The 144,179-nt window shown below is 42.0% G+C and overlaps 6 protein-coding genes across 7 annotated transcripts in view; 3 read left to right on the top strand and 3 right to left on the bottom strand.

Moving 5' to 3' along the window:
• Positions 1-270, bottom strand: part of LOC308318447 (beta-1,3-galactosyltransferase 5-like) — a 2,064-nt gene extending 1,794 nt beyond the window's left edge. Inside the window, exon 1 of the mRNA XM_080768003.1 lies at positions 1-270. This exon is cut by the window's left edge and continues 1,794 nt beyond it. Coding sequence (XP_080624129.1) covers positions 1-209 — 209 coding nt within the window. The 5' untranslated portion in view covers positions 210-270.
• A 9,898-nt stretch (positions 271-10,168) lies between these two features.
• On the bottom strand, positions 10,169-24,948 carry LOC308319982 (voltage-gated potassium channel regulatory subunit KCNG4-like; the record flags this gene model as incomplete). The annotated part of the gene is made up of 3 exons (XM_080770243.1): positions 24,912-24,948; positions 16,207-17,074; positions 10,169-10,987 (listed from the first exon to the last, which is right to left on the bottom strand). Exons 2-3 carry the CDS (start codon positions 16,978-16,980, stop codon positions 10,169-10,171), a joined length of 1,593 nt encoding a protein of 530 aa, XP_080626369.1. The 5' UTR covers positions 16,981-17,074; positions 24,912-24,948.
• Positions 24,949-35,987: 11,039 nt separating this feature from the next.
• Positions 35,988-41,329, top strand: rpl12 (ribosomal protein L12). Its single transcript, XM_080768094.1, has 6 exons — positions 35,988-36,140; positions 39,037-39,110; positions 39,551-39,649; positions 39,830-39,911; positions 40,220-40,306; positions 41,176-41,329. Exons 1-6 carry the CDS (start codon positions 36,104-36,106, stop codon positions 41,292-41,294), a joined length of 498 nt encoding a protein of 165 aa, XP_080624220.1. The 5' UTR covers positions 35,988-36,103; the 3' UTR covers positions 41,295-41,329.
• Positions 41,330-42,147: 818 nt separating this feature from the next.
• On the bottom strand, positions 42,148-47,976 carry pole3 (polymerase (DNA directed), epsilon 3 (p17 subunit)). The gene is made up of 5 exons (XM_080768105.1): positions 47,931-47,976; positions 46,667-46,764; positions 45,358-45,443; positions 44,243-44,361; positions 42,148-43,847 (listed from the first exon to the last, which is right to left on the bottom strand). The coding sequence occupies exons 2-5, from the start codon at positions 46,730-46,732 to the stop codon at positions 43,675-43,677; spliced, it is 444 nt and encodes a 147-aa protein (XP_080624231.1). The 5' UTR covers positions 46,733-46,764; positions 47,931-47,976; the 3' UTR covers positions 42,148-43,674.
• Positions 47,977-53,038: 5,062 nt separating this feature from the next.
• Positions 53,039-73,533, top strand: kmt5b (lysine methyltransferase 5B). Of its 2 annotated transcripts, XM_080767928.1 has the most exons (11): positions 53,039-53,487; positions 62,703-62,969; positions 63,487-63,537; positions 64,627-64,723; positions 65,188-65,353; positions 65,456-65,565; positions 66,120-66,286; positions 66,665-66,684; positions 66,776-66,912; positions 67,987-68,186; positions 68,558-73,533. In XM_080767928.1, exons 2-11 carry the CDS (start codon positions 62,801-62,803, stop codon positions 70,075-70,077), a joined length of 2,637 nt encoding a protein of 878 aa, XP_080624054.1. In that variant the 5' UTR covers positions 53,039-53,487; positions 62,703-62,800; the 3' UTR covers positions 70,078-73,533. The 2 variants fall into 2 exon arrangements, with proteins under 2 accessions (XP_080624054.1, XP_080624055.1); XM_080767929.1 differs by lacking the exon at positions 63,487-63,537.
• Positions 73,534-76,978: 3,445 nt separating this feature from the next.
• LOC308318506 (CD82 antigen-like) lies at positions 76,979-129,289 on the top strand. Its single transcript, XM_080768084.1, has 9 exons — positions 76,979-77,145; positions 94,480-94,554; positions 96,205-96,277; positions 106,709-106,833; positions 108,704-108,778; positions 115,261-115,356; positions 123,492-123,671; positions 124,966-125,049; positions 126,485-129,289. Exons 2-9 carry the CDS (start codon positions 94,492-94,494, stop codon positions 126,566-126,568), a joined length of 780 nt encoding a protein of 259 aa, XP_080624210.1. The 5' UTR covers positions 76,979-77,145; positions 94,480-94,491; the 3' UTR covers positions 126,569-129,289.
• The last annotated feature ends 14,890 nt before the right edge of the window (positions 129,290-144,179 follow it).

Below are 144,179 nucleotides of genomic sequence, written 5' to 3'. Positions count from 1 at the left end.
GCATTCATCTCCTCAGGTTGCATGAAAAGAGAGGAGGAGTTGGACGTAACCATTTTCCCTTTTGTTGTTTTGGATTTGAATGTTATGCCCACAGCGCTTGCCTTGATGTCGGGAGATGCTGTCGTCGGGAACAGGTCTTTGTATGGGATCCACCATGTTGTCGCGTTGTGACGCATCCATTGTGGGCTCCAGTTTTCTGCCATTTCCATGACGTTCACGTTGTAGAAGAATAGAATTGCCGTCACAAGCAAAATGAAACAGAAACAGCGCTTGCACGGACAGCTGCAACTCCTGCAACTTTCTGCAGCCTTCCCCGCCTCCACCTTAGTCTCGCTGAAAGGAAAGAGCACTTGGGTCAATCTGTAGTCGCGTTGCTATTTTCTTTCTATTTTCAACAACAGTTGAACAACTAGAAAATTCGCAATTTAAAAAAATTGCAGTGTGGTTGCCGCAGTGTCTTACATATGCCCATCCCACTAATATTGCCAGCCAATTACAATTTCAAGTAAGTAAGTAAGCACATTTTATTTGTAAAAGCACCTTTCAAGACAAAGTCACAAGGTGCTGAACAGAACACGGAACAAGCAATCAACAAGTTAATGCCATTCTTCCAGGGGCCAAGGCCACTGTCTGGTCATAAACTGCTAACTGCAACCAACTGCCACTGTCTGGTCATAAACTGCTAACTACAACCAAAAATGTGAAGACAATACAAAAACTGTATATTTTTCAGTTTTTTCAAGTACCATTAAATTGACAATTGAGGATTCAAAATCTACTTGAGTAAAAGTACAAAAGTATAGGCATCAAAATGTACTTAAAGTCCTAAAGTTTTCTAATGTGTGATGTATACAACACTTTTTTTAACAGATCTACAAGCTCTGAGCTTGTAGATCGGCTATTTTCAAATTACCAAAATGGGCTGGAATGGTTCATTTATGTTTTGTAATAATAATCTAAATGTAAAAAAGTAACTAGTAACTAAAGTTTTCTAATGAATGTAGTGGATTAAAATACAATATTTAAGTCTGAGATGTAGTGGGAGTAGAAGTAAAAGTACAGGATATTGGAAATACTCCAGTAAAGTAATAATACCTAAAATTCATGACAAAAAGTCATTCACCCCATTATACAGTGGTGTACAGTGCAGTACATAACGAACTGAACAGACACAAATCTCAAATGTAACTGGAGAGCAACAAGTCCAACTTGTTTGTGATACTTCATCAAACTATAACCTCGCAATCTCCCACACGTACTTAAAATAACACATGTTGTGTTTAAGTGGTATATGAAGAAGTGGCATACATACCTTCGTCTACTGTTAGCAAAGCCATTTTCTAACATGTTGAATGCCTCTTCCTCCTCCTATATGTGCCAGTACAGTAACGGACAACGTACAGTTGTCCTACTGGTATAGCCAGTTTTTCATCCTCCCTTCAGTCCTCTGTGCAGCCACAATATTGTTGACACACTCTGACACACTCTGTGCGTTGGCAGGGATGCTGGTAAGTAAGTAGCTGAGAGTGTGATATAGCCATTGATAAGACATCACTTCAAGTTCAACCTGACCTTTAACTAGACCCGTTCAGTGTGTCTATCCTGTTAAAACACAGGTATAGAAAAAAAGATGTTACTTAACAGGCTGTTCATTCCTTTTCATATGCCTTGCAAGTCTCACACCACCAGCAGACTGTCTGGTGGCTCAATGTAGAATCGCAACACTAGTAGGCTGTGTTGAAACAACAATGACTCTAGTCTAGAAGTACTTCCTACGTTGTGTTGCCATAGAATTGTCTCTCTAGAATTCCCCAGGATATGTAAATCATTAGAGGCAACCATGGAGCTCACAGGTTCGTACCTGCTCTAAAGACCCCGCCTCTATTTGTTTCAGCAAATGACACAGGTGTTCAGGTTTCACATGTTCAAGTCCATGTTTGTGTAAGGTTGTTATATAATCCCATGACATGAAGGAAGCAAAAAAGTGAATGCCTATTATTGTTATGTCTGCTGTGGTTTTAGTATTCTCATGTATTGCATGTTTTGTTATATGTTCATCTGAAATAGATACATTACTAACGAAACAATATTCAACTTGTCATTTAATTATTAAATGAATGAGTTGTTAGTCATGGACAGTGTTTACTAGATAGCAACAAACACAAAGAACAAGACAATTTACATACATAAAGACATGAGCAATATCCACCGCTTAGATTATCCTGTGGGTGTGGCTACTACATCTCCTGATTAAGCCTCAAGGTCGACTGGTAGACAAAGGACCTCTTTAGTCTGACCTTATTTGAATGCTGGTACACCATATCTCCTTCCTGAAGGTAGCAACCTATATTCTCCATACAACACATGCTTAGTATTAGAGGTGATATTCCTTGCTAACCTTAGATTGTGAGCGCAAACAGAACGCCTTTCTTCCTATTATGAGTTTCTGTTTGCTCTGCCAAGAACTGTTGGAAGAAAAGATGGATTCTGAGACACAAGCTATAGTTTCCAAATATTAGCCTTGTCCTTGTCATTAAAAAATACCTGTTCTGGACCCTGGGGTCGCCAGCAAAAAAGAGTTAATAGCATCAGAATCGGCTTAACCAGTTTAATGTCAACCATATTGGCTATCGGCTATTTAAAATAATAGACCCACAAGCTTGTAAACAGCTATTTTCAAATACATTTAGAAGATTTTGGAAAATTAGGAATATTTTTGTTGAGATTTTAACAACACTAATCTTGTATGGGTTCCCCTTGCACAAAATATTTTCAGGGGCGGGGGGGGGGGGGGGGGGGGGGGGGTTGTCTGTGACTAAATACATATTTGTTTTTTGCTGTTCCGTTTCAGGTTGTCAAATTCGATTTGTCGATTTGTCACGTACACGTTACCGCAGTGAAATCTGTTCTCAGCATTGGACCCATCTCTTGGAGCGTTGAGCCGCAGCCGTGCCACGCTCGGGAATCATTTCATTAGCAGGAAGTTCTCGGAAGTCATTTGATCTGCAGCCTATCTCCCCATTGTTTGACTATTTTCATCATAGCAAGTGGATCCATGTCCTTCCCAGTGATCATGCCCAGATCACAGCCCATCCTGTTCACCTGTCGTTTCTTGATTAGCTGATCTCTCTCTTCTGTTGTCTTCCAAGGTATCTTCAAATATTACTTTGAACTTATTATAAAAAATGGATTACTGGAACTGATTAGTGTTTCTGCTGCTACTTTGTTCTGGCGTTCTGGTTGGTGCATCTGGTGATGATTTGGTAAACGCCTTACCGTGGGTGGACTGTTTGTTCTTTGCAGCCCTGTAACGTGGGAGCACCTTTGGGCCCTTTCCATTGTATTCTTTTGTCAGGTTTCAGGTCTCGGGCCCCATTTCTGCATAGAAACACCTTTTCTGCCACTGCACCCACTTTGGGACATACAAATAAACTTGACCTTGTCCTTGATACGACAGGGATGTAGAACCACTGCTATTAAGTCACAGCATGCTCACCTTGATTGTGTAAATATCTGTGAAGTATGTGAGGGTTTGATCCATGTTTCACGAAGAAATGTGTGATTCTTCTATGGGCATATGAGCTCAGCTGTACTTTTCACCCTTTATACTGACAGCTGTCATATTGTAACCTGACGCTGCCAGATCCAAAAAGCTTGCTACACAAATTTGTTTCACAGCTTATTTGGATCTGGGATCGCGGAAGCAAATTCGATGACGGGGCTGTTCCTTTTTTTCAAGATACATGGTAGATGATTGGATGGGAGCGTCTGTCTATCACCGTGTGGGCGTGCAAACACAACCAATCATATCGACGTGTCTATATACCGTCACATCCGCATCCCGCCTTTAGCTCACGCTGATTGGTTCGGTACGAAGCAGATCTGACTCAGGGCTCAACTCCGTCAGAGATCCCAGATGAGTGTTGTGTTGGGGAATATGTTTCCGCAATACCGCCCTCATCTGGCAGCGTCAGGTTAGTCATATTGAGGAATGCCTGTCTGAATGTCGCACTGACACACCAGACCAATACATTCTAAAATACTCAGATGATAGTTTTTATTTCTCTCCTAGATAGTTCCAGTGATCCTGGACTGCACCAACACAGAGTAAACTAGAACTGCACTCTGTCGAGTGCATACTTGCTTGTTGCACACTAGTAGGCCAGTGCGCAAGTACTTTCGACCGCTACAAACTGTCAAATCTCAGTAATGACTACTTGTGCCTGATACGGCAGTGGTGCCAGATTACATACATGTATACATAGGAGCATTACCTTTAATCCTCCCAACACTAAAACATATCGTCATTACGTCACCATCGAAAACCATTGGTTTTATACATATACATATACATATACATAGTATATGTATAACTAGCTCTCAATGATTACGTAATAAAGATGTAGATTAAAGGACCCAATGCCAGAGTGTAATTTGTTTTCGATGGTGACGTAATGACGATATGTTTTAGTGTTGGGAGGATTAAAGGTAATGCTCCTATGTATACAGTATGTATGTAATCTGGCACCAGTGCCTTATCAGGCACAATTAGTCATTACGTAATTTGCTGGGACGGTACATACGCATCAAAATTGGCGGGACGGCTGGGACGGTGCATACGAGTCCCGGGCGAAACTAGTACTTGCGCGCTCTGCTTGCGCAAGGTTGAATGGAGTGATAACAATGCTCTCATCATTAACATAAAAAAGACAGAAGAGATTGTTTTTGGTACACCACCAGAGATACACAGATCCCCCATTACTATTCATGGTGAACTGATCAACCAGGTATGTTCGTACAAATACCTAGGAGTAGTAATAGACCATATATTCTGTTGTCATGGAACGATCAGATTGATTCAGTGTGTAAGAAAACAAAACAAAGAATCTACTTCCTTTGCCGTCTAAGATCCTTCGGTGCTAGTAGGTCGGATTCTTCTTTTGTTTTTCACTTCTGTTATGAGTGTTCTTCAGTACTGTAGTACCACCTGGTATGGATGTTTGTCTGCAGCCATAAAGTCACAACTGCTGCAACAACTGAACATTTGTTCAAAGATTGTTGGACAACCACTTCAGAAACTTTATACATCCACGTATGATAACAGCATCCTAAGGTTAGCAAGGAATATCACCTCTAATACTAAGCATGTGTTCATTGTGTTGTATGGAGAATATAGGTATTGCTACCTTCAGGAAGGAGATATGGTGTACCAGCATACAATAAGGTCAGACTAAAGAGGTCCTTTGTCCACCAGTCGACCTTGAGGCTTAATCAGGAGTTGTAGTAGCCACGGGGTAATCTAAGCGGTGTTTATTGCTCTTGTCTTTATGTATGTACATTTTCTTGTTCTTTGTGTTATGTCAAATGTGTACATATGTTCGGCATAGGCTGCTGGGTCGCAAGACACATTTCAGTGTGAACTGACAATAAAGTACTATATCATATCATATCATATACTTTATGCACTTTTCAATTTGTGTTGAAGACATGTTACATGACTGTTGAAACATGTTCTGACTCCCCTGTAATTACTCAGGCATGTCGTGTATTTCACTTCACACAGCAAGCAATGGCTACTTTTTTTTGTATGACAATGAGGAATATTTTTTTGCATTTATGAGAAAACAGCTTTGGGGTTTTAGTTTAGTTATTCACCTTCCCATGCAATTTGGAAATTGGAGATTCAAATATTACTGATCGAGCGGAGTTACCTCTTAGCTCTATATTTTATGTTTTTAGTATAGTTTTTGAGGGGCGCTAGCCCCTCCTATATACAGGTTTAATGTTTGTTTTTAGTTCAATATTGCCATTGACACATACCACACAGCCAAGTCAACTTGATCAATTGACAAACCAGCTGGATTGGAAGTGACGGTTCATATCTATTATTACAAATGAAAACATTGCAAGATAATTTATGCAATGTGAGCACAAGAGCACAAGATGTGCGCAAAATTTGCCAGGTCTATGACAAAAGCCCACAAAAACATGACATTCAACATGCTACTTACACACACTACAACTCTCTTACAATTCGCCACACTTCAACTCGCTTACAATTCGCGAACCTGGCACCACTCTACCCCGTCTTCTAATTGGCCTGGTGGACCTCCACACTAGCTCTCAGCCCCTCCCCCTCTGGCTACTGGGATCTGATCTCCCTCTCCGAGTCCGCAGAGAAACGTCCTCACGGAAGGAGGAATTGTCGGCTCACCATTTTGCTTATTTCTTCTAAATCTCTGTATATAAAATATAGCTCACTCCGCAAATCTCTTAGTTACATCAACATTGTTCTTCGACAATAGTTGGTTTGTGCCTAAGTATTACGATTAGACAGTTCGCATTGGCTATTTCGCCTGCCAACCATACTGCCGAGTACTTTTCATTGCACACACACACACGCGCACACGCACGCCTGGAAGCCACGCCCACTCCACAGTGTGATCTGATCTCCCTCTCCGTCTTCTAATTGGCTCAGCAAGAAGCACAACCCACACACACACAACCTACACACAGACACGCACACACACATTCCAACTTGGATGGACAGCGACGCGATTACATGCAGTTTAATTCTGCGCGACCAGGAACAACTCATTTGGACACGACGTTACTTCTGACTACGGCTCTTTCCAGGACAGCGGCGCCGGTGTGATTACATACAGTTTAATTCTGCGCGACCAGGAACACACACACACGCCTGGAAGTACACAGATCTGCAGGATGTCTCTCTCTCTCTCTCTCTCTCTCTCTCGGCACGCCACACACACACAGGGATAGCCATGCAGGCTACACACGGGGGCGCCGTGGCATGTAGCGAGACAGGACGTTATAATCTTGAGTTTCATTAAATAACTCTGTCTTTCTCCGCACGCGCACACAACATTATTCAAGTGAAATGCGTAACGGCAATATTGATATGTTGGTAGGTTTAGGTGTGCTGCCCCGAGGGAGGTTAGGGTTAGGGTGAGGGTCTGCGCTGGAGGTCGGGAGAGGGTTGGGGTTATGTTTAGGTGTGCTGCCCCGTGCTCGCGGTTATGGTTAGGGTGATGGTTTGGGGTAGGTAGTCGATGGGACCAATGGATCGGACCTATATGCCTCGTCGGACAAAAGGCATGCACTCTGTTACTGCAGTCCCCTTCCATTTTCGAGTGCCGCTTTCCAGTTAGTGTAACCACGCACGGTAAAAACATCATCCCTTTCATTACCAACACTGCTATATTTCCGACAGGGGAAACAGAAACTAAACATGCGTCTTTTTTGACCGAGTACTCGAGCCATGGTCGTGTGCGGTACCAGGCATGACTAAATGTACGTGATGTCGCACCAAATACACGTTTGGGCCTAATATGGGTTGGAATGGTGCATCTCCATTCAAGTCTGTGCTCACTGGAGCCGAGACCGAGACAGCGGAGTGGCCGCACTGGCCGGTGTTGAGACACTGTTTAGAAAAAAATCACTGAAATGTATTTTCTCATTTTCTGTGTTTGAGCATGTAGAACTCCTGATTCGTGGATCTGTTGCGGCTCATTCTCTTCAGTGTGTGCTCTGTGTTGTGTTCTGAACACTTCTCTGTTGTGCTAATTTTGCTAGACGTCGGGTCCCTCCGCCTCGCTACCGAGACACAACTTTTGCGGTATGGGTTCATTGTTGGGTCTAAAAATGCTGAGCAGTGCCCACCCAATCAGAAACGGTACAGATATTTTGTGATTTTTTTATAGGCAAAAAAATAAAGGATCCCCATAACTTTTGATTGGGTAGAACCGGCCTTGGGCCACAACCTGACCTGCCCTGGTGGAGACCTGTGCCCCGAGGGGCACTTTATCTAGTTTTGTTTTGTTTTATTTAAATGAATGCTGCATAGGTTCAGTGGCCTTGGAAATAATGACGATGACATCATGCTAACCACAGTGGGTGGTTCCATTTTATACCTGGATCAGCCAGATGCATATATTGTACTGCTTATTAACTGATATACCGGTAAATAATGTTTTGGTTCCAGCAATATTTTGTTTCTTTCATTTCCCTCGAGTGCTTGAATCATTATTCACAAATTCCATGTGAATAATGATTACTATATTGAATACACTTGTTTTACAATTTGTTTTACACATACTCTCAATTACCAGTAAGACGCCTGAGGGTACGCAGGCATCCACCTCGTTGTCACAGTCCGCTCCTCGGAGCGTGAACTTTGACTGTCCTTATTTTGATTTTGGACTTTCATAATTATGTATTTCTGTCATGTATGTACTTGCTCATGTATTCCTGACTGTTTCTCTTTGGTTTTGGTTTTCTGTTACTCTGACTGTTAGTTTTGTGTATCTTATTTTGTAGTATTATTCCTAGTGTTTCCTGTCTTCCTAGTTACTTTTGGTTACCTTGTCTAACCTACCTTGTATTTGTCAGTGTTTCCACCTGTGTCCTTTTAGTCCCCTAGCCTATCCTAGTGTTGATTGTATTTTGGTTCCACCTGTGCCCTGTTATCCTGTGTGTATTTAAGTCCTGTGTTTGCATTGTGTTCTTGTTGGTTCGTAGTTGAGTTCCTGTAGTTTCTGTGATGTTTCCTGCCTTCTTTGCCCTGTTTATGGAAGAACCTCAGTTTATTTAATAAATCCTTCTAAGTTTATTGCTCTGCCTGCTGTCGCCTGCATTTGGGTCCTCATCCGTACTCACTCTTAACACTCGTTGACGGCAGACTGCTGGGCGGGCGCTGGCGCCATAGAGTATAAAGAAGGATAGAGACTGATCTGGCGCAAAGCTCCGCCCCCTCCGCTATTCATGTCAGTGGAAGTTGCTCAGTGGCGTTTTGAAGCACCCGGAAGGACCGTCTCAAAACGTCTACTTCTGCATTGAACCACCAACTTTTGGTGGTCCAATGCGAAAGTACAACCGAGCGCTCGATGTTAAAGCCCAGCTGCACGGGGTTTCCTCGTCATGAATCCACGGGTCCGCCTGCAGTCCTTCCTCTTACCACTAGGGCCCAGTGCTTCAGCGTTGGAGCGCCTCACTGGCCCCTTGGCTGGCGCTTTGTCAGATCAACATGGAATGAATTCTGTACAGGCCATTTAAGGAGCATGTCTTGAGTGTACAGGGTTTGATAAGGTCAGATCAACATATAGAATGTCAGAACAGGTCAGTTCCATACAATATATGGAGATCTAAGGGTGGTAGCGGGGACATGAGTGTATATGGTTTGATAAGGGCCCAGGTAGGGCCGGGCCTTAATTCTCAGGCCTGTTGAGAACTCCAGTTTTCGCCAGCTGCCGGGCGCAGCTGCACTAATAACTTTAGGGCAGGCCCGTCTAGAGTTTGAAATTTTAATGGACAGGTCAAAGTCAAAAGGGAGACCTCGAGAGACCTGGAAAAGAAATCCCTGTTCATTTTCCTCATAGACTTTCAGAAAGTATTTATTTAAAGACGTTTACGCTGCGGACAAAGCCAACTCTTGTCGTGACAAATCAAGACAATAAACACAATGTTTTGGGCCAACCAAAGAATTAGAAAGTAGAAGAAAACGGCAGGTTACAACACTTTCTCTGTTGTTTGTTTGGTTTGGTCCAAAATATTGTGTTTGCTGTCATGATTTGTCACGACTCGAGTTGGCTTCGTACGACGCTTAAAAGGTCTTTAAATAAATACTTTTTGAAATGTCTATGGGAAAAATGCATTGGGATTAATTTCCTGCGCCTGGCGTCGTCATGAAAGGGGGACTGTGACGCTCTATATTGATGACATCATGGGGACCTCCATATATGTCGTGACTGCGACAGCAAGTCGCATTTACTATGACATCAGGGTCTCCACATCTCCATCCCTGATGATGTCTCATGATGTCACGAGACCTGGTGCCCGACCAACACACTGATGGTGCCCGACGCACTGATGGAAAATGCACGATTCCATAGGCTACCACTGATACTTCAATGAAAAGCATGAATTCAGAGTATGCATAGGCCACAACTAAAGGTTTAATTTGAACACAGTACATAATATAACAAACAACACAAGCTTTCAATTGTAAAAGTATAATTTGAGTATCATTTGAGTATGTAATTAACCACTATACTTATATTTGACTGGGGTCCCCCAGGGAATGTTCAGCCCAGAATTCATTCAGAGCGCATGTGGTTAATGCCATCTGAGAGGACAACAGATTTCCAGATAATCAAAAGGCTGTAGATGGAATCATGGATGATGTGACTCGATCATTGTCTCCCGTTGGCACATCAGGAGACAACGATCGATCGATCGAGGACACCATGTCGGCCTCCTTTTTCTCTTCCTTCCACAGCCTTTTGTATTCCTGCTTGAGCTCCTGGTAGCTGCGGGAGAACGTGTGGAAGATGGAGGTGGCCGGGAAGGCCATGATGAGGATCCCGCTCAGGATGCTGGCCAGCGCGACCAGCTGCCCGGGGATGCTGAGCGGGACCATGTCGCCGTAGCCCACCGTGGTCATGGAAATGATGGCCCACCAGTACGTGGCCGGTATGCTGCTGAAGCTGTGCCGTGGCGGGACAGAGGTGCGCGGTGCCAGCTCGCTCTCCGCCAGATGGACCAGCGGGGAGTAGAGGGCCACCGCCACGCACACGAACAGCAGCAGCAGGCCGAACTCCCGCATGCTTCGCTTTATGGTCATCCCCAGGGTCTGCAGGCCCAGCGAGTGGCGAGCCAGCCGCATGACGTAGAGGATGCGCAGGGCGCGCAGCATGCGCAGGATCAGGCCCAGCTTATCCAGGTACCCTCTGCCCGGTCCGCTGCCGCCACCGGCACTGTGGTGGTCTTCGAGCGACGCGTCTCGGAGATCCACGGCCAGGGACACGTAGTAGGGCAGGATGGCGATGGCGTCGATGATGTTGAGAGCGCTGCGAGCAAACGCCAGCTTGCTCGGCGCATTGATGAACCGCAGCCCAAACTCGAAGGTGAACCAGGCCACACAAACTGACTCCACCACAAACATGTTGTAACACTTCTGGGAACATTCACCCTGCGGAAATAGACAGGGAGAGATACTCATTAGATTAAAGGTTTAACATACGGTAGTTTGTTAGCACACCGTAACTTGGTTGAGTCCAGTCTACAAATAATATGGACCACTTTCTCTCTCTATACACCAAATAACTTTGACAAAAAATTGCCAATCTACAAGCTCACAGTACGTTGCGACGCGTTGTGAGCTTGTAGTTCAGCTATTTTTGGCTTATGTTACCTCCAGAATATGCATGCTGGGGTTCTAGTGGTTAACAAAAGTGGTATTTTAACAGTTTTAAGCATAGTTTGATGTATTGATTATCACGCTAATCAGAATGATTTTGGCCACAATAATCTTGACATGACATTTTCATATCGTCCCCCTCATGCCTAACAACCCTTTTTTGGGCATAGAAGGACCCCAGAATAGACCCCTGAGGGATGCCTGTCAAAGAAGTATAGGGGTTAACTGATTAAAGGAACACAACACAAAATGCAGCTTCATCTCACCTGTAAAAAAAGGAATCACTTTGTCATTACAACTGATAATCACACGCCTCATCTGACTGGCATGTTTTCAACTTTAGACTAAGCCAATAAATCTCTGCCAGGTGGCACACCCTATACTTCTCTCCATCTTTCTGACTGCCTGGGGCAAGTTATAACAAGGATATATACTGTAAGAAATACTGTACTACTGTAAATACTGTAAGAAAAGATTGCCATTATTACAGTTCAACCAAAGTGACAAGCTGTACGGAGACATATTTGGTATAGTGAACACATTGAAAAGTAGAGTGGCATGTTATCACTAGGACAAACAAGATGTTACAGGCGGCGCACACCAGTCCTTGTAGTGGTGCCGGCGGCCGGCCCATGGCAAAATGTAGTCTTCTAGACTAGAGACATCAAAGGCCGCACATATACCTTTTAGCCCAACTGTTTTCTTCAGGGTATGTTACATGTTACAGCCTAACACAACACTGCAATATGTACTGTATGTGTGTGTGTGTGTGTGTGTGTGTGTGTGTGTGTGTGTGTGTGTGTGTGTGTGTGTGTGTGTGTGTGTGTGTGTGTGTGTGAGCGACCCTTGTTGCTCCAATGTCCCTGTCTCCAATTGTGAACAGTTTCAATGTTCTGTGGAATCTGCAGACTACTGAAGGGACTTCCTGTCCATGACAGGTGTGCTAATGCAGAATGTGCATGCAGTCCATATCTGCAACTGGGAATAGTCCGCTCTCTGCGTGATATGCTGCCGTGGATGGTAGCATACGACAACAATAAGTATGGGAGGTGTCTGCCTGACTTCTGGGCAATGCTGACAGCTCTCCCTGCTGAAGGTTGCCTTCCTTCGTACTAACTTCACTCAGTCCATCACAGGTAACCCCTATTGCAACATGGCCTGGGACATGTTGAATGCCAGGTTGAATGTATAATGAACAAGAGCAGAAAAATGAAGTCAACTGAAAAGCAACGGCTGGTGCACTCCATAAATGTTAACAATGTGGACTGCATAAGAGCGGCTCACAACACTCTTGTCACTGGAAAATATAAGCCAAGAGGAAGAACACGGAAAGTGGCCCGAAATGGATGTGAGAAGATGAGAAATGTGTGCAGAACCTGAATGCATGCATTGATGAGTTCGACTCATTCCCGTTTAATCCGGCCTCATCCACACTTTGCACCCTACAGTCAACCATGGCTGCCTCTGATGAGCCCATTGCGGACTTTATATCAGCCCATTCTGCAGGAGAGGACAAGTTGAACATCTTCTTGCGGGACCGCGTGTTCAGTAAGAATAAATCTCTCCATGCACCTGTCAGTTTGAGCAAACATTTTACATTTTCCAAGCATGCATGCGTAGAGAAGCCCGGTGAGTAACTCAAGGCAAGAGCTGCTGAAATGGAAAGAAGCGCTCTCAAAGCAGTGATCAACCTGGTTGAAGACAGTCAACTTGTCAAGATCCCAGAGTTGCTGGAACATCGTGTTGTTGAGGAATGTGTGGCCTTATTCAACCCCAATGGTACTTAGGCTACAGGAAGACACAGAAGAGCAAGCTCATCCTGAAGTTCTCTCTCCAAACTATACATACAAGTGGTTGGACTATGTCCACAAGGTGTCATCCATCCTGCCATTGTGATGCTCACTGGTTCATCTGTGTTAATGACCCATATGATGCAGCATACTCAACTAAAGATGATGAGTGACACCTGCATTTACAGGGTGAGACACATGTACCCAACACATACATGACATTTAAGGCATTCAAAACACTGTGTGCTATGTAGTGTCAGTAAAAGGAGCGGTTGCAGCTACCTCACAGACCTGGCACACAATGTGGAATGCAGAGATTACTCTGTTGGCCCACATTGCACCAACTTATCAACACAACAACCAATGGAGGACAACAGCATTGAGCAGTCTGAAGCTGACACCATCTTCTTCACTGTTATGCAGGCTGTGATGACAACTCAGGTTTCTATGGCAAAAGAAAATCATCAGTGTATGACAAGGTGGCACGGCAGCAGCTCTCACAGTGTGGAGATAGCCTTGACCTGGCTTGAGAAGGAGGTAGAACAAGAGTTATTTGCATATACGAGACAGGTGATCTATGGAGACAAGAAGCCTGTGCTGCCAAGTCTCCCTCCAGATGCAGATGCCTACGCCAATACTGCCTCCGCGCCAACTACTTGGCGTAAATCTAGTGTGCCACCCCACACTGAGAGCTGTATTTTTCGTGTCTTAAGTACCAGGTCTTATTACTTAACTTAAGACCTGGAGGCGTGGTCAATGCTCTTTGGACACTCAGAATAGCCAAATGGCATTGATCATGCCTCCAGGTCTTAAGTTAAGTAATAAGACCTGGTATTTAAGACACCCAAAATACAGCCCTGAAGCACCACCCCTCGCCACTCGGACGTGGTTGGGAACTGTAGCTTTGTTATACAATGCTCTGATGAAGGCACCTGCCAAAAGTTACAGACCCATAAGGGTCCATTTGGCTTCAAACTATATCATTTAGCCGGGGACCCCTTGGAACTCCCTCAAGGACTGTCACTACTACCGTAGTTTCATGCAAGGGATCCTAACTTTGATCAGAGGTGAGCAAACTAAGCTGGAGGTCTGATGGTGGAGTGGACGCCCCAGGCTGTGGAATGTGGATCAAGGGTTTCCACAGATTATGATCGTGGAGTGTTATTATAGTTATATGTTGTTATATTTGGACACTTTGAAACACTTTCTCTCAACAGTGAAAATCATTTTCAACCAGCTTTACTTGGCCAGTTCTGCCCTCCTTTTGATGTTGTAGCAAATAGATCCAAACGTTTGACGTTTGTCAGTGTACGCCTGTACGGACATGTTGATAGCGAATGCAGTGAGCACTTACTATGAGACCTAGCAGATCATGTCTGTCTGTCTGTGTGTGTGTCCGTGTGTCCCCCCTTTGTGCCCATATATGGAGCTGAGTGCTCTGCCTATATGGGTGGGGCATTCCAGCCTAATGGCTGATTGGAAAGCACCTGGGCCCGGTGCCTCCAGCAGCTATAAATAGCCAGTCTTGCTGAGAGTTCCAGAGGATAAGGTAAAAACACTAATCGTCCAGTTATAGTGCCACCATGAGGCTGAGTTGAAAATGTTCAAGTGGCATTTCTTCCTCGGCCTAGTGTGCGTGCACAATTTCACGGAAATCACACAATGTGTTCATGATTCGCGGCATTTTGTTTGAAACCGAGCACTGAACTTTGGAAGCCAATCTTAGCCAATCAGGATGGAGTCTGAAAAATCTGAGACCCGTTTCGTTGAATGGCTCTAGAGAGACTGTGTACCAATTTGCGTGATGTTTGAACAAAATCTGTAGGTGTACTGTCAAATCGGCCTCCTGGTGGCGCTATAAGAGGCCAATGTGAAAACCGTGGGGCAGAGGTTTAACTGTGGCAGGGAGTGTGTGTGCAGAGTATGGCTGCGATCAAGCCAACGGTGCCAGAGATTAGTTGTCCACACACGGACGGACAGACGGAATGCAAAACATACTCTCTCCCCATGCCTTCGGCCTGGTGGAGACAATAAAGGGCCTTGATATGAAAATGGTTGAAAACCACTGCACTGCACTGCAGTGCACTGCACCCGACGACCTTACAGGCGTATGCAAAAGCTCAACTTATGTAACTTTGATAGCATTTTGTGTAGACATAGCACTCTATAGTATGCATAGTTTCATTATATAGATATTTCACTGTTACGTACTGTACTGTACTGTACTGTACCCATTGACAATAAATGGAGACATGTTATGTCATGATGATGTACGATGATAAGAGCGCCCCTCGCCCCCTCATGTTGTAGTAGAATCAAGTAGACAGTCTAATGTCCACATAGGGAAAATGATAATGTATTGCTTATTTCACTGCACAAAATGTGGTGGGTCCTCCTGGGCCAAACATACTGTACATCCACAGGTGGCTGTGAACCTGTTCTAAGGTAGGATATCCTCTCATCTGCCTCAGGGGAGTTTACTTTGTCGGTGTCTAATGTTACTGAAAGAAGATATCATAATTAGTGTGCAACCACAGTATTGTTTTGCCCCCATTTATATCCACAAAGGTACTCCTCCCACAGTTTTTGCAGAACACACACATTGTCTAGATTCACCGGGGAATCATGGGCTTGTATTTTGCTCAGCAATGTGCTTTTTCTTTCCTTTCTTTTTTTTGTATTGAATTAAAGTGAATGAATACAATTTTACAATGCATGTATTATTGAATATTCAGGTATTTGTCTCTCAGAGGTTTACAGTCCAATGCCCATGTAGGGGTCAAATAAACACACCGAGCTTGTAGATCTGCTATTTTCAAATGGCCGAAATGTATAGGACTGAAGTGTTTAATGCATGTTTCGTAATAATAATAATCAAAGTAACTAACGTTTTGAAATAATTGTAGAGTAAAAGTACACACTTTTGACCTGAAATGTAGTGGAGTAGAAGTAAAAGTATTGGAAATTGGATATACTCAAGTAGTACAAATACCTAAAATTTGTACTTAAGTACAGTACATAAGTAAATGTACTTAGTTACTTTCCACCACTGTACTTGTGCAGTGAGGGGTCTTATCATCATACATCATTTGGCTAATCACTTTTGGCGACTTTTTTTATACACTTTTTTCAATACATACATTGTTCAGCCAATCAAATCATCGGTATGGGGTCGCTCAGCCAACCATGCTTCATACAAACCTTCCGTTCTTCTTCTCTGAGGTCTGGCATGCTGCTGATGCACAGGCTGACCACGGTGACCACCACCATGACCACGGAGAGGCAGGCGAATGCCTTGCCCGCCAGGCCCGACTCGGGGTTCTCCATAACCTCCCGGAGCGTGGCGAGCAGACTGCGGCGTCCCACCTCGGCCTTCTCGACGGAGGCTCTCTTCAGGGCCATCCTCCTCTGCCTCCACTCCTCCTCCTGGCGCTCGCGCTCGCCCACCTCCTCCACGCGGGTGATCATGCGGCGCCGGCAGCATCGCTCCATGTGACCCGGGTCCACGCCCCAGTAGTCCAGCTCGTCGTGCAGCGACACGGCGCACAGCTCCCGCAGCAGGCGGAGTTTGCCCGCCGCCAGGAAGTTGAGGATCACCCGGAAGGCCCGAGGGTTGCGGTCGAAGAAGAACTCCTGGCAGACTTCGTCGTAGTCGTCGCACAGCCGCGCCTTCTCCTCGGCGGTGGTGCAGAGGCGCAGGCGTCCCAGCCGGCTCTGGGGGAACTGCTCCAGCGTGCTCCAGGGGAACGCGTAGCGGTTGCCCCCCACGTTGACGAGAGCCTGCAGGGTGTGGTCGATGGCCGCGCGTGAGGAGGAGGCCTCGACGTCGGGCGGGAGCAGCCGAGCGCGCAGGAAGTACACGCCCTTGATGGTCTCGGTCTCCGGGATCTCCGTGAAGAAGCGGTCGAGGCTGCTGTCTTCGCTCGCCGAGTAGTTGCCGAAGTCGTGGGTGTTGGCATTGCTGATGATGGGCATGGCTGCTGCTGGCAGTCCCACGGGGGTTGAGTACTGGTCTCTCTATGTCAACTTGAATCAGGATGAGAAGAATCCATAGGAAAGACAGAGAAGTCTGCTGAATCAAAAATGGACAGTTGATTCTGTTTAACACGTAAACAAAGTAAATAAACATGACACAATATTACAAATGTAATTACAAATGTTGGGTTAGTATTAGATACGCACATATTGATATTATACATAACTATAGGTATGTTTCTCACATGAATATATAACTATGCCAGATTTATAATAACCATGTTTAATTTGAACCAATTGAACAGTCAGCATTGCCAGGTGTATCGTTTTTGTACCATAAGGTTCATGAATCCTGATTCAGGATCCGGTTGGCCTTTTTTACATTTACAATTCAATTCAAAGGGTTTTATTGGAATGCCAAAGCAAAAACCATAATACAACAATACAATCAAAACAAAAATGATGTACATTTGAAAGTCAGAATCTTCAATAAATCAATTTCTACAAGATCACTCGATGCAGATAGTGAAGGAATACACACAATGATTAGTCTTTAGGGTGGTTATGTTCCATTTGATATCCTTCTATCACAGCAGTGCAATCTTGCTGCTGTGTTTGCGCATTGTTGTACTTCGCCCAGCAGATATGGGAGTTTTTTGTCATTAGTCATGTTTTCAAAATCTCTGTGGGTGATTATAATAAGTGGGAAGTATGTGTCTCTGATGTCTTGGTACAATGGGCAGATGGTTAGGAAGTGTAGCTCGGTTTCCACTTCATTTAGTGTGCAGTGGGTGCATAGTCTGTCTTCTCTCGGGATACAGGTCTGCCTATGATGGCCTTTCTCCATCGCAAGTGTAACCCAGCCAACATGGCAACCTGCAAATGGCAACCCATGTCAACTGTCAATCAAGGCAGTATAAAGGTGACATCAGTTCCTAGTTCCTACACTCCCCACTCCCACCTATGCAAGATGGCCGAAATGTTTTGGCAGCAGCAGCAGCAGCAGCAGCAGCAGCAGCAGCAGCAGCAGCAGCAGCAGCAGCAGCAGCAGGTTCCTGTTCACTGTCACAATCCTTGGTTACTCTTCGGTGAGTCATATAGGCTTGGTGTCTTAACTTGGATCAACTGGTTAACTGTTTGTTTATTTTGAAAGCATTTGCTTTATGATTTATATTTGAACTTTTGGTTTAATAATTAATATTGATGAATTCTATTATAATATATATCATGTTATATAATTATATTATAAAACACCTTGAATTTTGATTTATTATATATATATATATATATATCATGTTATATAATTATATATACTAGTCCTTACCCTTTCTGAATATATGAACAGCAAATATATATATAGTAAATATATATATATTTTATATATATATATATATATATATATATATATATATATATATATATAATATTAGTGGTCCATGACATGAAAATGTTTGAGAACCACTGCTCTAAAACAACATTGGACAATGATGTTTGACAGTCAGCAATATTGTTGCTTATTCTAGATTTATTTTCGGATTTTCTGACTTTATCTGGCCTGTTAACATTTTCATAGACCTGGTTGCTTGTTTCCCTCTCAGTCAATGTGGCAACCCTGGTCATTGCCGTGTTGATGATGTAGCTTAGCACACAACAGCTAGGAGGATGTAGCAGCCTGCTGGCGTCATGTTTAAAAGTATTTTGTGCAATTTATGTCCCCGAATGTATGGATATGGACTTATGGCTCCATCGCTGCCTCTTTCTTTAGTAGAAGTAGAAATTTAACGTGTTGCTGACTGTTTACCGTCCGCACACGCACACACACACACACACACACACACCGCCTCCTGGCCTGAGGGGGTTGGAATTATCCCGGTCACTGTGAAGGCCGTAGTACTGTAAATATGACATGAATATGAATGCAAAGTAGTGGTCCATGTGTGGACAGGCTAGCTGTCGCTGCTGTGCATGGTGAGATTTGTGCAAACCGTGTAGTTTAGCAGGAGAAGACGACCAAAGGATGCAACACACACACAGTCAGCGGCGCCAAATTGTATAGGGCACATTTTGTTGTGTTGCGGCGGTAGCTAGAGGAAGCATGCCAGTGGGGTAACGGTGAGGACGGTGGCCTGTGATGCAGGTGTCGCTAAGGGACGGAGGTGCGAGGTTAATTCACTAATAAATTCATTATTAATCATTAATGTGTCAAATGGGAAAAAGGGCTCCGTTAAGACCTCCATATAATTATGGTCCATGCCTGTGTGAAAAGTGGGAGTGATTCAGACATTGTTAGAATTATTAGATAGATATATTATATTATAAAATACTTTGAATTTTATTTTCTAAAAGCATGCATGTAAAGATATAGACTTATTAGAAAAATGATTAAAGATTCGATGCTGATCACATCGAACTCTTTATTCATTTAATAGTTTTTTATTTAAAGTTGTACAACAATGACTTTTGAAACAAAAGACTGATTTAGGCACCTGGCCTTGCAGGTCAAGTTTTTGTGTCCTTGAAAGGAAACCCATTGGATGGTTCTGGTACCGGCTGGTCCCTGGACCTGGCGAGCTGACCGGACCTCGACGCCCCCCTCCCTCCACAAATGTGGTAACACAGTTCTCCCCACTGGAGAAAGACTGAATTTCCCCTAGTTAGGAACTCAACATGGACTGAGAGTCACCACCTTTAAAGGGCCCCCATTTTGTGTTTATTATTTTCTATAAATGTTCAAAGTTGTTTAAGTTCTGTTTTTGATATAATAATAATATTTCAGTTGCCCTTTAACTCCAGTTTCTGCCTCCCTTATTTCATTGGTTTTCATTCACACATTGAGCTCCTTCTCCGAACCTGGTTTATACACAGTCAATCCCTTTACCAAATGCCAACCTCTTATTAGTTGCCCATTGCGCCACTTGCTACACAAGACTGTGCTCAGTGAGTCTGTACCAAGTTAAGATTTGTCTTTGTTTTGGGTCGGTTACGGTGCTCAGGTATTCTGCCACTGTGTATTATCTGTTTAGGGCCATTATTTGGTGTTTTTCGCTGGGTCCGGAGAATGGATTTGCAGAATGCTGTGTGTAGGGTCTCGGTTTGGTGTTTATCACATTTTTCAAGGTCATGGTTTGCTAATGGTCCTCAGATCTCGCAGGGCAATTGGTTCTATCACAGAGTCCAGTATTTTAAGCCAGGTTTTAATTGGGATGTCTATTTTGATTTTTCTTTTGATGGCATAGAATGCCCTTCTTGCCTTGTCTCTCAGGTCCTTATACAGCTTGGTTGTAGACATTTACATTAAGACAACGAAATTGAATTATCCTAGATCTGCATTTAGTATGGATGTAACGATACATTTTAACAGCGATATGATACTATCACGATACATGGACGATATTCATGGTGATACGATTCCATGATCTAAAATCGATAAGGTAACTATTTATTAAATGGTTGGTAAATACATTGACATTCTTGAACACCTGCATGACAAACCTGCATCTTGTCCTTGACATGAACACAGACAATACATACGCACATTTATCGATACACACCGTCGCTCGAGTGCAGATCCATTCACCGTCAAACCAATAATGAATGTTGGCCATGGGCGCTATACAGGCCTATACTGCCCATTTTATGTTCATTCAAAATAGTTTAATCCATTCATGAGTTGTCCTGACTGAAGTGGTTGTGTAAGAGCCATTTATTTTCTATACACTTCTTTTCTATACATTTCATTTCTATAATTGACGTCACAGTCAAGGTGTTGGCCTTACCTTGTCTATATGAGGAAGTGGGCAACACGGCACAGACTGTGTTGCTGAGGTAAAGGAGGAGGCAAACAATTTGACTGAATTGCGAGAGCAAAGACTGTCGATTTACGCTAAATGTACGTTTAACCTGCTGAAGTGATGGTAAATAAATACCCTTTCATTTAAAACGAAGTCAACGTTTGGACATCAGTTTTAGTTTTGTATTATACACGTCTAAACTAGATCTCGGGTTCAGCAACCAGCCAGTGGTGTCAAGTTCAGGACTGACACTATGTGAGTTTCAGGTCACAAGGTTGTGGCCTAGAATTAGATTGTTTTCACAATATCCAGGCACAGTATCACTAAATAACGGTATAATGTCAATATTTGCAACCCATGTAGTATTTGTTGCAGGATAACTGGACAACTTTTTATTTATTTATTTAACCAGTAAAAACACATTGAGACTGAGGCCTGTATTTTGCGTGTCTTAAGTACCAGGTCTTATTCCCTAACTTGAGTAAACTAAAGACCTGGAGGCGTGATCAATGCCATTTGGCTATTCTGAGTGGCCAAAGAGTATTGATCACGCCTCCAGGTCTTTAGTTTACTCAAGTTAGGGAATAAGACCTGGTACTTAAGACACGCAAAATACAGCCCTGTGTCTCTTTTTCAGGTGGGAACTGGCCAAGAGGCAGAAACATAATTACACTTCAATACTACATTGTCACATTGCAATAAAAATATATGGGCCAGTAGAAAGGCCACATCCGAACATGTGCAATGTTGTGCAAATTGCAATGTTGGACTGTACATTTAAGATGATCCTTTTGAAACTTCTCAAAGGAACTTGTCTAGACCCATCTTCTCTTTCTGTCATAGTGACATTGTCCTGCATCAGATCATGTCCAAATCAGGTTCTCCAATCTCCAGTAGCCTTCTTTTTTGAAGATTTTTTAGTGGTGCTATGTGTGTGGCTGGCTGGGTCTGAGCACTATGTGTGTGGCTGGCTGGCTGGCTGGCTGGGTCTGAGCACTATGTGTGTGGCTTGCTGGCTGACTGGCTCGGTCTGAGCATAGATAGATAGATAGATAGATATTGCAGTGACTGACTGATACATCGAGCGTGCGTCCGCAACTGGTTGTGGCCCCCATCAAGTGACCTTTTGACCAATGCGGCCCTCGCCCCAAGTTGAGTTCGACACCCCTGGTCTAGACTCTAGCTGGACTGCAGGTCAATTCACTACTCTGGGCCAAAGAAAGTGAGACACCCCCCTCAGATTTGAAGGCTGGTACTACACACTGTAGCCAGACATTTGATCTGAGGTTTAGACCATTTTTTACCAAATTAAATTTGGAGGAAATGAAAGGAGGTGTAACTACTTTACTGTTACTGGCTAGTGACTACTTTATCAACATTAACATGGCTATTTATGCTCACCTTCTACTCTAAGCGCCTACTGTGCACAGTATGCACAACTATACCACCCCCTGCTGGTTGAAGATAGTAGGCCAGTCAATGAAATCTAATAAGGTTTGACCCAAAATAAAATGCAATAGTAATCGTTCAAGGATTTGTATGATCCTTATAGGGTCATCCAAAACAACATCATGATCACACTCGTGTGAAGTGAGGCATCTTTTATCTTATCATCTTATCATCATACATCATGACATTCTGATTCTGGCCAATCACTTTTGGCGTCCTCAATTTTCTGTCCTCACTTTTTAAGCCCTATAGCCGATCAAATTATCGCTATGGGGTACACACACATAATGGTAAATTCAGGGGTTGAAAGTTGGGGTACCATTTATCTATAGCCTATAAGGCAAAACATGTCAAAATGTAATTATTATGCTTTAAGTAGCATTGACATGTGACATGTCAAGCTAGGGGTTTTTCATGATTCTGATTCCTTTGCTATTGATTGATTGAAATATGTATTAACAGTTTTCAGAATTACAGTACATTTCAAGCACAAACTCAATACAAAGACTGTTAACTGTGAGTGGACGACCCAATTAAGCCTTACACTTGTTTACAACAGGGTCCACATTGTTCAATTCATCAAAACTTTTAGAGACAAACAAATAGACACTTCTATGCAGTTAAAGAACAGAACAGGAATTCATCAGATATGAAGCAAAAAGGGGGAAAATACATATACAGTGAGGGGAAAAAGGGGGGGGAAAGAAAGAGTGTAGGGCGCCTGCACACAACACCATGCGTTGATGCCATGTGTGCACATGTGCAGGCACCCATCACCACGTCCATACAAAAACATAGTACAATCCAGATAAAAAATCAGCTTTTACAGAGGCCAGTTTCGAATTGCAGCCATCCGTAGGTGCCCTTTGAGAGCAGTTTTGAAGGAGTCAAGGGATTCACATGTCTTAATGACTGTTGGTAGGGCGTTCCACATTTTGGTGGCATAGGAGCGAAAAGAATTTAGTCCCTTGTTGGTGCCGAATCTGGGTTGTACATTGTTTGTTGCACTCCCTCTGGTGTTGTGGGTGTGGACGTTTACATTAAGGAAGTATTTAGACAGGTACATGGGTATCTTGTGGTGTATCGAATATTGTGGACCAGACCCATTGCAAGATGCTGTACTCTGTCGTCGACCCTAAGCCATCCCAGCCTGTCAAAGTGGGCAGGGGTGAGGTGGGTTCGGGGGGTGAGGCCAAGTAGGAGCCTGACCAGTTTGTTTTGGGAGGTCTGGAGCCTTGTTTTAAGGGCCTTTGAGGTGCTGTGGTACCAAGAGGTGGATGCATAGTCAAAGAAACCTTGTACGAGGGCTCCTGTTGACCAGTGAGGAGATCCTGTAGAGGAATCTTGTTCTTTGATTGACTTTTTTGATTAAGTTCGTGGCCATCTTATCACCGGAAAGATTGGCCTCCAGGATGGAACCTAGGTAGGTAATTTTATCCTTCCGTGTGATAATATCTTCACCCACTCTACCCAAGAAGCCATCTGCCTTTTTGAGATTACTATTTGATCCGAAGAGAATGGATTCAGTTTTTCCCAGGTGTAAGGATAGTTTGTTATCAGCGAGCCAGGTGCAGATTCTACCGAGTTCAGAGCTGAGGGTCTTTTCAACCTGCAATTTGTTCCTGTCCGAGACCAGCAGTGCTGAGTCATCTGCGAACAGGAACAAGTTGCAGTCACAAGCTGAAGTCATGTTGTTTACATATATAAGGAACAGTAAAGGTATGCTTCCTTGTGGGACGCCACAGCTCACTGGGAGGGGGGGGGGGACAGTGTTCCGTTCACTTCCACTATCCGTTCTCTCCCCTCCTTTTTTAGCTTAGATTGACTGGCCTATAGAGATTGATTGATTGAAGTGTTTATATCAGTTTGCAGAATTACAATACATTTCAAGCACAACTCAATACAAAGACTGTTAACTGTGAGTGGACGACACCATAAAGAATTACACTTAAGCCTATAGGCTTAACCTGACGCTGCCAGATCCTGTTACTTTCTTAGCTTACGCATGTTTCATGATGAATGTTTTTATGTGATGTATTCCCATGCTTTTGTTCTTGCTTAATGTAAGTCGCTCTGGATTAAGAGCGTCTGCTAAATGCCTAAATTGTAAATTGTAAATTGATCCAAGAAGCTTAATTGCTACACAAATTTGTTTCACAGCTTGCCCAATACCGCCCCCATCTGGCAGAGTCAGGTTACTATAGGCTATCTTTAGACCATATCGGTGGTGGGTGGATTATTAACCACATCCCCGATGTCCGCATTTTTTGCATATGTAACTATGTTGTCATTATATGAATATTTTATAAATGATGACAAATTATTTTTGAAAGTATATAAAATAATAATATTTTCGCTATTTTTTAAATAGTCTCATAATAAATAATTGTTGCATGTATAAACTCGTATGATTATAGACTCATAAACTAGGCCAAATAACGTCCTTTTCGTTCAAATTCAAAACTTCAGAGGCTTTGAGTCACTAAAGGTAAAGGAGGATTGATTTCACACGGAAGTATCACTTGTTTTAATTAAGGGTAGCTGGCCTACTGAATATTAAGTGTTTTGTATCAAATTCCCTATCGGAGATGTAAGTTAAAATAGGTCTGCTAGCTTTGAAGCTGCTTGTTGTAATTACAATATTTTATTTGAACACAACCTCGAATTATTCTCGCAGGGTTTTTGACTCACCTTAATTTGACCAGGCGGTTATGTGTTTGTTGTTTTGTCATCTTTCTGGCCGCTTAATTGTCATTTCTTGCTCTGCAATAGGCTGGATAGATAGGCTATACAATATATCTCCTTGATTCATTGGTTCAAAAGGACTGAGTTGTCCCTAAAATTATTTTGTAAAAAGGAAAAAACTTCGCAGAAAAAGATGCCAAGTTTCCGTGTTGTCAATCAGGTATGTTCGCATATTGTCCGTTTGCAGAGTTGTGCATCCATCAACTTAATGTCCAGTTAGTTTCCATTGGTTCGCGTCAGGCGGCGCCGTGCCCGTGCCGTGCAGGCGCGCCCCTCACATGAAGGCAATACATTGGATTATCTAACGGTGTTGTCTTCCTAATTTACTACTAGCCTACTATACATGATCCTCCTCCACCTCTCCTTGTGCGTCTCCCTCTCTTGTCTGAGTTTTCTCCCTCCATGCAGTAGTCATTCTCTCTGTCTGTCTGTCTGTCTGTCTGTCTGTCTGTCTGTCTAGATTGTCTGTCTGATGAATTGAAAATGGAGGACCCTGATGTAAACAAGTCTTAGTACTTTATTTTGAACTGTATAGGCTCCTATTCTACAAACTGAATACAATTTATCAATCAATCAATCAATCACACCCGTGCAATGTGAAGTGAGGAGCACTCTTATCATTGTACTTGTACATTATCATGACGTAACATGTCGACACTAATAGCTGAATATAAGAGGGGCTAGCACGCTTAAAAAATCAAACCTGTGTGACGTGAGGGGCACTCTTATCATCATACATCATCTCATTCCGGCCAATCACAATTTGCGTCCTCAGACTGACTCCTCACCTTCGTCTTCAATGTTTGTGTTTACACAAACATTCAAATCTGGCCATTAATTACAAACCCTCAAAGCTGGACATATTAGATGGGGCTAGCGCCCCTCATAAATGTAATGTTGGAGTTATGATGTAGTTTACAGAATGCGACAGGGAGTTCAAACTATAAGGACAGCAACTGTTTCACATGCACCACCTTAACCCTTAAATGACAATTGGATCAAAACATGACAGGTTTGTCAACCTGTAGATATTTAGAACGAAATAATATATTTCTAATATTCAAAAACAATAAGTGGCCTGTTCTTCCATCTAATACAACTCTGCCGACATTATCTATACCTGGAAATCATTTTTTGTCTGTCGCGATGTCATGCTGATTCGGGCCTATACTGTAGTGTACTGTAAACCACAGACATTTTGTACTCGACACCATCTCTGCACTGAACTCCTTGTTGCATGACGTTAACACCATATCTCTGTATGGAAGTGTGGGGTAACACCTATAAAAGCAACCTTCAGCCAATAAACTTACTGCAGAAAAACGCAATAGTCAATAAGATAGGATATTATATGAACACACAAATGCACTGTTTCTGGATTCGCACACATTACATTTTTTTGATTTAGTAGATTTTAAAACAGCACAAATATTATATAAAGCAAGACATAAACTGCTTCCTGGCAATATAAAAAAAAAGGTTTAGGGATAGGGATGGTGGGTATGAGTTGAGAGGGGAATTATTACTTTAAACAATTGGAACTACCTTGAAGAGCATTTGTGCTTCTTCTGTTCATGGAGTTAAGCTGTGGAACAGCTTGCCCGAGCCTATAAAGCTTGAAGTATAGTACATTTTAGCTTTTTGTCTTTTTTCTATCCTTGTTTATCTTTGTCTGTGGTTTTATGTTTTTATTGTTTTGTTCTGTTCTCTGTGGGAGTTTTTTTAGTTTGTAAATGTTTTTGTTCTGTTTCTCTTTTTTATGTACAGTTGTATATATTAGTATCACATTAGTATTTTGTAATATATTGTGATAAGGATATAGGCACTAATAAACTATAAGCTTCTGCCTATGCCTTTTCGATCACCTTAAAAGAACAGTTTAATTTGTAATGTCTCTCTGTCTAAATAAACTATTCATTGTGCAGGGCATCGCTGTGCTCAGACCAGAACAAACCATTTCATTTACATCAGATGAGGGTGTAGTGGGTGATTGGCTTGGCTGATGGATATTAAGTGTCAGTGATAATCCACAGACCGGAAGGAAATGATCAGGACCTAACCAACATGCCGACATTACTCAAGTCCAGCCAATTCTATTTAGTGCCACTACATATCAGTGTTGTTTTCGTCGACTAAAACTACGATGAAAAATGCTCATCGACTACCTTTTTTCACTGGCGAAAACTAAATGAAAACTAAGCTATGGTGACTAAAACTATTTAGTTTTTATTTTCGTCAACAAATAAAAACTATAGACTAAAATGTTAGGAAGGGAGTAGTGCAGGGGTTCTCAACGTTTTTGGCTGGGAACCCCCGGAAATGCATTGGCCATGTCATTGTCTGAATGCAAAAATAACTTAATAGAGAAAATATATCATAAATGAATACTGAAACCAGATATAATCATTAAGGAAAGTTTATGCATGCACCACGTACTATGTCAATTATTAATTTCCACTTCCCAGCCATTCAGTTGCAAAAAAAGGGAAAACAATAATTTGGGACCCCCCAAAATAATTTGAGAACCCTGGAGTAGTGGACAAGAGATCCAGTAATAAACTATAGGAAGTTTACAGGTCTCCACCAGGAGGTCTCTCCCCATTTCCTATCAGCCTACTGTCTGTCCCTCCATAAATAATATAAAATAAGGGGAAAAAGAAAACACCATTTAGGATAGATTATGATAAATCAAACAAACGTGTCTTGATCACATGACTATAGAGATCAGATCATGTGTACCGATTTGCATGAAAGTAATATTAGAAAATGTGTTTTACATATGTCGGCCTCCTGGTGGCGCCATAAAGAGCAGATTGAGGGAGTGCACATACAAAGTTTTACACAGATCGGTGCAGTTGGAGGTAAAAACACTAATCGGCCAGTTATAGCGCCACCATGAGGCTGAGTTGGAAATGTTCAAGTTCTTCCTCGGCCTAGTGGGAATGTGCGTGCAAAATGTCACTGAAATCACATGTGTTCGTGATTTGCAGCATTTTGTTTGAAACTGAGCACTCCACGAACTTTGGAAGCCAATCGTAGCCAATCAGGAAAAATCGTTTAGTTGAATGGCTCTAGAGAGACTGTGTACCAATTTGCGTGATGTTTGGACAAAAAAGTGTTTAGCACAAAGCGGTCTCCTGGTGGCACTATAAGAGGCCGATGTGAAAACCTTGGGGCAGAGGTTCAACTGTGGCATTCAGGGAGTATGTCTGCAGAGTATAGCTGCGAGCAAGCCAACGGTGCCAGAGATTAGCAAAACGGAGTGCAAAACATACTCTCTCCCCAATCCCCATGCCTTCAGCCTGGTGGAGAAAATAAAAGACAAGTCATTGTCACACTTGGTTTCATGCTGAAAATAGCAGATCTATACAAGCTCACAACGCGTCGCAGCGCAACACATTGTGAGCTTGTAGATCGGCTATTTTCAGCAAGTGTAAAATCAGTCATTACGACAGCATCAAGGCCTGCCAAAATGCATTTTAGTTTACTAAATGAACTGTAGATTTAGTCGACTAAAATCTTATGATATTTAGTCGACTAAAACTAGACTGACTCTACATTCCAGGTGACTAAAATGTGACTAAAACTAAATGAAGTTTCATTCCAAAGACTATGACTAAATTAAAATAGAAATTTACTGCCAAAAACAACACTGCTACATATAGAGCAAGAGATTCTATAGAGATGCTATATTATTATTAACTCATGCATAGGGACCCCCTATAGCTGTCTGGAACACCCCATCAAGGATCCCTGCATGGGTCTGGGGGTCCACGGACCACCACTTTGAGAACCACTGCTTGTAGAGAAGATCGAGACCAGTTAGTTCACCTGCATGTATAACCACAGCAAGAAAACACCCCCTGTAAACAGGAAGAGACCTTGAACAGTACCAGACTCTATAGGTGGGCGACCATCTGCCATCTGGGGGTGGGGTGGGGTGGGGGCGGGGGGGGGGGGGGGGGGGGGGGTAGAGAGATGCATGAACAACAAACAACTCCGCTCAAAATCTGCAGAAATGGGGTCCTACGATGTAAAAAATGTGGTATCTGATGTAATCATTGCTTAAATTTGTTCCAAATTGCCTTGGAAGACGTATACCGTATATACCACAGGCACCCTACTAAACAACATGTCTGTTGCAGTTCTCTCCCAGACGTATATATTGACGCACAAGACTGCATTCCCTTTGCAAATGCAAACCTTCTACTCAAATTATACATTATCATCATTCATCATACATCATACATCATCATCTTGATAAAAGTCACCGCTTTACACGAGTGTGATGATTTTTTTTTCACTTAGACTGTGAGTATGGTATTGGTAGCTTTAATGCTCATGAAGCATTCATTCCCTCCATTTCATGTTATCTGTGTGTGGGTCTCGTGTTTCCAGTAATAGGATGAAGCTTCATGTTCCAGGAATTGGAACACAATGGAGGAAGCCCTAGCTGCTGCACGCCATGGCCGTCTCAGATGGTGAGGTCATGGCTCCATTTACAGCACAGAGCTGCTGCAGAGATGCTCTCCTTACAGGAGGGAATATCCTGAGGGAAGAAGGTATTCAGTACCACCCGCTTTCACACTTCAAGCGAAGGGAGGGGGGGGGGGGGAATGGAAGGGGAGAGGGGGAGAAGGGGGAAGAAGAAAAAAAGAGGAGAGAGGGAGAAGAAAAAAAACTTATGTGGAAAGGCTGAAAAACACAAAAGGCCTTTGTTTTTGTGCATCTCCCCAGTGATTCATCCAAGTTTTTTATAGTATACACGATAGATTAATAAAAAATTGTGACTTTGTCAATTTTAGGTATGCTCGCTGAGGATCCAAAGATCAGGGCTGGTCGTGGGTTACGCATTGGAAAAAAATGAAACGCAATGAATTAAAAAAAGATCCCTTTTGTTTTAAACCATCTAAATGCACCAAATGGACCATCACCTAACCAATTTGTACTATAGAGGGTATGCACGGGACATCATCATCAAACCAGGAAGTTATTCAGGAACACCCGCTGAGTGGCAAAAAACTACTTTCTGGCCTTGACAACCACCCAATCCAACAATCCAAACAGAAAAGTCCTATCTGATTGCATTAAACAACGTTAAACAATGTTAAACTCGCTTTGCCACTCGATGTGCCATTCACTTTAAGCATGCGCATACCCTCTATTGTTGAGGGGTACTAGCCCCTCCTACGTCCAGCATGAGATGATGACGTATGACCCATGGGTACAACCAGGAAGGACCTCTAGAGAGACTGAGTCTGCTCACTAACCCTACCTGCCTATGAGCACTCATTGTGGGCATAGATTTGGGCAAAACAATTAGATCTATAAATCATCTACAAATCATGGTTAACTAATGACGATTCATGATGATTTATCATCATCATGAATCATTATGAATTAATGATGAATTCACCATGAATTCATGATGAATCGTGCTGAAATAATGATTAACTAATGCTTAACTAATGTATTAGTTAATCATTAAATATTCATTATTTCAGAACCTTATCTGCAAGTGTTACCATTTAGGTAGTGAGTATATTATTCACCTTTGATATGATAGTGATTTTAATGATTTGGATGAAGCTATGATATCAGTGCACATAATTATCACTCATACATTCCAAAAAACTAAATTAATTATCCATACCTATAACCTTAACGTTATAGCATAGCACCCTAATCCTAAACATTACTATATAACCTATTGATAAGTGAAGAAACGTTTGAAGTAGTACAAGAAAGAGCACACACACACACACACACACACACACACACACACACAGCTCTCAGACATGCAGGCTTGAGAGGAGAAGGTCATGTGAAGATGGAACTATGTCGCTGTCATGGGAATGTGATTGACAGGAGAGGTTTTGACCCTGAATGCAATGTAAGGTCCCTGGCAACAAAGTGGCAGCACATTCCTGGAACAAATCAAACGGTTCATAGTTACAAAAGAGGGCTAGATAGGTTAATGTCCACATTTGGACATCAGTTTCCATTCTATAGAGCAGGGGTCTGCAACCTTTTTGGAATTAAGTGCCATGTTTTTATTTTCTGGATAGTCAGTGTGCCATGTCAACATTAATTTGAATGACACCACATCAACATTTCCAACACATTTTGATTGTCCACGGAAATATCCTTATTTTTAATATTTTCTTTCACATTGTTATAATGATCATTAGTCTCAGAACAATCACGTATCTCCCAGACTCCCTCCCCAGTCAGAGTTCAGAGTTTTAATGAATGTATAATTATGTGCAGGATGTAATTTACTGTACATACAAATGTGAGGGACTTATTTGACTAAGTTTAAATAGTTTTTTTAAACCAAAAGTCCTCTCTCTCACACTTATGCCAGTGTGCCAGTGATCACCCTCCTTAGTGCCAATGTTGGCACCGGTGCCAAAGGTTGCCTACCCCTGCTATAGAGGGTATGCACATGCATAAAGTGAATGGCAAATCGAGTGGCAAAATTAGTGACAAAGTTAGTTTAATGTTGTTTATCGTCGCTTAATGAAATCAAATTCAAGTTTTCTGTTTGGATGTATGGGCTGTCAAGGCCAGAAAGTAGTTTTTTGCCACTCAGTAGACGTTCCTACATAACTTCCAGGTTTGATGATCACGCGCATACCCTCTATTGTATTCTTATTATAGAGTTCAGGTGGATCACCACCCATCACCACCCACCAGGCAAGCCAGGCATACTTAATGAACTGGTCGGCGTGTCCACATAAAAGCATGAATTTAACAAATACTGTACACTTTTTGGAAAAAGTTCTTCCTCCTTATATTCTAATAATACCTGAGTCCCCATCGCTATGATGCGTAAACCAGGTGTTGGTGAGGACATGTATGACGATCCTTGACAAGGTTGTCCGTGCGACGTGCGTGCCGTGCTCTGACCAACTTGGGTCCCAGTGTATTGTGGTTCTGGAACTGGATGATGAGTAACCTGTTTTTTTGTAAACAGTACCATTCTGTATAGTTACAGTAGACATTCTATATTATCTGTTCCAGTTTTGTAAATGTACTTTATTTTCGAATAGGACAGTACCTTCAACATGTGACATTGACTGAGTTGAGTTGTTTTTACAGAAAAGGCGTTCTAGTCTTGTGATTTCATGCAATGCGAATAGAACCGCTTTCATCGTTACCATGCACAGGCCTGTGCTGATGATGGCTCTTGTTTTACATGCAGTGGTGGTCAAAATGCAGTGCTTTCATTCCATGTAAATACATCCACATTGCAAATTACCTGATTAATGGCCCATCCAAGCATGGCTGGTCACATATGTGGCAAGTGACAAATGTAATGACACAGTACACAAAGTTAATACTCAGCTGAATTATTAAAATGATTGTTTACATTGTAATATGTAGAATATTGCACAAAGCAGTGTTGATTTTCACAGCACATTTTAGTTTTATTCAGTCTTTAGAATAAAATTGCATTTAGTTTTATTATTAGTCTAGTTTTAGTTGACTAAATATCATTAGATTTTAGAGCCAAATGGAGATATGACTGGTTTTTGCTTGGTTGCATGCAAAAAAATCACACTGTGTGAAATAAGTGGTGCAACTCCGTGTGAGGGTCCCCAGACCCGCAGGAACACGCCCAGGGTGCCGGTTCCGGCGAGCCACCCCTTGTCCGAAACGGTCGACAAAGGACAGAGTTACCATGTGGGGTCAACGTAACAGATTCCAGACCCCCAGGAACGTGCCCAGGGGGCAGAACATTTCTTGCAGAACATTCACTTATTATGACATTCCCATGCACAAAAGAGGTGCTATAGGGCTCATGTGGTTAAAGGGTAAGACCACTTTTTTTGAGGTTTGGGTTGTGTAGTTACTTTGCCATGCTGCAACTCACAACCCAAACCTCAAAAAAAGTGGTCTTACCCTTTAAACAGCTTCCCACCGAGCGCTCATCTGAGCAATTAAGCCATCTTCAGGGCGAATGCAGAAAAGAAAAGGAAAGGGACAATACAATACTACCTTTCCTTTGGAATCTTGTGGAGAGGGGAGGGATTTGGAGAGGGCCAGCTAGCAGGGTGAGAGGGTTCAGCCATCACCATCTGTGACTCTTGCATCTGATTATATGATACGTGACGGATACAGTAAAGGAGACAGAAGGAAGGTCACCGCCAATGATCTTAGACGCTGTGTGTGCAACTCTTTCCAACGGCCCCCCTCTTGAGGGCGCTTGTGTTGTCCACAACACTGTCTGACTGTGACAGAGTGACACACTATCACTGTGACAGAGTACACAACACTGTCTGACTGTGACAGAGTGACACACTATCACTGTGACAGCTGAGTGAGAGTATAAACAACACTTCAGATGGGTTCCCACTGTGCCATTTTTGACTTTTGACTTTTGACTTAATCAAAAAAATGTATGCTTGGAAAGATATGTTTTGATGTCTCAGTGAGTTTATATCTGCAGTGTCTCTGATATTGAAATTGACATAGAAACATCTGGAACAAAGGTTTTTATTTGTTCATCTCATATACAGTATATGTCTGTGCCATAAAAGCAGCAAATGAGTTGAAAGTAGACTTCACACAAGTGTGTCTATATGTGCGTGCATGCATGCCTGCATGTGTGCACGTGTGGATGGCACGCACAACATTTTATTTCCGTTTATGTCCCTGTCCTGCCAATTTCTTGACCCATCCTACATAAGATTGTCAGATCAATTAAAACGCAAACATCATAATTCCACCCAGCCAGCAACTCATAATCCTAATTTGGACACACAATGTATACATACGTACAATGTATAAAGTGTATAAAGGGGGGAGAGACGACAGACAGACAGACAGACAGACAGACAGACAGACAGAGAGGCATCTCTTTATTGACACAGACAGGACGTGGTAAAGAGAATGGAAATGTAATGACATCACAATGATGCCCTGCCCCTCCTTTAAACAAGTGAAACATAATGCCCTTGTGTCCGTGTGTTGTAGTGTAACATGATGTGGCTGAACAAACCTGTGTTGGGAATGGATACTAAACAAGACAAGATAAGATAAGAGTCCAGAACCAAAAATAGTGAGCTGTTGGCCCAAGGTCACTGGAATGAAGTCATGAGATGTGTGTGTGTGTGTGTGTGTGTGTGTGTGTGTGTGTGTGTGTGTGTGTGTGTGTGTGTGTGTGTGTGTGTGTGTGTGTGTGTGTGTGTGTGTGTGTGTGTGTGTGTGTGTGTGTGTGTGTGTGTGTGTGTGTGTGTGTGTGTGTGTGTGTGTGTGTGTGTGTGTGTGTGTGCGTGCGTGCGTGTGTCTTTGTCTTTGTAAACGTCTTTAAATAAATACTTTTTGAAATGTCTATGAGGAAAATGAACGGAGAATCATTTCCTGGGCCATGGTAGGAGGCGGGACTGTGACGCTCTCTAAGGATGTACATTAAGTGATAAAAGGAAAGAATAGAGCTTGGGTGAGTTTTCAGACTGCAGTGGAAAATAGGCAGTGCAGTTCTGACTTGGGGGAAATCAGAGGTCATTCCAATCCACAGCCATGGGAGCCAGGAGGGAGAAGAGTCTAGAGCGCACTTTAAGTATGTGATGCCCTCGGTGTCATTCATTCATGATGAAATATTCATTATTCTACATTGGATTGAAAAGCCAGTGTGTGTGGGATGTGGGTGGTGGACCATGTGTGAGGGAAACAAGAGAGCATGCATGTCAAACAGCAAAACAGACCCTCGCGAGGAGAGAGGTGTAGGATCTCACAAAGTCACATTTAGAAGGTCATAAAGGCAGAAAGAATGTCATGTAAAGGACCCCCAAATTGACCTATATTTGGCAGCGGACCCCCATGATCTTTTTTGTGCCAGCGACGGTGAGGGCCCGTGGGGAACCACCCTGAAGAGTAAGATTTATGTAAAAAATAATAAACAGATGCTCCGATCACAGTGCGTTCCTTTGAGCCGTGCTGTGGTCGGGGACCAGGGGTCCTTGAGGGGGTTCCAAGGGAGCCCCCATGCAGCTAAATTATTGATAGGAACCAAATGGACCCTTAGGGCCGATTCATACTCTTATTTTACCGCTGTAGTGCCGAAATGATTTCGGTTCGTCAGAAATTTTCCGTAGCACCTTAGGACGGTATAGGCTACCTGCCCCCCCGAACCTCAAATGACGTCACATTGTAGTATACAGAGTCGAACTGAGTTTTATTCGGCTCTAAAATAGGAGTTTGAATCGGCCCTTACAGGTCTGTAACCCTGAGAGTATATAGATTTGTGTATTGAAGTATAGCTGAATATGTCAGCCAGGCATCATAGGCTATACAGTTGGAAAATATAGCCTATATGTGGCTGAACATTATATGAGGGAAATGGATTATTTTGGTGTTTTTGACTTGTCATATTGTGATTATTCTGTGACGTGTCTTGTCTTATGTGCTGCCTGTCATATTAGTGCTGTTTAGTGCTATTAAAAAAGAAATCTGTAAAATAGCTTGTTGGTACTCTCTAGAGTGTAGTTGCTTATTTAGGCATGTTTCCTAATGTTTTTTTAAACCAGTGATGCTCACACATTTTCATGTCAAGGACCCCCTGATTAATGTAAACAAGTGTAATGCTTAATTGGGTCGTCCACTCACAGTTAACAGTCTTTGTATTGAGTTTGTGCTTGAAATGTACTGTAATTCTGCAAACTGTTAATACATATTTCAATCAATCAATCAATCAATCAATGTATTTGTCCTGCCGCCAAATGAAATAAAGACCCTCTACATCAAAAAAATATTTTGCCAGCCAGGAACCCCCATACAAGATTTGTGTTCTTGTTATAATGTTTCAAAGAATATTCAACATTTTGTCACATTTTATGTTTTCCATGATTGTTTTGAAAATAGGCTAGTTATATTAAGTAGTCAGGCTTCTTTTGGGTTTGTGGTTTTCACAGACCCCCCCCCCAGTGTACAGTGTTGGCAACACTGTACAAGTCTCGCGTTACTTGGTGGTGGTATATAAAGACGTGTGGTCTCACTGCTCGCTCTTTCCTTTCTTCTCTTAGCGGTGAAGGTGCAACAGTGATCGGTCGTCCCTTATCTGGGTTCATCCGACACCCTCACCATTTAACAACCAGTGACAACCTGCAGAACCAAGCGTCAACTGAATCAACATGCCTCCCAAATTCGACCCCCTTGAGATTAAAGTTGGTATGTTTGTTAGAGGTTTTTGTTTTTAGAGGTATTTTTCTAAAGTCAAGATGGCGGCGGCGGCGTCTGGTCTGCGCTCAGTACGCCCACCGCACATGACGGTTACACTACCAGAACGTGGAAAGGGATGGTGTTTTAAGGTTTATTTGATTAATAAAACATTATGTTTTATGTACTGACGGCCACGGTAATGAGACGTTTTATCTGCCGTTGTACAGAAGCTATTGGGTAAGTAAAGCTGCAGACCACGTGGGGTCCGTCTTTGAGCGTGAGCAGCTCGGGACTCAGTCACGTTAGCATTAGCATCCTAGCTCAGTAGCTTTTCAACTCGTTTTATATCAAGGTCTATTATTTATTGGGCTTTTGAGCCACGGTCCAACATCTGATGACATTTATCCTCTCAGACACAACTAAAGAATATTTTGTTGTCGGATAAGATTTTGTCCATAATTCCATGCTTTAGACAAACTATCAAACAATTCTTCCACATTCTCTAATTGTGTAGACTTCTTGTAAATTAAGTAATGCCAGATGTTTAACAATAATTTAACAGAGCGTGAAATATGTTTACCAAGAGTTAAAAATCTTAAAGGGATTTGGTTACCAACCCCATCATTTAGCTGGGCAGAGTGCACGACCTGGAACCCCCTCAAGTACCACTGGTTTTGAAAACCACTAAGGTGTAATTTTTCCTTTTTCACATTTACTACAGAGATAGTTATAAACCGTATGAACATGTCGTTACGTTCACATTTGATGAGTGTGGAATCGCACTAGGTCAACACGCCTTTATTAGACCATGTATTTATTATAACTATTTTGACTGAGCCCAGAGTTACTACAGCGACGCACATTTCTGAGCAGCGAGCGACACCTCGTGGTTGTCATGCAACATGAGTACTGTTAAATCGTGTCATACTAGCGTCCCAACGCTTACTAGAAATCCAGATGCGTTATTTTTATGCACATTTATCATTGGGGGGGGGTAAACTTAAGTGTGTTAAATGTGTTTTTGCTTGAAGGTGCATGGTTAAAATAAGCAGACTGTGGCTGAAGCTCTGTCAAAAAACGAAATTCACATTTTCTTTTGACAAAAGACAGACATGACAAAGGCTATAAATCAACTTTACCTTTGAGGGGCATCCAATGTTTTTTGTTTTGGGAATAATTTTTAAGTATTTAAAAACCTTGTTAAATTCATTTAGCGAATTAGTAATGTGAATATGATTATCAAAATGGGTTTGAAGCACTTATTTTAATTTCACTGCCAGAAGTAGAACAGTACATGTTTAGAAAGCTATGCAAAACTAAATTTCCACAAGACAAATCTCATCCTGCGCTGCCATGAATTACAAATATAATCTTTTATTCCCAACGCAAAACAAACCATTCATGTACTAGAAAACTGGGGAGGATTGAGAAATGGGCTTTTCTGTGACTTTGGTCTATACCCTTTTCATAATCGAGGCCCATTTATTCAGCATTTGATACGATTTAGCCTTGCATACTTAATATTTTGTTAAGATTTTGTCCACACTTTATTGATGTGATTAAAACAGGCAAACGGTTGTCCAGGCTTCTTGTAAATTATGTAATGCAGATGTTTTAACGAAGCATAATAATGAAACCAAATGTGGTTACTCCATTTAGCTGGGGACCACCTGGAACCCCCTACAAGCTCATGGCGCAAGCTTGTACATTGCTATTTAAAAAAAATGTGTTCTTTAACCCAAATCTATGCTTCTTGGGGTGTCCCGGGAACAACATATTTTCAGATGGTCTGCGGCCAAATGGAGATCATTTTAGTCAACAGGGAAAAGGTTGAGCACCACTGACAAACAGGTTTTTCAGAAAACCTTTAGGCTTTAGAAGCCTTTTTCTTTTAATCTGCATCTGGTCTAAAAGGGTAAAACCATCAGATGCAGTCATGAGTGCATAGATATGCTGTAGTTTACCAATACTATATTGTGTGGATCATGACTTGGGATGCTTGCACACTTTAGCATGGGCTTTTTTGGCATTAAGGCTTACAATTTAGGCATTTAGCAGACGCTCTTGATCCAGAGCGACTTACATTTAAGTAGTTATCATGAATCGTGTATAAGCTAAGAACGTAACGGTGGAGTATCTATGTCAACTATACATACTATATTATATACCAGTAAATGACATCACTTGACTGCACCCCTTTAAAACCATGATATTGTCATGTCCGAAATCCCTAGTTTCATATCTCATATATTGGCCAGCTCTAATGTTTAAAGGTCATGCAAGTGATTTTCTTTAGTTAAATTAACTGTTACAAAGCTCTATAGTGAGAGTACTCATTGCTTTTAGAGTTTGTTCAGTAACAGGAGTCTCCATGTGTCCAGATAAAAAAAAAAAAAGCCAACTGAAACTTGGATACCTATTTTATCCAATCAGGGTAGAGAATGCAGTCAGGATACAGAGTAAACGAGTGGAATTGTAAGTGATTACAAAGAAACTGGAACACTAAATATTAAGCTCCTAATATTTTCTGTTTAAAGAGTTTTGAGAGATGGCGAGACCACTGTTGCTGAACAAACACTATAGCATCAGAATATAGTGGTTTAACCTTTGAGAGTTTTTTTTACCAAAAAATAGGATGAGGGTAACCTAATTATTAACCTATCAAACTTGTAGGTGGACATTTAAGTTTGGCTTCCTGAATGAATGCAATTTCCTATTGTATGTGGAAAATGTATTTAATCTGTTAGCTTGAGGAACTGTTGAGTGGACGGTACAGTAATTAATTTATAAAGCGCATTTCAAAGCGGTTGCTGTACATTGTACACTAAATACAGCACCATCTTGTGAGGGGTTTCATGTACTATCAATGGTATGTAATCTGGCAATTGTATATTTTTTCCAACAGTGTACATGAGGTGCACAGGAGGAGAGGTTGGAGCTACATCAGCCCTGGCCCCCAAAATTGGACCACTGGGTCTGGTGAGTTGCACTTAACATAATTTAATATGAAACCGATAGCCTCCCGCCACTATGCCTGTCTGTCAGAGTGACTGAGTATAATCCAGTGGAGGCTCAGATAGACCCAGCTCTAGGAAGCAGGGCTGCCTACATTAATGGGCAACTCTGTGCCGAAAGGCCTGGAACATTTTGGTGTTTTACGCATGATGTTATACTTTAGCTATTGAAAAATAGCAGATCTACAAGCTCGTAGAACGGCACCAAGCTTGTAGGTTTGCTATTTTTGAGAAAATCGTGAAATGTGGTGAAAATCTTTGAATATATAAAACACTGGAGATAAAGGTCTCTAGACTACATGTGGGTGTGGCGTTAAGGACAATTTAGTCTTCTATCTTAACACATTTGGGGGATTTATGTGAACAGTTTGAAAACGAGGCCCTCGCTCCTGTGCTGTTTTTCAGTCTCCCAAGAAAGTTGGTGATGACATCGCCAAGGCCACCGGTGACTGGAAGGGTCTGAGGATCACGGTCAAGCTGACCATCCAGAACAGGCAGGCAGCGGTACGTAGAAACATGGATGCTTAGTTCTCATCTTCTGAGCTCTTCCATTATGCATCCATCCATATAGGTATTCTTGGTTCAGAGTGAATGAAGAATCTTTCTGGAATGATGGTGACTTTTATGGAGCTTGACTACAGTAGTTTCCAGCATGATGCCAATTTTTGTTTTGTTTTCTGTTAGATTGAGGTGGTTCCATCTGCCTCGGCACTGATCATCAAGGCCCTGAAGGAGCCTCCTCGTGACAGGAAGAAGGTCAAGAACAGTAAGTTCAACACTAGCACTTGAGATCATTAATAATTGTATTGTATGGTAGCCTCCCGCCACTATACCTGTCTGTCAGAGTGACTGAGTATAATCCAGTGGAGGCTCAGATAGACCCAGCTCTAGGAAGCAGGACTGCCTACATCAATGGGCAACTCTGTGCCGAAAGGCCTGGAACACCCATTGTTTCACACGTTGTGCCTCTATGTGGGGATAGGGAGCTAAAACGTTTCGAATTAAAGTAAGCACATGCGATTTCTCTTTGAATATGACATGTTGAAGTTTTAACACATTTTTCTTTGCTTACAGTCAAGCACAGTGGGAGTGTGACCTTTGACGAGATTGTGACCGTTGCTCGTACCATGAGGCATCGCTCCATTGCCAGGGAGCTCTCTGGTACGTAAAATGCTCTTATTCATTTATGATTAATATATAATTTTAACTTTTAATGAACAAGCAGACAAGTAAATATAAAATACACAAACGGAACTTCAATTTATGAGCTACTTTAGCTATATTCATAAACACAGCCTATCTACAAGCTGTTGGCATAGCGATGCATTGCAAGCTTGTTGGATCTGCTATTGTGAACATTTTGAATCTTGAAAACTTCAGCTATGATGATCGGGAAACCGGCTGCATAATTTACAATAAAAATCAAAAAGTCGTAATGAATCCATTCTGGGCGGGAACCCCTTTTGCTGTTTTAAGAATTGTTATACTTTAGCTATTGAAAAATAGCAGATCTACAAGCTCAGTGTGGCACAGAGTGCCGCGCTACAAGCTTATAGGTCTGCTATTTTAGAAAAATCTTTATATTTCAGAAGATTTTAACTAAAATCTTTGCTTCTGGGAAGTCACTGGAACAACATATTTTCAGATGGGTCAGCCAATTTCATATTTTTGAGGGCCCTTGACATGTAAAGGTTTGAAAACCACTGGCATAGAAACATGAGGTTTTTCAAAAAACCTTTCTACAAAAAAGACATTTGTAGAATCGAGCTCGGGTCTAAATGGGTTAATCAGGCTCTAGTATTTTGTGGATCATATGGCTGAGCCTCCCGCCACTATACCTGTCTGTCAGAGTGACTGAGTATAATCCAGTGGAGGCTGAAATTGACCCAGCTCTAGGAAGCAGGGCTGCCTACATTAATGGGCAACTCTGTGCCGAAAGGCCTGGAACATGAGTTTCTCAGAAACAAAAACAAACTGCAGGTAGTTTGGTTTAAAAGTCTAATCTTGTCTTAAATCTTCTCATCCTTCAGGAACCATCAAGGAGATTCTTGGTACCGCCCAGTCTGTGGGCTGCACCATTGATGGCCGTCCTCCTCATGATGTCATTGATGATATCAATGCTGGCAAGGTTGAGTGCCCATCGGAGTAAATGGGAGCAAAAATAAATTTGTTTACAAAACTTGACCATCCTGTGTTAAAGGCTTTTTATTCATTTTTATACCAGTGACATCAAGTAAACATTTTATGGCTGGACATTCTTGTTCATATATTGGGGTTTAATTTAAAGCCAGTGATATCAAATGAACATTTTATAGAGCACCGAAGTCTGACGTAATTATCAGATGGTGCTAATTCCTAAGTATTTGCATTGTAATCCTCATAGGGGTATTTTAGATCACCTCATATAAGTGCGTTTGAAAAATGAGAAGATCATCCTGGCCGTAACACACAGAACACTAATATTACTGCTGTTGAATTAGTTAAATTTTAGAAACTGACTATCATATGAGTGACTGACTATCAAACGATACAGCCACCTCCCCAACAACATCGCAGAGACAGTTTGTTTATTTTTTTACTACAATTCTTGAGACTATTGAATGTCTTTCTCAATAGAGAAAGTACTTCAGTGAACCTGTGGATGACATCATTCTTGTTCATATTTGGTTAGTATATGATCTGACATGGTGACTTGGTCAGGAATGTTGTGGCTGCTGTACCAACAAATATGCCAAATATTGTTATGGGAGTTGCTACTACAGATCATCCTGAGTAGAACTTCAAACCTGTGATGGCCATTGAATCCAATTATTGATCAACTTACTGGGGAGACTTGACTAGCATTGATAAAAGTGGAATGAGCATGTCATGGTTGGCTTTATTCCGTTGCTTTCAAGAAACCATTTGATTGGTGGCATGACCATAAAGTGATTCTGAGACTGGCCATAATCCAACCAGATGCAGCTAACTGGGACATGCTTCAATAATTTGTTCACTTTCTTGTACAAAATCTTTATTGAAAAAGTCTTTCAGTTCTACAAAAGTACAAATGTTATTGGCTATGCAAACGTAAAACTTTGCCATAGCAAATTACCTCATGGTCAACACATGAGGTCGAAATAACTGATTTGTTTCTTTCCCCAGAAGAATTGGTTTACAAAGAGTCACCAATCCAGCATCTCACTGCTCGTCAGGCTCTAAGTATACAGGACAGTCATGTGAGCTTTTAATTGCTATATTTTGGGTGTGCAGCACAGTAAATTGGGCATAAATGACTAGGTTAATTAACTTCAGTGCATACACTTGTTTAAGATATCAACCAGCATATGCACAAAGTATTAGTATAGACAAGAAACACACGAGTTGTTCCAAAGTACATTAGGTGAAGGTAGTCTTTAACAAACCTTGACCTTGCAATAGATGGTTGCCCAACCAACAATTTTCTTAATCAAATGTAATATGCATCTTCAAAGTACAAAAGAAAAACGAACCATAATGAACATGATACAAGCTGGGAATTGTGAAACCTTATTGGACAAAGCAAAACGCTGTGCTTCATTTGAGAACTATTTTACAGCATGATCAGCTAAAATGAAACGGTGACTAATTGTAATTCTGCAGGTGAGAATCGAAAATAACATCCAAATACATTGTGTCTCGAGGGCTCGCACTCTTGGTGCCACATAAAATGCAGGGTTGTACATCCTCACAATACAATGTAATTCCAGGAGGTTGCCCTTCAAGTGAAGAACAAACCCTAAACCATCCTTGTTGAGTAATCTGTTTAATTGTAGCATTGATGCAGTATTAACGGTAAGTCATGTCTTTAACCACTTTAAACCCTAAATCATTTGTTGACCAGGGTACCCCGGGCATCTATACGTGGCTACCTCATTTCTTCCCTCTACACCAAATCTCAATGTCTATGACATGCCTAGAAAAGGGACACTAAGGTTCCACAGAGAAGGTGGTAACGTTACATTTCAGAAACATTGTAGTGTAGACGGAGATCCAGGTCGTCACTGCGGTGAAGCCTAATTGTACACTCCCTAAACTAAACACAATGAATATTATCACCATTTTATTTCATTGTGTCAACTAAATCCTCATTTACGCAAACTAGATTCAACATACTCAACCCTGCACACATTCAAAAAATTCCCCCCGAAATATTGTACTGAGCAAATGGACTGTTACCACCTTCAATAATAATGAAAATAGTATTTGTCTCCACATATATTTTCTTTGTCATGGACACTTGTACAGAACATTATTAATTCTACTCGAGTTGGAAGCATTGTAATGGCTTCCTTTCTGAAAAATACCGTCATTGAAAAAAGACTAACGCGTTTAGATATTCTATTTACAATGAGAAGCGGACGGGAGCTGGTGCCACTTGGACCCGGACGTAACATAGGACTTACAAAATGACGTCGGACTTAAAATACCGAATTGAAATGGAACCAAATGGACCCGTCCGTATTTGAATACTCCCAGAGTTATGAGAGTCCAGAAGCAGCAGCCTGTCCCTAGTTGTCCACTTCCTCTTCCTCTGCTTCATTCTCCCCCTCCGGCTCCTCGTCCATGCGCTCCTCCTCTTCCTCCTCCCTGCTCTTATCGTGCTCTGCGTCGTTCTTCTTCTCCTTGTCTTTGCGCTTCTGCTCAGACACCTCTTTCTTCCCCTTCTGGCCCTTCTTGTATACTGTTAGGGAACAAAACAAATATTAGCAAATATTTATTTTTACGGTGTATATTAGTGATCTACAGGATTAAACACTTTTTCACTAAAATGTATCAATTAAAGCCTAAATTCAGGGTGCCCAAATACTAGTTGTACGACCGGTCAATAAGCTCACAACGCGATGCATCCATGACACGTTGTGAACTTGTAGATGGGCTATTTTCAGTCTTGGAGCATAAATTTAGCATCAGAAAGGTTGCAGAGAAAATGTGTAGTGGTCTAATGGCCCCTGAGGGTTTTCAAATCTAGATATTTGCCAGTGTCATATACACAGGGATGTTTAAAATAAGTTGCACAGCTCCTAGCAATGATGCAAATATATATATATATATATATATATATATATATACCGTTACCTTCCAAGGCTTCTCTTAGAGGCTCCAGGAATCGCTCAAACTCCATCTCCTCCATCGCTGCCAAGACATCTCCTGCATTCAGTGTTTTCCGTTTGGCTTTCATGGCAAAGTTGTTGGCGCTATCGGAGGGGGAAATTGAGTCAAGTTAATGCCATTGATTATAGCCCAATATCACAAAACATGTCCCAAAAGGGCTGTACACAAAAGTACTGCAAATACGGTACATCCACATTCTACAAATCGCACATAAAAACGACGTTGGCCATTTCAAATAAAAAGCAATGAGCTGGATAATGTAGTGCTTGGTTCAGACTAGATGATGTCAAAGGCTGATGCAAAAAAGTTGTGTTTTCTTTTTAGCTTATTCTTGAATGTGTTGACTGAGCTGGACTGTTGGATGTGTGCGGGGAGATGAGCTATAGACAAGCGGCTTGATCACATACTGTCGTTTGTAACAGACCGGCATTGCTTGATCTTAGGGACCTGAGTCGAGTATAATGTTTAATGGTGCTAGGTTGTGTAACATTTTGTAGGTTAGGAGGAAATCTTAAACTCAGATCTGGCATTTATAGGGGAGCCAGTGATCTTCGTCACGGCACTGTAGGTTGGCGCCTAACGGTTACACACCGGCAGGGACATGCAGAGAGGGTTAGAGGGGCAGAGGCTATTTTCGGGGCGGAACCCAGCACTCTTTATCTAGTGGAGATGCGACGTACATACCGGTACAGGCAGTACATACATAGTACAGTACATACAGCGTGGGCTCACTGACAACCCACAATGTAAATGATGTACAGAAAATGTATTAAAGCTAAGAAAAAGTAAAACTAAATATTACAACAAAAATGGACCATTGACCCGGTGCCGTGATGATGTATGCTGACATTCACTGCAACTAGCAACCACAGAGAGCACCTCTGTGAACCTAAAAGATCTGACCCTTCCTCATGCAAAAGCATTTACAAAATACAAACACAATCAACTGCATAAAGCTGAACATGTTTGAACTAGATTTCTAGCACAAAGTATGTGGAAGTAGTTAGATGCAAAAAACTAAATGGCTGTAGAGTCGCTGGAGCGAGCCCACAATAATTATGACACTGCTATTTTCTTACCATGATGTTGCGTACAACACAAACACACTGGCAGCTTGGGAAATGGCTCGCCTAGCTTCTTTTGAAACATTCACTCCATCTGGTAGCTGTTAAAACAAATAAGGTTTAGAACTTTAGACAATTAATGCTCAATTTGTACTCCCGTCAAACAAGGGTATTGCTTGCCAAAAATAACTGACTGACCTACAAGCTTGTTAGCTTATAGCAGGGGTTCTCAACCTGGGGTCGCCAAATTATTTTGGGGGGGTCCCCAAATTATATATAAAAAAGTTTTTTTTTTGCAAGACCTGACCAAAGCATTTCTGGGGGTCCCCAGCCAAAAACATTGAAAACCCCTGGCTTATAGATCTGTTCCTTTTGTCAAGATGGTCACCCACGCCCTCAGGGAGTGCAGTCCCCAGCATTGAGGCGGTCAGATAGATCAGTGGTTTTCAACCCTTTTCACATCAAGGACCATTATTTATTCGGAATTTGAGCCTCGGACCATCATTTGATGATGTTTAACCTCACAGACCAAAACAGAATATTTTGTTGTTGTTGGATAAGATTTTGTCCACAATTCCATGCTGTATTAATGTTGATACCATTAAGAGAGATAACAGGCAAACTGGACAAAATAACAATTCTTATTATATAATTGTATACATTTCTTGTAGATTAAATAATGCAGATATTTAACAATGATTAACTCTTGAGAGCGTAACATGAAACCAAATGGATCCGTACGGGTTCATTTGGTTTCATTTTACGCTCTCAAGAGTTAAAGATCTATAAGGGTCCAATCCATTACCGACTCTCCCATCATTTAGCTGGGGACCACCTGGAACTCCCTCAAGGACCACGGGTGGTCCCCGGACCACTGGTTGAAATTGAAAACCAGAGATAGGTGGTTGTCAACTGCCAATCAGACCGATATGGCCATATCGGAATAAATACGGTTGTTCAAAAGCACCAATCCAACCGATATGCCCCTCTATGTCGGCACAAAGGCACTCCGACAACAGGTACAATGGCACTGCATAACTGGGTCAGTGCATGCGCATGCATTGTCAACTTGCATCCTTCTGCACCGGTCTATTAGTAATAATAATAATAATAGAACAAATATATAATAGTCAATCCACAGTATCATCATACTACAGATTATGTATCGACTGTGATTCTGCTTCAATGCCACAACACGGTGGTCACTGCTCACACAACACATCTCTCTGTTTTTACTAACCACCTTTCGGTGGTCACCTCTTCACTGAAAACTGGACTAAGAATAGCCCCTTAAGACATTAGGAATTCATGTATTTGAACTCACCGCTTCTTTGATAATGCGAGTGATGACCGCGTTGGGAAGATTAAGGTCCTCTGGCCTCTCTGCCATCTTTGTTTTCCAGTGATTTCCAGTGACGTCGTCTATAGCCAATAATCACACAGACAGACAGAGAGAAAAAGACCCTTATTGATCCTGGACGGGACAATTCAGGTGTCATAAACGCAAAAGCCGTAAGAATGATTATGAAACACAGATAAGAATACAATAGAATAAATACGTAAGTCTGTCAGTACCCTATGGACCCTAATGGGTCCATTTGGTTCCATTAAATGGGGTCCCTAATGTATGTCAAACTGTGGGGGTCCTTGAAATTAAACAGGTTGAGAATCACTGCTAGAGCTGTAAAAAAAAAAAAAAAATCTTCTCTTGTGTGGGGTCCCTGGCATATCTCTTCAAATGGGGGTCCACAGGGCTAATAGATACATGTCACTTTTGGGGGTCCTTGACATGAAAAAGTTTGGGAAGCACTGCTTTAGTAGACATCTGCACTTGGCCTAACGGAGTTAATATAAATTAATGCATATTATATCAATAATTATGTACAGTCACTCTATCACCATAGATAGATAGATAGATAGATAGATAGATAGATAGATAGATTGATAGATTGATTAATTGAAAGCACAACTCAATACAAAGAGACTTAACTGTGAGTGGACGACCCAATAAAGCATTACACTTGTTTACAAGGGTCCACCTTGTTCAATTAATCAAAAGACATACATGTTGATGTATCACAGATTAATTACCATTACACACTTAACAGTGAATATGAGACTAATATGTGTACAGTGTCACTGTGTCAGCCAGCCTACACACACACACACACACACACACACACACACACACTACAATAGTAGTAGCAGTCTTGACAACAGTGACTATAGGAACGAGTTAGCATAATTTAGCATTGCAGACACACTAGCTAAAGGCTAATTCAATCCATGCTTCGGCAGTAAAGACTATCATTCAAACACGTCGTCATTATTATTTAAAACTTTACATAGTGACGTGTTTTCAACAAAATGTCGCATTAATGTCGGCTATTAATGAACGCTGAAGAGACGTGCATGGTAATTTTATTTATTAAATGAGGATTATATCTCAAGCTGTTCACTTCACATGCAGTATTAAAGTCTTTAGCGCAATGTATCCTAGTCTGCTTGTTCTTAGTGACGTTCATATTCTAACGGTATATTTAGTAAAAGTGATTAAAAGTATCAAATAAATCAAATACAAATATTACTTCAAGAATCCCGCGAAGCTTCCACTGCAACCCACGTGACTGCCTGTCAACTTTCAACTCTGACCTCCTCAACTCTGACGTCATTAAATGACCTACTTTTTTTCTTTTTACCTTACACGTTTATTTTAAAATCAATAAAATGTACTGTAGTGTAACTCAAATGTTAAAATAACGTTAGATTATCATTTCAATATAGCCGTTATAAATACAATGTCCACAACGTGAAACAGTGCAGTGGAGAATAAAGGGCCCTTATTCCTTAATCGTGTTCAGATTCTGTCAGGGTTTCTATAACTCTTGCCAACTGTGTTTATGTTTAAATGTTTACATTACATTCCACATCATGTTTTTTAATTCGGTTTGCTCCAAATGTGTAACATAATGAAAAATGAAATGTACTCTTGAGTCTTAACCCAATGAGCCCCCTGGTGGATAGTTTTCTGAAAAACCTCATGTTTCTATGTCAGTCGTTCTTAAACATTTTCATGTCAAGGACCCCCAAAAATATATGTAATTGGCCGCCGACCCCCATCTGAAAATATGTTGTTCCAGCGACCCCCCAGAAGCAAATATTTGAGTTAAAAACGTTCGCCGTGAAAGAATATAATATATTCAAAGATTTGTGCCACATTTTCACGATTTTTCAAAAATAGCAGATCCACAAGCTCGTAGTGCAATGAGCTTGTAGATCTGATTCAATAGCTAAAGCCTAAAGTAGCCTTATTATTTGGTTTCCGTAAGAGAAGAATGGGGATGATGGGTAGAAAATAGAAATTATAATAGAAAGTATGTCTTCACTATTCAGGGTCATTCAACGCTTTACACAGTTATTATATCACTGCAAGTACAGCGTTTTGGTGGGAAAGGGGCCTGTATAGTGTACAGACCATAGAGTTATTGTACAGACACAGACAGACAGGCCCCCTTTCCACCAAAAAAACCAACCAACAAACAAACAAGCAAACAAATAAACATTGGTTCTAGAACTGGTTCGTTTCTAGATTCTTGGAACCATTGGCGCTTTCACGGAACCGGCAGCTTTTTGTTTTTTGGTTCCAGTTCTGAGTAACTATTCTTTATAGAGATCGACTATACAATCAAATAAATCTGTATACAAGATCATTTCAGAGAGGGAGGGAAATACTAAATTAATTAACTGTTAACTACATTAAAACATTTCGCAAGTTGGTAAAGGGGCGAGTCGTTTGGTATTCGTTTGGATTCCCCATCGATGTCACTGGATGGGTTTCTGAACTACCCACAGCCGACAGAGTAGAAAAAAATATGTTTTATCATGATCATTAGGGAGGACCAATTTATATGATCGGGTCGATAGTGGTGAAGTGGTCCTTTAACTCCACACATCATAAAAAGGATGTGTGCATTGTGCACCCCCAACTCGAGATGGCCTGAAAACAACGTCACTAGCTGTGTCCGACCTAGCATTACATGTGATACCCCAAGTAGGGCCGGATTTACCCTCCCAAGAGCCCCCGGGCTACACATTTTCAGGGCCCTCCTGGGCTGCGTGTGCGTTTCGCGAAATAAATTTGGGGTATTTTGTTTTCATTTCGCTGTAATTTTGGGGTACCCAATCCCCCCAAAAGAGAGAGAGAGGAAGGCAGACAGACAGACAGACTAGTCGCTGAACGAATGGGTAACAAGACAACTCACCCTTTTTCCACCTCTGATGAAAAAGTGCGGACGTGAGTTGTCTCGGGGTGAGTTGAGTGTTTGCACAGAGTGTGTGTGCATACATTTGATTACCCTTTGAGCTCTTTTTTTTTTATAGTTTACTGAACATACCCTTTGAGCTCTTTTTTATTTTTATAGTTTACTGAAAATTTCGCAATAATATAACACAGATAATAATATAACATGGGGCAGACCAAGGCGCAGTTGGAGGAAACATATCGACTCACTGGCCTTGGAATGACTTGGAATCCCCCAGGAGGAAGTCACTAATGTTGCTCTGGAGAGGGAAGTCTGGAGCACTCTGGTGGAGCTGTTGTCCCCGCGACCGACTACGGATAAGCGGTTGAAGATGGATGGATGGATGGATGGATGGATAACACGGATAAGTGTTGCCAGTTTCATACAATACACAGATAAGTGTATGCAGCAGGACAACTGTGGATGCTACAGACTAAAACAATACAAATATAATCATTGTTATTATGAACTACTATTTTACAACGGTATGCAATTTGTTCTGTTAGCAGTAGCACCCTCACCCATCACCCTCTAGCTGTCTGTATTGAACAATAGCATGTACAGGGGAGGATGCTAGATTGCAATTTGTTTTAATTACCAAACACATAGTAGTCTACGATTGATGTACCAATCTGATGGGTCTGTTAGCATCATCCCTCACCCATCACCCTCCCTGAGCTGTCTATATTGAACAATAGCTAATGAACCTTCTTCAGACAGCAAAAGGCAATAACAGCTTATTTAACAATGTCTTATGTGGTCGGGAAATACTAACTCTTGTGCTGGCTATTAAAAGAAGGTTTAGAAGGCATGGTTTCAGAATGGCAGCAGAAGTTAGGCTATATAGTCCGGCAGCCGACAGGCTTCTTTTGTTTAAAGTGGGACATTTGGTATAGGCCTAGTCTTTTTTATTGGCCTAAAATATTGTCTATATAAAACATATATTCAGGAATCCACTTGCAGACCGGCTGTGGGTATTGGGCTTTTTTAATAGCGGTTTCTTGTGACCCTATCATTAACATCCTATGGCAGGGCAGGCACAAATGTCAAACTTTCCTTTTGCTTTAAGTAGCGTGTGGCAAGTCAAACTAGGGGGTTTTCATGATTCTAAATCCATTCCAAGCATTAGTTTTGCACAAAATACACTCCTTGGGCTAAAAACAGCCATAGCCAAATGTGCTGACCTCATCACATTTGTGCTGATCTCATCACATTTGTCATGACTTCTATGGCTGTTTTTAGCACAAGGAGTGTTTTTTGTGCAAAACTAATGCTTGGAATGGATTCAGAATCATGAAAAGATTTTGCCTTATACAGGATAGTAGGGTCACAAGAAACCCCTATTAAATAAAAAAGCCCAATACCCTACCCACAGCCGGTCAGCAAGTGGATTCATGAATGTATGTATACTATATAGACAATATTTTAGGCCAATAAAAAAGACTACGTATATAATACATTTCCCACCCGCCAACCCCGGCAAACTAATAGTTTGTTGGGGATAAAGGTACAGCATTTAAGTGGTTTCCATGGTAGCTAGCTTCCTAACTATAATGCTGCAGCAGGAATGCAGCCCACACAAGTACACACACAGGACAATCTTCTGAACACCCACCAAATTCAATTCTAAAAGCATGTCTGTGCAGTGCTCACGGGTATAAAAAAAAAAAACTCAGCTTTCTGTCAGGCTGTGTCGTTGCAAAATTCCCTACTGCATATTTCTCCTTTTCGTTTAGCTTTCAGGCTAAAACAAACTGCCTTTTCCACTAACTGGTATTGCTCAACAATATACAGTACATCATGTATTCAGTAACATATTCCCACTATGCCACTTTAGCCATGCACATGGGACTGTGATTGTATACTTTATTATGTAGCAGGTTTTCCACCTGCACAAGATAAGCATTACTGGCACTGCCTTCCGTAGTGCCATCCAGCTGTGCCAACTATGTGGGTGCATGCATTGGTGCTTGAGCACACCCATGAACAAAATAGGAACACACTTTCTTTTTGTCACATAGTCACACTTTTGTGGGGCTGGGGCCACTGGGGGGGGGGGGGGGGCTGTCCCCTTTTACGCATAAAGAGCCCATATCTTTACCCGGGAGCAGAGTGGCATTCCGAAGCACTGCCATTCCGACTACATGGCTTCGGCGTGCGGTTAGGGTTAGAGACAGGCTTATTATAAGAAGTATTCGCCTCTGGTGCCATCTATCCTGTAATGTCTGCTTGTGGCCATGCAGCTTATGCATACTGGACTTTGTATATTTGATTTGACTGTGCCTTCCGGTTATTTGACTTGTTCTGTGTTCCTTTCTTCTCTGTTCTTTTTTCCCCGACTGTAACTCTTGCTGTAACCGCAATGTTGAAAACACTGTAGGCCTACCCACCTAATCGTGTGATGTGACAATAAAGGATTCGGATTATGAATATGCGACAAAGGTGACTTTCAAAATTCAGAAATAATCAAGAGATTATTTTTGTCATGCTCACTAGACCTACAGTATGCATGTGAAATGTTGGTGTTATATGCTCTGACAGTGTGTAGACTGTGCTAGCAGCCACATAATAAAAATGTTTACTATTTACTATAAAAGTGTGTGGCGCTGACTGGAACTTGCGTGGTGTGGTGTCAAGGGCAAATGTAATCCTAAACTTTATACACATTTGCTCAAAACTGATGAACAACAAGGTGAAGAGATTTGGTGTAGACTGGAAAAGGGAGGGGGCCAAGAATAGACAGACCTGGCTCAACTAAGTATGTGGGGTAGGGTTTAAGTTGTTAGTTAGACATTATCACCTGTTTCATCTCTTGTCAGATTCAGCATATTAAAGTATGCTTTCGTGTTTTGTAAGCAGTGAGAAGCAGTGAGAACCATAGGTGGTCAGGGACGCATGACCCCCGCTACTGCAGTGGAGGTGGGGTCCAGGAGCAGGGACCCCCAGGGGTGTCCGGGGTTGACACCCCTGGGGGGCTGCATTACATGCAGCAAAATGTGTTTGGTCAAACTTAGTCAAATATAATAATAGCTGATCTACAAGCTCCACAAGGTGTTGCATCAATTTTGGAAAAATCTTCAAAGATCTTGACAAAATGTTGAATCATTTTTTTAACACTGTACAACAACACAAGTCTTCTCTTGTGTTCTGGCCTTCTGGGGGGGGGGTCCCTGGCCTGGCATCTCAAAATGTTTGAGAAACAACGTACCGCACCGCGTGTTCAGAAGGAGAACCCTGAGCAGAACCCATATCGTTAGTAGTGAGTGTGCGTGTGCGTGTGTGTGTGATAGGGCGCGCGCACACGCGGAGAGAACCCGAACCGAGCGTTCGTTCTACCACTAGATTCTGCTCAGCCTCGGAAGCGTCGTGAAGAGGTTTGTTTATGCAGCACTACTTTCTGTGTGTTCATCCGAGAATGTTTTCTACCAACTGTGAGAGCGGGGCCGGGGCGCGACTGCTGCTTTCCGAGGAAGACACTCGTTCTTCTCGCCTAAAATACGGGAACAATAAAGTCGTTTTCACCCCGATGCCCTGAAGTATCGATCCGGATCTGAGCAACAAACGAACAACAAACAAGGCCGAGAATCGATCCGTAGGTGCCGATCGGGGATCTATTTCCCGTAGAAGGCGGTGCTGCGGCTTTCTCTCTCGCTCGCCTCTTCTGCTGCTCGCCGCCATCTTGGATTTTAATGTTAATTTCTGAGATAAAAATGTGTTTCCTGTGATATTTTCGGGGTTTAAGGGGACGTTTCGTGACAAATGTGGACTTTTTTGTGTTTTCTGAGAACGAAGCGTTGTTCGGCCGCCGCGTGGCCCCGTTGTGGCGTCGAGAGGAGACAGTGCAGTGAGTATTTATTGTGTTTATTTGTTTTGTTTGTGTTGTCGAGCCCTAAACATTTTTAAACAACGCCTCAAAATACCACTCCAGTGTGTTGATAAAAAAACATCACACGCTGCTCCGATGCCAACGAGTCCTTCACACAGAAACACACACAAATGCATGGCTGATAAATGCATCGTAGCGCCATATAGTTGTTTGAGGAGATCAATTATCCCGATTTGCTTTTATCGCTCAAATAGCCAGTTAGCATGCCGAAAATAGCCGATCTTCAAGCTCACGATCCGTCGCGGACACGACCCTATGTGGGCTTGTAGATTGGCAGTTTTGTCGAGCCCGAATAGCACTGCCTGTTAGCAAGCGCGTTAGCCTGTTAGCTTTCTTCCCCGAACATAGCCGATCTACAAGCTCACGGTGCGTCGCGTGCGTGACGCGCGGTGAGCTTGTAGATTGGCTATTTTCGAGCCAATAGCCCTGTTAGCACGTTAGCTTCCTCCTCCTTCCCCATCACAGCGTTAAGGCTGCTATGATGGTCGAAGCTAACATACTATTTATTACATGCGAACGAGACCTATTTTTTATATTTAAAACACGCAATATAGTATTATTATTCGTTTTATGTGTATATATTATTACCCTGTTGGTTGCTGTTGATAAAGTGGTTCAGTGAATGTGGAGGTTTAGGCGTTAGCATCTTGCTAGCAGGTCAATGTTTAATCCCAATAATCGTGTGTACGGTATATTAAATATACCTGTAACAGCTTGAGATTTCAATTAAATGGTTAAGATTGTTTGTTGTTGAGAAATCCTGAAATTTGTTTTTGTTCTGCGTAATGTGTTGTTGACGGCACGGTGTTGGAACCAAGCTAGTAGCTTCGTGCCAAGTTATAATTGTTATAAGTTATTGTTAGTGGTGCACGATATTGATTTTTTGAAACCGATACCGATATCGAGAACTTCTTGCTTCTCAAAGACCGATACCGATACGATAACCGATAATAAAAATATATAGACATGAATAAAAAATACATACTAGTGAGTAACGGTACATGTAACACAGCTTTGACCTTTTCCCAAAGTGGGGTTCGGGGACCCCCGGCCCCAGGGGTACCTGAGGGAGTTCCAGGGGGTCCCCAGCTAAATTATATAGTTAGGAACCAAATGGACCCTTATGGGTCTGTAACTCTGAGTGTACAAATGGAACATTTCCAGTTGTATACTCTCAGAGTAAAAATAACATTGATTTTACAATATAAATTGGGAGTCACAGAGCAAATTGTGATTGGCCAGATGACGTATGATGATAAGAGTGCCCCTCACTTCACACAGGTGTGAATTTTTTTAAATGAATAAAAACAACAATATAATGTCTGTGAATGTCTGTGTGTGTCCGGTCAGTTGGCCTCAAAACTTTTCCATGTCAAGGAGCCAAGGACCCCAAATTGTTAGCCCACAGACACCCATTTGAAAATATATATGCCAGGGCTCTAGCAGTGATTCTCATCATTTTTATTTCAAGGACACCCAGTTTGACATGCATTAGGCTACTACTGACCCCCATTTAATGCCATTTACATAAGGGACCTCAATTTATAATTTTTTATTTATATCGTGAAATCAATGTCAACTCTGAGAGGGTACAAATGGAACCAAATGGACCTGTAAGGGTCAATTTCGTTCCATTTGTAAACTCTGACTCCCCGGATCCCACTTTGAGAACCACTATTGTCTGTGTGTGTGTGCGTGTGTAAACACAAATACAACACTATCCAAGTTCCAGTGATAGACGTTTTGTTAGCATATAAGTCATTAGCATGGTCTGTAGCATCATGTAGCCAAACAGCTACTACTTCTACATTTCTCAACCAAAACGGTCGCGGCGCGTTTCACAATGCTACACAACTGGAGCAAATTAATAAACTACAACCGGTAACGAGTGACACGCATTCAACAGCGCGATGAATGAACGAGCACCAATACGCGCTCGTCAGCTGCTGAGACAGTCACCGTTCGTATGCATGCGAGTCAGTGAGTGATGAGAGAGGGGAGATAGAGAGGAGAAGCAGGCGGGGCTATTAGCCTGCTATGGAACTACACACTGCAACAGACAGAGTGGAGAAGCGTCTCTCTCTCGCTCGTCTCAGCCGTTCCTCCGGAGAGATTGGCGACTCGGGGAGCGTTTGGGCGCACCACAGAAATGATTGGTAGTCCCATAGTTGCTACCAACTATATTTTTATGTCTCACAGATAAAATTTCAGGCGCATTTGCGTCCAAAATGATCGCAATTTCGAGCCCATATAAAGTATATTATCGGCGCTATTATAACGTTATCGAATTTATCGGGATGACGTCATAATTGCTAATATCGGGTCGAAATTTATCGGGACGATAATTATCGTGCATCCCTAGTTATTGTAGACCCTAGTTATTGTTATTATAAGTTGTATTTTATTATCGTTATTGTGAATTGTAGTTGCTAATCAACCAAAGTATCGCCTGGCATACAAACATATTTTCAACTAGGGGGGAAAAAGTGGCGTATTTTCTCCAGAAGAAAATTACATATTTCCAAATGAGAGGAAAAAGTAATCGGGACCGTTTACTTAAAATTAATTTCATTATTTTTGGTCTGTGTGTTAAATTGCGTGTGTTTGTTACAAAGTACAAGTAGTTGAACATGATGATGCTTCAGTGACGTTCTAAGCCTTCGCAGCACGTTGTTAGCTCGTAGATGTGTTGATGATCTTTATGACAAGAAGAGACACCGTGTCGAGGTGAAGCCTGTTTTAATGCTGCCTTCAGAGTCTCGCCGACACCGGTGACAAAGCGTGTCGGCCACTCATCTGAACTAAAAACCTCGCCTTTCTGTTTACTGTGCGGTGCTTATATCCGGTTCTACTCCATCCGGTGATGTCCACACACACAGGCCGTTTCCGTATCCGCTCTGTAACATGACTGCAAAACAAATTAATCCTAGCCTACTCTGTCTGAAGTTCAGAGTACAGCATTAGTCTGAACATCCTGCTACCCTAATAGACAGGGGTGCATGAGCACCTGGCCGTTCATTCGTGCTCTATCTCCGACCAAGCCACACTTCCACCACACATCTCTCTATGCAAAATAAAACCTGCACACTCCCACAAAAGACATAGACTACATTGCATTCGCCAAAAATGTCTTATTTACTGTTTAAATATTACTTTTCTGAAACACGCTATTCTTGCTCAACCTCAACAGCCTACGTCAGAATCGTCATGTTGGCGTCTACTACGCCAACTACGTTCACTTAATGGGGCCAGTCCTTCACAGTGACACACGCGTTAGATCAACCACGCGCCCGGGATGGTTTCTACCCCTCAATGTCGTGCCTACTCTACACTGCCATCCCAAGTCCCCTCCCCCTTTCACTGCTCCTGTGTGTGACCTGTGAACTACTCTCTGACTGCACTGTGGCTTGATTTATATGTGCGAGGTGGAAATGTAATGCACATAAATTAATTATAGGTCCAGCAAGCAAATCATGATTGTCTGTTTGTGCTCAATAGGTCACCATCACATTCCGATTTTAGGTGTTGTGTTTTGAATGACATTTATTTTGGCCAGTAGTTTCATATCTATCCTTTTCCCTTTCACCAACACAGACCATGCTAACGGTGTTAGCGCGTTAGCATCACACAGCTTACAGCGTCAGTGTTGCATGAATACTTTCAACCATGACAATGCCGACTACTTTTGCTACACACACTTCCCAAGGATTATGGAGATGTCTTTATTTATTTTTTAAGGTTGAGAAATGAAATAATTATGGTCGTTTCTAATCTCAGCATTTCACAAGAGAAAGACGTGGATGCCTTTCGCTGCTGTTGCCATGTCTCATAGAAACAAGTAAATAGGTCTATAAAAATAATCCCAAAACAAGCGCATATAACAGGGGTCTGTAACCTATTTTAAATGAAGTGCCATGTTTTCATTTTCTAGATAGTCAGTCAGCCACAAGCTCACATCACAACAATAATCCATGTAATAATCACAATAACAATACTAATAATAATAATCATAATAATAATCATAATAACAATAAACTTCTTTGTAAACTCACTCATTTACAAACAAGCTCACATCAGAACAATAATGCATGTAATAATAATAACAATAATAATAATAATCATTATAAGAAAAACAACAATAACAACACTAACAACAGTACAGTACAGTACAGTAAAGACGTACAGTAAAGTACAGTACAGAGGACAACATTACAGTACAGTGCAATACTAAGGAGTGCAGTACAGTATCCTGCTACCCTAATAGACAGGGGTACATAAGCACATGGCCGTTTATCCAACAGCTTTCTCCGACCCAACCACACTTTCACCACACATCTCTATATGCAAAATAAATTCGGCACACTCCCAGAATACATATAGGCTACATTTCATTGAAAGAAATGTCTTAATTACTGAATAAATATTACTTTTGTCAACCACGCCATTGTTGCTCAACATCAACAGCCTACGTCAGAATCGTCATGTTGGCGTCTACTACGCCAACTACGTTCACTTAATGGGGCCAGTCCTTCACAGTGACACACGCGTTAGATGAACCACGCGACCGGGATGGTTTCTACCCCTCAATGTCGTGCATTTGCTGCGCCCTTCTAATGCTGCGCCACGCCTACTCTATACTGCTCCATGCGACTCGAACAGCGTCAGCAGCAGCAGCTCCGAGCCTCCGTCAGAAAGGCTGCCCACAGCACTGCACAGCCCCACACCCAAATGAATCGAATGAATGAATAAGGCGCTTATATCGCTTTTGCTCAGTGGATGGGACATTTACATTAAAAGCAATCGGATGGACGCGTGGATAATGGCATGGTTGTGTGCAATCGGAGGGAAAGCTTCCATAATCCATATAGCTTCCATGCTAGCTGCTTCAGACACAGGGGAGGGGAGGGAGAAATAGTGCGAAATAGCGCTTATGCAACAATTACCCTAAAACACAAACACCTCAACTCGATGTCATTGTGAATAAGAATTTCGAGCGCAATAACAATTTTTGGAAGGACACTTTCACCCAGTATCAAGCTAAATGTGGAAGCCGTGTGTGTCACACCAAAACGGGTGTCCTATAGAATCCTGTAACCAGCCTCTCGCACTGCCTGCGAGTTGGCTCCGTCTAAGGCTCCGTCTTATGAGCAAATTTAGAACTTCCGGTCTGAGAGCTAGCAGATTTAAGACATCCGGTTGCTTTCAGAATAAAATAAAGTTATTTAATTCGTTAATTAAATAATTTTTACATTACATTATTAGTATTATTATTACATTACAGTTATTGTAAAGACACACATTATGTTTCTGTGTAAAAATAAGTAATTAAATAACATAAAAAAGTTATCTAAATGGATAAATGCTATTCACTGGAGTGCATGGACTTTATAAAGTGGACACTGGACAAAACACGGCTCCGCCAGGCAACTATCTGGACATACCCACGCGTTTGGGAAGATGTCCTCTACCACCCCACAGTCTCCGCTAAGCGGGAGAGGTGTAAAATTCACAGCAGCAGAGCTTCTACTGGGGTCAATGCAAAAAAATGTACCGTTTCCGGACCCAGAATGGACACTGGACAAAGAGGCCTCCGCGAGGCAACTATCTGGACATACCCACGCGTCCGGGGAGATGTCCTCTACCACCCCACAGTCTCCGCTAAGCGGGAGAGGTGTAAAATTCAGAGCAGCAGACCTTCTATTGGGGTCAACACTCAAAAAAGTGCCGTTTCCAGACCCAGAATGGACACTGGACAAAGAGGCCTCCGCCAGGCAACTATCTGGACATACCCACGCGTCCGGGGAGATGTCCTCTACCACCCCACAGTCTCCGCTAAGCGAGTAAATGGGTGCTTATATTTCTATGTGAAATGTGGTGATGCTGGCATCACAATAGATGCCAGCATCACGCTGCCTCCGTCTAATAAGCACATTTACAACTTCCTGTTTGGAAACCCAAACAGATGCTTCTGACATTTGCCTGTGCGTGCTTAATCGTTGTACTTCTGAACACATTTCCCAAATCTCAGTGATTTATCCACACATCGCTCTGTGTGTGTGTGTGTGTGTGTGTGTGTGTCGCGTCGCCCTCCAGCTGCAATTGCGAGTGTGCGCAGGGCACACTACTGAGTTTAAAACCACAGCTGAAACATGAAGTGGAGTCTCCTTCTTCCCATATTGCGCTGCAACGACACTAGGATTGAGCCCCCCGAAGGGGGGCGAAATTCTAGTAATAATAATCTCTCAAACCAGACTCGCTTTTTCCACAATCTTAGAATGCCACAGCCCACAGTCTGTCTGTAATTTCACCCACTTAGAAGTTGAGAAAAGGAAGCAAGCCTGAAGCCGCCCTTCACCTGCTCTTCTTAAGTTTAGACCGAGTCGACAGTGTTTTGCTATTTATGCTAAAATAATTAATTATTATTAGTGTTATTAGGCTGTTAGTTGGTGGAAGCATTTGGAAGATTGTGTGAGCAATCTGTGAGCAATCTGTGAGCAATCTGTCTTGAGAGCCTAAATCTGATTCTGAACACAGCATTAGTTTGGCTCATCTGGGGAAGTTTAACTGGGGTGTGGGTGCATTGCATGCATGGATGGATAGAGAGAGAGAGAGAGAGAGAGAAGAGCACAGTTGTTGGCAAACCCTGAGGCCAACACGAGAGCCAGCTGCTCTTATCAGTGTTGTTTTTGCCAACACATTTAGATTTTAGTTTTAGTCATAGTCTCTTGAATAGTTTTAATTTAGTTTTTAGTCTCATTTTAGTCACCTGGAATGTTTTAGTTTTAGTCGACTAAATATCATAAGATTTTAGTCGACTAAATCTATAGTTGATTTAATCGAACAAAATGTATTTTTGCGGGCCTTGATGTCGTCGTAATGATGTAATGTTTTTTCTACTCATCTACAAGCCCATTGCAGTGTGACGCGTTGTGGGCTTGTAGATCGTCTATTTTCAGCATGCAACTAATTGTAAAAATACTTTTTATTTTACGAAATTGCCAGTATATTTATTATTTAGTCTTCATAGCTTAGTTTTCATTTAGTTTCCATTTAGTTTTCGTCGGTGATAAAAGGTAGTCGAACAAACATTTTTCGGCTTGGTTTTAGTCGACGAAAACAACACTGGCTCTTCGTATTTTGTCGTGGCCTTTCTTTCAGGCTTCCTTCTGCAGAATGTCACATGTCAAATTGTCAATGCATATAATTACATTGTAAATGTAACACGTTTTGTGTGGTGAAGAATCACCTGGCGGCATTCTTGTCAATGTACAAACATAAGTTACATAACCTGTGGTGCAGTTATAATGAACTTAGCAAATGAACAGGCTTCAGTTTGCTATTTAGTTGTTTTGGGGGTATTTGTTACTTGTTGTACGTATACTTTGGAGCTCAGGCAAGATTCTGAATGCACCTGTAAACGTGCAAAGATGGACAAGTGCAAGGATTTTAATGTCTCTACCTTTCATGCTGTGTTGAGGGATTTCAAAATCCATGCACAGATTTATTTGGGCTAATTGATTCGAGGAATGTCAGCCTAATCATAATGGTTTTGTTGGTCCTACATTAAGTCACACACAGTATTCACTGTGTCTTTTAAAAACATTGTTGTAATAATAATAATATTTCGAATCTTTCTGTATTTTGTGTCCTTGTACTGTAGTCGGGTGTCGTTTCCTTGTATCCGTTGTAGATGTGCCTAATTCATTATAAAAGTAAAATTATAACTGTAGACATGAAGTATGCTCAATAAATCAATTAACCAATGATCATTAGGCATGGATGATGGCACACACTCGATATGATCAAGCTTGACAGCCAAACGCATAATTGCATGTTGCCACTAAGTGGTGCTACAAGACTAGTGCAATAGTCAGTGCAGGCCTTTTGTTGGTTTTCTTTGTCAGAACTATCCAGGGCATAAAATGAATGATGCCAACTAATTCAAGGTGTTGCACCTCCACTGGTGAATTGAATCAACCATTAATTTGGGTGACTGTTGTTCAATAACATTATAATATATATATATATATATATATATATATATATATATATATATATATATATATATATATATATATATATATATATATATATATGTATGTATATATATATATGGGTGTGTGTTATGCACACATTCATACCTAGCAGTTCTCCCATAAAACCAGTCTTTTACTGTTGACCACTATTTGATTTTAGCTGAAATGTCTTGACCGTCCAGGACACATCAACAGGAAATACTGAGGGAGTTGAATGAGAACATTCGTTTTTTTAAATTATTTACCCAGATTATGAAGGTCTTGGGTTTTGAAGAACGCTCCTTCTCAAACCTCTACTGCATTAATTGATTCTTGGATATTGTATTGCATATGCCCATTCACAAACCTATTAATCCAACATAATTCGTAATTATATTTTTGTGTCTTCTGTTAAATCATCATTGCAATGTTTAATTCAGTTTACCCTGCTGTAGTATAGTATCACAGATGGGTGTTGAGCATTCTTCACAGAGCTATCACCACCAGAGGGCAGCATAGTCACAAAGTGTTGGCACTAGGCCTGGCATGTAACAAGATTTCCAAGCTGGCTGTATTTTGTGACACATTTTGTGTCCACAGTCCACACTAAGATAAGTGGTCACGGCCACACTAAGATAAGTGGTCGGTCACATAATCAGTTTCACAGTAACAGCCCTGGTGTGATTTAAGCGGCTGCAGTGGATTGAATGGGTGACACGTTTCCTACCGGTCTGCTGGAGGAAAAAACAACCACAGATTAGTTGAAATTAGTTGTGTATTGAATTGTTTGAACAGAACGTCGATGTTACGGTACGGCTCATTACTAAATTGTCGCTACCTATGCAGCGGCAGGGAAGTGAATGGTGGCAGTCAATGAGTTCAATTATTATTATTTTTTTGATGAGCAATAGTACCAAAATGAAAATTATATAAACAAATCTGAAAAAAACCAATATGTAATGTATATTCAAAATATATATGAATACTGTGAAATACCATGGTATACAGTACTGATACTATACCTTACTGTAAAATCTCATACCGTTACATGTCTAGTAGTTGGCAGTGGCACAATCCATACCAACATTTCGCTGCTTGTATGAGTGAGTAACAAACGGAACCCTTCTTGATTCTATTCGTTCTACTTCCTCCACACAGGTTTAAAATCCTAGACCCCCGTCCCCCCCGTCTTCCCCACCCAGGCACGTTCCTTCAACTCGGAGGCTAAATGCAACTGGACCAGGGGGCTTGTGGTTATGAAGTGGCTGGGCGAATCCAAGAACATGGTATTGAATGGCAGACGACATGGAAGCAGGTTTTCCAGTGAGCAGCCAGTGAGCCAGAGCCAGACCCGCTCTCAGCACGCACAGCGGACGTCGCTGCGCCCCGGCAAGAGCCACCCCAGCAACAGGAGATGTAGTCGCAGTAAGTGAGGAGGATGTTTCAATGCTTCTAAAACCAGTGGTTCCCAAACCTTTTTGTGTCAAGGACCCCCAAATCAACATTTATTAGGCCCCCGACCCACCCATATGCCAGTGACCCCGATAAGGGAGGATCTTTACGGCTCTTGCAGTGATTCCGAAATGTATTAATTTCATGGACCCCCCAGTTTCACACGCATTATGCTACGGACTCCCGATTTAATGGCATTTCTATCTCTGAGACCCCAATTTATATTGTAAAACCACTGTTATTTTAACTCTGTGTACAAATGGAACCAAATGGTGGTTCCGTGGCTCAAATGCAGAATAAATAATGGGCCTTGATATGAAAAAGGGTTGAAAACCACTCTTCTAAACTGTAAAACAGTATGTCCTGAGTATGTATAATCCATTTGCAAGCTAATATTCAACTCCACCAGGCCTGGGGAATATAACCGTATCATATGGTGATATGAGACTGGTGTATTTTATTATTATTATTATTATTATTGTTCTCTCAGGGTTTGCTACGGCCAGCCTGGAGGCAGAGAGGCGCTATGTGCCGTCTTCAGGTAAACGCAGTTTCCACCTCCGCTCCATAGCCAAAATTAAACCATTCCTCTCCATTCAAAACCTGGGCACCATTCCATTTCGGGTTCATGAACCGGTCTGTAGCAGATGATATTGCTACGTCATGTTGTAGTATTGTTTTGTAGTCTGCAATCTTCCGGAACTTCCTTTTCCCTTAAACCGATTTTTCTCAATAAAAGCTACAGGCTACGAGAGCTTTTATTGTTATTCTTCCGGTTTGAGGGAAGGAAGGAAGTTCCGTTTGATGGTTCCTGCCTGATGACTACAAAACAATACTACAACATGACGTAGCGATATCATCCGCTCCTGATCGGGTCATACGGCACTTTTGGAACAGAGACCAAGCTTTCTTCCGAGGTGGAAAGCCTGGTGAGGAAAGCCTGGTGAGGCGAGGTTACTCCACTCCCAAATGTTATGAGCATTCACGCCCTCATAACCTCTCGTTTAGATTTACTGCAATTCCCTTTTCATTGGCATCAGTCAGTCAGCCCTAAACCGTCTCCAATTAGTCCAAAATTCAGCAGCCAGGCTCCTAACCGGCACCAAGAGGAGAGACCACGTCACCCCGTCCTGGCTTCCCTCCGCTGGTTACCAGTGAAATTCAGAATTCATTTTAAGTCTCTTTTATTTATTTATAAAGCTCTGAATGCATCACAGACCTGGTAAAATACCCCCCCACCACTAGGCACCTCAGATCTACGGACCTTGAGCTTCTAGATGTCCCGACAACAAAGTAGAGGCTTAGAGGCGACCGTGCCTTCTCGGTTGCAGCCCGTAGGCTGTGGAACACCATCCATCAGAACCTCCCCCTCCATTGACGTTTTTAAATCCAGACTTAAAACCCTGTTTTACTCCCAAGCATTTGATTGCCTGTGACTTTGTTCTTGTTTTGAAACCAGTATATCATTTGATTTTTATGATAACCTTAGTTTGCTTATAATTGTGCTTTTATTGTCTGTAATTGTCTTTTTTGCTGTGTTCTCACTATATGTTGTGTTGATGAAATGTCTGTACCGCACTTTGGTACAATGGAAATTGTTTTTAAATGTGGTGATTTGATTTGATTTCAGGTATGACCGCCAAAGAGCTGTGTGAGAATGATGACCTCACCACCAGCCTCATCCTGGATCCATATCTGGGCTTTCAGACTCACAAGATGAACACCAGGTTAGCATTATATGGTTTCAATTATCCCTCATATGACATTTTTTATTAGCATATGCATTCCATAATTCCATAGGGCTAGACCACACATGGGCATATGGCAGTCCCTATTGAGTGAAAGATTGGCAAATCTATGAAAGAAATAAAATATTTAAGGTGTTTTTATTTTGTAATTTCTTTTATGGAAGGCAAGTATAATATATAATATAATATTAAGGCATATTTGTCTCATTAGCCAGGGATCCTATTTTAAAGCTAGCATTGACTTAAGATCTATTCTTTTTGGCACCGTGTGATGGGAGTGTAACCTGAGCTTAGAAGTTTTGAGAACCAGTGCACTATAGACATGATGGGTAAATAAATAACTCATCAAAGCATCACTGTGCAGCATTTGTTTTCTGCATTCATCACAGAACAGTGACAGAACAGGTTGCAATTAATTTAATTTTGACGTTTTGTCGTTGCAGATTTCGACCCATCAAGGGAAGGAATGAGGAACTGAAGGACATCATTGAGCGCTTCAAGAAACACGACAACTTGGACAAGGCCTTCAGAGCGTTGACCTCAGGAGACTGGTCTCGACACCATTTTCTCCACAAGACGAAAGCCCAGGAGAAGCTCTTCAAACAACATGTTAGATATCATCATCACTATGAAAATGAGAGATGGTTCTTGGCTGTTGTTTTCAGAATCTCAATACAAGTTTGAATCTAATCTTTATATCTATTTGCACAGGTGTTCGTCTATCTCCGAATGTTTGCCACAGACAGCGGGTTTGAAATTCTCCCTTGTAATCGCTATTCGTCGGAGCAAAATGGAGCAAAAATTGTGGCAACAAAAGAGTGGTGAGAAATCCTTATAAATCTCTGATTTTCAACTTCTCTCTACACACCAAGTTCTTACCCCACCTCCATGTCCCCACTACACCTCCAGGTGTTATTACCCCACTTTAACACATTCAGAACGGGAACCCCTTTTGGTGTTTTAAGCATTGTTATAATTTAGCTATCGGAAAAAAGCCGATCTACAAGCCAGATCTACAACATAGATCTGCATGTCAAGGGGGGTCCTTGACATGAAATGGTTTAAGAACCACTGATCCAGAAACATATGTTGTCGGAAAACCGTCATGATTTAGAAGACATTTGTAGAATCTGGTCTCGGGTCTAAATACACCATCTTCATGTCAACCTTCATGGTTCCATTCAAACTGTCACTTTCTAACCTCACCTTTCTGTATCCGTACACGTCTAAGTCAAGCAATAAAATAAAAGAGAAAACCTAAAATATACAATATGTGAATACGAAGACGTTTTGATGCAGGGTTAATGTGCTTACTGTATGATTATACTTTCACATACACTTCACTTAATTATTTTTTCTCCTTGACGGATTGCAGGAAGAGAAATGATAAGATTGAGTACTTGGTGGGATGCATTGCAGAACTGTCAGAGAGTGAGGAAAACATGTTGCTTCGCCACGGGGAGAATGACTTCAGTGTCATGTATTCCACTCGCAAGAACTGTGCTCAGCTATGGTTGGGGCCCGCCGCCTTCATCAATCATGGTATCTGTTTTTGTAGTCTGTAGTGGATAGTTTACATGACATGATGAATAACTGATAAACGCGAGTGAAGTCTTAATTAATGAATAAGGATTTTAACCACTTAAACTCTCTCTCTCTATATATACTTCATTAACCCGGGGTGCCACTACACTCCCAAAAATCTCTTTGACGAAAATAGCCCGATCTGCTAGCTCACAATGCGTCTAAACACGCCGTGAGCTTGTAAATCAGGTATTTCTGCCATTATGACATGCAAGAATAGGGACGCTAAGAGTTCAAGTGGTTAAATTTGAATTTGAACTCATACCCACACATGGAGTGTGTCCCTGGTTTGTGATGTTTTTACTTACAAGATCTGTCCTCTCATTTTATTTTCAGACTGCCGGCCAAATTGCAAGGTAGGAGCTTTAAAAAAAACATCATCCTTTTGTTGGTAGCATGCCGAGTTACCGCTTGATTGTAATGCAAGTGTTTTTTATTTTATTTCAGTTCGTATCGACTGGACGAGACACGGCATGTGTCAAGGTTTTGAGGGACATTGAACCAGGAGAGGAAATTTCCTGTTACTATGGAGATGGTTTCTTTGGAGAAAGCAATGAATTTTGTGAATGCTATACATGCGAACGGTAGGTGCTACACTTTTGTTCATGTTTTAAATCATTATGTGTAATCAGAAGAGCCCATCAACAGAGCCCATTTTATAAATGCACCATTTAAACAGTATACTGGGGGCACGGTGGCACAGTTGGTAGTGCTGTCGCCTCACAGCTAGAAGGTCCTGGGTCTCCTCCTGGGTCTCCTCCACGTCATTGGTGCCCATACCCGAGGCGCGGTTGGCGAAAGGGCCTTTGTGTGGAGTTTGCATGTTCTGCATGTTGTCCCCTAGGGTAGGTACCCTCACAAAAACATGCAGTAATCATGGTCTCTAAACTGCCTCCCCCTGGCCAGTCGGGACGCCTGATGGAGGGGAAAGGAACTGGTTGGAATAACATGTTCCTTCCACGTGCAACCAGGGTAACCCTGTCGGGTGTAAAGGAGCAACTTGGACACTCGGGCATGAAGGAAGCATGAGTTCAAGTCCGTTGCTCTCCCCTTGTCCCCCATATATGGGGACTAGGTTGACGGAGGGTGTGTAAAGCCCAGGATCACATTAGATAATTGACACAGGGGTGAAAAATGGGTTACAAAATCGTGGGATAAAAACAATATATTTTACTTTAAACAGTATTGTGTGTGTGTGTGTGTGTGTGTGAGAGAGAGACACTGAAATTAAACAAGTATGAGAACCACTGGACTACCCCCCCACCCTCCCCCAAGTGGCTGTAAGCTTGATGTAACATAACATCAGTGTTGTTAAATCTACAATTTTATTTAGTTTACTAAAATGTAATTTGGCGGACCTTGATGTCGTCGTAATGGCTGATTGTACTTTCTGCTATTTTCAGCATGCACCCAAGTGTAAAATGACTTTTCAGTCCTTGTCCACTAGTTCCTTCCTAACATTTTAGTCTAGTTTTTATTTGTTGACAAAATTGTCAGTATATTTAGTCTTGGTTTAACTCACCATAGCTTAGTTATCATTCAGTTTCCATTTATCTTTCGTCGGTGAAACAAAAAATAGTCCAACATTCTTCGTCTTTGCAATAGTCGACGAAATCGACACTGCATAACATTTTGTTTTATTTTTATTTATTTTACAGTCGAGGAACTGGCGCTTTCAAATCTAAAGCTGGGTTGCCAGTGGAGGTGCCGGTCATCAACAGCAAATACGGGTTGCGGGAGACGGACAAGCGTCTGAACAGGCTGAAGAAGCTCGGAGAAGGGAGCAGGAGCTCGGACAGTCACTCTGTCGGCTCCCACACCGACGGAGACTCTCAGGAAATGCCAAAAACACATCCATGTAAGAGCTCTCATTATCCCATTCTGGACGGGAAAACCCCTCTTTGAGTGTTTTAAGCATTATGTTATACTTTAGCGGTTGAAAAATAGCCCCTGGAACAACACTGAAATAGAAACAGGTTTTTCAGAAAACTGTTAGGATTTAGAAGCCTTTTATTTTATTTTATCGGCCTCAGGTCTAAATGGGTTATACTACAGACCCAATGGATGCACACCATTCTTATAAATGTGCAATAATACCCAGCCAATGATGTTTTACATAGTGGTCTATTAGATTGTTCCATGCAGCTTACGTTTCTAATCTTTCCTTGTTGGTCGGCTGACTGAAAAATGTATGCCCTATAATAAACAATGGTTTATTTTCCTTTGTAGCTGTAAGGAAAAGAACTTCTCCTGGCATGAAGTTCAGCAAAACCAGGACTCAAACCAGACAGACTCTTTCAAGAGCTCTTAATTCTACCTCACCTTCTAAACAAGGTCACACAAACAATAACAGGGTACCAAAGAGACTCAAATCCGAATCCAAGCCTTCAGTCCAGTTGCGTAGTCGCAGGAGAGGGGCAGAGGCCAAGGAGTTGGATACAAAGGGGACTCAGACGCTATGTAAAGGTCTCGTCATCAAGAAGGAAAAAGATCCACAGGGAACGACGCAACAGACTCTGGGCCAGCGGGGCTGCCTGACCCGTCACGCCGCCAAGGAGAATAACAATCCGCCAGGAGCACCGGGCTGCGAGGGGAGCCAGTCTTGCACTTACAGAACTCGCAGGTCCACTCGGACCCTCGTAAAAGCCCAAGAATCTGCAGGCGGAGTTAAGCTGGAGCCTAGTGCTTTGGATGGCTTGAGTCCAGTCCCTGGCGGGGTGGTCATTAAAACTGAGCCGGCTGACATGGAGGAATATCTCCACCACGGGTTAGGGCTGGAGCAGACGGGACTAGAGGCTAGCTATGGCAGACGAGGATCCTGCACCAGGCGCAAGCGTGTGTCACGGCTCAGGTCCGAGAGGACGGTTAAATGCGAAGACACGTATGGTGAGTCATTTGTGCCGGTAACGCCCACCACTCACGCCGGCAACTTCTCGGACTGTAGTAACATGCTCCTGGGCTTCAGTGACCGGCACCACCGGGACTACAAGGGGATCGCGAATGGCAGCAAGAGCCTCCGCAGGGACAAGGGCAGCAAGAGCACCTGCCGGTCACAAGACAAGGGGAAGAAGAAGCGCCGAATCACCCGCTACGACGCACAGCTGATCGTGGAGAACAGCACCGGCATCCCTAAGCTGACACTCCGCCGGCGGAGGGACAGCAGCAGTAGCAAGAACGACCCCAGTGAAACCATCGGCTCCTCGAGCGTGTCGTCGGCCTCCGTGGCCACCCCGACGTCCACCTCCTCGAGCAAGATCAGCATCAAGTTCAGCAAGGACCACGACAAGGACAAGGGCAGCTCGTATGTTGCCAAGCTGAACAATGGCTATTCCCCCGTGAGCCACAACAACAACAGCAGCAGCGGCTCCACCAAGCTAAAGATCCAGCTGAAGAGAGAGGACGACGCTCGGAGAATAGCCCAGGTAAAGTCGGAACAGCAGATCTCCTACAACGGAGACTCGGGGGGTCATCAGAGTATGGAGTCCAGGAACGGCGCGCATCGGACCCAAGGCGCCCTGACTGAGTCGACGTCAGAAGAGGACAACGATGAAGAGGAGGACGACGAGGAGGACGAGGATGACGATGAGGACGAGGATGACGAGGACGACTACTTTGACAATGAGTTTGAAGACGATTTCATTCCACTCCCACCGGCCAAGCGCCTCCGACTCATAGTGGGCAAAGACTCCATAGACATCGATATCTCCTCCAGGAGGAGAGAGGATCAGTCGCTGAGGCTCAATGCATAAAGGAGATGCAGAACACCGGTGTCTGCTGCCTCTAATTGCCTCCTTTGGCTGCGGGTGCTCGGCTATATAGTCAAGAACTTGTAACGACAACAAAAGGAAAAAAAAAACAGAATTGGTGGAAATGGCAGAACGCCAGGAATAAAGTAAAACATGCAGCTTATATTTCAGTTTCACATTTGTATTGTGTACTAAATCAGACTAAGCACTTTTTTCTGCATTGTGCCTTTGTCAGAGCAACGTCAAAACATGATGGTATACTAGCTTATTCAAAAAGATACACAGCTACCGATTTATTTATATATATATATATATATATATATATAAATAATGTGTATTGTGTCACCAACACTTAAGATTACTCCGACCTAATGTTTCTTGATTGCATCACTACTTGTGAAGGCTATTCTTACTTGATTCCCATTAATTAGTTCACAAAGATTTTGAAAAGAAAAAAGGTACACACACATGTTTTGATGTAGCTCTGATGGAGGCACAGTACTGAAACTCGCCCGATGTAGTCCACAATACAAATATGAAATGAGACAAAAGTCTTACATTTTTTATTTTAATCTTGAGTGCCTACTAGTTTCACTTATTTATCTTTTTTTTGTTTTGTTTTTTGGTTACAAGCTTCGACGCATAAGCTCTGGAGGTTATCACTCCTACTGTACAATGTAAATATAGATAACGACGACTCACTAATCAACTGTTGTTGATGTAAAACAAGTACAGTAATTTAAAGACAAATGTGGCTGAAAATCTAAAAAAATGATCATTATTAAATTTAAAGGAGCTGTTAACCTAAAACAAATCTCTGTTCACTTAAGTTGTGTTCTCCTTCATCGGCTTCCTAGCATCATTTTAGTTCCTACTAATGCAGATGACTTCACCTTGCATGGGCACAATGACTTTGCTCATCCAGTCTATTTGTTAGGTGACTGATAGCTGGAAGTTGTTGGTTATGTTTCATATTTTCATTTGTCTTTTATTACTCTGGTAGAACCATGTCAAGTAAAAAAAAAAAAAGTAAGAGAATTTGTTTTTCTTTAACTGTTCCTTTAAGCGAATGCACTTGTTATATTCATAATGGACATGGATATTGTAGAAAGTGTACAGTATGGTGACTATCCCCTCTGTCTCATAGGCAGATCTTTTTTTTTTATTGAGCTTTTTTTTTTGTTTGTTTTTGTCTCATAGCTTGTAATTTGTTTGGCAAACCCATACGTGATGTATGGAATGGTTGGTCCAGAAGCATCCTGAAAACATGCGGCAGTTTTAGTCTCAAATCTGGTGCCATGTTCTCATTATCCAGTGGTTTCCTCGCGAAGCAACGCTGGAGTTCCAGTGGCTCAGTGATCAGAGTGCTTTCTGTGTAAGTTTGAATGTGTTTGTCTGTTTGACAATGACACTAAATCCGAAAGACCATGTGCTAATTATGAACTGAGTCCCCCTTTACCAACACAGAAGGGCATTGAAAAGAAACCATATTAAGTTGAGATTGATCATTGAATTACAACAGTAATGCATGTAATGACAGTTGTAATGGAACAGTTGTAGGTGAATAAACTCCAGTTGCTCATTCACTGTAAGCAAATCGGATTCTTCCTGTTTGAATTCCATCATGTTAAAAACAGTACGATATAGTGGAGAGATGACGCTGTACAACGGACCAATTTTCTTGGGTTATTGGAGTTTTGAAACCACTGCATAATGTTTACCTGGTACAAATGATTGTTCAAACCGCTTAACCCTAATCATTCTGATTTGGTAGCTCAAAATCAATACTCCATAGCCTTTTGTTTTGTTTAAATCTGTTATGAATTCATAAAAGTAATGTACAGAAAGACTGTTCCATTGTCCTTCCCCCCCCCCCCCCCCAAATCTGTGGTTTATTTTCTTTCCAATGACTCATTTATATAGATCACATTTTAGGAATTAAGTTGGCCTCCATTGACAGTGGAGGCATTGGGGTCATTTATTAATTAAAATGTACCAACTAGATAATTGGGATGTTATCTTTTCGCTTTACTGCATCTGTGGTGCTACTTCACGTTGTCGCTCTCAAATACCAGGCTTCTCGTTTCAAATCTGACCTCTAGTCTAGGCAGGGCTTAAAGTTCTCAGTCCTGGGGACTGATTTCAGTCCTGAGGATTTCATAGGTGTCATTTAATGAGATCAGTGCAGATTTGCAAAATATTTTCAGTATTTGGAATTGTTTTAGCTTTAAGCTCTGGCCTGAGTCTAGGCCAGTGGTTCCCAAACGGTGTGCCGAGGCACGCTGGTGTGCGTGAGACAAGTCCAGGTGTGCCTTGGGATGTTTTTTGACAACTACACATTCCGATATGTACTAAAAAAAGAAACTATACAAAATAAATTTAATTTGCTATATATATATATATATTGCCACTAATTTTGCTATACAGGCAAATGATAGTGGCCTGGTAAAACACCCCCGTCGCAGAATTCAATTTGAATTCCACGACCGGGATGATCTACCTCTACCAGGCTAAAACGATATGCCCTAAAAAATATTTCAAACTGGGCATGTAATTCTATGTAAATGTTTCAATTTTATTTATAATTCCACAAATTTTCAAGAATAGCATCTACTCGCTCAAAGCGGCACTACGTGCAGTGAGCTGATAGATCACTATTTTCGATTTTGACTTGTCCATTGGTGTGTCTTGGGTACAGAAAGTCTGAAAACCACTGCACTAGATCCATCAATGATGGCAGAATTTAACCTTTTAATCTCATTTATTTTAATTTAATTTGCCACATTATGTGAAAAATGGTTTATCCTCCAAATAGCCTTAAAAAGCCGTGGTCATATATAATACAAACTGGAATATGATCAATTAAGTGAAGAGTGAAAACGTTGCGCTAGCTTTTTTGTTTTGTCCCCTTTTTCCAGTGTTTCCAACAGCCGCCATCCTCAGTCCTTTCTGTATATTATTTTATTCTATTATTTCTGTAGTGTGCAAGTCATGAACTGCCGTGTAGATCAAGGGATCAACAGATGAATGTCAAACCCACTTTTTTCCTCTTCATTATGTACTGTTCATATCACCAGCAGCTGAACCTTTCCATTCTGTTCCAGGTGTTGCGTCTGTCTGTGTGCTCTTTGTTCAATAGACCGCTGTCCACATTTCCAATTGATGACTTTAAAAAAAACAAATGTGAATAGTTTGCGGACCTTTTAGAGTGTTGCGTGGGTAGTGGGAAATATGTAAAGAGAATTAAAAATGGGCAGTGCTTATATTGTCCAGTATGTAAATCATGTGAACACATCTTGTACTTATTTAACAGTTTTGAATACTTGAAAACTATATAAAGTTTCTTTGTGACTCTTGTTTTCTGTGCCCTATTTTGAGGTGTATTGGACATGGGAGTAGACCCAAAATATCTAAAATATTTTTCTTGAGACAGTAAAAAATAAAAAAAATACAAAAATACTGTCAGCTTCAATACCTCTGTTAAGTTGAATCATACTTTGAATTACTGATTTAAGGGTGCAATGGTGATACTTCTGGTGAATTGTCCATTTCATTTTTGAATGACCAAATTACCATATCGACATTTTCATATTTGATTGGAATAGATGTGATATTGGACAATTGCATATATGGCCCAGGCCAATGTCAATTCAGTAGCCTATTCAGACACGGTGTGTGTGTGTGTGTGTGTGTGTGTTTGCGCGTGCGCACAGTGCACGTGCACATGTTTTCTTGTTTTTCCATCAAGTGCAGAAACTGTAAACTCCTTCCAGAGGTCTCGGCAGGCAGAACTGTTTCTCCATCTAAGCGAGGCATTTCCAATCATTCAAGGGAAATTGTAAATAGGTCCAAATTATCCTGCTGGCAATGCACAGACTGGAAGGAGGGACATGTATATTATAATAAATCTATGGACAGAGGAACTGTTCTGCAGGAATGAGATGTTACTAATGCTAGTGGAATTACAGAGCAGATACTGTTAAATGGGATCACGGTTACAATTCCATTGTCAGATTGATAAACACTGATTAAGAGCTCACTTTTTTATGTCCCGGAACATGGCAGTCAGCGATGAAAGTGGAAAAGACTTTTGTAAAGCCAGCAAATAAAGTACCAAATAGGCTACTACTGATACTTGATAAATAAGCTAGTATGAAGCTTGGATCATGGTTTACAATGAGTGAGGGTTGTGTTTCTTTGAATGCTTTAATATGCCCTAGTTTATTGTATGTTACTTCTTTTCTTTTTCAGTATAAAACCACATGAACTATCTAACCCAGTGCTATCCGAGCCAAAACATAAAAAATAATGTTCTTTAACAGTCACCTTTGATGTATTCAACAGGTCACTGGATATAAACTACATTTGGAATATCACAAAAATGGAGTAGGGAAAAATATTGTGTCTTATCTCTCTACATGAGATGGTGTTAAGTGTGAACTACTTTATTTTTTATTTTTTAAGAGGACTAAATGTGCCACTCCAGACCAGGTCCATATGTCTTTGGCAAAGAGACGAGTGTAAAGCACTCACATCAAGGACCATTATGTATTCGGAATTTGAGCCACGGACCACTTGATGAGATTTAACCTCACAGATCCAAGACAGAATATTTTGTTGTTGTTGGATAACATTTTGTCCACAATTCCATGCTGTATTGATGTTGGTACCATTAGAGATAACAATTCTTATTATATAATTGTATAGACTTCTTGTAGATTAAGTAACAAAAATTCTAACTCTTGAGAGTGTAAAATGAAACCAAATGGACCCACACGGGACCCGTACTCTCAAAAGTTAAAGATCTATAAGGGTCCAAATCCAATCCATTACCAACTCCCATCATTTAGCTGGGGACCACCTGGAACCCCCTCAAGGACCACAGGTGGTCCCCGGACCACTGGTTGAAAACCACTGGTGTAAAGGGGGGGGGGGGGGTAAAAAGCGCAGACCAAGATCAGAGCCGACCTTCTTGGTCAACTAAGTATTAGTTTACTAAGTATAGAGGGTTTAGGTCACAAAGGGCCTGCAGTGAGTTGATTGTGTCATTCTTGGTGGCCCTAGTGGGTGCTCTCCAACTCTCCCAACGAAGCAGTGGGATCGTCTGTCAAACGGAGGCGTTTTAAAAAGAAGCCTGCATTGTTCAGGGTCTGAACCTTTAAACCATGACATAGGAGATTACACCATTCCATTGTAAAGACGTTGGCCACAGTCTGTGTGATCATATCTCAACCCTTAATGCCACATTGAAGTCTCAAAGAATAAAGACGTTTATGGCGTGAATAAGGCCCATGTAGACTGTGTGACATTATACTAGACTGTGACCATGTTCTGTAGGGGCCATTGTACGATAAAACCAAGCCTGGTGGTGGTACTGACCCTGACCTCACTACTGCGGCACCATACAACAGGTCAATCAATAGGCTACTGAATGCTGCTACGCACAAGACCTGGGTGCTGGTGTCACCGGCCTGCAGTGTGTGTGCATCATAGTGACATGTAGGACACAGTATGTAGAACAAGATTCATATGCTGTGTTATGTATTTGTTCCACTTTTACAGTGTTTATTACTGCAACATTTTTATGTGGTTATACTTTATATTGCTATATTCCTTGCACGATTATGAAATTATGACCGATCTCCGATTATTTGCAGGGTCATATCTGCCGATACCGATTCTGACCGATTCCGATATTATACAGAGGACCACAATGGAAACTAGCCTAGGCCCTATACAGTATAATAGCATATATACTCTTTTCCAAGTGTCTGTTTTCACAACTGAATGACACAAATTAAATGTAGATAAAGAAAAGTTTACTTTTACTTAAGATTACTTAAGATTTTACATCAGATTTATATTATTTTGATACTGATATGGCACTTTTATGGCCGATATGGCCAGTTCCGATTATGCTACCGATTAATCATGCATCTCTACTTTTTAATTTGTCTTTATCGAGGAGCCAAAGCCAAATAGATTTGCTTCTGAGCCTCTTCCTGAAGACCATCCCCCCCCCAGCAGTCTAATTGTTGACAAGTAGAAACTGTTCAAGAGTCTGGACTGGTGCTGCTCTTGCTGCTCATGTAGCGTTTGCCCGGCCGTGGGCACGGAAGTGGCTTGAACAGGCTATGGCTGGGGTGATGGATATGAAGGGAGGTGATGGATGTCCCTGCTAATGTTTTCAGCCTTAGCCACACAACGTCTCTCGTGTATTTCCTGGAGTGGGGAAAGCTCCCCTCCCACGATGCGCTGTGCTGTTCGCACTACTCTCTGCAGTGCTTTCCGTTCTGCAGCGGTGCAGTCCCCGAACCAGGCAGTGGTGCCGCTCGTCAGAACACTCTCGACCCCCAGGGGTCCTTGAGGGAGTTCCAGGGGGTTCCCAGCTAAATGATCATTTTGAACCAAATGGGCCCTTATGGGTCTGTAACTCTGAGTGTGTACAAATGGGTCCATTTGGTTCCATTTGTACACTCTCAGAGTTAAATTAACATTGATTTTACAATATAGCCTAAATTGGGGTCCCAGACACATAAATGCCATTAAATGGGGGTCCGTAGAACAATGCATGTCAAACTGGGGGTCCTTGAAATTAAACGGGTTGAGAATCACTGCTAGAGCTAAACATCTTCTCTTTATGAGGGGTGGTTAATCTTTTTCAAATGGGGGTCCGCGGGGCTAAATAATTAGTGTCAATTTGGGGGTCCTTTTGCATGAAAAAGTTTGGGAACCACAACCAGACTCCAGACAGTGGGTTAAAAGAGGACACAGTACTGACTGAGTGGACTTACTTTGCTGGTTAATGATTCCCATATCTGCCACGGCGTGGCGCTAATTCCCCCATGATGCTGTGCCTCATGGTGGATCTCATGCCCACTAGTCACACAGAGGATCAGTTTAGTTGAGTTCAGGTCTTTGTTGCTGCAGGTCAGACTTTACTCAGACGCTCCGGATCATTGGATTGGAGTCCAACACTACACAACACAACCCCCTTGCAGGCTTGTTGGTTTGTTGTTGCAACCCAACTTTTCTTTCTCCGCACATTTTGACGTCCAAACCAAACCAAACGTAAGTATTCTGGCTGATTTTAATTCCAACTGTTTCTGCTCATTATTTAATAACGCCTCAACCACCACCACCAGCCACCCGTTCGTTTCGTTTTGCATATACACTCGTGAAGTTGTTTCTTGGAACAAAACATTGAAAACAAGTGCTTATTTTTTTTGTTCCGTCTTGTGCGCGAGAACTTTACTTTTACTTTTTTAACGTTTTATAAATAGCTTTGACTCGGCAGTGACAGTCTGGGGTTGATGAGCGACTAAATACGCGATGATTAGTATCTGTATTTCCTTTATCAATGTTTGGTAAATTCACTTCTGGGCTGTTTTTAAGACGCTGGTGGTGATGTGGCGTGTGTGTGTGTGTGTGTGTGTGTGTGTGTTACTGTGTGTGTGTGTGTGTGTGTGTGTGTGTCCATGATTAGGACAGTGGTTCCCCAACTTTTTCATGTCAAGGAAGGACCCCCAAATTGCCACTAATAATTAGCCCGCGGACCCCCGTTTGAAAATATATGCCAGGGACCCCCCATATAAGAGAAGATTTATACGGTTCTAGCAGTGATTCTTAACCTTAACTTCAAGGACCACCAATTTGATATATGTAATAGTCTACGGACCCCCCATTTAATGGCATTTCTCTATCTCTGTGACCCCCAATTTATATTGTAAAATCAATGTTAATTTAACTCTGAGAGTGTACAAATGGAACCAAATAGTTTGTTCCATTTGTACACTCAAGAGTTACAGACCCATAACAAGGGTCCATTTGGTTCCTCATTTAGCTGGGGACCCCCTAGAACTCCCCCAAGGACCCCTGGGGGTCCCCGGACCCCACTTTATTGGACCACTGGACTAGGAGGTGATAAATGACACACACTTGAGACGACATGATGGCAAATAAAACATAGGCCTACATTATTATACTATTAACATTAAACTGCTGCTCATAATAATTAGTTATATTGTTATTGTTATTGTTTGTCAGAACGTACAAACTATTGGTGTAGTAGTCTGTCTGTCTGTCTGTCCCATTGTTTTCATTTCATTCAATGCAGTGGTTTCTTCTTAAACATGTTCATATCAAGGACTGATTGATCCCCAGCTAAATGATAGTTTGGAACCAAATGGAGTTATGGGTCTGACTCGGAGAGTCTACAAATGGAACCAAATGGACCCTTATGGGTCGGTGACTCTGAGAGTGACCACTCTCAAAGTCACAGACCCATAAGGGGGTCATTTACCACTCTCAGAGTTAAATTAACATTGATTTTACAATATAAATTGGAGGTCCCAGATATAGAAATGCCATTAAATGGGGGTCCCTAGACTAATACATGTCAAACTGGGGGTCCTTGAAATTAAACGGGTTGAGAGTCACTGCTAGAAGCGTAAAAGGGTCCCTGGCATATCTTTTCAAAATGGGGTCCACGGGCTAATTACTATTTTGTGTCAATTTTGGGGTCCTTGACATGAAAAAGTTTGGGATTGGACTCTACAACCTCAAGACACACACACACACACACACACACACACACACACACACACACACACACACACACAGCTGCGGGCAGCTTGCCTTCAACCTACCTATCATATCACAACAAACCTACTTGGATAGATACACATTTATATTTAGGCAGCTCTTCCATTTGAGTATTGATTGAACGTGATGGCCTTTTTAAAAGCCCCATGACCTGACCTGCTGTCATGTTTGTGACCGACCCGGCGCTAATGATATGTATGTGGGTCAGTGTGTGTTGTGTTGGTCACCAGCGAGGACAGATCATATCAGCCCTGAAGGGCAGTGGTTCCCAAAGTGGGGCCTGGGGACCCCCAGGGGTCCTTGAGGGAGTTCCAGGGGGTCCCCAACTAAATGATAGCTTGGAACCAAATGGACCCTTATGGGTCTGTAACTCAGAGAGTGTACAAATGGAACCAAATGGACCCTGACGGGTAATTTGACTCTCGGAGTCAAATTAACATTGATTTTACAATATCAAATTGGGGGTCCCAGTTCGTAGACTATACATAACTGGGGGTCCTTGAAATTGAACAAGTTGAGAATCTCTGCTAGAGCCGTAAAATCTTCTCTTATGAGGGCGACTGGCATATCTTTTCAAATGGGGGTCGATGGGCTAATTAGTGTCAATTTGGGGGTCCTTGACATGAAAATGTTTGGGAACCACTGCGTTAGTGCTGATATTATTATTACCAGATCAGATGGAATAAATACCTATTTATTTTTTATTTTATCACCACAATGTGAAAAATCAGACCTGTCTGAAGTGAGTGTTGCTGTACCTGTACTGTACTGTACTGTACTGTACTGTACTGTACTGTACAAGGCCTCCTCCCTGGCCTGTGTGTGTCTGTGTGTTAGGCTGTGCAACAGTGACACAAACGCTATTTTCGTGCTCGGACCCAGCCACACAGGTACACGGACATTGCTGGTTGTAGGAGTGGTTGCACCACTCAAAAAATCATGCCCGTGTGAACTGAGTGGTGCAACTCCCCTCTCTCCCCCCCACCCCCTCCTCTCCTCTCTCTCTCATTAGCAGGCAACAGTACAGTACTAATACTATCTCTCTCTCTGTTTCTGGCACAACAGCGCCCCTACTGGTACGGTAGTCATAGTCATACTGGTGCTCATGAACCAACACATACATAGGCACAAACATAGGTGAACACGGACATTGCTATTCCTTGGAGTGGTTGCACCACTCAAATTTTTTTTGAGTGGTGCAACCACTCCAAGGAATAGCATTTTTGAAGTCTGGGCTTTTACTTGCAAGTAACACAAGGTATTTAATACCTTGTGTTACTTGCAAGTAAAAGCCCAGACTTCAAAAATGTACTTGAGTATGGGTCCATTTGGTTCCATTTGTACACTCTCAGAGTTACAGACCCATAAGGGTACATTTGGTTCCAAACTATCATTTAGCTGGGGACCCCCTGGAACTCCCTCTGTAGGTCGGCCAAAGTTGAAATGGGCCTCAACTTAAGACTTAATTTGAGTCCCATTTCAACTTTGGCCGATTGGTTAATGTGTTTTTTTATTTTTATGATTTGTTTTTGGCTTTTCTGCCTTTATTGATAGTTACAGTGAAGACAGACAGGAAAGAGGGAGAGCGAGAGAGGAGAGACATGTAGCAAAGATCGTCATGAACGAACGGGACTCGAACGCGGGACACGCTGTCAGGCCAGAGCCTATATTATGTGGCATGCGGCTGGACGCACTAGTAACTAAAAGTTTCCAAATAATTGTAGTAGAGTAAAAACTACAATATTTGCCTCCTCCTCTGAGATGTAGTGGAGTAAAAGTATTGGGAAAATTGGGAGTTAAAATCGCCTGGAAAAGTACAGTTTTGAGTAAATGCATTTAGTTACTTTAGTTTACACTGACTTGGTCGCACATGAGTTGCGTCTCCCCGAGGAGAGCATCCTGTGTGTCAGGAGTGGACTAGCGGGTCTCTCTCTCTCTCTCTCTCTCTCTCTCTCTCTCTACACTCTTTTAGGTGGATCTTTTCTTGTAAATGTTGTCAGCATGGTTGGCTTTCCTCCAAACTGCAGGGCTCTCTGGCTGACCTAAATCACCTTTCCATACGCACGGGGGGGGGGGGGGGGGGGGTGTTCCTCTGTTGAATGAACAGCTGCTGGTGGTTATATCTTTCTGCTCTGCTCTCCGAGTTCTAGACGGACACACAGACAGACACACGGAATATTTATGTTACACCGTTTGGTTGTGAAATAGGTATTTCATCTTCACAGATTGCCTCATATGGTTCTGGTGTTAAGTTAAACCCATTAAAACCACGAGGTTGATTCTACAAATCGTCTCTTGTCGTCGGGTTGGACGTTACACCGTAATGTCCAAAACATTATGTTACTTTTCAGTAGGGTTGTCCCGATCACGTTTTTTGCTCCCGATCCGATTCCGTTCATTTGATTTTGAGACATACCAATACCGATCTTTCCCATACGTCGTACGCACAGAGACTTTTATAGATAGACAGAGAGGTGCCCGTGGGGCCTCCGCGGCGGTGCCCGGAATGATGCAAGTTGGAAATGCATGCCCCGCCCAGATATTATGTTTGTGTCCCTTTTATGCCCGACGTCACAATGATGTCCGATTTCTGTATGCGTCTCTCTGTGTCCCTTTATTCATATATATATATATATATATATATATATATATATATATATATATGGAGTTCTGTGTCACCCATGCCCAAATATGGAGTGTTTGTATGTCAGAACAGGACAGCTTATGGCGTTCTGTGTCATGGCCAAATATGGAGTGTTGTGAGGTCAGAACAGGCCAGCTCCATATATGGACACTGGGCACGGGGCCCGGTCCAGAGCCCGGGCCTTTTTGAGGCGGTTCTGGACAACCGTGTATCCGTCCGACCGACTCGACACCGGGCACTGCATCCCCTGTGGTGGGGTGGGACGCGTGTGTCGAATTTGAAGTCGGTGGGGCGAACAGAGTTACGTGGATTTTACAGATGACGTACACGCGTGCGTACCTAGAAACTTGCATTTATAGATGGATATGTTGAACTAACGTTATTAGCACAGTGTGGTGGAGCGGTGTACATTTTACACTACATGCATGAACATGTGGCAATTGTTATGCAATCCTCCTGTGAAAGGTGGAGGTTCCTTAACCACTTGATCCCTACCAGCGTCCCTGTTCGGAGCCAACAACATTTGGTGAACTGAAAATAGCCCATAGGTCTATCCACAAGCTCACCAAGGTGTTGTGTTGCCACTTCTTGTGAAGCTAGTAGATGGCTTGTATAGGGCATTACTATTTGACCTATAGTATATTATTATTATTAATTATTATATTATTATTAATTACTATTTGACCTATAGTATATTAGAGTACAAGGACCCTGGTCAAATACGTATACAGGGTTTACGCCATTCTGGACGGGAACACCTTTTTGGTGTTTTAAGCCTTATGTTATACTTTAGCTATTGAAAAATAGCAGATCTACAAGCTCGTAGCACAGCACAGAGTGCCACGCTACGAGCTTGTAGATCTGCTATTTTTTTTAATCGTGAAAATGTGGTACAAATCTTTGAATATATTTTCTTTCACAGCGAATGTTTTTAACTCAAATCTTTGCTTCCGGGTGGGGGGGGGGGGGTCCCTTTGGAAAAACATACTTTCAGATGGGGGTCTGGTCTGCGGCCAAATACAGATAATTCTGGGGGTCCTTGACATCATGAAAAAGGTTGAGCACCCACTGACATAGAAAGATAGGATTTTCAGAAATTAAGTGGTTAAGAGCATATAACTAATAATTTATTATGTAAGTAAAGCTGATTTAGATGCTTTTTATTCAATCGTTCATACATATTTGATTTATCACTGGAGAAGCTGCTCAGATTACGTAGCCGGGCTTGGCCTACAGCAGGTCGGTGAACAGACGTGTGAACGTAACCTGTTTATCCAGTTCAGTGGAATTACCCTGCAGGTAATTATAGGCCTAATAGGGTTACAACAACCACAAAACCCAGAACCCCTCCATTAGTGCACAATATAATACCGGTAGCCGTTCTTGTTATGATTTGTTTACCTTATCCTCAAACTAGCTAGTACAAAGTGTGGTCTCAGATTGTGCGTTATAGATAACTCTGTTTTGTTTACTAGGATTGTGCGTTTAGATAATGTAATGCTTCTGTTTTATTTACAAGACTGCAGTTGAGTATATCCCCCCCCCCCCTCCTCTGCTGTAGGGCACAAAGAACTCTGTGAGCTTTTTACGTACTCTCGACGAGTGTCAGATTTAAGCTAGTTGTCCGCGAGCGAGGGCATTGAATGAATAATGGTTTGACGTGGTGTCAGTTCATGACGAGCACAGACAAGTCCCTCGCTTCTTTCCACCACTCCCAGAGCCACAGACAAGTCCCTCGCTTCTCTCCACCACTCCCAGAGCCACAGACACAAGTCCCTCGCTTCTCTCCACCACTTCCAGAGCCACAGACACAAGTCCCTCGCTTCTCTCTCCACCACTCCCAGAGTCACAGACACAAGTCCCTCGCTTCTCTCCACCACTCCCAGAGCCACAGACACAAGTCTCTCACTTCTCTCCACCACTCCCAGATCCACAGACACAAGTCCCTCGCTTCTCTCCACCACTCCCAGAGCCACAGACACAAGTCCCTCACTTCTCTCTCCACCACTCCCAGAGCCACAGACACAAGTCCCATTTTACTCATTTTACGCTCTCAAGAGTTAAATTATTGTTAAACTTCTCTATTACTTAGTTTACAAGAGGTCTACACAATTAGACAATATAGAAGAATAGTTATTTTGATCAACGTTTCCCCATTATCTCTCCTAATGGTAAGACACCAATACAGCATGGAATTGTGGACAAAGTTGGCTAATGTTTTGGGTCTGAGAGAGGCTAAATGTCATCAAATGGTGGTTCCGTGGCTCAAATGCAGAATAAAGTGTTGAAAACCACATGCTAACTAGCGTCATGTTCCTAATATCAGGCCTGCTTACTGTGGATTGTAGAATGACCCATGTGCAGAATAGATTTATAAGTATTCCACAAATCTGTTAAAATGTGCTGTAAGGTGTCCCTCAGCGGAAAAAATGAAGTTTGCGGGTTGTTGTTGTTGAGTTACAGAGAATTGTAAGGCTGGTGTATTACTCGTGGGTCAAGTTTCTCCTTTTGTTGCTGCTGAGAAAATAGTGTCTGAAAGCAGCCATTGTTTTGGTGGAGGACTCCAGTTGGGGCCCTGGTGTTAGGGGGGGCGGGGGTAGTTGAGGAGGGGTGTCCGTTGAGTGGTCTGTCGTCGGCTGGGGAAAGTGGGAGTACTTGTCAGTCAAGTTGTGTGTGTGGACGTTAAATGTCTGATAGCTTAATTTATACTTCCAACATGCGGGGGTGTGGCTTAATCCATTCAGGATGTATACCCCTTTTGGAGTTTGAAGCATTATATTATACTTTAGCTATTGAAAAATCGTGAAAATGTGGTGCAAATATATGAAATGCCTAATTTTACACTTGCTGAATATAACAGATCTACAAGTTCACAACACGTCGCGCTGCAACGCGTTGTGAGCTTGTAGATCAGCTATTTTCAGCATGCAACCAAGTGTACAATTACTTGTACTGGATCTCTCGTCCACTAGTCCCTTCCTAACATTTTAGTCTAGTTTGTATTTGTTGACGAAATTGTCAGTGTATTCAGTCTTGGTTTTAGTCATCGCAGCTTAGTTTTAATTTAGTTTCCATTTAGTTTTCGTCAGTGAAGAAAGGTAGTCGACGAACATTTTTCGTATTAGTTTTAGTCGACGAAATCAACACTGGAGAGAACAGATCTACAAGCTGCGTACCGACGTGTCACAACATGTCTGGGCTGGACCAGCTGAATGCTGATGAAGTTCCCTCCCCTCTGGTGGGACACGACAACATTTAGATCACAGGCCGGCTGATGTTCAGTTGTTCACATACTAAAGGAGGAGGACACCAATAGAACAAATGCATATATATATTTCTAAAAAGAGAAAAAAACAACACAGTCCATTGTCAGATTAAATTTAAAGCCGTTTGCTGGATAAGTGGTTGTTGTCATACTAGTGTGAGTTTTGAAAACAAAAGGGTTTATTGTTGTCTTGTTGTGTTCCCCCGCACTCCTCCAGAGTCTTGGAGAAAAGAAAAAAAAACACATTTTAATTTTAAAGCGTGCGTGCGTGCGTGCGCGCGGACTGCAGCCAAAATCTATTCAGATTTGTTGCCATATCCAGAATGGAATCCGATTTGTTTTATGAAGTCTGAACAGAAACAAAAGTCACATGGAAGTTTAGCAACATTCAGAGTTGGTTTCAAATGCAACTGGTTTCAAATGCAACGCTCTAACCTTCTCTAACCACCTACAGTAAGTCACATATCTGTCTGTCCACTAGGTCGTGACCCAAGTGCCACTCAGTGTTGTTTTTGTCGACTAAAACTAAGACGACAAATTGTTCGTCGACTACCTTTTTTCACTGACGAAACTAAATGAAAACTAAGCTATGATGACTGAAACTAAGCTAAATGTATTGACAATTTCGTCAACAGATAAAAACTAGACTAATATGTTAGTGAGGGACTAGTGGACAAGAGATCCAGTATGTCATTTTACACTGAAAATAGCCGATCTACAAGTTTACATTGTGAACTTGTAGATCGAACATTGTGAAGTGTAAAATCATTACGACAAGGCCCGCCAAAATACATTGTAGTCGACTAAATCAACTGTAGATTTAGTCGACTAAAACCTTATGACATTTAGTCGACTAAAACTAGACCAAACACTAAAACATTCTGGGTGACTAAAATGTGACTAAAAACTAAATGAAAACTATTCAAGAGACTATGACTAAAACTAAAATCGAAATTTGCTGCCAAAAACAACACTGGTTTTTACCAGAACCTAGATCTAAACAGTAGTTAGAAATCAAGTCCAGTATTGATGAGAGAGCAACCTGCTGAGCAAGCAGTTACAGGCACTTTCTGACATGATACAGTATGATGATGTATCACATTTCTATGATGTCACCCTGGAGCCTAATAAATATTTGATGCGCTTTGTAACACAGTGGAAGTGGGACCAACATGTCCTCATCCCTCCCTTTGTGTGGACTTCTTGTCTCTCTCTCTCTTTCTCACTCTCTCTCTCTTTCTCACACACACAATTCATAAGGACCCTTTTTTTACACACACACACACACACACACACACACACACACACACACACACACACAAATCCCCATTTAGACCAAGCGATAGAAACCTGCCCTTATTGCTTAACACGTTTATTCCTCTATCTGAGCCCTGTTGCGTCACTTGGTTGGTGCAAATAGACCAGTCGGTTGTGCCTGGTACAGGCCGGGGGGGGGGGGGGGGGGGGGGAGCTAAGCAAACAAAAATAGTGAAATGAATCATAATGAGACCAGAAGTGAAATCTCGTCATGTAAGCTTCTTTGATCCTGCTTTTTATAGGTCGTCAGGAAAAGCTCATTTGGTGATAGTGTTAAAAAACGGAACAGATCTGTCTGTTGTGAATATGGGTGGAACTATTGATTGAAGTACGGTAATAATGGATGGCGATAATTGTACGATCAATTGATAAAAAATTATCAATTTGGGGGGAAATTTGAAATGTCTTAATTAACTTTCCTTTTTTGTTGTTGAAATTACATGATCTATACAAGGCAAAATGTGCAGTAGATTGGCTAGTGTCACTACTATTGTCTGACACTGTTGTGTGTGTGTGTGTGTGTGTGTGTGTGTGTGTGTGTGTGTGTGTGTGTGTGCGTGCCGCTCGCCTAATCTCACAAGCTACAAGGCCCATAAGCATCATATTTATTGTGCTTGCTGCCAGCAAGGCAAGGATCTCAATATATAAAAAAGGCCAAAGACAACCATGTCATTTCTTGTCTATTAATATGCTATGCCATGTATGGATCATGAATCATCAACACTACTAGCCAATGACCTCCTTACCCTTTTGGCTGCAGGCGTGCAACAATACTTGGATCATGGTTGATAATCTTTGCATGAAAGAATTCTATTTTTCAGACAATCTCTTAGTTACACCAACATTGCTTTTTTGTGAAGTAGCCTACTAGTGTTGATGTTATTTGGCGAAGACTGTAAAGATTGCAGTTAATGATATCATACTGTCTTATGGAGTTGTCACTCCCTGTGAGGCAGTGAGGCTGCTTTCATTTGCACAGCACTCACTCAGGCAATTTGATTTAATATATTTCTGATTCCATTTTGATTTATACGTGTAGCTTGTCTTGTGTATACATCAACACATTATCACAGTACTATATTCTTTGACTGTTTTAAAATGTGTGAGAGATAGAGGGAGACAGTGTATCGATCGCTAAGCAAGTGAATGGACTCACTGAAACCAGTGTTGTTTTCGTCGACTAAGGGCCGATTCATACTCGGCCCGCTGTTTCGGCGCTGTAGTGCCGAAATGATTTCGGCTCGTCAGAAATTTTCAGTAGCACCGAAGAGCCGACTTTAGAACGGTACCCGCCCCCCCCCCCCGAACCTCAAATGACGTCACATTGTAGGCTCTACAGAGCCGAACCGACTTTTATTCTGCTCTAAAATAGGAGTATGAATCGGCCCTAATACTATGACGAAAAATGTTCGTCGACTACCTTTTTTCACTGACAGAAACGACATAAAAACTAAATAAAGACTAAGCCATGATGACTAAAACTGACTAAATATACTGACAATTTCGTCAACAAATTAAAACTAGACAAAAATGTTAGGAAGGGAGTAAGGGACTAGTGGACAAGAGATCCAGTATAAGTTATTTTACACTTGCATGCTGAAAATAGCTACAACGACCACTGCATCAAGGCCCGCCAAAATACATTTTTGCAGACTAAATCAACTGTAGATTACTAGACTAACACTAAAACATTCCAGGTGACTAAAATGTGACTGAAACTAAATGGAAAACTATTAAAGAGACTAAAATCAAAATTTGCTGCCAAAAACAACACTGCTTGAAACTCAGTGAGGCGATGACAGAGAGGCATGGAGGTCCACAGATGGTCTGTGGTGCCCCAACGACCCTCCTGGGCTACGGGATAGGTGAGGGGTGAGGTGAGAGAAGCAAGTGTGGCACGTGGAATGTTTGCAAGTTTCATTGGTTCCTAGTTATGCCGGAAACTGGTGACCTAACAAATTGTGTTACTCCAGTCAGTGGCCCCTGTTCATAGAGTGGCAAGTCCATCAACATATCTCATTATGATTTCATAATATTAGCCTATGCACTACACAACTGTATGGAGTTACACACAGAATTATAGTCTGCGGCGGTGGCTATGGGGTAGAGTGGCTGGATGGTAACCGCAAGGTTGCCAGTTTGAACCCGGGCTCCCTCAGAGTTGGTGTCGAAGTGTCCTTTAGCAAGACACTAAACCCCTAATTTGTTCCTGATGTGCAGGTTGGTGCCTTGCATGGTTTCCGCCGCCATCGGTGTATGAATGTGTGTGAGAATGGGTGAATGTAATGCACAATCTATGTAAAGTACCTTGGATAAAGGCGCTATATAAATGCACCATTTATTTACCATTTATAGTTATATCATGATGGTCCCTTTTTTAAAGATTGTTTTTGTGGCTTTTCTGCCTTTATTGATACAAGTGGAGATTGACATGAAAGGGGGAGATAGAGATGTGGAGAAGTAGTAGTAAAGTAGCCTTGCCGAGCCATGAGGCCCATAGGGTAGGAGCCTATCTCCTGTTTCTGTAGCGTGAGGCAGCTTGATGTACAAGTACACCCCCTGGACATGACGCTAGTATGTCGCAGGGACTTACCCCCAATCCAACCCTTGATGCTGAGTGCCAAGCAGGGAGGCATTGGGTCCCATTTTTACAGGTATGACCCGGCCAGGGCAGGGTTCGAACCCCGACCTCCCAATCTCAGGGTTGGACACTCAAACCACAAGGCCAATGAGCTGGTCAAGATGTGGATGGAGAGACATGCAGCAAAGGTCGTCATGAACGGGACTCGAACACGTGACACGCTGGCATGCACCCTGGACCGCTAGGCCAGCAGGCACCCCATGATGGTCCCTTTAGTTGGTATTTCTTATTTTCTTTCATAGACTGACTGACAGCCTGTTGACGCTTACATATTATTTTTATATCAAATTGGGACAGGCTCGGGCCACTCACTGTCATTTAAACTCCCAGGCTATCAGCATTCTTTATCACAGTCTTTACCCCCATTGTCCTGTGCTTTTTCATATATGTGCACTTCATTCATCTTCAGTCACATGACCCAGACAAGATGTAATCTTATCAGATAGGACTTTTCTGTTTGCATGTGGGCTGTCAAAGCCAGAAAGTAGTTTTTGTGCGACTCTGTAGGCGTTGCGCAAAGACCCGCCCGGCAGCACCCTCAGAAGCAAAGATTTGAGTTAAAAACGTTCGCTCTCAAAGAATATATATTCAAAGATTTGAGTTAAAAACGTTCGCTCTCAAAGAATATATATTCAAAGATTTGCAGCACATTTTCAGCTATGTATGTATGTATGTCCATCTCAGCATGGATGAGCATGCTGAGCACGATAACTGTCATTTCTTGACTGTTTCGGATGCGGATGTCTTGTCTGTCTGTCTGTCTGTCTGTTTGGACGCGGGAAAGCTCGCCGGAACCGGACCAGCCCCCTGGGCGAGTTCCTGGGCGTCTGGATGTTGCCCCCGGGGACCCCCACGGCCCACACACTACAGTTGCGCCGCTCACTTCACACAGGTGTGATTTAAAAAAATTTTTCAATAGCTATAACTAAAAATACATTGCATGTATCCTCAGTGATGTATCCTGAGGTCAACAGGGTTTCGGGTCTTCCAACATCATACCCCTCACTCAGGCGACCCAGCCGGGGTGATCATGTCCCGACTTACGTCCCAGTAGCTACCCTACCCAATCATGGGTTTAGCTGGGTACCCCCTGGAAGCACTGCTGTACGGTATAAGATTTAGGTTTGTTGTACTGTTGCCTTCGTACGTTGTGTGGCAAGGTCGGTCGGCTGACTTGGACATTATTAATTAATGCTTGCAGATACTGGATCTGATTAAAAACGTTTGAGAGCCACTTGACGCCAGTATACATATTGTGCCGTAGCCCAAGTAATACCGATCATCAGTGTTATTATTCATAAACCCCAGCCTTATTATGTTTATAGGTGAATTTAGGAGAGCTGATTTTAAGACTTAAAAACATCACGCTTTATAACATAAGACACTGTGACACACTGTAGCTTGAAATGCATTTAGCAGACATTACAATCTCTAGACTGCCGCAGTGGGGTGACCTGAGATTCTGGCCATTTCTGGCTGTTCTGTTGTTTATAGTCTAATACTTTCCAGCTGTCCAGAATCACCGCCTAGAGCCCCCTCAACACACACACACACACACACACACACACACACACACACACACACACACACACACACACACACACACACACACACACACACACACACACCATCTCTCTCTTTCTCTTTGTCCCCCCCCCAAAAAATGTGCACAACTAAACTACTGTTGTGACGGTAACCCATTTACTGCACCAGTAGGAATATGGGTCAGCTGCCTGCCCTTATCTGGCTCCACAACACCAGCCCCCCCCCCCCCCCTTTATTTCACCCAGATTTCCATTGACCATTTGCAGACCGTGGCCATGTTTGGAAGCACTCGTTTTCAGTAAAGCAATGTCCTGCTGCCTCTTGCATTATGTGCTAATTATAAACAGGTGGTACACAGCCTACAGGGCAGTTGAGTGATATCTAACGAGCACTTCCAAACTGCAGCACTTAGAAATAAATAAATAAATAAGGACACAAAGTAGCTCATAACATGTCTACAGTGGATTTTTATGAAAGAGAATAATTCAAGATTTCCGTACAGCTGCAAGGTTGGTGAGTTTGACATTGTTTAATACAATTAGATAGGACTTTTCTGTTTGGATGAATGGGCTGCCATTGGAAGTTGCACCTTGCCATTAACTTATATGGTAAGATGGTCGCGGTCTGCATATGGAGAATAGATGTATTGGAGAGTGAGTTACTGTGTTTTGATTATCTTCGCCAGGCTGAAGGCCCGGGGGGGGGGAGAGATTATCGTGTGTGTGTGTGTGTGTGTTTGTCATTCGTTAAGGACATTTTGAAGATGTTCCATTCAAGATATTCTGAAAATTATAACTTGTACATTATTGCAATTAACAAACTTTAAAAGGTTTATTGTCGGGGTGGGTGGCAGTGGCTCAGGGGTAGAGTGACCGGATGGGAACCGCAAGATTCCCAGTTTGAACCCTGTGGGCTACCCCAGAGATAGTGTCGAAGTGTCCTTGAGCAAGACTCTGAACCCCTAATTGCTCCCGATGTACAGGTTGGTGCTTGGTTTCCTCCGGCATCCGTGTGTGAATGTGTTTGAGAATGGGTGAATGTAATGCACAATCTATGTAAAGGTGTGTGAATGCGTGTGTGTGTGTGATGGGTGAATGTAATGCACAATCTATGTAAAGGTGTGTGAATGTGTGTGTGTGATGGGTGAATGTAATGCACAATCTATGTAAAGGTGTGTGAATGCGTGTGTGTGATGGGTGAATGTAATGCACAATCTATGTAAATGTGGGTGAATGCGTGTGTGTGAATGGGTGAATGTAATGCATAATCTATGTAAAGGTGTGTGAATGCGTGTGTGTGTGTGATGGGTGAATGTAATGCATAATCTATGTAAAGGTGTGTGAATGTGTGTGTGTGATGGGTGAATGTAATGAACAATCTATGTAAAGGTGTGTGAATGCGTGTGTGTGATGGGTGAATGTAATGCACAATCTATGTAAATGTGGGTGAATGCGTGTGTGTGAATGGGTGAATGTAATGCACAATCTATGTAAAGGTGTGTGAATGCGTGTGTGTGATGGGTGAATGTAATGCACAATCTATGTAAAGGTGTGTGAATGCGTGTGTGTGAATGGGTGAATGTAATGCACAATCTATGTAAAGGTGTGTGAATGCGTGTGTGTGATGGGTGAATGTAATGCACAATCTATGTAAAGGTGTGTGAATGCGTGTGTGTGATGGGTGAATGTAATGCACAATCTATGTAAAGCGCCCTGGATAAAGGCGCTATGCCTCACTCACACATAAGACACACGCAAGACACATTGTGTCTTGCATGTTGGGAGTGTCATGGCCGCCTCAATGCATTTCCAATGGGAGTCACATGGTTTGAAGACACAACATTGTTGCATGGCTGTCTGTCTTCTTCTGCCCTTTCTCATTGGAAATGCATTGAGGCGTTGGCTGATATTCCACACATTGCTTGTACAGTACAGTGCAATGTGTTTCATAACAGCGGCACTGTCATGACAACTGAATAATTTCCCACCTGGGACTAATTAACCTAATGTATGGAAACGTAAATGTAATGTATGGAATACGAGCCAATATAGGGCTAATGTTTATCATACACTGACTGTACCTATTGCCTTCCTACTGTACTGTACCTACAAGCAGCTGTTGTGCCATTCTGGACGGGAACACCCTTTTAGTTATTGAAAAAGAGCAGATCTACAAGCTTATAGCGCGGCACCGAGTGCCGTGCTATGAGCTTGTCTGGGAACAACATTCTTTTTTTTCAGATGGGGGTCGGCGGCTAATTACATATTGTTTTTGGGGTCCTTGACATGAAATAGTTTGAGAACCACTGATATAGGAACATGAGGTTTTTCATAAAGTACACTTATAATGCATGCAATGATAAAGGGACAACAATGGGCAACAACAATGGAGGATAAAACAATTAAGTCAGTCTTCTAGTCCATTATTGTTTATCATATTATTATGATGTATTAAAACTAAAAGAAGTACAGGATGAAAATGGCAGCCCTCAGTCCTGATGGCAGGCCCTAACCACACCAAAGGGTCAAGACTGTTTTAAATGTCTTGTTGCACGTTGGCCCATGTTGACCCTAGTGATTTAACACGTGGAATTCAATGGCCCAAACCACACCAAAGGGTCGAGACGGTCTTAGCGTTAACTTCTTGCAACCATTTGGACCCAAGGAGTTGCATGGTGACCCTTTGGTGTGGATAGGGCTTTATTCAAAATGGATTATTCTATAAATTGTGGATCATGGTAAATTAAATTCAGTGGTTGAACGTTGGGTTACCTGAAAACCTACAGTATTAGGCAAACATTTCAAATTCGAATTATGCTTTAACCCATTTAGATCTCAGGACAATTCTTCAAAATGTCTACTAAATCCTAACCGTTTTCTTAAAACCCCATTTTTCTATGTCAGTGGTTCTCAAACATTTTCATGTCAAGGTCCCCCAAATTGGCCGCCGATCCCCATCTAAAAATATGTTGTTCCAGGGACCATCCAGAAGCAAAGATTTGAGTTAAAACATTCGCTCTGAAATAATCTATATTCAAAGGTTTGTGCCACATTTTCACGATATAGCAGATCTTATAGTGCCGCGCTACAAGCTTGTAGATATTCTATTTTTCAATAGCTAAAGTATAACATAATGCACCAAAAGGGGTTCCCGCCCAGAATGGGTTAAGTAGCATGTGACATGTCAAACTATAAGGGTTATTCATGTTTCCGAATAAATTGCAAGCATTAGTTCCACACGAAAACCACTCCCTGGGCTAAAAACGGCCATAGCCGTCTTCATAAATGTGATGAGGTCATCACATTTGGGCAAGTGGCTATGGCCGGATCATAAAAAAACGTTGAACGATTACTAGTTACTATTGCAATTTCTTTTGGATCACCGCCTTTTTTTAAATCTTAGATTGGCCTATCTATCTACTGTATGGTGCTTCAGTTTCCCCTCCTCATAGCGTGCGGCGGTCACTCCGGTCAGATAGATTTCAGCCACGCTGAACTTTGCCCACAAGCCCACAGAGCATTTGTGGTGCCTGACTGTGTTGCTTTGCTGGACGGAGCACAGTGTTCAACTCTTAGGAATGAATGGGGTTTAAGAGCGCTAAGAAGTGTAGAGCTGTCACGAATTACAACATTACATAAACCAGTCTTCTCAATGTATGGCTAGTAGTATCCAGGGTTGGATGAAGTCAGTGTCGTGATCTTCAGATATGGCATTGGATAGGGCCATATATGGAGCGTGTCACGAGGCGTGACTGACTGACTGACGGACTGACATGCAATGCAGGTTTTCATGGTAAACTGTGACCTACGGTCACAATTTCCAGGAATGTCCACTGCTTCCACAAACGTATTTACCTCTGCAAAAGTACTGCAGCGTCCAAGTAGCCGACACAGTTGTGTTCAAATTAAATTTCATGTCTGTAGTAGAAGTGCACGATTATGAAATTATGACTGATCTCTGATTATTTGCAGGGTCATATCGGCCGATACAGATTCTGACCGATTCCGATATTATACAGAGGACCACAATGGAAACAAGCCTATAGGCCCTATAGGGGCTTGGCCCAAAGCCTGTTAATTAAGTATTAAATCAATCAATAAATAGCATATACTCTTTTCCAAGTGTCTGTTTTCACAACTTAATGACTATACTGAATGAGATGAGTACACAAATTAAACGTAGAATTGTTTTTAATTTTAATTTATTCTTTGCTGGTGAAAACCGATTAAATAATCTGTATAATTTTGAGACCGTTCCGATTCAGATATGGCTTTTTTATGGCCCATATGACCAATTACGACTATGCTACCGATGAATCGTGCATCCATAGTCCGTAGATCTAGCATCGTTATTCTGATTGTAATGCAGTGTTTTTGTTCCGTTTTGCAGATCTCTCTCATCATGGCGAAAGGCTGCATGATGGTGACAAAGTACTTCCTGTTTCTCTTCAACCTCATCTTCTTTGTGAGTATACTGGGGTATTCATGAATATTCATGAATGTGGTGGGTGTGTGAGGTAACGCTGCTCATTCATTAGGCACCCAAATCAGTTATTTGAGCATAAATCAGGCTTTTTTCCCCCTCCGTCCCTTTCTCTGTGTATGTCTGTCTGTCCTCTTAACTGTCTGTGTGTGTGTGTGTCTCTCTCTCTCTCTCTCTCTCTCTCTCTCTCTCTCTCCCTCTCCCTCTCTCTCTCTCTGTTAATTACAGTGCCTTGCAGATGTAATGCTTGAGTTGAGTCGTACTCTTTCACTACAGAGAAAATGAGTTCTGTGAACGAGGGGCTAGGATTAGGCTTAGAGAAGTGGTTTTCAACCAGTGGTCCGGGGACCACCCAGTGGGCCTTGAGGGGGTTCCAGGTGGTCCCCAATGCAGCTAAATGATGGAGAGTTGGTAACCAAATGGACCCTTCCAGGTCCATTTGGTTTCATTTTACGCTCTCAAAGAGTAAAATTATTGTTAAAAATCGACATTATTGAGTGGTGCATTATTTATGGAGCTATGTGGGTGGCTGGGTGGGCGGGTGGCTGGCTGGGTGGGTATATGAGCACGAAAGTAGCACAGTTGTTTTTCACCACCTGTGCGCAACCTAACACACACACACACACACACACACACACGCACATATTAACTGTATATATGATGATTTTGGGTGTGCCAGTACAGTACAGTGACAGTACAGTACAGTAGAGGAACCCCCACACAGTAACTCTGTCATTTCTCAACTGTTTTGGACGTGGGGCGGCTCGCCGGAATCGGCCCGGCCCCCTGAACTTCCGGGGACCCCCACACGGAGTTGCACCACTCACTTCACAAGGGTGTGATTTTTATTTATTTACAAGAAGTCGACACAATTAGAAGATCGTAGAAGAATTGTTATTTTGATCACCACATCAATACGGCATGTATTTGTGGACACAGTCTTATCCAATGACAACAAAATATTCAACGTTTTGGATCCGAGACGCTAAAATCTCATCAAATTGGTGGTTCGTGGCGCAAATGCCGAATAAATAATGGCCGTCGTACAGTGGCACAGATAAAATGAGTTGGGTTAGGCTTAGAGAGAGCGTCTCAGACGTGTGTGTGTGTGTGTGTGCATATTGTGAAGGCATGCACATTGCATAGCTTTGTAAGTGCACGGTCAGAGGACTATAGGGCTGCGACTATCGGATTATTTTCTTTTTCCATTAATCGAATAATGTTGAAAGTGAGTTATTTTAGCGAGCGATATCTTTTAAATAATCGACTAAACATGATCTGATTACTTAAGTCTGATTACTTATTTTATACCTCGCCGTATAACGAATGACGTTGTCATGCCGTGTGATGCTGTTGGACATTTTGGAACCGTTTGTGGACAATATTCTAATAAATTCTTCCCTCCAAATTGATTATTAATTATTATATATATGTTTTGTAATCAATTAAATTGATTATTTGAGTCATATTGACATGACTCTACATGTGTTCCTGCAGACAGAGGAGTCATATTGACATGACTCTACATGTGTTCCTGCAGACAGAGGAGTCATATTGACATGACTCTACATGTGTTCCTGCAGACAGAGGAGTCATATTGACATGACTCTACATGTGTTCTTGTTCTTGCAGCTGTTTGGAGCGATCATCATGGGCTTTGGACTGTGGCTGCTACTGGACAATCAGAGCTTCCTCGCTGTACTACGTAAGTGTCCTCGTCACCAGTGTTGTTTTTGGCAACAGATTTTAGTTTTAGTCATAGTCTCTTGAATACTTTTAGTCACATCTTAGTCACCCGGAATGTTTTAGTGTTAAGTCTAGTTTTAGTCGACTAAATATAAGATTTTAGTCTTAGTTTTAGTCATCATAGCTTAGTTTTCAGTTAGTTTCCATTTAGTTTTTCTCAGTGGAAGAAAGTAGTCTACGAACACTTTTCGTCTCAGTTTTAGTCGACGGAATCAACACTGCTCATCACCTGGCTTGAATATGTGACGTACTGTATTATAAATCCATGAGACAACAATAAATTGGACAACAATAAACCTGGCAAAAAGATTTGCGTGGATGCAAACTGACTTCAATAGACTGGTTATATTTAGTGGGACGTTTTACGTAGATTGTTAGATTTAAAAATGAGCTCTACTCTCCCTATCCTGGGGTTAACAAGTCAGTAGAAATATATTATCTACAACATTAGATCTGTGTTTTTATTGTTGCTCTTGTTTGTTTTGTATATTTATGGACCCTTTGTGTCGTTTTCAAAAGCTTCCATATTTATGAGCTCACTGTGAGCTTGTAGATCGCTATTTCCGCTGGAGACATTTTAGTGTAGGCCAGGGCAACTGATCTACTATAGAGCTCCGGGGGACCCCCATTTTTTTATTATATATATAATATATATATTTTAACCCATTCAGGACGGTTATACTTTGGCTATTGAAAAATAGAAGATCTACCCTACGAACTTGTAGATCTGTTATTTTTGAAAAAAACGTGAAAACGTGGCGCAAGTCTTTGAATATATATTATTTTAGAGTGAACGTATTTAACTAAAATCTTTGCTTCTGGGGGGGTCCCTGGAACAACACATTTCAGATGGGGGTCCACGGCCAATTACAGATAATTCTGGTGGTCTTTGACATGAAAAAGGTTTAGCACCACTGACACAGAAACATACGTTTTTCAGAAAACTGACATTTTGTAGAATCGGGTCTAAATGGGTTCATTAAATTCAACCTGTTGTAAGTATGGTCCTTATACAGTATGTTCGTTGTTTTCAGATTCATTTCTAAGCCATGTGGCGTGAATCCAATTGAACATGTTTTTGAGGCTGGATTTAAAGCCCACTGGGATTTCTCCCACTAATCCACTTGTAGCAACACATGTAGGGCAACCAATGGACCCATGATTAACACGCCGCAGGCTGTGCGTGTGCGTGCGCGCAGGGACGTGCACACATAGACATCAAAGGGGGCTTCAGCCCCTGCCCCTTTTTCTCGTCTGTAAAACAACTGCTCTCTCCAGACCACGAATGCAGCGTTTACTTTGGTTGAAGAAATGCAAATGCCCTCCTCTCCTTTCCATGCCATGCCGGAAGGCAGCATTCAGTCTCCTGAACTTGAACACAGTATTTTGTGTTGAACAAATTAGTTTAGAAATCCATATCGTACACCACATCTCCACTAGCGCTGGGTTGGGCCCTGAAAATAGCTGATCTACAAGCTGCTATTTTTGTCCAAAAGTGCCCTCTTACGGGATTTAAGCCCCTGCCCCTAACACTCTCTGCACGTGCGTGCGTGCGTGCGTGCGTGAATGTTTCGCTTAAGTGTATTTTCCATGGTTCCACAATGAGAACTGCTAAACACCGGTGTTGTGGTCTGGCTGTTGCTTCTGCCTCCATGAAAGATTCCACTATTGCTTCTTATGCCTCTGTAACTGTAACCACTGTAACTCTATCATCCCTGTTCTGGGCATACATGTCGTCATAACGGGGTGAAAATGGCAGATCTTTACAAGCTCGCAATGCATCGCAATGTGACATCACCTATGTTTCTCTTTTTTCCCTTTCTCTTTTCTTTTTTCTTTCTTTTAACGCATTCTGGACAGGAACCCCTTTTGGTGTTTCAACCATTATTTTAAACTTTAGCTGTTGGAAAAATAGCAGATCTACAAGCTCATAGCTTTTTTAACTAAAATCTTTCCTTCTGGAGGGGGGTCCCTGGAACAGCATATTTTCAGATGGGGGTCGACGGCCAAATTCATATATTTTTAGGGAAATAGTTTGAGAACCACTGACATAGAAACATGGCCTTTTTCAGAAAACTGTCAGTATTTAGAAGACATGTTGTAGAATCGTCCTCGGGTCTAAATGTGTTAAATTTATCGAACCCAGACGACATCTAAGCAACACAGGCATCAGGTGTTCTGCACATTATGTATGTATAGTACAGGCTGCGGTTATGTATCTTACGGAAGTGCTACACACTTCCTGTTTCCCTTATCTGATTACCAGTAAAGAGGGCATTGGATATGTAGGTAATTCTCAACCTTTCTAAAGGGTTAGTTCGGATTTTTGTACATAACGCTGTATGTACTTACCATTAATATCGTCGTTGCAAAGGTATTAATTAATTGACTGGCCTGAGATGACCAGATCTTATGCATGTCACGCCAGGCAGGGGTGGCAAGTAAGTAAGTAAGTAACACAAATGAAATAATCAAGCGAGCTTGTAGATCTGCTATTTTTTAATACCTGAAGTTTAAAATAATGGTTAAATTCCCATAATGCTTTGGTGCACTGCTCCTCCTTGTGGAGAGGGCTTTCTTATTGAGGCAACATGTAGTCCAAGGAAGCTTAGAGAAGAAAGAAAGTGTCATGTTCGCAACGGAAGTTACATGAATACAAAGCAGTGAATGGAGCAAGCTTGACCAGCTCATAACAAATTGAAACAGCAGCGGGTATCGTTTCTGTTCCGGGGGTATCGAAGATTTGGCTGCCAGACAGGAAACGGTAGACAGTCTCGCCATATTTGGCATGTTCAGAAACGTACTTTTTGCTCTTTAGATACTTCTATAAAAGCAACACAGCAGACATCAGTTTAAGTGCCATAACGTTAAGACGGGCTGAATCCAATTATGCACTGATTGCCACGGTCGTTAAGACGATTTTATTTTATTTTTAATCCATATTTTGAAAATTCCTCTAATCTGGTGTACAGTTAATGACATGCACATTACATGCATAATATAATTAAAATGTCTTTCTTTTTTTATAATGGGCGAATTGGCAACCAAAGCCTAAACTGGTGACCACCAGGTGGCGCTGAAAGAGTTTTAATATACCTTTATGTAGTCCAGGAAGTAAGTTAGCCCAGGGTCCATGACATCATGGAGTCCATGGACACTTATTATTAATTAAATTATTATTAATTAATATTAAAATATCAAAAAATACATATTACACACATAAAAACCCCAGGAAAGTATTTCTTGTCTCCCAAACATCATTAAAGGAGCATTCAATGATTCAATAAATCCGGTCTGCGCCGGTAACAAGATGTGCACATGCACACACTCTACAGTGGGGTGTGTGTGTGTGGGGGGGGACGACGACAACGCAACAGGCCAACAGGCCAACAGCACGCGTACCAAAGCCTGCCCCGCTCGATCCTGATTGGAGGAAGGCCCCTCTCTATCCTGATTGGATGAAGGCTTAATCACCCGCCTCCAAAACCGAAACTAGGGTTTTTTGACCTTTTGACCTTTGGTTCACTGCGGATAGGGAGGGAGGAACTAATTATATGGTCAGCAGCACACTTTATAGTAGGGAGGATTATCACAAAAAATCACTGAAAGTGAATCACTAAATATACCTTTAAAATAAGATCTGGTTGCAAAAGGGGTGAAGTGGCCCTTTAAGAAATGAAAGAGAGATGTAAATATAGACAGTGTGCAAGTGTAATAAAGAGAGAGAGAGAGAGAGAGAGAGAGAGAGAGAGAGAGAGAGAGAGAGAGAGAGAGAGAGAGAGAGAGAGGGTGTCAGTGGGAGGAGAGAGTGTCACAGAGTATGACTCTCCAGAGAGAGAGAGAGAGAGAGAGTGTGTGCAACTGTGCACACTCTCTCTCTCGGGGAGCGTTAGTGAGGACATTGTCTCCTCGTCTGTGGCTGATCTGCAGGTGTTCCTCCCCTCAGACACTGGGCTCATTCTGCCCTGTGTCCTCGCATCAGCATGCATCACACATCAGCCCAGTATACCCAGGGCCTTACTCATATACACACACACACACACACACACACACACACACACACACACACACACACGCTGCCTTGCACTACATCACTGATACAGCCAAGAAAAGAAGGAGGAGACAGAATAGACGGCATAGATAGAGTTTGTGTCTGGAAGAGTTCTTTCATTAATTGTATTTAGTTTCTCTGGGTTGGTGGTGGGTGGTGTCATAAAGGGACAGTGGTCCAGACATAAGATGTGTTGATTGAATGGTGGCTCCCATATATAAGATGAGTGTCACAGTTGGTGCTGAGTAGGGCTGTCACGATCGTGCTGAATACTGGACAACAATCCCGGAATTTTCCACAATGATGGTTTTGCCCACTCAATGGTACCTTGTCAGATAATCCCCACATAGCCTATAACAACTTCTTGAACTGACTTCACTGTAGTAGCCTTTTCATTTATATTTATATTTATATCAATTATATTTGTACTCAGGCTGTCTGCTGTCGTGAAAGTTTATAGGTAGAGAAATTCAAAGTCCAGTCGTCTGCTGTCCAGCCTCTCCCACCCCTCACTGGGGAAAATTCTGGGAGGAAAACGGAAAAGGGGTGAGTTGTCCTGTTACCGATCGTGCCATTTCACTTGGTGATGATAATTGTCATACACAATGACAGAGAACCAAAGTGTTGACATGGCTGCCGCTAAAGGCCACTATTATGGTCAGTTTATTCTTATTGGAAATGCCATCTATCTATTGCGTCATATATTGTTTTCCTTCTATTTAACCTTTATTTAACCAGTAAAAACACATAGAAACTCTTTTACAAGAGGGAACTGGCCAAGAGACAGAAATAAAATTACACTTCAATACTACATCGTAAATGTCACATTTTGGAACATATAAGTGTGTTCCAACAAGAAACAGATCAGCCATGATCCAATATTTTGGACCAATCAAGTAATTACAAAGAAGAAAAACTATAATGTGCCATTTTCTTCTTCTTTCTAATTATTTGTGTGACGCTCTATAATAATCCATATTAATACATATCGTTTCCCCGCCAAAGTTTTTCACTAACCTTTGAAGAATCACCCCTTTGCAATTGTACCTCCATTTCATGAACATTTACAAGAAGTCTCCGCGATTAGAGAATTTAGAAGAATTGTTGTCTTGATCGAAAAACAAAATGTTCTTGGGTCTGAGAGGCTAAATGTCATCAAATGGTGGTTCCGTATGGCTCAAAATGCTGGATAAATAATTGGCCTTGAAATGAAAAGGTTGAAAACCACCGATTTAGACTCCTAAGTCCTAACTTAACACTTTTTATGCTAAGGAATCAAAGATAGTTACAGTGTGAGGTATAAGAACGGATGATTACATTTATGAAGGTAGTGTCGGTTATGTAATGCAGACAGGGCCTGCTGAATGGCATGACCTCTTACAGTATTGGCAGTGTTGTCTTTGGCAGCAAATTTCTATTTTAGTTTTAGTCATTAGTCTCTCGAATAGTTTCATTTAGTTTTAGTCACATTATAATCACTAAATGTAAGATTTTAGACTAAATCTACAGTTTATTTAGTCAACTAAAATGTCTTTTGGCGGGCCTTGATGCCGTCCTAACGACACATTTGTCACTTTCTGAAAATAGCAGATCTACAAGCTCACAACGTCGTGCTGTGACACGCTGCTATTTTCAGCATGCAACCACATGTAAAAGGATGTGCGTCTTACTTATACTGGATCTTTTGTCCACTAGTCCCTTCCTAACATTTTAGTTTTTATTTGTTTGACGAAATTGTCAATATATTTAGTCTTACTTTTAGTCATAGCTTAGTTTTCATGTTGTTTCCATTTAGTTTTCGTCAGTGAAAAAGCATAGTCGACGAACATTTTTCGTCATAGCATTAATCGACAATGAGGTTGAGTCAATGAGCTGCTGGCTGTGTGTGTGAGTGAGGAATGAAATCAGTGCTGCTGCTGCTGGTGATGTGTCCATGCAGTGCTGTTTGTTCAAGCCCTGTTGCAGCATAAAATGTGAGTCACTCACAGTCATGTGATGTTGAGAATGTGTGTGCGTGTGTGTGTGTGTGGAGGGGGGGGGGGGGGTACTGTGTATGTGCGTGGGGGGAGGGCTGTGCATACGTGTGTGTGTGTGTGTGTGTGGGGGGGGGGGGCTCTGTGTGTATGTGTGTGGGTGGGTGGGAGGGCTGTGCGTGTGTGTGTGGGGGCGAGGGCTGTGCGTGTGTGTGTGGGGGTTAATTGTGTGTGTGTGTGTGTGTGTGTGTGCGTGGGGGGGAGGGGGGGCTGTGCATGCGTGTGTGTGTGGTGGTGAATGCTGTAAGTTCACATACGTTGGTAACTTGGTTCTGACACTGACCTGACTTGGGGTCATATTGCCCTCCCCTGACAGGCAGAAATCTCCATATTTCATTCTTATGTTTATTTTTCATAAATTGATGCAAATAACAGTAGCTTGTGACTAAATAATAACTACATTGAATCCATTGGAATCTAATTCCCTACAAGTAAAACACATGCAAGGTTTTCCCCCTGACAGCGACTATGGGATTGGAGGTGTGTGTGTGTGTGTGTGTGTGTGTGTGTGTGGCCCTCACAAGTATACTGTAGACACATACACACACACACACACAATTTTCAATTTAGGCATTAATCCAGAGCGATTTACATTAAGCAAGAACAAAAAGTGGCAATACATCATATACATACAAAGTAGTTGAATCATACGTGCAAGTTAAGAACGTAACAGTGGAATATCTGTCAAATAAAACTATGCATATATATACTATATAGTGCTATGTTTACATAAAATGCTGTCTTAAGTTACACACACACACACACACACACACACACACACACACACACACACACGCACACACACACACACACACACACCCCTTCATTCCCCCCACCCCCCTCCTGGCTTTTCCACATTTTCCATCATAAACTCCATACTTCCCCTTTTGTTTTGGGTTGGAGCGGTTGGGTTCGCGGCCATCAGCCTCTGGTTCAGTGATCAGGGGGAGTCTACGTTTCCCCTCAAGGCCAGTCCGCTGGCAGAGCCTGGGGTGGAATGTATCGTTCTTTATAGCCTTTCAAGATCATGCCACATTTACAAGCATCAGCGCAGTGACGTGTTTGTTTCAGTCAGAGCTCTACTAATACCTCTGTGTTTATATGCCAGACAGTGGTTCTTCTCAAACCGTTTCCTGTCAAGTACACCCAAGTTCAGATTATACGTATGTTCTTTGGCCCCATGGACCTCCACCTTCTGAAAATATTTTGTCGTGATATGACACGTTGTGAGGTTGTATTGATCTGCTATTTTCAGTGGTTAAAAAGATTTTGCTGCTAACTGATTTTGCTGGGATGGGACCGACCCACTGGAACCCCCTCTCCTCCAAGGACCCCTGGGGGTCCCCGCCCCGTGGATCCCACTTTGAGGACGGCTGGTTTATTATACACAACTCCCATATTTTGCCCCGTCCCCCCACCCTCTCCCCATAGGTTTGTTGCAAAAGAAATTGTGAAACTTTTTTATTTGTTTTCATTTTATGGTGTTTTCCTTTTCCAAACTCTCTGGGAGGCATCAAGAACAGGGGGAGGGAGAAGGGGGGGGGGGTGTTCTGTTATACCGTTGTAGAAACCTAAAATAGCCTCAGGTCTAAATGGTCTAGAGGTTCTCAAACTATGGGTCGGGGTCCCAAGTGGGGTCGGTCAAAAGCATAGCCTGTGAATCCATTTTATTTATTTTAAATCAAGGTTCTGGCAATATGCTTCCTTTTACAAAATGCATACAGAAACACTTTTCAAAAGGACACAAAATGAGCAGAATGAGGAGTGTTCTCCTTCACGGGCTCTCCGCCAGCCAAAACCTGAATACGCAACGTGCTGTCAGCAAAATACTGTAAACCTCTGCCGGTATCGCTGATATGGGGTTTCTGATCGTCAGTACCCAGCACAGACCCACCTCTTCAACTTTATAGAAGATAGGGCCATCTGCTTTGAACCTTTAGAGTTTTGTCAATGAATCTAAACGTCATGTAAACTAAACGAACTTGTGGTTTCGGGCATCTGGTTAGGATGCCTCGGGGGTGGAGTGAGATCCCGGGGCAGACCAAGGAGCAGATGGAGGGATCACATCGACTCACCGGCCTTTGGAACGCCTCGGGATCCCGTAGGAGGAAGTTACTATTAACGAATTTAGACCTGAGGATGATTCTAAAAAAATCTTCTAAAATAAGTTTTCTGAAAAACCTATATTTCTGTCAGTCGTTCTCAAACATTTTCATGTCAAGGACCCCCAAAAATATATGTAATTGGCCACCGACCTCCATCTGAAAATATGTTGTTCCAGGCACTTCCCCAGAAGCAAAGATTTGAGTTAAAAACGTTCGGAAAGAAGATGTATATTCAAAGATTTGCGCCACATTTCACGATTTTTCAAAAATAGCAGACCTACAAGCGCATAGCGCGGCACTCGGTGCCACGCTATGAGCTTTTAGAGCTGCTATTTTTCAATAGCCAAAGTATAATATAATGCTTAAAACACCAAAAGGGGTTTCCGCCCAAAATGGGTTAATGTTGCTCTGGAGAGGGAAGTCTGCATGGAGCTCTCTGGTTGGAGCTGTTGCCCCCGCGACCAGACTACGGATAAGCGGTTGAAGATGGACGGATGGCTCTAAACGTATCTAGTTTTCCGGGACCTTCCCATAGATCCGAAGTCCCGTTAGTCCGAACATGCACTGCTCCCGTGCTTGCGGTTAGGTTTAGGTTTGCTCCCGTGCTTGCGGTTAGGTTTAGGTTTAGAGATAGGGATAGTAATTTCGGAACAATGAACCTTCTGACTAATGACACGGCACCGGTTTTCCTGGTCCTTTGCCAAGCTGGCCTACTGTATCTTACTATAATTACTTGTAATTTAGAAGAGCTTGTTTTGTTTTTTTTGCAGAGTTTAGATTATGCCTTCCAAAATCTAGTTCTATTATTTATAGTCGTTTCTTTGCGGTTCTGGATAGCGTCTCCAGACTTCTGGAAGTGTACTAAGTTACAATCCCTCTCTGATTTTATTTTGTATTTTTTTTCTCTTTCTTTCTGGAGAGCCCGGGGATGTTTGGCAGAGCGACGCACACCTCAACATGCCAACACAAATACTTCTCTCCCTCCACAATTTATCTCCACACACACTTTGGAACTTAGTCCGGAATGAGTAAGATATCTCATCGGTGACTGTAGCCGCTTACAGGCTTTGGCACTAGTGAACATGAAATCAAGGTTTTCCACGCTCCAGGCTCATGTGTGGTGATGTTGGCAGTGGGATCCAGAAGTTTTTAAAACGTCCAAATGTTTGCACACGACTACAAATGAAACCTGAATTGATGGAACAGAGCATTGGTTCTGACACATTCTTTTTATTTCAAGGACCCCCATAACTCTTGAGAGAGTATAAATGGATGGGTCCATTTGGTTCCATTTGTACGCTCAAGAGTTACAGACCTGTAAAGAATTCAGTTCAACGGATCGACTGCAAGACATTTTTGGCATGTTTTTGCTGCCAATATTCAAATAAATAAAAAATCACACCCATTGTGAAGTGAGGGGCACTCTTATCATTATACATCACATTCCTTGCTCAGCCAATCAAATCATCACAAATGTCATTCCGGACCAATCACTTTTGGCGTCTTCACTTTTCTAGCCTTCACTTTTATCTTCGATAATGATGTACTTTGATCAGCCAATTAAATCATCGTTATGGTGTTATGGTCCATATCAAATTATTGATTTAACCCATTTAGACATGAGAAAAGATTCTACAAATGTCAGTTTTCTGAAAACCCACATGTTTCTATGTCAGTCGTTCTCAATCATTTTCATATCAAGGACCCCCAAAAATACATGTAATTGACCGCCGACCCCCATCTGAAAATGTTGAATGAACAACACCCCCCCCCCCCCCCCCCCCCAAAAAAAAAAACGTTTACTCTGAAAGAATATACATTCAAAGATTTGTGCCACATTTTCAAGATTTTTCAAAAAATAGCAGACCTACAAGCTTGTAGCATGGCACTTGGTGCCGCGCTACAAGCTTGTAGATCTTCTGTTTTTCAATAGCTAAAGTATAACATGCTTAAAACACCATAAGGGCTTCCCGTCCTGAATGGGTTTAATTCATACATAACCAGGTGATGGGTATCTCTGCTTTACATCGGGGTTCCCCGGTTGGAACTTGGACGTATAGCACGTGGAAGGAACACGTTTATTCCAACCAGTTCCTTACTTTCTCCTCCATCAGGTGCCCCGGGCTGGCCAGGGGGGGCAGTATAGAGACTTTTTACTGTTTATTGAACCTACTGCATATTATCACCTGTGTTTTCTGCAGAGGACTCCTCCATGGCTCTGAAGGTGGCCTCCTACGTCCTGATAGGAGTGGGAGGATTCTCCATGCTCATGGGTTTCCTGGGCTGTCTGGGAGCCATCTATGAGGTCCGCTGCCTGCTCGGCCTGGTGAGTTCTTTATTACATCTATGAGGATGCAAAATTATATTATACTATCTGATTGACTTAGTTTTATACCACTTTAAATGGTATAAAATAGGGTAAATTGCCGATCACCGATCAAGTCATTTGGGAGTGAATATCGGCCAATCTACAAGCTCAAAACGTGTCGCTCTGCGACGCGTTTTGAGCTTGTAGATCTGCTATTTTTGCTATATTTGAATTGAAATCCAGAATATATTGCTGTCGGGAGGAAACCTTAACTTCATTTTTTATTTTATTTTATTTATTTTTTGGCATAAATCGGTGCTATTGAACACCCTTTACGTCTGTTAGTATTGAACCAATGGAAAGTATAGTAAATAGTGCTTTGGACAAAACCTCTTAACTCCATTGGACCCTCAAAATGTCTGCTAAAGCAACTAACTCCACCACTGCTCCCCCTCTAAGTAATTGACAATATATAAAGTTACAACACCAACTTTGATGAAGCAGTATTGCTTCAGTATTGCTTCATAACTCCAAAATGTACATTTTGGAGTTATGAGGTTTCCTCCAAACTGCAGATATATATATATATATATATATTATTTTTTGTTATTTTTTATTACGTTAACTTTATGAACTTAAATGCAAATACATTGGACTGAAAAAAGAACAATTCTAATAAGTCATTCAGCTACTACTAATGGGATATTAAGTGAAACTTCACTGGGGGTCATGTGTAATATGTGGTTAAAGATATTTTACATTGTAGCAGTGAGCCCATTGTCTCTGATGTCATGGACACTGGGTTCACTTCCTTCCTGGCCTACAATTACCATAATGCTTTGGGGCACTGCTCCTCCTTGTGGATAGGGGGAGAGTTGTCTTACTGAGACAACATGTAGTCCAGGAAGTAAGTGAGCCCAGTGTCCATGACGTCATCGGAGACACTGGGCTCACAGCTAAAATCTAAAATATCTAAAACCACATATTACACACATAAAGACCCCCAGGAAAGTGTTATAAATCTTCGAAACGTCATTAACATATATATATATTTGGCAAAAAGTGATGGTGGGTGCCGCATGTGGCCCGGGGGCCGCCAGTTGCCCATGTATGCTTCTAGTGCATCATTAGAGTTAGCGTGGGACAGTATTGCTGTTCAGTGACTCACATTAGTTCATGTGGGACTCTGTGAATTCCACCTTACTTCATTTCATCACATCATGTTGTCTCATGTGTGTCTCGATTGTCTCGCTGTACTGTCGTTATGAGTCAAAAGTGACTCATGGAGGACACCTGAACATTTATTTATTTATTTTAGCTTTATTTACCCAGGTTAGGTAGGTATGCTGAGCATGAGTGCTCCTTTTTCAACGCCCTGGCCTGTACACGCACGCACACACGCACGCACACACTCAACTTCTCCATGTGTACAAAAAAAGAACAACACAGGTCTCTCATTAAAAATGTATTACTAGGCGTGTTAATCGCAGCCCATCTGATAGGCACGTTATACTGTTGGCCACTGAGCAGCTCCACCAGAGCATTAGGGGTTTCAGTGCCTTGCTCAAGGGCATTTCAGCCAGTGGTGTGCTGTGGAGTTTTTAACTAGTAGGGCTGTACGTCACGCGTGTGCATAAAGCTCATTTGAATTGCATGTGGGGGGCGTGCGACAGTGCGTGCAGTGTCTGAACTACCGGGGTGGCGCCCTGGACAGCCCTACCGCCAGCTCACCACTGATTTCAGCTGTGTCCCCCACCCAGATAAAAAAAATAGGAAAAAAATGGTCCCAAGTGGAGCCAAAGATTGAACCCTGGGACGTTCTAATTCCCAGAAAGCTCCAGTACTGCTCCAAAGTGTGATCCTCTCTCTCTCTCTATCATTCCCTCAGTACTTCGCCTGTCTCCTGCTCATCCTCATCGCTCAGGTGACTGCCGGTGCTCTCGTCTACTTCCAGAAAGACACGGTGAGTGGATTCACTTTCAATTCAAATTTTTGATCCCACGATTTTGCAACCCATTTTCACCCAGTGTCAATCATCTAATGTAATCCTCGGTGCTACACTTCCTCTGCCAACCTGGGGGGGACAGCGGACTGACCTCATGCTTCCTTCTATGCATGAGGAGTCCAAGCTGCTTCTTTTCACCTGACGGGGAGAGTTTCCCCAATCCCCGGCCGGACGTAGCGCATGGAAGGAACACGGTATTCCGACCAGTTCCTTTCCCCTCCATCAGGCCAGGGGGAGGTAGTTTAGAGACCAGGATTACTGCATGTTTTTGTGAGGGAACCCACCCTAGGGGACACGGGGAGAACATGTGAGGGTACCTACCCTAGGGGACACGGGGAGAACATGTGAGGGTACCTACTCTAGGGGACACGGGGAGAACATGTGAGGGTACCTACTCTAGGGGACACGGGGAGAACATGTGAGGGTACCTACTCTAGGGGACACGGGGAGAACATGTGAGGGTACCTACTCTAGGGCACACGGGGAGAACATGTGAGGGTACCTACTCTAGGGGACACGGGGAGAACATGTGAGGGTACCTACTCTAGGGGACACGGGGAGAACATGTGAGGGTACCTACTCTAGGGGACACGGGGAGAACATGTGAGGGTACCTACTCTAGGGGACACGGGGAGAACATGTGAGGGTACCTACCCTAGGGGTCACGGGGACTAACCCTAACCACATTCACTTCTGATGGGTGGACCGATAACCTTTTCTCAGAACCTTGTGCACCCCCAGATCTCCAGACTCTCCGAACTTTTAGTTCGGAAAGACTGTCCGAAGTGGAGGTTGTTTTTTTCCCCCAACTTGGGAAGGAGCATGTATTGGCCTTTTGTAACGCGGACGTGATTTGCCTCTGTACTTTTTTTACACCTGGCTTGAAAAACAATCACCCACAGTAGCAGTATAGTTGCGATGTAGTGTCAACCTTTTTTTCTGATTGGCTGGCCAGCCTGTCACTCAAGGTGTAAAAATCGTGAAAATGTGCCTCAAATCTTTGAGTTCTGTATATATTCTTTCAGATTAACAGGATTTTCAAGACATTCTTTCTAAGAACCGTCCTCAGGTCTAAATGTGTTGGATTGGCAGAGAGCGTTGTACACGCCTCTCTGAATGCCGTGTGTGGGCGTGGATGGCGAGTCGCTGCCACTTTAAACCTCCTGTGTAAATAAATGCTAGTGGACCAGTTTTTCTTGGTTCTTCCCACAATGGAGGCACTATGCCCCGTTGACAACAATACACCCAAAATTAAACCTCTCATCCATGGTTTTGGTACTGTAGCGCCATACAGTATGTGTGTACACAGTACACACATACTTACAGTACGTGCGTACACACATGCACAGGACTGTGAATTAGTGTGGTTGCAAGCACGGAAAACATAGCTGAAAAAAATAACTCACAGACTGACACGCACACACACACACACACACACACACACACACACACACACACACACACACACACAGCATTTTTAGCATTTTGAACCCTGACCCTAAGGTGTCATTCCCCGGAAACAGATGAACTCGGTAGAGTCTCCTGTTAACCAGGTGCGTGCGGTGACCCGGTGACGCTGATGCAAATTAGGCAGAACTCCAACCCTATCCCCTAAACTAAACCTTTAAATGTTCTAATTCTAACTCACAACCTCAATATGTCTCTAATTGTAACCCCAACTCCCCAAATAATAATAATAATTAAAACAACCATTTATTTCGTGAGGACAGGGGACAAGAAATCCTTACAATGTCTGTTTCTTAAATTCTACTATACCTTCGGGGACATTTAGCCCTTAGAAGTATAGTAATTCACACACACACACACACACACACACACACACACACACACACACACACACACACACACACACACACACACACACACACACACACACACTTACTTGATGGGATGTGTTCCAAGTAATCAGGATCCCCAGCTTAACCCAATAAAGGCCAGCGACGCACAATTACGTTAATTTCCCCTCCTCCCCACCTGTGCCAGAATGTGAAATTACGTCTTTCTTTAATTAAAACTTTTTTTTGCTTTTTTTTGTTAAACGGCCTCCACACGGATCCGACACGCACGTGGCCGCGCTCACGCTTAATAGTCTTCAAAATGAGAGAAACTGCGATCTTTGAGACCTTATAAAAGTGTAAACTTTGATCACGCTAAGAAAGTGAAAGCAATCCGCGTTGATGCATCCCCTGTAATGAGTCTCTGGCTCAACAATGGACGCTATCACATCCGGGGCGGCAGGTTTTGTATAAGCTCATAGCGCGGATTTATTTGGCACTGGCGCCAACTTGTGGATTATAGTGGTAGCGCACAACGTGTTGAAGGCTGAGATAAAACAGGAGGCTGAGCCCAGATGTTGTGAGGTAGCTTACTCTCCCCATGGGCGGACACACACACACACACACACACACACACACACACTGAGTGATCTACAGTAGCTTACTCTCCCCACGGACGGACACACACACACACACACACACACACACACACACACACTGAGTGATCTACAGTAGCTTACTCTCCCCACGGACGGACACACACACAGACACACACACACACACACACACACACACACACACACACACACACAGACACACACACAGCATCTGTGGAGGATGTCGTTCATGTGAGATGGAACACTCGTAAGTCCAAAATGTTCCGTTTTGATGATCATTCGGAAAAGCTCACATTGCAAGGCATTGTGACTCTGAGCTTATAGATCTGCTATTTTCTACTACTTTTGTGTGACACTCTTAAGTTCATTTACGGGGGGGGGGGGAACTTAAGATATGAGCTTTCTGTCAGATATCAACAATATGATGGAAAAAGTAGGAATTCCAGCTCCCTACTCCAGAGATTCCCAACCTGTGGGCCGGGAACCACTTTTGGGCCTGCAGATATTGCAATGGCAAAACACTTATTGATAACAATAACCTTATTATAAAAATGTGTACTGTGTGGCCTAGTCTCGTGTTGCCAGACTATTGCCTCTCGCTATTTCCAAATGCTTCCGTCATACAGTCTGGAGCAACGGAAACTCTGATCATGAGTAAAATATAAATACTTCCGTCATACAGTCTGGAGCAACGGAAACTCTGATCATGAGTAAAATATAAATACTTCCGTCATACAGTCTGGAGCAACAGAAGCTCTGATCATGAGTAAAATATAAATACTTCCTTCATACAGACACAGTCTGGAGCAACGGAAGCTCTGATCATGAGTAAAATATAAATACTTCCGTCATACAGTCTGGGGCAACAGAAGCTCTGATCATGAGTAAAATATAAATACTTCCGTCATACAGTCTGGGGCAACAGAAGCTCTGATCATGAGTAAAATATAAATACTTCCGTCATACAGTCTGGAGCAACGGAAGCTCTGATCATGAGTAAAATATAAATACTTCCGTCATACAGTCTGGAGCAACAGAAGCTCTGATCATGAGTAAAATATAAATACTTCCGTCATACAGTCTGGAGCAACGGAAGCTCTGATCATGAGTAAAATATAAATACTTCCGTCATACAGTCTGGGGCAACGGCAGAGCTATCATGAGTAAAATATAAATACTTCCGTCATACAGTTTGGAGCAACGGCAGAGCTATCATGAGTAAAATATAAATACTTCTATCTACTATCACGAGTAAAATATAAAGCGGAAGGGGAGACTCGACTCCCCCCCACTTCCATTTCGTCTTTACAGGTGCGCAAATTATTATTACTACGTGTGGCCTAATGGCAGTCTGCACAAGGCATTCAGACTATGTGTGGCCTAATGGCTGTCTGCACAAGGCATTCTAATGGCTGTCTGCACAAGGCATTCTAATGGCAGTCTGCACAAGGCATTCTAATGGCAGTCTGCACAAGGCATTCTAATGGCAGTCTGCACAAGGCATTCTAATGGCAGTCTGCACAAGGCATTCAGCGCTGATATCTGTCTAGCTGCTAGCTGCTGTCTAGCTGTCCGGAGCCAACAACCCATGTAGCAAACTGCTAGTTGGGTTGTTGGCTCCGGACACACACACGCACGCACGCGCATGCGCGCACGCACGCACGCATGCACGCACACACACACACACACACACACACACACACACACACACACACACACACACACACACACACACACACAGAGACGGACACACAGACCCTCTCCTAGAGAGATTGCCTCTAAAGAGCCACACCATCATGTGTACGATAACCCAAACTTACTGTAACTCTGATGTCACAATAACTGTTTTGGTGTGGACAAAATCACATGTTCAATTGTCTCACACTGAGACGCATTGTAAACAGGAGGCCGAAGCAAACTCCTTGTTTGATATGGATTAAGAAGAGGATTACCTGAAAGTTTTCTCAGGCCTTTCTGTTGACATGTCGTTCGTATATATTTGATAAGGCACAGTGATTTCTATTCCCCCCCCCCCTTCTACTGTATATAGACAGAATACATTGGCAACTCTTATAGAGAGAACACAATTTGGCAGCTCCTGCCCCACATATGGTATTGTATTTTCTCTGTTTTTTCATGTGAACTTGCTTCACATCACATCCAGTGTTGTTTTTGGGCAGCAAATTCAGATTTTAGTTTGTCTCTTGAATAGTTTTAATTTGGTCACCTGGAATGTCTTAGTGTTAGCCTAGTTTTAGTTGACTAAATCTGCAGTTAATTTAGTCGACCAAATTGTATTTTGGCGGGCCTTGATGCCGTCGTAATGACAGTTTTTACACTTGCTGAAAATAGCCGATATACAAGCTCACAACGCGTCGCACTGTGACGCGCTGTGAGCTTGTACATCTTCTATTTTCAGCATGCAACTAATTGTAAAATGACTTAGCCTCTTGTCTACTAGTCCCTTCATAACATCTTAGTCTAGTTTTTATTTGTTTACGAAATTGTCAGTATATTTAGTTTTAGTCAGCATAGCTTTAGTTTCCATTTAGTTTGTCAGTGGAAAAAGGTAGTCTTAGTTTCAGTCGATGAAATTAACACTGTTCAACTGTATATAGACAGAATACATTGGCAACTCTTATAGAGAGAACACAACTTGGCAACTCTCGCCCCACACAGTGTATTTGCTCTGGTTTTCATGTGCATCACATCACAGTATCACACCCTCTCTATGTTCTTGTGCATCACATCACAGTATCACACCCTCTCTATGTTCTTGTGCATCACATCACAGCATCACACCCTCTCTATGTTCATGTGCATCACATCACAGTATCACACCCTCTCTATGTTCATGTGCATCACATCACAGTATCACACCCTCTCTATGTTCATGTGCATCACATCACAGTATCACACCCTCTCTATGTTCATGTGCATCACATCACAGCATCACACCCTCTCTATGTTCATGTGCATCACATCACAGTATCACACCCTCTCTATGTTCATGTGCATCACATCACAGCATCACACCCTCTCTATGTTCATGTGCATCACATCACAGTATCACACCCTCTCTATGTTCATGTGCATCACATCACAGTATCACACCCTCTCTATGTTCATGTGCATCACATCACAGTATCACACCCTCTCTATGTTCATGTGCATCACATCACAGTATCACACCCTCTTTATGTTCATGTGCATCACATCACAGTATCACACCCTCTCTATGTTCATGTGCATCACATCACAGTATCACACCCTCTCTATGTTCATGTGCATCACATCACAGTATCACACCCTCTCTATGTTCATGTGCATCACATCACAGTATCACACCCTCTCTATGTTCATGTGCATCACATCACAGTATCACACCCTCTCTATGTTCATGTGCATCACATCACAGTATCACACCCTCTCTATGTTCATGTGCATCACATCACAGTATCACACCCTCTCTATGTTCATGTGCATCACATCACAGTATCACACCCTCTCTATGTTCATGTGCATCACATCACAGCATCACACCCTCTCTATGTTCATGTGCATCACATCACAGTATCACACCCTCTCTATGTTCATGTGCATCACATCACAGTATCACACCCTCTCTATGTTCATGTGCATCACATCACAGTATCACACCCTCTCTATGTTCATGTGCATCACATCACAGTATCACACCCTCTCTATGTTCATGTGCATCACATCACAGCATCACACCCTCTCTATGTTCATGTGCATCACATCACAGTATCACACCCTCTCTATGTTCATGTGCATCACATCACAGTATCACACCCTCTCTATGTTCATGTGCATCACATCACAGTATCACACCCTCTCTATGTTCATGTGCATCACATCACAGTATCACACCCTCTCTATGTTCATGTGCATCACATCACAGCATCACACCCTCTCTATGTTCATGTGCATCACATCACAGTATCACACCCTCTTTATGTTCTTGTGCATCACATCACAGTATCACACCCTCTCTATGTTCCAGATCAACGATGAGATGTCCAAGATCGTACGCCAGGTCCTGGACAACTATGGCAAGAACACGACCACTGAACAGGCCTGGGACTTCATCCAGCGCAAGGTGAGCTTGTTAAGGGAATCTGCAGGATCTGTACATGCTCAGCAGAACAATACATTAATGAGGCGAGGCAAGACAAGAATTCAGCATGAGCATTTTTACTCGAGTAAGGAGCAAACTTACATGACTTGTCATTGTAATAGAAACCCCCAGTTTGACACTGAGACATTGTACTGGTGTTCTTAATCCATTTTGGGCGGGAAACCCTTTGGTGAAAAATAGCAGATCTACAAGCTCGCAGAGCGGCACTCGGTACCGCGCTACGAGCTTGTAGATCTGCTATTTTTGTAAAATTGCTCTGAAAGAATATACATTCAAAGATGAGCCACATTTTCACAAACGTTTTAAACTCAAATCTTTGCTTCTGAGAGGTCCCTGGATCAACATATTTTCAGGTACATATAATTTTTGGGGTCCTTGACATGAAATATTGAGCACCACTGATACAGAAACATGAGGTTTTAGAAGACATTTAAAAAAATGTTGACGTCAGGCCTAAATGGGTTAATAGCCCCCAAAAGCCCTCCAGCCCACAAAGGAATACGGCCCCATACCAGATAACCATCTGGTGAGACTGAGGGACAGGTACTAACATTAACTCATGGAGAAAAGTTACACAGAAATACTAGTCGAGTTTCTCAAATGAATAACATTGCTCAGTGTATTCCAAATGTCCTCGACAAGATGCGAACCAGGACTCCATGCTCTAAACTACCTAAACAAAAGTAGAAGATCTGTGTCACATCTTCTAAATCAAGTGCTATTTTTTTGTGCAGCCAACGCTAAAATGTAGTAAAATCTAAAAGGACACGGAAGCTTTCCCAGTTTTAATGCGTCAAAAACAAAACATCCTACAGCATGTACTGGGTTGGTGTCTGTCATCAGGAAATGTTGAATGGGATGAGTTAAGTAGGATGTTAGGTGATATTTCATCCTTCATGTTAGGTGATATTTCCTCATTAATTCCCACGGGTTAGGGTACAGCAGTGCCAATGCCAGAAATGTACAGTACAGTATGTCGAGGAATTTGACTAAATTGGGTAGAAATATTTACCAAAACAATAAATAAATTAAAATTAAATGCTCAAAACACAATGCTTTTAATATACAGTATGCTTTATTAAAAAAAATCGATAGCTTGTAACATTATATTTATATAATATTCTTTGCTTTATTTATTTTACAAATGCCCCCTGGCTCCCCCTGGTGGGCCCCCACTAAACACCTGTGGTCTTCTAAATAGATCAAATCAGGACAAAAGTGAGACTGTTCCCAAGGTTCAAGCTTGTACTTTATTGTTCCATCTTGTGTACGGGTACACAGACAATGCAGCAGCATAGATAGCATAACATTCAAAACAACAAAAGCACAGCAAACAAAGGGATAGAATAAAGAGTGCAAGAAAGTGCATTCAATGAGTAGAGAAATAGTATATGATTTATATATTCTATCATATTCGATCAAGTATATTTTGATCAGCCATCCAACCAAGAAACGTTTCTGAAACAGCGCGACTGAGCTCAAGGTAACCTGACGATTTGATACTTGACGAACATCATCCAGGGCTGTGTGCGTCGGTCAGGGATTGAGTTGCCAGCGGAAATCACCTGAACATCTGAAGCATTGTTCATGGCTAGAGTGTCAACAACAGGCTCCATCTCCGCTCTAGAAAGTGTCCTTCAACAGAACCGTGTAACTTGACCTACAGCAGCATCCCTAACAGCCTGAGGGTTTGACATCTGCCAATTTGTATGGGTCGCTAGTAAGTCCCAGAAATACATAAAAAAATATTAACAGGTTGAATGCCTACAATGTACGGCCGTCTTTCAGGCTAGACTGCCTATGTTTAAAGTTACCTTTGAACAGCCAGTGCACGCTGAGTTGCTTGTCATGAAAATCCACTTTAAGACGGTGTAATCGCTTGTTGTAGTGTTGAAAAGTATTACAAAGTGCCGACCACAACAGACCTGACGGGGCAGCCGCGCGTTTGCTAGGCACAAAACCCTTTGCACACCGGAGCGACAGACCTTTTAGCGATGACGTCATCAAAACGTGTGACTGAAAAATGTGGATTAAACAATGAAAACATAACTCGGGCAACTCACGAATCGCAGGGAAAGTGTTCTACCGATACCGATTGACCAATTCCAATATTATACAGAGGACCACATTGGAAACAAGCCTAGGCCCTATAGGGGCTTGGCCCAAAGCTTGTGTTTAGTAGCCATAAACGTCAAGACGTCTAATTGCCTATTAAGTAATGGATGCCACGGGCGTCAAGACGTCTCTCCCTTGGGAATTAAAAAAATAATATCACTCATTCTTGAGATGAGGGACAAAAGTGGAAAAAACATGTCCCACACATAAGAGCCTTATTTTATGTAAAAAATAAATTAATTCATAAAAATAAAAGCACTTGCAAAGTTAAGTGTAATACAGTTGTGTATTATTATGCCCTTAATTTCATTATAATTGTTTTCATATTCCATCTGAATTAGTTAAAAGCAGGCCCTGTACCCAAAAAGGCCTGTATTTAGCCTGTCCCCAGCAAGTGGCCACAATTTCAAACTGCCAAAAAAGTGTCTAATACTGTCACAATCACATAAATATACATACTAAATTAAAGTAGATTGTCAACAACATAGCAAATAATATACACAGTTAATTTTAATTTATATTTTCTATTAAATATCTCATATCAAATGTTCGTCCCACGTCTCCGTCAACTCCGTCAGGTTTTTTTAAAAGTCTTAAATTAATCAGAAAATATTGTCGACAGATTTAGCCTGAAGACTCCTTTTCCAAGTCCCATTTATATTTGTTGCAACAGTGGAGTACCTGGTCTGACAAGCATTCAATTGTTTGATATTTTAAACAAACAATGTTGATAACAATGTGGTCACAGCTTTTACATGTCAACTCCGTCAGGACATTATTATGATCTTTGTTAAGAATTCCAAAATAATGTTTATTATTTTAGTTTAGGGGTTAGGTTTAGCTAACAAAATTAAGCAAAAACAAAATGGCTACATTGTACTAAAGAGGGTTAAGATGAAAACAAATGCCATTTTGTCAACTCCGTCAGACGTCAACTCCGTCAGATTTTGTGTCTGACGGAGTTGACGTGTATCTGACGGAGTTGACAAAAGTGTTCCTAAAACAATAAAATTATTGTTTTTGAATAATGGGCAGTATTCTAATTTGGCACACAGTTAGAGCATGCCTTAAGGAACATTTTTGGCTATGGGGCCATCACAGATTTGTCTCGTGGTGACCATGGCAGCCATATTATAAAAGAGCCGCCACCTGATGTTATTTTACAATAACTCAAGTTCTACACCACCTAGGATCTTGATTCTGGTGACTAAGACCTCATTTTCAAGGATGAGGGATACAGTGGTACAATTTAGACTTTCCCTGTGACCATGGCAGCCATTTTTCAAAATGGCCGCCACCTGCTGTTATTTTACAATAACTCAAGTTCTACACCACCTAGGATCTTGATTCTGGTGACTAATCATACATTTTCAAGGATGTGGGGTACATTGGTAATATTTAGATTTGTCCTGTGACCATAGCAGCCATTTTTTTTTCAAAATGGCCGCCACCTGCTGTTATTTTACAATAACTCAAGTTTTAGACCACCTAGGATCTTGATTTTGGCGACTAATCATACATTTTAAAAGATGAGAAATACAGTGGTACTATTTAGATTTGTCCTGTGACCATGGCAGCCATTGTTTTTCAAAATGACCACCAACCTGCTGTTATTTTACCAATAACTCAAGTTTTAGACCACCAAGGATCTTGATTCTGGCGACTAATCATTACATTTTCAAGGATGAACTTTCTCTGGGAGAGGTAAGGGCTTATTTCAGGTGCAGGTTGAGTTTCTACTGACAGGACATTAAAAGGAGGTGGGCTTTCTGGCCTTTGACTTGCCCCTTTCAGGTACAGATGCACAGTTTGACTTCACTGGCCACTGCAGGGAACTGTGGGGGAGAAACTTTGGTCTCTTGACACCCCGATTAGGTTCAGGGTTTTTTTTGGTGGAGACTTGCCTTTCATGACATCTTTGCTGCAGCAGTTGATCTCCTTACTGCCAGTGGTGGCACACTCTGGGTCTCTGGGGCATTGTATCTTGGTGGCCTCCTGCCAGTGTTTCTCCATCCTTCTCCTGAGCTCTGTGTTCTGGGGCTCTGTTATAGTCAACTTACATTGTCTTGGCTGGAGATTGCTTTCCTGCAGGGTCCAGCCCAGTCTTTGTGCAGATGGCTGCTGGCCCACCTGGAGGCCCCAACCTCACTTCTTCGGTTGGTGTGATTAGGTGGGGTGGTCTTCCCCAATCAGGATGAGGGGTTTGACCCTTTCAAACGGCAGTCTGGCCAAGTGTCTGTATTTAGTTGTGAGTTTAGATACAGGATACGATTGCTCACCCAGCCCCAGGTGACATGAGGTGAAGGCTCCTTTCATTTGGTAACATTGCTTTGGTTGACATGCTGGGGACACAGAGAAAGACACTGATGCCTTCAGTGTCTGCACATCCTGCCTGATGGTCCTGAAGCCAAATCTTCTGTCTTCAGTCTTTCCCTCACTGTTCACTGCTCACTGTTCACCTCACCGAATTTAGCCCAAGGAGTTTGACCCCTAGTTTGGCCATAGACCCCCTAGTTTGGCCATAGCCACTTGCCCAAATGTGCCGACATGTGCTGACCTCATCACATCTGTGATGATGGCTATGGCCGTTTTTAGCCAACGTAGTGTTTTTTGTGCAAAACTAATGCTTGGAATGGATCCAGAATCATGAAAAGCCCCTAGTTTGACATGCCACATGCTACTTAAAGCATAATTAAATTTAGAACATTTAGCCTTATATTGGTTGTTGATGGTACCCAACTTTCAGCAGCTGTCAAACATGCCCCTAGGGTGGTCAAATAGAAACCAATGTGGGATATGTTAGTAGACACCTTTACAAACATTGGTGAAGAAAATTCTTGGTAAGAAATGTATTCACAGATTTTATATTATTCTGATAATATTCCCTGAGTAAATTGGTAAAATAATAGCAGGTCCACCATTTTTGAAAATGTCTACCATCCATGGTCACAGGATAAATCTAAATAGTACAACTGTATTCCTCACCCTTGAAAATGTATGATTAGTCACCAGAATCAAGATCCTAGGTGGTGTAGAACTTGAGTTATTGGGAAATAACAGAAAGTTGGCGGCCATTTTGAAAAATGTCTACCATGGTCAGTGGTCACAGGACAAATCTAAATAGTACCAATGTATCCCACATCCTTGAAAATGTATGATTAGTCACCAGAATCAAGATCCTAGGTGGTGCAGAACTTGAGTTATTGGGAAATAACAGAAAGTTGGCGGCCATTTTGAAAAATGGCTGCCATGTTCACAGGGCAAATCTAAATAGTACCACTGTATTCCTCATCCTTGAAAATGTGGGATTAGTCACCAGAATCAAGATCCTAGGTGGTCTAGAACCTAAATCAGTTAAACTTGTCAACTCCGTCAGATGTTCGTCAACTCCGTCAGACGTTCGTCCCGTGATGTTTTTGTTAATTTCCAAAGAAATAGAAAATTAGCTGTCAAATCTTTTGTGCTTATGTATTGAAACACCAACTGAAATGATACGTAATGATGATTTTTTTTTTTTTTTACATGGTTTTCATGTTATAATATTGAAAATAAAGGTTGAAATGACGGTTTTGAGAAATTGGATATTTCATAATAGTGTGATATTGGAACAAAATAATATTAAAAGATTTGTATTACTTAACTTGATTACTGAAAGCCATTATAAGATAACTGAGGACTTTATATTATTGTTGAAATGATAAAATTCAATTAAAAGGGATTTTAGTGTGTCTGACGGAGTTGACATGAATCAGGTATTAAGTGCATAAATGTCCCATTTTAGAAAGAAATGTTATGCGAAAAACCTGTTCCTTCTCAAGATTGGTAGTTGAGACCTGTGTCTACAAATACATCTATTTGATTTGAATGTATCTTAAAAAAAAAAAAAATCCAGTTTGAAAAAGGTTTTGTCCCTTATCTCAAGAATGGGTGATATATATATATATATATTCTTAAAAAAAAGATTTTTTTTATTTTCATCCATATTTAGAACATTCCTCTAATCTGGTGTACAGGTGATGACATGCACGTTACATGCATAATAGAATTACAAATTCTTTCTTTATAATGGGAGAATTGGCATAAAAGAGTTTTAATAAAGTATTCAATACATCAATAAAATAGCCTATACTCTTTTCAAAGTGTCTGTTTTCACAACTGAATGACTACTGAATGAGATGAGTACACAAATTAAATGTAGAAAATGTAAAGTTTATTTTTACTTAAGATTTTACATCATATTTGATTTGGCCTTTTAAAATTTAAAATTTAAAACATTTTCGCTGGTGAAAACCGAAAATAATAAATAATCTGTATTATTTTGAGACTGTTCTGATACCGATATGGCATATGTTTGGCCGATATGGCCTAATCCGATTCTGCTATGGCCGTTTTGGGTCACCCCCCTTCTTTAGCTTAGATTGACTGGCCTAGAGGTTCCCAACCACTGGTACTACACCACTGGTGGTACTTCAGCCCTCCCTCTGGTGGTATGCAGAGGAGTCGCCTAAAGGAGGAAGAAAATGGTTTAAATAGGCTGTCAAGATTTGAGAACGTTAGAAATATTAGAAATATCATCAGTTGTGCCGATTTAGTGATTAGACAGAGTTTTGTCAGAGCAGCAGCATTATTGGCTTAGGAATGGAACAAAAAAGGCAGGTATACGCTCCTGTGTTTTAACATCAGTTGTTATATGGTGGTACTTGGAGAGCCAAATATCTGATATATAAGGACATGAGTCGGTCTCAGAAACAGTGCACTGTATTTGTCACTGTATATTTGCACATATAATGTGAAATTCGTCCTCTGCATTTAACCGTCCTAACTTATTAGGAGCAGTGGTCACTATTCTAATACAGCACATCGGGGAGCAGTGAGGGGTTAAGTGTACAGTGTCTTGCTCAAAACCTTCTGTCTGGCATACCTCAAGATAAGTCATACAATGTTGTGTAATATGAATAGTTGGAACGACAAAGTAAAGTGTGTTGCAGTTCATTGCGATTTCTTAACACATGCACCAACCACTTGTTTTTATTTTTTTCATCCTGGCTCCAAACCAATATAACCACCATGTCTCTCCTCTCCAGAGTAATCCTTATGATTTCTTCCTATACTAAAAAGAAGAAGCAATCCGTGTTGTAGAACTGGTGATTTAATCACGTGAACAGCGCAGGGTTCTAATTCTGTATCAAATGTCCATAGTAAACAGCAAAAGTAATATATCTCTCCCTCTGATTCGAGCGACCGCTTCCCTCTGCACCAGAACCGAAAATAGTAACAAGCTATCCCATAATACTCCTCGTCAGCACACTCAGCCCGCCAACACAGTTAACCCATTTAGAGCTGAGGACGATTCTACAAATGTCTTCTAAATTCTGACAGTTTTCTGAAAAACCTGTTTCTATGTCAGTGGTTCTCAAACATTTTCATGTCAAGGACCCCCAAAATTATATGTATTTTGACCACCGACCCCAATCTGAAAATATGTTGTTCCAGGGAGGGACCATCCAGAATTTGATTTAAAAACGTTCGCTCTGAAAGAATATCTTGTCAAAGAATTGCGGACAATTTTCACGATTTTTCTAAAATAGCAGATCTACAAGCTCATAGCGCAACACTCAGTGACGCGCTACGAGCTAGATCTGCTATTTTTCAATAGCTAAAGTATACCATAATGTTTATAACAACAAAAGTGGTTCCCACCCCGGAATGGGTTAACCAAATCCATAATATTTGACAATGCATTTTCATTCCTGTCTGGACACACAGCAGATTACCCACCACCCCCGGCCCCACTTTCAACATCACACAAGCCATTGTCTCATTCTCTTGTCTGTGATCTCTCATCTCTCACTCTGACACGTCTCCGTTTGAATAAAGCACACAGATTATTTAATCAGCTGTGTGTGTGTGTGTGTGTGTGTGTGTGTGTGTGTGTGTGTGTGTGTGTGTCTGTGTGTGTCTGTGTCTGTGTCTGTCTGCAGATGGAGTGCTGTGGTTGGACAGGTCGTATGGACTGGGATAGCAACGGGGTGATCGTCAACAGCTCCCAGCTGCTGTTCCCCTGCTCCTGCCAGAATGTGTCTCTCGCCACGGGGGGCAACGTCTCCGACGCTGGCTTCTGCGAGGCCGCGGCGGCGGATGACTGGCCCGTATACGACGTGGTACGGAAGCCCTTTTCCTTAAAACTGTGTGGTCGTGGTCGGTGACCCATTTTGTTTGTGGGGGTCGCAGACACATTGTCATGGGGGATACCAGAGAGCTCGCCTGTTGTCCGACTCGCCGCGGTTTAGTACATTTTAGTTTTACTTCACCTTCCTTTAAATTGCATTGAATGGAGAGTGTGAGAGAGAGAATAGTTGTTTAGAGTTTACACTAGATGAAGTAGGAATGCTACATTTTAAACACCAAAGTACCGAAACAATTAGTAAACGATGAAATGGTAGGCCTACTTCAGAATCAGAATCAGAAGCCTTTATTTGCCATGGACGGCGCTATATTGGATACATTGGTATTCACATACTCACGTTGTTATCATTATCTAGCTGACCATTTAATTGCACAAAATAATTTGATCGCTTTGGAAATGAACTATAACATCTGAGTTTGACATACTACACTGATGAAGACAGCATGTTAGCATAACGATGAAGACAAGTTGGAAAACTGGCGAGTTCTCTGGATACCGTCATAGGTATCCAGGGCCGGAGCCATGCAGGAACTCTTTATGAGTAAGGCTACAGACGAGAGGCTGGTCTGCAGGTTTGCGAGCGTAGGAAGAGAACAGTCCCATAGCTCTAATGAAGGCATTAGAGCTATGGACCAGAGCTACAATAGATCCCTGATTTTCTGTGGAGACCTGGCGACAGAAGCGTGCAAAAGCAGCAAAACGAGGGACCAGTGAGTCGATGTAAATCCCTCCATCTGCGCCTTGGTCTGCCCCAGGGGTCTCCTCCCAGTGGGACGTGCATCGACCTCCCTATGGAGACGCTCGAGAGGCATCCTAACAAGATGCCCGAATGCCCGAACCAGAATAGGGATTTTGGGGTTCATGTGGTTATCAAGTCATGTCAGAGCTGCTTTATGTGCCATTTCCATGCAATAAAGTTCTCAGTCGCAACGACTGATTTCACTCATTTCGATTCCATTGAAGCCTGCGCACCGGAAATAGCAGATCTACAAGCTCACAACACGTGCTGTGAGCTTGTAGATTGGCTAGTATTTTCGGTCATTAGTTATTTTCGGATGAAAGGGTTGAAATGATCAAAAGTAGCAATAGAATAAAGGGTTTAGAAGCATCTTCCAGAAACATGAATGTCTCAGTTAAATGTCATATCATCTTCATTGTCATCTTCAGCTGGTCGGCCCTACTATAAAACATCATCATTACATTTTCAGTCTTGATATTTTATTTAACTTTATTCCATGCATTTCATTGTCAACTTCCTCTTCTTCCAGGGCTGTTCCTCCAGTGTGGAGGGTTGGCTCCTCACCAACCTGGGAGTGATCCTTGGTATCTGTCTGGCAGTGGCTGTGATTGAGGTACGTAATGATTAGGCATGTAACGATTCACTCAACTCACCATACGTTATATATTATATGCATGTATTATTATATGATTTCTCATGATATTAAAAAAAAATAAAAAAATCATTTTATATAATTGAGCTTGTAGAGCATTGTGAGCTTGTAGATCTGCTATTTTCAGCATGAAACCAAGTGTAAAATGACTTATACCGGATATATTGTCCACTAGTCCCTAGTGGACAAGATAATGTCCCATGTTAGTCTAGTTTTTATTTGTTGATGAAATTGTCAGTATATTTTGTCTTAGTTTTAGTCATCATAGCTTAGTTTTTATTTAGTTTCCATTTAGTTTTCGTCAGTGGAAAAAGGTAGTTGACGAAGGTTTTTCGTCAAATTGCACGGGGCACCAACCTGCACGTCAGGAGCAATCGGGGGTTCAGAGTCTTGCTCAAGGACACTTCAACACTAACTCTGGGGGAGCCCATCCACAGGGATCGAACTGGGAACCTTGTGGCTCCCATCCGTCGCTCTACGGGCCACTCTTATTACCTGAGCCACTAGCCCTAGCATCTACCATTGCATAATGCTTTTCCACGTACATGATGATGGCTTGGAAATAATGGCATAATAATATGCAGGCTGCATTCTAATCTTTGGTTGTCTCATTTCACCTGCTATTTAGTGGTAACTTTCAGGGGGTATATTATCGTATAGTGTTTTTCAGCAAGTGTAAAAACATCCATTACGTCTGCATCAAGCCCGGTCCAAAATACATTTTAGTCGACTAAATCAACTGTAGATTTAGTCGACTAAAATCTTATATTTAGTCTAAAACTAAAACTAGACTAGAACGCTAAAGCATTCCAGGTGACTAAAATGTGAATGAAAACTATTCAAAAGACTGACTAAAACTAAAATAGAAATGTGCTGCCAAAAACAACACTGCACTGGAGCACTGCCTTCGGAGGAGAAAGTTACCTTTTTAATGCCATAAATAATTTCTCTCATTTTAAATAGAACGACTCTCCACCGTGTTCTCATTCAGTGCACTGGTCTGTAGGCTAGGTTGTTTTGTTGTCTCAACTCAAAGGTATAAAAGGCACTAAAATAGCAAATGCACAGCAGCCGAGGGAAACGGACATAATACAGTATATGGGTGTAAAGTCTGGTTCGCAACAGAACACCACATTAAACTGTCATCTAGCAGTTACGACTTCTCTATTAATCATGGTCATTTATATGTTTAACCTCCTACATAAAATACGTACACTTTTGCTTGACTGAGTCTATATTATTGTTTAACTTCTGTTGCTTTGCTAATGACGTATTCTCAGACATAAAAAAAAGATAATGTGGTGCTAATTTGGTGACCCCCCCCCCCCCCGGTTTGAATACCCATGTTTTAGAAGATAAAATGCTTGACCTGTCATCATCTATTTTTGTTTCACAGCTCCTGGGCATGATTCTGTCCATCTGCTTGTGCAAGAGTGTCACAACACAACGAGAGGACTATACCAAAGTGCCAAAGTACTAAAGCTGAGTGGAAGAAGTTGACACACACACACACACACACACACACACACACACACACACACACACACACACACACACACACACACACAGAAAGAGAGAGCAAATAATGCGTTCTGTCACCGCTTATGTGGTGAAACGTTTTGTCCAAATGTAAAAAACAAATGTTTGTTTGCTTTAAGTTTTTGTTGGATTTATTCTGGGTTTTTTTATGTTCCATTTGAGGCACTTTTTTTCCAGTCCAGTTCCCCGAACTGGATCACTTAAAGCCTCCTAGTTCAGATGAAAGATTTGCGACGAAACAGTTTTAGACCGTTTGCAGAGATAAATCGCAGCGGTACTGAAATTACCCCGTCGCAGCTCGGCTGATGATGGCTGATTTGAGTCTTGTGTGATCAAAAATGTTACGGCCATTATTATTATGATTTATCTGTTTACCTGACGCTTGCACAACGTGTTAATGTATGTTCCCACGTCCTTTTCCAACAACAGAGCGCTGAGGTCCCAAATGGCATCCCAACATGAATACGATCCAAACCAAACAAAACACATTGATATCTTCTATGGAAATACTCTCACGTGTTTGATTATTGTTTCCCCTCCCATACATGGGAAAGGACGCTGTTTAGAACCTATAGCCTGGAGGGAATTGCTATGTGGTTGGCTACACAGTATAAGCGGAAAAAACACAATATATAGTTCCATAGATGTGTAGAGGGAAAGGTTGTACAGGTTGACGTGATGTGAGGAGCCTTTGCTATGGACGCGGGGAAACGGCCTCCGCCAGTCGCTTTGATGTGGACTGTCCAGTTTTATAATATTGCAAACCACAATTTGGGGGTATTCTGTCTGCGGTACAGTGGCTGGCAGGTTTTAACTCGGGCTCGTCGTGAATCTTTGGTCTGACCGAGGCTTTTGGTACTATAAAACTTATAGTTTTTGAGTAAAGCTGAAAATGTCCAACATTGAGTTCATGTCCAAAATTGAAACCTAGTAGCGCATGTTCGCCAGAAATGGCTTATTATCTGCAAGCTCATGTTGTGAACTTGGAGATCGCCTATTTCTGGCGAAGAGATTTGGAAACGATGGCAGACCAAGTAGTACAGACTACAGAGCCAACTGGGGTCCGTTTTACAAAGGGTTTAAGTGGTTGGCATTTTCTGGAACAGGTTGAGCAGGTATTGGTGGAAGACATCGTTCTGTGCATTTGATAAGAGGCAAGGTTCCTCCTCCCTCTGACCTTATGCCTAATTTATATTTGTCTGCGTGCCTTGTTGCTAAAATAGCAGATTTACAATTTGCTATTTTCGATGCGAGACACCGGCACACAACTAAGTTATAAGTGGCATTCATAGTGCCTCCAATGGTCTTAGATAGATAGTTTTTTTTTAGCGCTTAAGGTTTCTATGAAGATGTCTTTGGAAGCTAATTGCAGCATTATTTCCCCTTGAACAATCTAAAGGGGAAACATGAATTGTCTTTAACGAATGACAGAATGTGATTTCATCTTGGGATTCCTCTTCCTGCTAAATCCATCCATCCGCCTGGTGATTTCGGATTGTAGATTTGGTACTTCAGTGTTGGTTGACGTTTTTTTTTGGTGAATTTTTGTTTTAAGTGTATTGTGTATATATAATATTATTAGTTATGCTCATGGGACTTTGAACCCAAGAGAACATTGCCTGTTTCCTTTTTAAGCCTAGTTTATATGTCCTCGTACGACTACGTTGCTCGCGGTCATTAACTGATTCTCAACTGCAGTACAAGACTCGTTGCAACTCGCTTCTCGGTTTGTTTTGGCGAGTGACGCGGTCGCACGACAAGGTATAAATTGGTCCATAGAAGCTGTCACTCCATGGTTAGTACCTTTATTGTATGTAGGCTCTTTTCTTGTGTTATTTTTCTTTATTCTTAAGTGAGGACACAGGATTTCTTTGTTTACCAGTCATTTTTGTTCAGGAATTTAGAAATAATTACACGACCACTTATGTATGATGCATGCATGCCAACCCAAAAGTATTAAAAACTCGGTTTACAATTGCCTTTTAACGGGGAAATGCTCTTCAAAAAGGTAAAGGAGGGAAACCTTGTAAGTCCAAAACCGTCCCTTTTTTATTTACTTAAAAAAAAGTAAAATATTAAATAGCCGATCTACTTCACAATTTTTATAAAATGTAAAATAAATGGAAATACAAGGTTTTCTGTCGGCAACGATAAACATCAGAACTGTGACTTCTTCTTCCCCTGTTTTGTCATCTTTAATTGTTTAATTGTTCAACTCAATTTTCCTCAAAAAGCGCTTGAGACGTGAATTTTTCTTTTTAAATCAGGGATGTTTAAACTTTGACTAAGTGAAGGGAAAATTGATGCTATACACAATTTAAGTCATGTACTTGATGTGAAAGAGATATTGCTTGGCGGGGGGAGAAAAAAAAAGAATATCCATCTTCGAACTTAAATGTGTATGTTTATACAGTAAATCATTTGGAATACATTTATGTACATTTTTTAACTTTTCAGCAAACGTTTTTTCCTATGTTTTTATGATGTACAAACGATATCCTGTTTTTTTTTTTTTGTACAGTACTGTATGTTTGAAACACATTCCATTAACCTCGAAATAACTTCTAAAAAGGTGTAGGTGTGATTAAACTGGAGTAGTTTGTGTATTCTCACCACAGTTGTTCCGTTTCATTTTGCCAATAAACCCAGTAGCCAGACTGTTGTTCACGCTGTCGTTTCATTCATTCAAATCCATAGAGACAAACGGGGACTACAAATTTCACCTCCCCCCCCAAATGAGACAGCGTCCCCACTTCTGGTCCGTTAGAACGGTGTACCATAGAAGCCCATTGAAATTCAACTGTAGTTCATGGGCAGAGTTAATGGGGGTGCAGGGGGGGCACCGCACTTTTTTTTTTTTTCTTGTGTGACCCCCCCCCCCCCCGGGTTGAGAACCCCTGCTTTAAGAGACTGGCATCACTATGGTTACAAATCTGCCGTAAAGCAGGTTGTCTGTGTGACTAATGTGAGTTGTTGTGACTCTTATGCACATGCTGCGGTGTTGTTATCCTGCCGAAGCTTTTCAGTAAACTTTACTATTTTGATTATAATCATTAAGGACATTCGAGACATATTACAAAGATGCCCCCGCCAGCCCGCTCCTCTGCAATGAACTAGCCTACTTATTTGCGCAGTTTTCTAAAGTGAACTATAAGAAAACACTGACAGCAGTCAGGTAAATAAACAAACTTGCAGGATTGCAGTGTCCTGTCAATGCCGGTTGTTGTTGTAACTTGTAAAAAATGTGCGTGCACGATAACACGTACGTGCGGGATTCCCCCCAGATATTCGCACCCCCTGGGGTCAAGTTCAAGCTACGCCCATGATGTCACTCCTCCATTTAGCTGGGTTATTTCCCAACTATTCAGCCAAGTTATACAACAAGTTGACAACGGTAAAACACACCGTCGGAGTTCTGAGGTATAGGTAGAACATATTAGTAAGCCCGTGACAAAATATAGACATGAATGAACAAAATCAGTCGGGATCGGGATGTATTATTGAGAATTCCACTCTTCCAAGTCGGCGCTCGTAGCCTCGTAAAGTCAGTGACGTCCTTTAAAGCGACAGGTTCTGCCTTCTGCCGTCTCCCCTCTGCTCTGTTAACATTATGGGTAACTCATTCAAGTGGTAAATTAAATGTGAAATACATCCTCTATTGAGAAAACAACAATATATACCCAGGGGGCAAAGTGGTTTTACAGACTTGGAGCGTTGTAAAAGGTTGTGCACCAGAAATGATATCTAGGACCATCACTGATCACAACCTAGGTGGACAACCTGGTCAACTAGCTACTGGAAAGCTACAGGGTGGGTTCAAACAAATCCCACCCCAATCTCTGAAAAGGCAAATCCCAATAGGGCAAAAGAGACAAAAAAAAGCCTATAACTTGATAATGCTCACTCTTATCTTCGTCAAATTAGCTGTGGTATGAACCAGGAGCCTACCCTACATCACCAAAGAGTCAGAATGCAATTTGCCATAAGAAATACTGAAATATTCCCCTTTAAACATGTTTTAGTTTAGGCGGAAAATTATTTTTTGTTGTTAGGACTCATTTACTTTCTCATTTACAAGAAAAACAGATTTACAGTACTCAACTAAGCTGTTACTGCATTGCCTAGGGTGCTATTAAACAATAACCAGTGGATGTGTGGGGATAACTATTACAATTTTATTGCAAATCAGATTTCTTTAGACATACAATAGTATTGGGGGGAAATGTTTATTTAACATTATTTACAACACATTGGTATTTTAGGACATTTTAGGCATTTAGTCTTAGTCTTATGAGTCACTGCTGCTATCACTGCTCTCAAATGTGACAGTGTGTATCCTGCTGCATTTGGTTGCCAGTCCCTGGCAACGACACCCTATGTAGCATGGGACAGCCTTCTTTGCACATGAACAGTTCTTCTGGCAGCCTTTGACACATCCACATGATATCATTTTGTCCATTGACACAGGCCAGGCTGGCTGTGTAGATGGAAGTGGAACTACATTTCCCTTATCCAGAAACCAATCAAATTCTGTAAATGAGGGAATTTGTGGTTTGGCGATGTGTGCACTCTTGTCAATGAGTGTTGCCAGAGCAGCCCTTTTCAGGTGCAGGAGAAATGCATTCTCTGTTGGAGGTAGTAGCTTTAAGAGTGTTGATTTGTTGTTCAGGAACTTGTGTGCTCTTAGTTTGCCTAGATCAGCACCCTCGAAGTGATCAGCTGTGGATGTGTACACAGCTATGGTGAGGTCCCTTGCCTGATTGAGGAGGTCATCTGTTATGGCATCGTCAGGGTTCTCACCAAACTCTTTATCCAGCTTCATGCTGCTCTTGAACCATGCCTTCTTTCCAGTGAAATATGGATAACTAGTGATATCTCTACCACTCAGACTGTGGACGAAGGGCATGGCACAACACTGAATGTCCCAACGCCACTACCATTTCATGTATAGGCAGGTATGCATTCTGGGCTGTTCTTACCCACAGCTCTGGGAGGTCGCTGAGGTATGTTGCACCATAATACAGGCACAAGTTAATGATGTCGGTGTCATTTGCATGTATGACAACTCTGTCAACTCCTTCATTCTTGACACTGTAGAGGGTGTGGAGTATTATCCTAGTGTCTGCCTCCTGCTGTGTGGATTCTAGAGCAGGAACATCCATAACTGAACCTGCTGTGAGCACCACACTCTTTGTCTCTTCTGTGAATCCACCACCCAGATAGAGATGGGTTGGGCCAAGAGTAGGCTCCAGTTGCTCATTCTCACACCATTTCTCACAGAGGAAGTTGAGAAAGTTTGCTTTGTTAGCTGACACTGCAAAAAACTCCTTGGATCAGGAGCTGTGTACTGCTCACTGACTTAATATACTCTGGCTGATTTTGATGGGCCGTATCTCTTTTCCTGTTCAGCTGACTTAAGACTGGTTTCACTGTACCTGTCACAACAAAAGTGTATGATCTCAGAGCCAGCAGGCACATCATTCAGCAGCAGGTGTTTGTATCGCTCAGCAATGGTTCCAAATCTTTCACCTTTGTGAAAAGACCATTGTCGAATCGCACACATCAACGACTATTGCTGTCTTTTTTCGTCATTTTGAGGTAGATCAGGGATGCTTGTAACTTTTGTCTCCTCTTTCAGGATCTTCACTAGGCTTGCTTTGGTACCCGTTCTCATACCGCCATCTTCCTGGAAGAGGGATGGGGGAAGGTCACTGCATTCATGGTTGCCTATGAAGTCAACAATGTCCAGTTCTCCACCACTGGCAATGATCTGTGTCATGCGAAGAAGGTCAGTAACTTCATTGCTCTTGCCAGGTGCAGAAGATTTCCCCCTGGACTTCTTTGGCTTCATGTTCTGTGTATGGAAGGTGTTAAGCTTCACAATATGTGTCTTCTTCTGTTCACTGGACAGTGAATCAGACAGTGCCTTCAGACCAATTACTTTCACGCTGGTCAGGTTGTCCTTGACTGTGGAATCTGCACACTGTCCAGTTGATATGTTGATCAGTGATGTTGAGGCCGACCCCATTGTGGGTGTCATTTGCTCTTCTCCCAACAAATGCACCTGCCAGCAACATGAAGTGTCTGCCTATAGTGATGATTAAAGTTTCTTTATTAGGAAAAAGACCCCTTGAGATGTACCATCTCGTTTTCGAGGGGCTCCCAACACAGTTACATGTCACAACTTTTTTGTACATGTAAACAGTAAAACAAAACGAATTACATACACCTAACATGGACACAAAACACAAAACATTGAAACCTTGAAAACCTTACAACCTCATTACGGCTTTGAATCCCATAATATAATGTAGCATATGAAGATTCTATGTCCTATACAGTGAGTGCAATACAAAATAAAATAAAATAATTAAATAACGGAATAAACATGGTGATATAATGGCATATTTACTGAAAGCAAGAACATAAGACTTTGAAGTAGGAAGACAATGCACTTTTGAAAACTGGGAATGATGAGATGGATCTAATGTTATTTGGTAAAGTATTCCAGTCTGACGGGGCTTTAAAGGAAAAGGCATATTTACCAAATTCAATACTGACCAAAGGAACATTAAAATAAACCTGAGTGGAGTGTCTGGTACGTTGTGTTGAAGGGATAGAAGTTAAATAACGTTTGAGGTAAATAGGATAATTGAAATAGATACATTTAAAAACCAGTTGAAGCCAGTGCATGTGTCTTCTTATATGTAAAGGTGTCCATTGAAGTCTTTCATACATTATGCAATGGTGTGTGAGAAAAGGACAGCCAAGGACAAATCGACAGAGTCTATTGTATGCAGTGTTAAGCGGCACAAGATCTGATTTTGAGGCATTTTGGTAAACCACATCACAATAGTCAAATAGTGGAAGTACTAATTGCAAAGCCAGTTTCTTACGTACACTGAGTGAAAAGCAGTTTCTGGATCTATATAAAGCATTTATACCGAAGTTAACCTTTTTTAACACATGGTTAATGTGAGATTTGAAAGCAAGTTCTGGGTCCAACCATACGCCTAAATATTTAATGTTGTCAGCTTTTTGCAAAGTCGTGCCATCATTACTGGTTATAGTAAGGGAATCTGTTATGGATTTTAGGACTAGTACCAAAGATCATAATAAAAGACTTTGACTTATTGAGCAGTAATTTATTATGTAGGAGCCAATTTTGTAATATGTTATAGTCGTATTGAAGAGAAGTTTGGATTTGTGCTAAATCAGAGTTAGATGTGTAGATGACCGTATCATCGGCATATAGCTGGGAGCAACAATGTCTAAAAATTGATGGCAGATTGTTCGCATAAATAGAAAAAAGAAGGGGTCCTAAAGTTGACCCCTGGGGCACACCTTTAAGTTGAACCACCATATCAGATTTCTTCCCATGCATGACAACACACTGTTTTCTATTATGGAGGTATGAGTTGAACCACAGAATTGCATTTTGAGAGAGGCCAATCGCATGTAATTTATCCAAAAGAAGATATCGATCAACTAAATCAAACGCCTTGGTTAAATCAATAAATATGGCACCAGTGAGTAGACCTTTTTCTGCTGAAGAGTATACATCATTAGTAAGTTTAAGTAAGGCAGTTGTAGTGGAATGATTGGACCTAAAACCAGATTGAAATTCCGAAAGAATGTTATTCGTATTGGTATATTGCAAAAGTTGGTTATATATCAATTTTTCAAAGACTTTGGCTGTAGAGCAAATAATTGAAATAGGTCTATAATTATCACAATTGAGTACATCACCACCTTTGTGAAGTGGTGTGATACGGGCACTTTTAAAGATAACAGGAAGCTCACATGTAGACAAGGAAAGATTAAAGCGGGTATGTCACGCCCCTCGGGAAGCTATTAAGGCTATTAACGCTAGCATCTAGATTGTGACGTAAAGTCGGGCCAGCTCAATTTGACCAATGAAATTGATCTTGTATCTGGTCTAAATGTCAGAGCGGCTCTGGGCTCTGCGAGTTAGCGTTCCTGGTGGCTATCAACTCATGCTAGTGGTTTTGAGGCCACCTTCAGCCTCATAGCTGGGTAAAAGTTTGGTGGAAAAATTACTTTTTTGCTACAAAAAACTCGCCAGAATGACACCGAGTTGACGTCCAAGTTTTAGGGAAAACTGTTGCATAATCGCAATTCCGCGCGACGGGTTCCATCGTACCCATCTTGTCTATCTGTCTCCCCCCCGCTGACACGCCCTCAGCCGGCTAAGTGCTGAACAGGGCTCACGGAGCCCTGGAGCTTCACGTAACCACTGCCTGTGACTACTCCACCTCTCTCTCTCTCTCTCTCTCTCTCTCACACACACACACACACACACACACACACACACACACGCTCGCTCTCTCTCTCTCTCTCTCTCTCTCTCTCTCTCACACACACACACACACACACACACACACCGATATAGGGGCGGTCTCTCTCTCTCTCGCACACACGGGGGACTTCGCAGCCGGTGTGTGGTGGGCTTCAGACGGACTAGTCACGCGAAATTGCGATTATGCAACAGCTCAGTTCAGTTCAGTGCAACAACTCAATGTCATTGTAAGGAAGATTTCCGAGCAATAAAATAATTTTTTTGATTACACTTTCACCTAGTCTGACACAAAAGGTTACCTCAAAACCACTAGCCTTTGTGCGCTAGCCACTCAGCTCGGCTAGATGCTAGGTCACGTCAGAGCCTGAGATATAGTCACGTGTCGTTTGAAACTGTTTTCATTCAGACCACGTGATGTACCTTATCAGCAATGTTAATCTCGGGCTTTGACACTCCCCCTTTAAATAAATCGGCAAGTGGATACATAATAATGTGGGCAGCTAATTTTAGAAATCTGTTTTCAACTCCATCCAGTCCAGCACCACCATCAATTTTTAATTCATTGATGACCTCCTGGACCTCAACAGGTGAAATTCTCCGAAAGTTAAACAGGCTAGTAGGCCTACACTGTGGACCATTATTGAAAGAACCAGGGGTAAGATATGTGTCATTTACTAGAGTGGAGCCGACAGAGGAAAAATGCTGATTGAAAGCCTGGGCAATTGATAATGAGTCATTTAATATTGTGTCATTGCATCTTATTTGATTGATATGATGCTTATCTGATGTATTCATAACCGATTTGATTTTTTTCCAAAATTGCTTGAGATTCTTAAAATCATTTGTGAGACTTTCTTTATAATAATTTGCTTCCGCATCTCTGGTTTTTGTCTTGCTCCTATTTCTAAGCTGCCTATAAGCTTCCCAATCAGCACCGCTCCTCGTCCGCCGAAATGTTGCCCACGCTTTTCCCTTTGCCTGAAAAGCTGTATAAGTTCAGGACTGACCCACGGGAGATGTTGGCCCTTCACTTTCACTAATTTCCATGGTGCATGTTTGTCAACAATCAGGGTAAATTCTGAACAGAAAAAATCCCAGGCATCTTGAACATTAGGTATGAGTTGATATCTATCCCAATTTATCGCCAACAAATCATTAATAAAAATATCTACATTTATTTTTTTATATTGTCTGATTTTTATTGTTCTTGGGGGGGGATTTGGGTAATTTAATTTTCCATACACAGTAGCCTATATAATGGAGTGCACTAAAGCAGTCAGCTAACACACCTGATTTCAGAATTCTGTTAGGATGTGAAACGAGTATCCAGTCGAGCAGTGTCTGAGTAGTAGGTGTGATTCGTGTTGGTTCAGTGATTAGTTGAGTAAGATTTATATTGTTAATCATGTATTTTTCTTTGGAGCAAGATCTGTGTAAATAGTTTTTATTGAAGTCACCCAAAATAATCAGTTCATTCCTGAAGGGAATGGAGTTGATAGTAGTAATGATACAGTTAAATGACTCCGCTGGTGCGGAGGGTGGCCTATATATGCTACCAATAGTTATGTACTTATTTTCGTGAAAATGTATCTTAACAAAGATACCTTCAAAATGTAGAGGGTCTACTGTGGGAGTGATTAACTTACTTCTGAGATCAGTGGAAACATATATGGCCACGCCTCCTCCACTCTTGGAGCACCTGTCAGATCTATAGAGAACATAATTAGTGATGCTTAATCTATTATCTGGAATGTCACTGGTAAGCCATGTTTCAGAGAGTGTAATAATGTTAGGTTTATATAGAGCAACCCATGGCCTAAGTAGCACCATGGCATTTTATGTTCTAGACTCCGGATATTCACATGAATAACTTTTAATCCCTTGATATTATCCAGACTGATAATTAAAAACAATTGTCTCACTCTCACTGTTTAAACATAGATTAGGTAATGGATGGATCCAAGCCCAAGGTTTGTAGAGGTTACAAGGTTTACATGCTACAGACATAAAAAGTGATAAGTCATACCCAGACAAGACAAACAAGACAAACAGACGGCACAGGACAGACACAAAAGCAGGTGAACAACAGCAAAATAACAAATAACAGAAAAGAAAAAAACAAGACCAAGACAGGCCCATTAATCCGTGACCCCTTAGGCTCAAGGAATTAGGTGAATAGGCCAGAACCTCAAACCCACTGAGCCCCTGTCCGTTTCATAATGCACGCACGCACGCACGTACGCACGCACGCAAACATGTAGCTCAGTGCAAAAGTCAAGAAAAACAAAAGGTAATATAAATAAATAAACAAAACAAAAGGCAGCGCTAAACTGAGACGGTAGCTTCTCAAGCAAGATTATCATTTATGGAAGAAAAAAGAGGGGGGTAATAAAAAGAAAGATCAAAACATAACTGTTAATAAATTAAACAATACCCTCAGTATAATTATACTAATAAACATTAGTAGTAATAGGAAAATGAAATAGATCACTACGTTGCACAGAATAACTAAGTGCTATATAAGAGAAAAGACTATTATGCCTCGTAGTAACATATTGGTGCTCAAAGCACTACACAGAAAAAGAAAAAGACGTTTTGCAGCACTTTACGACACTGTCACTGCTTTACGGCAATTGAAAATAGGCGCTGCAGTGTTTTCCAGCAAACACACAGACCAGACCAGCATGCAAGACGCAAGCTGAGCAGCATAACAAAAACAAACAGCCACGGGATAAGGGCAAAAGCAAACGGATTCCATCGGTTAGTTCAAATGTCATCACTTACATATTAGAAGTGTCATCATCGATCATGAAGAGGAATCATCAGAAACTTAGGAGGTCTTCAGAATACTTAGTGGCGAGTGACAGGCTACAACTAGCCTGATAGGATCGTCTGGTAATCAGAGTTAGTAGCTGCGGGTCTCTGTCACCATAGAGCAGTAAACAAGGTCTTCATCACTTTCATCTTCAAAAGACATTGGCGAGAATGGAGGATTAGACGTTGGGCATGAAGAGAGCTTCGGCAACTTTGTGGTCTCGGAACAGCTCCTCCTTTCCATCCACGGTGACACTCAGGGTGCTTGGAAAACGTAATGAGTATCTTAAATTAAGTTCTCTGAGACGTTGTTTAACTGGGAGGAAGGCCTGGCGCCTCTTCATCAATTCAGCACTGTAGTCAGGATAAATTAGGACACGGGAACCATTGTAGAACAGCTCCTTTTTTTCACGAGCAAGGCGGAGGATCTTCACCTTATCCTGAAAGTGTTGTAACTTTATCAGGATAGGCCTCGGAGTGGTTCTGTCGTTCTGTCGGGAGAACGCCGGGTTATGATGAGCCTTTTCGATGGACAGTGGATTGGGGAAGTTCTCCTGCCCCAGGAGTTGAGGAATCAGGCCAGCCATGAACCCGATTGGGTCCTTAGCTTCAGCTCTTTCTGGGATTCTTAGGACATGTAGGTTCAAGGACCTGCTCCTATTTTCCAGGTCATCGATCTTCGACATCAGGTAGGCATTGTCTTTCTCAAGTTGTAACATCCGAGTGGTGAGATCATTCACTAGCCGCAATTTGCAACTCTAGATTTTTTACAATTGGTTGAATCTAGAGTTGCAATAACCTCCATCGACTTCCTATGCATGTTTTTTGGTTTGTGACCTCCTGGTCTTAAATTACGTTAAACTCACCAACATTGCAGCTGCAGTCCAAGCTTGAATTATCCTCTTTCAATCTGGTGTCGCTTGTTTATCATAAAAGTCCCCATAAAAAAAGTTATGAGCTACTTTCTGTCCAAAATATTCCACAACTATTATTCCGAGCCGCCATCTTGGATTTTTTCAACGTGCCATAAAACAAGACGTGAGGGGGAGCGCTTGTTTAATAGAATCTTACCTGCGCAGGTAAGACACCCAAAGAAGAGGCCGACACCCTAGGGAGGGAGGGACGCTTATTTGACATAAATTTATGTTTTTCTTGCAAATGAGAGAAAGTAAAAAAAATACAATTTCCGCCTAAACTAAAACATGTTTAAAGGAGAATATTTCAGTATTTCTTAGGGCAAATTGCATTCTGACTCTTTGGTGATGTAGTGTAGACTCCTGGTTCATACCTCAGCTAATATGGTGAAGATAAGACTGAGCATTATCAAGTTATATTTTTTTTGTGTCTCTTTTGCCCTATTCGGATTTGCCTTTTCAGAGATTGGGGTGGGATTTGTTTGAACCCACCCTGTAGCTTTCCAGTAGCTAGTTGACCAGGTTGTCCACCTAGGTTGTGATCAGTGATGGTCCTAGATATAATTTCTGGTGAACAACCTTTTACAACGCTCCAAGTCTGATTTTCCAAGTTGACTAAGACACTTCATACATTTGGAAGCGTGAGATATATATATATATATATATATATATATATATATCTCACGCAGCAAAGGCTGTCGGGAATCAGTTATATAATATATATATATAGTAATATTAGGTTTTATTTTGTCCACATTTCCCAGTTTGAATCGCATATTTCAAACCGGTTAGATTTGTTTGTGTGGCCAAGTAAGGGAACAAGATTCATTCATGACAATATAACTGACACTAGGTCCTCGTTGGAAATAAAAGCTTTATTTCAGAGAATATTATAGCTGTAGTAAAAGGTACATTAATTGTATGTCACGTGTGTCTCTTGTCAAAAAGAGCATCTTCCGGTTTTTTTTGTTGGCAAACATCATCATGATGAATGAGTAATTAGACATTAATTAGACCTGAGAGAAAGCAGTGGTGGAAAAAGTACTCAAATGTTACTTTTACCTAAGTAAAAGTAATGAAATGTATAGAAGTCCCACATTAAAAATGCACTTAAGTAAATTATGCACTTAAAGTACTAAAAGTAAAAGCACTCATAATATTGCAGAATGTCTCATTTCACAAGTTCAAAATGTGTACAAAATCTTGGCCAAAATGTATAGGGCTGACCGCTGAAGTGGTAAAGTACATATACAGTACCTCGAAATTGTACAGTTACTTTCCACCACTGAGAAAGCAGTATAATTTTAGTATTTCACACTTTGTCTTGTCTTGCCCCTGCCTGTCTGTCTCTCTTCACATCTTTTATCAACAATTCTAGACATTTTTCCATTCCTCAAATAACCAAACATCAATGATTTATAACTCACATGGGGCCCTATGGTTCTGCCCAGAGCCATCTAATAGAAGAGTTACGATATTGAGGGGTCAGAAACCGAGCACTCGAGCGCTGTTCATGCAGCCTGAAATGGGGAAGCTGGAGTTTGAAATACATTGTTTTCAACGAGGGCGGCGCAAATAAGAGCAATTTTAGGCATGTGTGCAACATGCCAACTGTTTTAAAGTATTGTACAGTGACAACTAAAGTCTCTGTAATGTTTATGTTGTACGATTACTACAAACCAATCTAAAATAAAGGGATTTAAGATCATTACAGCTGGGCTGTTGCCTGGGTCCAATTAATTTCTGCCTACTTGGTCCAAGACCTATTTGTTGTCCCTATTCTCAATAGAAGTCTATAGAAGACTGGCCCTATGAAGTGAACAGAGTTTTCGTAACTCTCTTACTCTATGGCTCTGGTTCTGCCTACATGGCTGGCTGGTTGCACACATGTAATTTCATAACATCTTTCAAGCAGGTTTGATATTTTATACTGAATCCACTAGAGGGAACCAAAGCTCTTGTATTTAATTTAACCAAACTGTTCAACACCTGTTGACAATAAAAGTATAGCCATTATGGCTGTAATATATGACGGTGGTTCCCAAACTTTCTCACGTCAAGGAAACCCCAAATTGACACTATAATTAGCCCTGCGGACCCCCTTTAGAAAATATATGCTAAGGATCCCCTTTAAGGCTATAGCAGTGATTCTCAACCCGTTAAGGACCCTCAGTTGGACATGCATTAGTCTACAGACCCCATTTCTATCTCTGGGACCCCCGATGTTAATTTAACTCTGAGAGTGTATATAAATGTATGTACATTTGTACACTCTCAGAGTTACAGACCCTTAAGGGTCAATTTGTTTTCTTACTATCGTTTAGCTGGGGACCCCTCTGGAAGTGGAACTCCCTCAAGGACCCCTGGGGGGTCCCCGGACCCCACTTTGGGAACCACTGCCCTATAATGCACAGACATGTGAGAAACAACAGCTGGACAGGAAACGGACAAGACACGTTAAGTTGCGCTGTGTGTGTGTGTGTGTGTGTGTGTGTGTGTGTGTGTGTGTGTGTGTGTGTGTGTGTGTGTGTGTGTGTGTGTGTGTGTGTGTGTGTGTGTGTGTGTGTGTGTGTGTGTGTGTGTGTGTGTGTGTGTGTGTGTGAGTGCATGAGTGCGTGTGTGTGTGTGTGTGTGTCATGCATACATACTCATGGCACAATCCAGAGCAGTGAGGTCAGCATCCTCAGCTTAATGTAATTTAGCCTCACAATGAAAGCACTGAGAGGAAGTCATTATTAATATGGATGTGTCGGGGGGGGGGGGGGGGGGTAGAGGGAGGGCATGGATGTGTCTGCGTGGGTATGGATGTGTCTGCGTGGGGTCGGGGGGGGAGAGGGAGGGTATGGATGTGTCTGCGTGGGGTCGGGGGGGAGAGGGTATGGATGTGTCTGTGTGGGGTCGGGGGGGGAGAGGGAGGGCATGGATGTGTCTGCGTGGGGTCGGGGGGGGGGAAGAGGGAGGGTATGGATGTGTCTGCGTGGGGTCGGGGGGGTAGAGCGATGGTATGGAATGGATGTGTCTGCGTGGGGTCGGGGGGGGAAGAGGGAGGGTATGGATGTGTCTGCGTGGGGTCGGGGGGGGGGAGAGGGAGGGTATGGATGTGTCTGCGTGGGGTCGGGGGGAGAGGGAGGGTATGGATGTGTCTGCGTGTGCGTGGGGTCTGGGAGGGGGAGAGGGAGGGTATGTATCATATGGAACATTGTTTTGGGCGTAGTGATATGGACACAAATCATAGTTCTGTGTGATAGACGGGCCAAAAATTAACGAAAGTTGCACTAATATTTTAGAAACAATACAAATGATGTTAGTTTTATGGATTCATTTACTTTTAATGCGTGGCCCCAGTGCCCCCCACAAAATGACCGAAACTAGGTCTACTTAATATTTCACCAAAACCAGAGCAGAACTCGGGAAATCAATTAATACTGTATGAAAAAGTATTTCATACAGCGTAAAAGGATCCCTGGCTAATAAGACAAAACATTATATTTGCCCTCTACAACTAAAATTAAAAAATTAAAACACCTTAAATATTTTATTTCTTTCAGAAATGAAGAATCTTTCACTTATAGGAACTGCTCCTGTCGCAAGTTGATGATGTCATATGTCCATGTGTGGTCTAGCCCTATGGAATGTATGGAATGCATATGTTAATAAAAACACGTTAATACTTCCTAGGGATAATATGAGCATCAATGCAATATTTAAAAGTTTTATTAGCACGTGCATTACATATATTCCTGGCCCACATATGCGACTTGCGACAGGAGCCGTTCCTATTGAGTGAAAGATTATCTATTTATGAAAGAAATAAAATGATTAAGGTGTTTAAAAGTTTTAGGGCAAGTATAATGTTTTAAGGCATATTTGTCTTATTAGCCAGGGATCCTTTTAAGTTAAAGAAATATGAACTATCCCTTTAAACCTGCTCTGTTATATCTGTGTTCCTCTCCTTGGGGCTTTTCCACATGATGGCTATAGCATGGCTAATGTGGCATTACGAGACTCACCTGGACTTTATTGACATAGCTGCAAATGTCCACAGATTCCTCTGGAGGTTAATTCCTCCCAACAGTAAGTTGTATGTTTGCTGTAGAAGGTTCACTGGCTGTACGCGCAGCACTCGATCTGCTCTGAGCATTCTTAAGCAGTGAGGCTGTGTGTGTGTGTGTGTGTGTGTGGTATTGTTTGGTTTTCATTAAGCTGGTGGATTTGATTTGGAAATATTTGCATTTAAAATGCCATACCATCCAAGTGACTCTAGTGTGAGGCTTTGCTTCTTGACAGGTAGCCCCTTTGAAATCCCGTAAGAGGGCGCTTTTGCGAACATAGCTGATCTTCAAGCTCACAACGCATCGCAGCGCGACGCGTTGAGAGCTTGTAGATCAGCTGTGTTCAGGGCGCAACCCAGCACTCTTTAGCTAGTGGAGATGCGGTGTACGACATGCATTTCTAAACAAATTTGTTCAACTCAAAATGTTCAAGTTCAGGAGACTTTGGGGGGAAAAAAGCTATTCTCCTGAATAGTATGGCATGGAAAGGAGAGGAGTGGCATTTGCATTTCTTTCACTATAGTAAATACTGCATTCATTCGTGGTCTGGAGAGGACAGTTGTTTTACAGACAGGTAAAAGGGCAGGGGCTGAAGCCCCCTTTGATGTCTATGTGTGCACGTCCCTGGGTGTGCCAAAGCTACTATTGACAGCGGGAACTCTGTGGCCATGCATAGCATGGTGTTCTGGCGGGGTCAGCCATGTTGTTTTACTCTGGGCCTGCAGGTTATCTCCCTGTGGGACAGTCAAGCACTAGCCGTACAGCTTCGGTCTAGATATACCTCATATCTGTACTGACAGCACATTTATCAGTGTGAGGCAGAACGTATATACAGTCTCACTGTTACAGTGGCTGGCTGTCCCCTAGCTGTCAGCTGCTGCTGGACTTTGTCCATACAATTTGATGGACTTTGTTGTTGCTCTGTGTAAGCCAGTGGTTCCCAAACCTTCTCATGTCAAGGACCCCCAAATTGACACTAATTAGCCCGCCAACCCCCATTTGAAAAGATATGCCCCCACCCCATAAGAGAATATTTTTACGGCTCTAACAGTGATTTTCAACCCGTTTAATTTCAAGGACCCCCCCAGTTTGACATGCACTAGTCTACAGACCCACCATTGAATTACATTTATATCTCTGGGACCCCAATTTATATTGTAAAATCAATGTTAATTTAACTCTGAGAGTGTACAATATACACTTCCTAACTATCATTTAGGGCAGAGGTTCTCAACGTTTTTTGCTTTTTTTTTGGACCCCCGGAAATGCTTTGGCCAAATAAGCTTAATATTAGAGAAAATATGGGGTTGAGAACCCCTGATTTAGGGGACCCCCTGGAACTCCCTCAAGGACCCCTGGGGGTCCCCGGACCACTGCTATAAGCCACAGGTTCTCGACCTTATGGGTCTGTAACTATGAGGGTGTACAAATGGAAATATTTGTAATCTTTGG

The sequence above is a fragment of the Protomyctophum bolini genome (assembly GCF_963924005.1).
Source record: "Protomyctophum bolini genome assembly, chromosome: 1".
Taxonomy (NCBI): Eukaryota; Metazoa; Chordata; class Actinopteri; order Myctophiformes; family Myctophidae; genus Protomyctophum; species Protomyctophum bolini.
Note: the sequence above shows the minus strand (reverse complement) of the source record. Positions and strands in the feature narration are given on the sequence as shown.

What these genes read in the sequence shown, in the direction of transcription:
- rpl12 (XM_080768094.1), top strand. Translation starts at nt 36,104, where the DNA reads ATGCCTCCCAAATTCGACCCCCTTGAGATTAAAGTTG. An exon ending in CCCCCTTGAGATTAAAGTTG is followed by an intron (nt 36,141 to 39,036) that starts GTATGTTTGTTA and finishes TTTTTCCAACAG; the next exon opens with TGTACATGAGGTGCACAGGA. An exon ending in CAGGAAGAAGGTCAAGAACA is followed by an intron (nt 39,912 to 40,219) that starts GTAAGTTCAACA and finishes CTTTGCTTACAG; the next exon opens with TCAAGCACAGTGGGAGTGTG.
- pole3 (XM_080768105.1), bottom strand. Translation starts at nt 46,732, where the DNA reads ATGGCAGAGAGGCCAGAGGACCTTAATCTTCCCAACGCGGTCATCACT. An exon ending in CTCGCATTATCAAAGAAGCG is followed by an intron (nt 45,444 to 46,666) that starts GTGAGTTCAAAT and finishes TTGTTTTAACAG; the next exon opens with CTACCAGATGGAGTGAATGT. An exon ending in GTGTTGTACGCAACATCATG is followed by an intron (nt 44,362 to 45,357) that starts GTAAGAAAATAG and finishes CCCCTCCGATAG; the next exon opens with CGCCAACAACTTTGCCATGA.
- kmt5b (XM_080767928.1), top strand. Translation starts at nt 62,801, where the DNA reads ATGAAGTGGCTGGGCGAATCCAAGAACATGGTATTGAATGGCAGACGA. An exon ending in AGAAGCTCTTCAAACAACAT is followed by an intron (nt 65,354 to 65,455) that starts GTTAGATATCAT and finishes CTATTTGCACAG; the next exon opens with GTGTTCGTCTATCTCCGAAT. An exon ending in ATTGTGGCAACAAAAGAGTG is followed by an intron (nt 65,566 to 66,119) that starts GTGAGAAATCCT and finishes GACGGATTGCAG; the next exon opens with GAAGAGAAATGATAAGATTG.
- LOC308318506 (XM_080768084.1), top strand. Translation starts at nt 94,492, where the DNA reads ATGGCGAAAGGCTGCATGATGGTGACAAAGTACTTCCTGTTTCTCTTC. An exon ending in TCTACTTCCAGAAAGACACG is followed by an intron (nt 108,779 to 115,260) that starts GTGAGTGGATTC and finishes TCTATGTTCCAG; the next exon opens with ATCAACGATGAGATGTCCAA. An exon ending in ACTGGCCCGTATACGACGTG is followed by an intron (nt 123,672 to 124,965) that starts GTACGGAAGCCC and finishes CTCTTCTTCCAG; the next exon opens with GGCTGTTCCTCCAGTGTGGA.